Genomic DNA, 143,816 nt, shown 5'->3' with positions numbered 1-143,816 from the left:
AACTTTATTCCCATTGGCAAAACTACGAACTTTGGATTTCTTGTCCGCTATCTGTTTCATCATATTTTGTGCAACTTTAAATGTTGTCTAGACTATTCACCTGCTCTATTTAATCGTTCCCTAAAATTTGACATGTAATCCAATAATGTAATTTCCGATTTCTCACTCACCAATTTTTCCTTAATCAATTTAAGTGGTCCTCTTACCTCATGACCAAAAATTAGTTCAAAAGGACTGAATTTGGTTGACTCATTAGGTGCATCCCTAATTGCAAACAATACGAATGGGATTCCTTTATCCCAATCCTCTGGATAATCTTGACAATAGGCCCTCAACATTGTTTTTAATGTCTGATGCCACCTTTCTAACGCTCCCTGCGATTCTGGATGGTACGCAGTTGATTTAAATTGTTTTATTCCGAAACTATCCATAACGTCTTTGAATAACCTCAAAGTAAAATTTGACCCTTGATCCGATTGTATTTCTGGTAAAGAATTTAAATAATTCCTCCACAATCATTTTAGCTGTAATATTACGTCCTGGAATGGCCTCTGGAAACCTAGTGGACACATCCATTATAGTCAAAACATATTGATTCCCACTTTTTGTTTTAGGAAGCGGTCCTACACAATCAATTAGAACCTTTGTAAAAGGTTCCTCAAATGCTGGAATGGGTATGAAGGGTGCTGGTTTTATCACTGCTTGAGGTTTCCCTATCACTTGACATGTGTGAATGATTGACAAAATTTAAATACATCTTTATGTAGTCCAGGCCAATAAAAATGTTTCTGGATTTTAGCTTGAGTTTTCCTTATTCCCAAATGACCTCCCATGTGCAACTCGCAACAGCTCCTTTCTATACCCTACCGGCAATACTACTTCTGCCCACTTTTCATTGACCTGCATATGTAAAGGTCTCTATTTTCTCATTAAGACATCACTTTTACGGTAATAACACTCTGGTATACACACAGATTCCTCTTCCATGTATGCTTTCTGATACATCCGGTTTATTTCTACATCTTACTGTTGTAACTCCGCCAATTTTCCTGAACTAAAAATATCCGCCTCATCTTCACCTCTTCTTGTTCTTTTTCAACCATTTGATCAAAAATCATTTCTGATAATTGCACTTTAACTTCAACTTCATCTTCACTCTTTGATTTCTCCTCTTGTCTTAACCTGTGACTTTGTGACCTTGTTACCGCGCAATCCGGAAAAGTCCCAGGATATTCGTCCTTCAACACTTCAGTTGTCTGGTTTTGCACCGGCTTATCAACCACAGTAGGCATCACTCCCACTTGCGATCCAGCTATATCATTACCCAAGTTAAACTGTAATCCTGGACAAGATAGTTTCTCTATTACTCCTACTATTACTTCACCACTCTTCACTGGACTTTCCAACCTTACCTTATATAATGGAACGCTACTCCTCTCACCCTGAATTCCACATATCATCAACTTTTCTGGCAACATTCTTCCCAAACTACATAACTCCTCATCTCTTACCATCAAAGATTGACTAGCTCCTGTATCTCTTAAAATTGTGACTTCTTTACCTGCTCCTCCTGGTACACATGAGTAAACCGTACTGGTCAGGTGATCTTGTAGCCTTCACCAGCAGTGCATAGGGGACCTGGCAGCCCTGGAAGTACTTAGCTTGGACCCGGAGGCCCAGCCTAATTTTGGCCACAATTTTGCCCAGGCCTCCCTGGAAGACTTCTGGGCACTTCTCCAATACTTCGTAAAGTCCTCCGGTGCCCTTCCGGAAGATCTGTTGCTAGCCTAATTTAAGGCGTTGTAGCCAGTCACGGCCCAGCAGGCTCAGTCCAGGGCCCTTCACTATTATTAACGGCAGCCTAACAGAGTACTACTGGTTGGGTACTGGGGTCACCGTCGTAACCGCTATGGCTAGGGGTTCCCCCATATAGGTCACTAGACTTGTCTCAGTGTCCCGCAAGCTGAACCACTGAACTCCAGTCTCAAAAATCTTTCTCCCAATTACCGAAACTGCGGCACCCGTGTACAACTCTATCTCGAACGGGTGGACGTTCACCTGGGCGCTAATCCCGATGGGGACCAATCGTGGCGCGGCAATGAAATGAAATGAAATTCGCTTATTGTCACAAGTAGGCTTCAAATGAAGTTACTGTGAAAAGCCCCTAGTCGCCACATTCCGGCGCCTGTTCGGGGAGGCTGGTACGGGAATTGAACCGTGCTGCTGGCCTGCCTTGGTCTGCTTTCAAAGCCAGCGATTTAGCCCTGTGCTAAACAGCCCCAATGCAAATCAATCACATACATTCTCATTATCGGGTTATTCTAAGTGGAGGGTCCGGGATCTGGGCTGACGTCTCCCTTGGGCAGAGCAGCGAGTTTGCTGGCTGGCCTATAGTTCCCTATCCCTGCGGTTCCGCCGGCCACAAGTTCCACACCACCTTGGATCATCCTCGATCGATTCTGGGAAGAAGTCCCACCTGGCTGTAGTGGCCCTTGACTAATGGTTCCGGCGGTGTTCCGGGCCTGGGCAGGGTCCCTAGGGCCCCAGTTGCAGGGGGCGCTGCGCACCTGAATGGTGGGCATCCTACGCTGTTTACCTCCCTGGAGTTCCTGGACTCCCTTCTCTACCGTGAGAGGGAGATCTCAGCGGCCATATTTAGGTCCAGCAATGGCTCGGCCAGCTGGGTGGCCGTATTATTTACTCCACATACAAGGTGATCCCATCGTACCTAGGATAGGGACAGCCCATAGTCACAAAACTCTGCCAATTAGCACAATTGCACCAAAAACCTGGTAACGCACTCCCCTGGGGTATTAAATTGGTATCTCTGTACGTTGACTTTCATGCATCAGTGCAGACCCGATGGGCTGAAGGGCCTCTTCTGTACTGTATTTTTCTGTGATAACTGATGGCTTGGGGTCATTATGGTGTGCCACGAGCGCCACTAGCTCTTCGAAGGTCTTGTGGAGTCTGGGACCATGGGGTATGTCAGGCTCTTTATGACGTTGAAAGTGGGGGCCACACAGGCGGCCAGAAGAATTACCGTCTGGCGATCATCCCCAACAATAGCATTTGCCTTTAAAATGTAGTGCATACGTTCCGCGTACTGAGTCCAGTCCTTTACACCTGCATTGAATGTATCGAGTATGCCAAAGAGTGGCATTTTCATGATGGTGCAAACCTTATTCTTTCGTGAAGAGAGGTGGCTGTGCTCCAAATGTTTAGCAGCCACGACTGTAGTTCCGCTGTATCCTCGTCGCCAATTTAGTCACCGAGGAGTCCAGAGCTCGTACTCCATGAGGCTCGCGGGGCGATTAGTCGGGTTGTCCTCGTTGGGGTTATAACAGTCTGCGTCAGATGGAGCACGGCGGGTTGTGGGGGGGGGGGGGGGGGTGGGGTTCACAGAACAGAAGTTTATTCAACCCCAGCTTGCAGTTCACCAAGCCTCAGATATTCGAGGTGAAAGAAACACAGGATTATCTCTGCGGGAGAGGCTGAGGATGGGGAAGATACAAAGCAGGTGCTAGATTGCCACTATTTTAACCCTGACATTTCACCTTGCCCTGGATCGAGGCTGTAGCTAAGACGTAAAGGCCATCAGCCGCAAGAGTGGACGAGCCACACAAATAGCTTTCAATTGTCTCTTTAATGGCTTACTTGCTGGTGGGCATGCTTCCAATTCTCGGTCACGCTGACTAAAATATCGCATGAGCGCACAATGATGTTGGGATGCGCATCTGACGTCTTCTTGCGTGATTGCACATGTTTCCGGGTTGCCCGAGCAATGTGAAATTCTGGACTTGACGTGGACTCTTGACCAATTCTGCCTCGGCTCCAAGATTGATCACCTCATGTTACAACCCCAAAAAACTAATTGAATGGACCCACTTGCCCCTGTAAAATTCAGTGGCTGGTTCGAGCTTCTCTTCTTGTATAGCCCCTTCTCCCCACTCCTGATGTGTCCATAGGGGCAGGTTAAATGCACAAAATGTTCAGGTCCTTTATTTCGTGTGCGCAATTATCAACATTTCCCACTATAACACCATTTATAACGGAAGTTGCCATCTGTAAACTTTTCATACTGCAATCCCTGTCCCACAGAGATAACACAGTGGTTTCGGAAATTGCGAGCTAACAATTAGCCAGATGAAATCTAATGACTAAATGGAAACAACGTATGATCTTAAAGTGGGGATAAAGTTATATTTGTGCATGCAGCAGTAGAATTGCCCCTCTGCCCTCTAACCCCACTTCACCCAAGGACAATATTTTGTTTATATATGTCAAAGGAGGGACATTGCCATGGTCTTGCATTAAAAGTATCAATTCAATTTATCCCCATCCTCAATGATGGAGGAGCCCAGCATATTGATGCATAAGATAAGGCTGATGTACCTGCTACAGTCTTCAGCCAGAAGTGCCAAGTAGATGATCCATCTCGACCTCCTTCAGAAATCTCCAGCATCACAGATGTCAGTTTTTACCCAATTTGATTCACTCCATGTGATATCAAGAACAGGCTGAAGGCATTGGATACTGCAAAGGTTATGTGTCCTGACAATAGTACTGAAGACTTGTGCTCCAGAGCTTGCCGCACCTCTAGCCAAGTTGTTCCAGTACAGCTACAACACTGGCATCTACCCGGCAATGTGAAAAATTGCCCAGGTGTGTCCAGAACACAAGAAACAGGACAAATCCAACCCAGCCAATTACCGCCCATCGGTCTACTCTCGATTGTCAGTAAAGGAGTCATCAACAGTGCTATCAAGCAGCACTTACTCAGCAATAACCTGCACGTGGACGCTCAGTTTGGATTCCGCCAGGGTCACTCACAAAAGGGCTGAACTCCAAAGGTGAAGTTAGAGTGACTGCCCTGGATATCAAGGCCGCATCAATGAGCCGCAGCAAAACTGGAGTCAATGGGAATCAGGGGGGGAAACTCTCCGCTGATTGGAATCATACCTGGCACAAAGGGAGGTGGTTGTGGTGGTTGGAGGTCAATCATCTAATTTCCAGGACATCACTGCAGGAGTTTCTCAGGGTAGTGTCTGAGGTCCAACCATCTTCAGTTGTTTCATCAATGACCTTCCGTCCATCATAAGATCAGAGGTGGGGATGTTCGCTGATGATTGCACAATGTTCAGTTCCATTCACAACTCCTCAGATACTGAAGCAGTCCATGTCCAAATGCAGTAAGATCTGGACAATATCCAGGCTTGGGTTTACACATGGCAAGTACCATTCATGCCACACTAGTCCTAGGCAAAGATTATCTCCATCAAAAGAAAATCGAACCATCTCCCCATGACATTACCATTGCTGAATCTTCCATTATCAATATCTTGGGACTACCATTGATCAGAAACTGAACTAGACTAGCTCTATAAATACTGGGACTACCAGAGCAGGTTAGAGGTTAGGAGCTTTGCGTAGAGCAATGAACCTTCTGACTCTGCAAAGTCTGTCTACCACCCACAAGGCATAAATCTGGAGTGTGATGGAATTTTCCAATTGCCTGGACGAGTATAGCCCCAACAACACTCAAAAAGCTCCAGGTAAGTATTTGATTGGCATTCCATTTACTGCCTTCAACATTCACCTCCTTCACCACTGACACACCGTGGCAGCAGTGTGCACCAACTACAGGATGCGCTGCAGCAACTCACTAAGGCTCCTTTGCGAGAACGTTCCAAAGTCACAACATCTACCACCTAGAAGTACAAGGACAGCAGACATATGGGAGCATCACTTCCTGTAAGCTCCCCTCCATGCCACACACCATCCCGACTTGGAAATATATTGTCTCCCCTTCACTGTCGGTGGGTCAAAATCCAGGAACTCCTTCCCCAACAGCACTGAGGATGCTCCTACACCACATGGAGAGCAGCGGCTCAAGAAGGTGGCTCACCACCACCTTCTCAAGGGCAATTAGGGATGGGCAATAAATGTTGGCCTAACTAGCGATGCCCGCATCCCCCCTTCCCATTCCCCCAGTGGTTGCAATAGCTTCCAATCCACTGAGCCTGTTCTGCGGAAAATCATCTCTGCACAACTAACTCAACTTCTGTGGGTACAGATTTTGCTGGTGTTTTGGCTAAAATTAAATAAATTAAAATGGGAACTGAATAACATCTTTTGATTTTGTGTGCAATTTCAACAGACATTGATTAACAGGTAAAATGATTGTCATGTAGTCGTGGCTTTTTGACGATTTGTCACGACAAATATTTCACAGGTGAAATAAATTCTAGTCATTCGTCAACGAGAGCTGGGTTTCTACCTGAATTCGAGGCCCACAAAGATATAATCTGGTGGATCTTAAGCCTTCCAGAGCATCCTGAAGAATCATTTGTCTTGCCACCTGCAGACAAATGGGTTGATTTAAAGCCAGCGGATTGTGTGCTGTCTGAAAGAAACGAAGACTTACATTTATATATAGCACCTTTCAGAGCAACTGGAATCTCAAAGCGCTTTACATAAAATAAAATGGGAAGTTGCCATAGTCACAGGTGACCATCGGCTGCTTTTCCCTTTGATGGGGGAAAGCTGACTGGTGGTGATTTAACCGGAGGGTCACCACACCTCAGACGAGGGGCTAGGTTGAGAAGGCATGAATAACCTCAGCCGGTACAGGAATCGAACCTGCGTTGTTGGCCTTGCTCTGCATCACAAACCAGCTGTCCAGCCAACTGAGCTAAACTGGTCCCCTACATAAAAGGACTTTATGACGTGTCATCACTGTTGTCTCAGCCCCACAACCCAAAAAACATAGAATCAGAGAATTTACAGTGCTGGAGGAGGCCACCGGCTCTGCACCGGCCCTTGGAAAGAGCACACTACTTAAGCTCACGCCTCCACTTAACCCAGTAACCCCGCCTAACCTTTTTGGACACTCCGGGCCAAACCGCCTAAACTGCACATCTTTGGACTGTGAGAGGAAACCGGAGCACCCGGAGGAAACCCACGCAGATACAGGGAGAACGTGCAGACTCGGCACAGACAGGGACCCAAGTCGGGAATCAAACCTGGGACCCTGGAGCTGTGAAGCAACTGTGTTAACCACTGTGCTATCGTGCTGCCCACTGCATAGCGAAGGTGGATTAGCCATGCTAAATTGCCCCTTAATCGGAATTTAAAAAAACACATAACCTAAAGACTTTAAAGTGCCATCATGTTGAAACCTGCATCATTGCATATGATATATACAGATATTCAAATATTAGGGCCTACTTCTGCAAAACACTTCAATACATACCCATTGCATTGCCCGTGCTGACCACCAGTTCAATAATTCAAGCTTTGCTTCCGCGTCAAAGATGCAAGGATATGCAATTAATTTCTGTATGATGAATGGATGAAAGAAACACATTTTATGTATGCTGATCAAAATGTGCTTAATATATACCTCTAAAAAGTAACAAAGGATTCCCATCTGAAATATTCCCCCTATTAAGATTTCCCGTTGCACGATCAATGACCACTAAAGCGAGGTTGTAGTCCGACTGAAGGCTTTAATAAGCTAGATGTTTCCCCCAGCAGCTCAGGTACAGAAAGAAGGCTGCTGGGGCGGCACAGGCTCTTATACCCCGCTTTGCAGGGTGGAGCTACCATACAGCTTGACCAATAGGAAACATACAATATCTACCAATGGTGTTCCAGCATTACCAGGTACCGTAATACCTCTACATAGACTACCACACTATCTTTTGATGTTGTCTTAATGCTTCAATTCACCACTTACCTACGACCGTGGGACATTGCAAATTTCAAACTTCCGCATACCAAACTTATACACTGCTTTCTGAAGAAGTGACCAAATGTCGCAACGTCTCCACAGGACAATTATAAAATCTACACAGGTAAAGTGCAAATGTTTCCTGTTTGAGCAACACATTTTACGCAAGATTCCTCAAAATTGAGAATCTGAGTCGTTGTGAGTATTTGAAAGAATAACAATGGGAACGTTACCTTAAATTCTTCAGGTTTGAAATTCCCAAAGTCATTTTGGGAAATGGGGTGTGTTGAGAACTGGAGTTGTTGTTACGAAAATAGTAAAAATGCAGAAACTGAACTGAAACAAACGGGGGAAAATCGGAGTTCAGCTCAGAAAAATGGAAATCTCAGATGGTCAGGATCGCCATTGCCCTAAAATTCTTTGGAGCTTTCAATGATCTCCCACTGTAACTTCAGACCAGTACGTTATGTAGGCCAAGGTTCTGTAGATGCTTCTCAGGCGAGTGGACATCCCAGGTCTCCTGCCGAGGCTCTCTCAAAGAGCAGATAGAAATCTGAGGCAAACACGCTGTCAGCTAGAGTGTGACCTTGTCAGGGTTCTGTCACCTTGACACAATGGCCAAATCAGTCCCAGAAGGCTCTTGTTCCAGTCCAGCAGCCAATCACCTCTTGTGACACTAGCCCTCAGGTGGATCGGTTTAATCATGGAGCTCACTAGTTTCTGTGGGATCTGCTCGGAGTCAAGTGATATCTTTAGTTGAGGCAGCACAATAATATCCTTCTGTGTTGGAAGTACTGGAGTTGGAATTTAGACAAAATTTGATGGAAATTTTCCGAAAGGAAATTGTTAACCCACACAGACCCACCCCAGATACAGTTACTCCCAGCAGTCACGGAATGATAATGCTCAGCTCCATAGTCCTCAGAGTTCAGGCCCATGTCCTCCAGAAATTCAATTTCCTGGTCTTTCTGAGTATTTCTCAATGCATCATGCGGAGTGTGGCAAGTGACTATGTTGTTAGAAACCTGTTTGGCAGCAGCTTTCAATGTCTCCTGCCCAATTCGTAAAGCACAGGAAGCTTCCCAATAAAACCACAGTACTCCCCACTCTTTGATCACTCTAGAAACAGAGAAAATGGGAACAGGAGTAGGCCATTCGAGCCTGCTCTGCTCTTCAATGTGATCAAGGCTGATGCTCTATCTCAACACCATACTCCCGCACTCACCATATACTCCTTTGGAGTCTAGAAATCTATCTTTCTCCTCCTTAAATATATTCAATGATTTGGCCTTCACAGTTTTCTGTTGTAGGGAATTCCGCAGGTTCGCCACTGTAATAATCCACAGGAGGCAGGGATTCCGTCACCCCACCTGTATTTATTTGCAATAACTATATACAAGAGCAGCTCCAAACAGTGCTGCTCGCATTCCAGTCAACTTAAGACTGGTTCACAAAGCCTACACAGGTGCTTATATGGGCACCCTCAATGAGCTATCATTGAGGGAGCTCATACTCCAATTGGCCAACCAATAATGCCAATTGGAGGTCATTACACCCCTCCCCCCCCAAGGTCCGAGGAATTCCTGCCAGCTGGCATTCTTCCTGCTCCTCATGTCCGGGTCTGTCACCTCTGTGTCGTCCACCGGGTCGTTCTCCGACGTGGGTGGGGTGTACCTTATAGGTGCCCGTCTTTTCCTGGACGACCTCCTTGGAAGTTGTTCTTCCTCCTCCTTGGGGAGAGGTGTCGCGATGGCCTCGTCGAACGTGTCCATCTCCGACTCTGACGACTGGATGACGGGGTCTGGAGAAATTGCTCGGGCTGGGGTGTGGGTATCTTTTCCGTCTGGGCTATCCCAGCTTGAGGCGGTCCTGCTTCGCCTGCCTCCAGGTGTGGTTCCGCTGCCCTTATTTGGTCTAGGTGTTTCTTCAGCCCCTTACCTTCTATTGAAACTTCATAGGATATGGACCCGGTTTGGGACTCTACCGTGCCTTTGACCCACTTTGGTCCATTCCCATAATTCTTGACCCAAACCGGTGCCCCCACCTGGAAATGTCTCTGCTGCCGACTATTATCATGCCCCCTGCGTTGGACCTCCTGTTGTTTCTCCACTTTCCCCATTAAATTTGGGAAAAGGAGACTCAGCCTCGTTCGCAGCCGCCTTCCCATTAAGAGTTCAGCTGGCGGTATGCCCGTTGTGGAATGTGGTGTGGTCCTGTAATCAAACAGCCAGCAGGAGAGCTTTGTGTCCATTGACGCTGCTTCTTGAGTCCCGCTTTTAGTGCCTGGACGGCTCTCTCTGCCAGGCCGTTGGATGCTGGATGGTAAGGGGCTGTTTTGATGTGGCGGGCTCCGTTTCCCTTTAGAAATTTTCCAAATTCCCCACTTGTGAATGCCGTTCCGTTGTCCAACACCAATACCTCCGGAAGTCCATGTGTTGCAAACGAGGCCCTGAGCTTTTCAATTGTCGATGCTGTGCTTGCCGCGTTTACCTGGTGGACGTCCAACCATTTGGAGTGGGCATCCACTATCACCAAAAACATTGAGCCCATGAAAGGGCCGGCGTGGTCAATATGCAGGTGGGTCCATGGTCTGCCTGGCCATTCCCCCAGACCTTCTTGGAAGACCTCCGGGTGTTTTTGGAGTACTCCACCCAACTGCCCGCTTCCACTCTGGAAAATTTTCATCCAATCTAAGTTTAGGTCTTTCAGCCAGTTCCGTCCTATTAAGTTCGTTCCGGAACCCTCTACTATCGTCAACGGTAATCTGAGCAATTATTTGTCATATTCCACGGGTACCTGAGTCGTGCCTAGAATTTCCAGGGGTTCCCCCGTGTAGGTTTTAAGTTTCGTCGATGTTTTTGTTATGGTTAGTGGCTGGAGTCCATCTTTGATTTTTTTAAATGCTGCCACTCCCATTACTGATACGGCCGCACCCGTGTCTATTTCCATTATTGTCGGCCGACCGTTCACCCGTGGGGTAATCGTAATAGATTCTGCTTTCTTCGTCGCAATATTATATAACTGTTCCCTTCAGAGGAGGATGGGGCGTCTAGGTTGTGTACTTCCCTGCGTCCCCACCTGCTATTCCTCTTTTGCCACCTCCTTCCAGGGTTTCTACCACTCTGTCTGGTGCCAGAAACGGTCCTTCTCTGTTGGGGGAGCCTCAGCCAATAGTTCCCTCTGCCTCCAGTTAGTCCTAGCAGACTTGGGGGCAGTTCTGGGGTTTTCCTTTGGCCCTCTATTCCTCAGGCTTTTCCTGAGAGAGGCTATCTGGTAGCTGGACCCATTGTGGTAGTCCCTCTCACAGGTATCTACCTCCATTGGCGTGCCCTGTAGTTCCTGTGCCCCACTTGCTGCCTTTTCTAGGGACAGTGCGAGCTGGAACGCCCGCCTGCAGTCTAGCTGCGTTTCCGCCAACAGGCACTTCTGTATTGTGAGGTCATTTATGCCACACACTAACCGGTCCCGAAGCATTTCATTTAGCGTCGGGCCGAACTCACATTTTTCCGCCAGCCTTCTCAGGCGGGTCAAGAAATTTGTGACTGACTCTCTGTCTTCCCGCTTCATTGTGTAGAATCTGTACCTACGCAAAACGAGGGGTGGTTTGGGGTCATAGTGCTCTTCCACCAATTTCGTTAATTCTTGGAAAGGTATCGTGTCCGGCGTATTGGGATAAGTTAGACTACGTATAATGGTGAAGGCAGAGGGTCCGCACGCGACAGCAGGATAACCCATTTCTTTTCATCCTTCATTGTCTCATTGGCCTGGAAGAAGTAACACATTCTCTCCACCTACTGGGACCAGTCCTCAATAGTCGGGTCGAATGCATCTAACTTCCCAAAAAACGGCATTTTTGAAATAGCAAGGCTTACCCTCCGAGTGCGGCAGCTGGTCTCCGCAAGGTGCTTTGTTTACCTCATCGCTACTGTAATAATCCACAGGAGTCACTACACCAGTATTTATTTGCAATAACTATATACAAGCGCAGCTCCAAACAGTGCTGCTAGCATTCCAGTCAACTTAAGACTGGTTCACAAAGCCTACACAGGTGCTTATATGGGCCCCCTCAATGAGCTATCATTGAGGGAGCTCATACTCCAATTGGCCAACCAATAATGCCAATTGGAGGGCATTATAGCCACCTTCTGAAGGAAGAAGTTTCTCCTCATCTCAGTCCTAAATGACTACACTGTATCCTGGAACTGTGACCCCTTGTTTTAGGCCACCCCCTAGTCATGTACTTGCCCAATCACTCCACTTGTCTTAATTACCTTGAAGTCTCTTAACAGCCTCCTCACCATTCACCTTTGTGCCATCAGCAAACCTATATATATTACATTGGGTTCCCTCATACAATTATTGATATATATTGTGAATGGCTGGGACCCAAGCACTGCTCCTTGCGGGGCCCCATGAGAGACCACCTGTCACTTTGAAAAAGACCCATTTATTCCTGCTCTCTGTTTCCTGTCTGCTAACCAATTCTCAATCAATGCCAATATATTACCCCTATTCATTTGTGCTTTAATTTTACACACTAACGCCTAATGTGGGACTCCTGAAAATCCAAATACACAACTCCACCGCTTCGGCCTTATCTGTTCTGCTAATTATGCTTCAAAAAAATGTCCTTTTCATAAATCCATGTTGACTTTGTCTATTCCTGTTGATACTCTCTAAGTGTCCTGTTATCACATCCTTCATAATAGACTCTAGCATATTACCTACTCCCGGTATTAGGTAAACCGGCCTGTAATTCCCTGTTTTATTCCTCCCTCCTTTTAAAATAGCAGGGTTACATTTGCCGCCCTCCAATCTGCCAGGACTGTTCCAGAATCTACAGAGTTTGGGAAGATGACAACGAACGCTTCCACTACTTTCGTGATCACCTTATTACGATCCCAGACCGGACCCCAACAGTGGCGAGGACACTGGACAGAAACCCCAACACTGTATTTATAATGTCGTAACACTGTGAGGAAAGGATACCTCACTCCAGGAGTGATTTCACGCAAAATAGGGAAATGGTACATTCAAACAAACTTTATTACTGACACAGTATTCAAATATCTTTAACATCACACAAGAAAATAGCATTCAATTACCCCTTAAACAATGCTAATATAGTGACACAGTAATGCTTAAATGCTATATTTACTTCTACTCAAACAACAGATCCATCACAGATCTCAATCCACTTTTAAACACTGTTAGCAGACACAGGCATACTTCTTTAAGAGATGTTCTTTGAGGCTGTTTTAAAAGATAAACCTGAGTCCTGGCAGAACAATGCAGGATCTCTAGCTGGTCTTCAGAAACTCTCTTCATCATTTGACTTCCAGGAACCCACTGAAATGCCTGCTTTTCTACAACATGCCTGGTACACTCACTCCTCCTGTTGCGTGCACCCCTCACCAAACTGAAAATGGACGCGATTCAACGGGAAAATTCCAAAGTGTCATTTTGGGAACGTTTGGTAGGCTGTTTCTCCACGGCCGGGTTGGCGAGATCGTGGCCCATCGTCAGCAGCACTTAATGCCGAAAATGAGCCTCCACGAGCTTCTCGCCATTACTGACTGTCTCGCCGTCTGATTTGCCTGACTCGGGCCTCGGCGTCTCGCTCCCTCGCCTCTCACTCCCAGTCAACACACAAGCACGGCAGCGCACAGACCTTCTCCTCGCGCTGGAGGTCTGCTGGATCCCAGGACTCATCTGGGTCCCAGTCAGATGCTGAGCCGCTGGACAAGATTCTCCCAGAGCTGATGCAGCTGATAGGCCAGAATCGTGACATTTAGGAGGGGATGCCAGGTACATTCCAGCGACTGCATGGCCGATTGGAGGAGTCCCAACATCACAGGAGATGGTGCCGACCAAGGTCAACACTGCTAGGGTGACAACCACAATGGAAAGCTTGGGGCACAGACGTCCACGTCTTGACTGGTGGTGCCCAAGGCATGACTCAGTCTGTGATGACCATGGCTGAGGGCCTCGACATCATGTCCCAGTCAATGAGGGACATGTCCCAGAGGCAGGTGGACATTGCCAAGGGATCCCAGAGCATGGCCCAGTCACTGAGCACCATTGCTGAGGGCATCGGCACTATGGTGCAGACAATGGGGAGCCACCAGGACTGGCAGAGTCAAATGACGCAGAAGCCTCTGGAGCTCACTCCAGCTGCCCCTCCATCCCATGCAAAACTCTAGGGCCCTACAGGCAATGTCAGGGAGGAGGATGTGCTGAAGGCCAACCAGGGCCTTCCACCAAGGAGACGACGGCGATCTCCAGTTCTCCCGAGTCCCCCTCCTCCTGATACCGGCGTATCTCAAGGGCAGTGGGCAGAACATGGTGGCACAGCGACGCCTGTGGCACCAGTAAGTTGGCCGGGGCCCTCCGGTCCAGACCCTTGGGAGGCCATCCGCCAAGGGCATCGAAGTCCACAGGGCACGGGAAGCAGCAGGCTGCCCTCGTCTCTGATGTGTATCCTGGGGACACAGCTAGACCTAGCAGTAAACCATGAAAGAGGGGAGAAAGGCACTATATGTAGCTGGGGGAATGGAAATGTCAATTGTTCACTATTAAAACATCTTACACCTGATACATGTGAAGTCTCTGCCACATTAATCTTCACAGTGGGCCCCGCCCCATGTTGTCCTCTGCTCCCCCCTCCTCCCGAGATCAAAACCCCCCAATTACAGACCCCGCACAGAGGATAGGGGTGAGCGTGCTGTAGGCAGAAAGTCGGGAGTCAGACTTTGGCATAAACTGAGGAGCTAAACTAGAGCTCACCTCACAGCGAGTGATCATCACTCTCCTGCCTAGTATATTGACCCCACTGACAGAGCCAACACAGGCTTATCACCCTGGGGTGTTGTTACACGGACCCTTGGAGGGTGGACAGAGTGGTTGGAGAGGGAGCAGTGTGATGGGGAAGAGGAGATTGCGGGGGAGGGGGTAATTGGGTGGGAAGGGTGGTATTGAGGGGGAAAGGAGAGAAATTGGGGAGGACGATTGGAGGAAAATGGGGGGGCAGGGGGATTGAGGGGGTAGGAGGGAAAGGAGGGGGGAAGGATGGAAATGAGTGGAGGGGGGATTGGGGTAAGGAAGGAAATGGTGGGGGAGGGTTTGAGCTGAGGGACATAGCCTCATCCTATGTGAATCTGGTGAGGGTGAGGACCTCCCTGGTCCTCTGTCATGTTAGACCGTGGCTGCCGCCTGTCTTCCATCCTCCAGCTCCTTCTGCGGCTCCTCTCTGGGTTCGTCCTCCAGCCTCTCCTGCTGCACCTCCTCAAACAAGGCCGCATGTCCCTCCTCCTCATCCTGCCGCATGTCACCTCACTGCTGTCAGGTTGTGGAGGGCACAGCAGGCCACCACAAAGCGGGAGGCCCTTTGGGGGGTGTAATGCAGGGCAACACCAGAGTGGTCCAAGCATCTTAACTGCACTTTGAGTAGTCCAATGACAGCACAGGTGGTAGTATTAGCCTCATTGGCCTCAGTGCCAAGCTGCCATTTCTTGCGTGGTAGCTATCGGGCTGGGAGTGTCCTGCACAGTTGGGGATCTGTGGGGCGGGAGGGGGGGGGGAGCTATGGACAAGTCCAAAGAGGAATTTTACTCCAGCCTCAAACAATCCTTGGCCCGACTCCCAATAGGCGCCAAACTGATCCTCCTCAGTGACTTCAATGCCAGAGATGAAACGGGATTGGTCATCTGGCTCCCATCACCAAAGCCGCTCAAAAACACCAGGAAAGGAAAATCCCTGCACGTGATTCAGTTCCATCTGGGAAAGGGGAGATCAGAGAATCATAGAATCCCTGCAGTGCAGAAGGATGCCATTCGGGCCATCGAATCCGCACCGATCCTCTGAAAGAGCAACCTCCCCCAACTAGGCCCACTCCCCCAACCTATCCCCATTAGCCCACCTAACCTTTTGGATACTAAGGGACAATTTAACACGGCCAATCCACCTAACCTGCACATCTTTGGACTGTGGGAAGAAACCGGAGCACCCGGAGGAAACCCACGCAGACTATGTGGGTAATAAACATTGGCCTTGCAATGGCATCCACATCTCAAAAATACATTTGAGAACAATCAAGCTGGAAAAGATCGCCTCAACTGTTCTAGGCACCAGCAATACAAAGTGATTTCTTAAATCGAAATGAATGTTCCTTACTCTTTCTCTGCGCAAACTGAAGAGTGCAAAATCCAAGCCAGCCACAGAGAAACTCCAAGCCTTTTCAACACGCTCCAATTGGAGTGGCAGTAGGGGTGTGCCAGAAGGCACCTTGGGTTAGCGTGTCCTTGGAAAAGAATGTCAGAAACACCAAACCACTGGTACCATTTTCAAGCTCATCCTTTCATAGAATTATTCAACCACCTACCATAAAATATTTAATTTTCATCACACGAATGCAAAAGTTTCTCTCTGGGATCTTCTTCCTTCTGCTCGAGTTGACCTGCCAGTATATAATTGACCATGAATTAACATTTTGGGATCTACAGGAGTAATTGGATACATGTTATGTGGAGAGTGTAGCTGCTCAGGAGGATCATATGATTTTGGACCTATCGTTCCAAAAATTGCCACCCTCCACGATTTAATTCCTCTTGGCATGTCTGGCTCTGGTGCAGATTAACTGACAGAGACTTATTGCCGTGATTGCTCATCAAGTCCATTATCATTGTATCATGAGATTAGAAGAATGGTAGAAGGTGAATCAGCAATCTTTGGTGTTTTTTGCCTCTATCAACTCCCATATCACTGTCAATGCTCTATTTAAAATGTTGTTGTTGTACGACAAGTATTCTCAGTGTTCGTGCTTTCGAGTTACTTTGCACGGCCATGAATACGATTTATTTATAATAGAACAACTCCCAGGCCCTCCTTTTCCACCTTCCAAGCTTGGTACTCATGCAGTTGATCAAGAACATTGATTACTGCAACATGATGCGGCATAAGAAAGGTCAAGTCCACTTCCTTTCAACAGACCACGTTCATGTTGCTCTGTTAAACTGAATTAAACTTATTTATTCTTGAACGATGGGTGTGACATCCAAGAGAAAACTGCGAGGGTCAATCTTGATAACGATGGTCTTATTTGTTGGCCACATTGAATGGAAGAATAGAAACGTAGAATCCCTACAGAAGGAGGCCATTCAGCCCATCGAGTCTGCATCGACACTCTGAAAGAGCACTCCACCCAGGCCCACTTCCCCATCCTATTCCTATAACCCCTTAACCTAACCTACATATCTTTGGACACTAAGGGGCAATTTACCGTGGCCAGTCCGCCTAACCTGCACATCTTTGGACTGGAGAAAATCCAAGCCTTTCTGACACATTTGCTGGACAATAATGGGGAGTGTGTCTGTGATTTACAGATAGGTGACAAATTGGGAAATTTGGGCACACATAACAAGAACGACCCAGAGGCGAGCGATTCTGCGCTGACTAACTCACCTATTGACTTCCCAAGGCTGTCCACCATCTACAAGGGACAAATCAGGAGCGTAATGGAATTCTCTCCACTTGCCTGCACGAATGCAGCTCCAACACTCAAGATGCTTGACAACATCCAGGTCAAAGCAGCCCGCTTGATTGGCACCCCATCCACAAATATTCAATCTCTCCACCACCGAAGTACAGTGGCAGCAGTGCTTAGAATTTACAAGATGCACTGCAGGGACTCACCAAGGTCCATTAAATAGAACCTTCCAACCCCATGACCACTACAATCTAGAAGGACAAGGGCAGTAGATACATTGGAACACCACCACCTGGAAGTTCCTCCCCAAGTCACTCACTATCACTGGCCTGTGTCCACACGAATCTCCTTGGTATCTCTTACCCAATCTTCAAATGCCCCCTGAAGACCTGCTTCATTAACCAATCACCCCTCTTCACTCACCTTGCACTATTGTTTGTATTTATTTTCCCCTCTGTGAAGCTGGGTGAAAATCCTGGAACTCCCTCCCTAACAGCATTGTGGCTGAACCTGCATCACATGGACTGCAGCGGTTCAACACGCTGCAGAATGATGGACTGGAAAGATAGAACAGTGGGTGCTGTGCTGAAAACAATGGTGTCAGTTCTTTGCAATTAGAGATTGGCAATAAATGCTGGCCTGGCCAGTGATGCCAATATCCCAAGAACGAATCATTCAAAAAAAATCTAAAATGCTGCTGAATTAAAATTAGGAAACTGTCAGGATTGGATCAAATATTCATTTCACACCCTGACTTCAATGCAGAGTAAGCTCGGACTGGGCACAGAATGGGGGCCAAACTGAACTCACCCTGTCCCTGTCGGGTGGGTTAGGTACATTGAGGCTGTGATATCCATCTAATGGTAAATGTTACATTACTCAACCCTGGCCCAATTGCATTTGAAATGTAACAACAGTTTTGTATTCATAACTCTCCTTCACATCCAGTAAAACATTGCCAGATGCTTCACAGAGAGGGAAATAAATATAAACAATAGTGCAAGGAGAGTGAAGAGAGGTGATTGGTTAATTAAGTCGGGTTCATGGTTCATTTGAAGATTGGGCAAGAGATGGCAAGGAGATGAGTTGCAGAGTGCGATCACAAGCCAATTCATGGTGGGACAAAGAGAAGAGAGACTCACTTAAACTTGCACTGACCTTATAAAGTGTTTGTAAAATTGTTAATGAATCATGTAGTTTGGAGTTGTCCTTCAAGGTGCCCTCCCTAGTGAGTTGAAGAAGTTGCTTTGATTTTTTTTGATACATATCCACAAGGCGCTTGAAGAAATAATAAGGCATTGTACTCCACCAGCATTCTAGTCAAGAAAGAGCACAGAAATGTTCACGCCAAATAAAACACAGCCGATCAGAAGATATCCCTTCAAAAAATCAAACAGAATGATGAACTGGAAAGATAGAACAGTGGGTGCTGTGCTGAAATCAATCGTGTCAGTTCTTTGCCAATAATTTCCTCAGGAATGCTCCTGAGAGACCATGGGCGGGATTTTCCAGTCCTGCCCATGGCCAGGATTTTCCAGTGAAAGTCAATGGACCTTTGGCTGACTGTCCAAATCTTCCGTTCCTGCCTGAGATGGGTCCGATCCCCCGCTCATGTTTACATGGTGTTTCCGCTGAAGTTCTGATCAGGAGTGTTTTCAATGACATCTTAATGTGAACACAAAACTTACCAAGAATTTTGAGATAACTTTCTTCGAGCGAGAGAATGGCTTTGTTTAAAGAGTCTGTCAGCGTTGCGGAGCCTGTCAGCACAGCGATGAGTTCTGGGAGAATAATGTAAACCCGCAATGTTTCCACACAAGCCGGAGATTGAGGTAATGACGGGATCAGTTTATCTTCCACTGCATTCTTCACCTGTAAAACCATGAATGTCAGCGGCAGGATTTTTTCTTCTTTAAACTAACTAAAGTCCATTTTAAACACATGGTGCAAAAAAATCAAATCCAAAATGTGCTTCCCCCAAATTCCATGACATCACATTATAGGATTGTTAATTTTCACAGGTGAATTCCTGTGACAAAATGTATAATCACCCTGGTTAATAACTGATTGCAATGCAGATGTTCACACGTTGATGGGTTATTGTAGTTGATGGGAGCATTGCTGACAAGATTTTGTGCATTCCATGCTACACATTTGCATTCGTGAAAACAATTGTATCTAGCAGGATTCCATGCAATAATTCCGAGAGCAATCAAAAGGACTTTGCTGACATTGGGAGAAGATTGTGACTGGAGAAGAACTCTGTCTTTTAATTGGATGTCATTTTATAATTTTGACATCAGAGCTAGACAGCAAAAAAGCATGTTTTAAATGCTTTGTAAGAATGACATTTTTCTTTCATTTTGGAAGTTTATCAGTGAGTCCTGTTTGAAGGGTTGAGAATCTGGGGAGAAATTCTCCGGTATCGGCGCGATGTCCGCCGACCGGCGCCAAAAACGGCGCAAATCAGTCAGGCATCGCGCCGCCCCAAAGGTGCGGAATCCTCCGCATCTTGGGGGGCCGAGCCCCAACCTAGAGGGGCTAGGCCCGCGCCGGACTAATTCCTGCCCCGCCAGCTGGTGGAAAAGGCCTTTGGTGCCCCGCCAGCTGGCGCAGAAATGACATCTCCGGGCGGCGCATGTGCGTTAGCGGCCGCTCACGGCATCCCCGCGCATGCGCTGTGGAGGGAGTCTCTTCCGCCTCCGCCATGGTGGAGACCGTGGCGAAGGCGGAAGGAAAAGAATGCCCCCACGGCACAGGCCCGCCCGCGGATCGGTGGGCCCCGATCGCGGGCCGGGCCACCGTGGGGGCACCCCCCGGGGCCAGATCGCCCCGCACCCCCCCATGGACCCCGGAGCCCGCCCGCGCTGCCTTGTCCCGCCGGTAAGGTAGGTGGTTCACTCCACGCCGGCGGGACAGGCATTCCAGCAGCGGGACTTCGGCCCATCCGGGCCGGAGAATCGCTGGGGGGGGGGGGGGGGGGGGCGCCAACCGGCGGGGCGAGATTCCCGCCCCCGCCGAATCTCCAGTGCCGGAGAATTTGGCAACCGGCGGGGGCAGAATTCATGCCAGTCCCCGGCGATTCTCCGACCCGGCGGGGGGCCGGAGAATCTCGCCCCTGAAGTGCATTCAACAAACGTTTTGGGGGCAGTTCCACGTTGTGGTGGATTTCAAATCACAACTCAACCCAAATTCCCAGCATCAAGTAACAATAAGAATTAACACTTACATAACGTGCATAGTGTATTAAAATATGCCCTCTGCAACTGGGTATTTTCTGGGTTCCAATTATTCCTCATAATGAATGAAATTATTACTGTGAAACAAATACATTCTGCAACACATTGTGTCTGCATAGAATCATTTTGTTACTTGGGACAAGGGGAGAAAGCAAGGTGTGTCTCAGAATACATAGTAACAATATAGGTGGAGCAAATTAGCTTGTGAAGGGATAGAGTGTATTTCATTGGGAAATACTGCTATGAAATCCAGTTCTAATGCGCTGGGTGTAAAACCACATCAGTTCAATTGAAAGGCCCAAACTTGATTGGCAAGCTTGTCTGGCCTCCCCATGGCATGTTTCCTGGTGACGGAAGGCAGCCCACTGTTGGCCAGCATTGGGGTCTTCTGATCCTGCCACTCTCACTTGGATTTTCCATCGAATCCACCCCGGTGGCGGGGGTGCGCTGTCTGCGGGACCGGAAGATCCTGCAGCATGAACAGACAGAGGATCTCACCCTATTGTTGCGGATGCATGGTCAGCTCTCAACAATGGTTAAGAGACTGGACCAGAAACATAACTTTTTTAAGCTTTATGATGGTGCAGAAAGATCATTTCATTCCAGGAGTGATAATATAAGAAATAGGTCTTGGTTGTTTTATAAATGAAATTTATTAAAAGAAAAGAAAACAATATTTAAACTCTTAAACTTCAACCCTAAGAATAACAGATTACATGCAGTTTCTCAACCTAAATATACTAGTTCCCATTAGACAACACTGTAACAACATACAGCTCTCATGCCACTTTCACAGGAAGACAAAGGCAATATTTGCATTTACAAAGCTATTTTTCTTCTGGTTAGGGATATTTGTTCTGAACCCTTTTTCCAAAGCATGCCTCGGTGGCAACTTTCATCACCTTCTCAGTTGATTTCCAAAGCTTTCACACTGCCTGTTCAAAACAGGACTTTCTCTTTCTCTCTCTCTCTCTCTAAGCTCGACACAGCTCCTCACACAAAAGAACAGAGCCATACTATTGATATGCAACTAACCTCCCATTGGCAGACAAAGGGGCCTTCAGACTCTGTAATGGGCTAATAGCTGGTCAGACAGTGGTATCCCGAAGAACAATGGATCTGGGGCACCCTGTGTATTCCCACCAACGAGTTTAAGGCTCACTGGGACAATGTAACTCAGCCAGGTGTGGGCGTATCCCTTGGACTCCTGGCAACAGCATTTTGTGTCAGTCGCTTTAATCCCTAAATTGCCTGCTAGATCTTCCATTTCCCTAATATTTCCCTGGCATAACAGTATTTCTCTTATGTTGACCTGCTGTGAACTTGCTACATCTTCTGCTTATATTTCAGCTGACAGCTCCTTTATTTGTTCTTGAGTGCGGTGAGTGTGGGATGGCACTAAAGCAACGAGAGGGGCTGAGCTGCTCAAAGCCAGCAGTGAGAAAAAGGCTCAAGGTGAATCAGCAGCTCGATTTACATCAAGGAATTGACTGAGATGGAAAAAGGCAGGCAGATGCGGTGTAAAATGATGTGCCGATTTACCGTGAGCCTGCTGCCTCTACTAGCTAGAGACCAGTTTCACCTCGCGTACATTTTCAAATTTCAGAAACTTGCGTCTGTGAAGGATTAAAATCAAATATTTCCATTTATTGATAAAAATCCCTCAGCACCTTTCACCCCGATACTAATAATAAACGCTTATTGTCACAAGTAGGCTTCAATGAAGTTACTGTGAAAAGCCCCATGACGTCAGATTATCTATGGTGAGAGAACCTTCTGGTAAACAGGATAGGATGCCGGGGTTTGGAGTAAGGTGACATCAAGCAGATTTACACACTGCTGTCAGACATCAACCTATATCTTTTGGCATCTTTACCAGAATATCTGCACAGTGAAATCCAGTCTTATTGAACTTTAAAGGACTGATACTTTGGCTTAGTGGCAGCGTTCCTGCCTCTGAATCGAAAGGTTCAGGGTTCAAACCCCTCTCCAGACATTCTGAGTGAGTGGTTCTGAATCCTGGATTGTTATCCAGCAGGATACCCGGGGTCAGTGGGTTATTCCTTCCCCTCACTGTATAAAATGTGGGGGCCCATAGAAGCCTCTTTCTGTACCGTACTAATCAGCCTTCGGGTTGACATAAAGATGATTACAACAGCTGATATTCATTTGGTGCCTTTAACAGAATAAATCCTCCCTGAGCATGTCACAGATAACATTCTAAAATAAATGAGATGCTGAGCTATGTGGGGGGGGTACCAATGTGGATGAACAAAAGCATGGTCAAAGAGTTGGGTTTCAAGGAACACGCTCAAAGAAGTAAGGGAGGCAGAGAGTAAGAAATGTTTAGCGAGGGAATAAAATACATTCCAGTATTTTTAGGTGTGAGAAACTCTAGGTTCGGAGTAGTGATTAGTCAGTAACTTTACCTTTTCTAACACGGAGGAGTTTTTAACCAACTTCACGAAGCCCAGATATACTGCAGACATGTCCAGGCCGGACACCTCTCCGTTTGTGTTGAAATGGCCATCCTTGCTGTTTAGAAAGATAGCAAGAATGATTATTAATGCATCGTGGAAACCATCAAATATTGTTTTTGCTTCTTTGCTGTCACTGCTGATTGTTCGAAGTACCAGCTCTTTGAACTGACCCAATTCTATATAGTGCTCTCAAACACAATATGCTGGAGTTCAAACCATTGGAGTCGGTTTTCGCCCTCCCCACCTGGGCGGTGATCTGCTAACCTGAATCAGTAAAACTCATTCAGCCTCCACCCACCACCCCCCCCCCCAAAAACCTGGTATTCACTCCATTTAAACTGTACCCCTTGGAATGTTGGGGTCCATTTATCATCATTCAGCCTCTTTGTTCCTTGTGGCATGCAGGTCTTCTGCCTCTGAAACTGATTCTGGGAAATCACATCCAACTCAACAATCACAACTTGCATTTAAATGGCACCTCCAACGGAATAAAACCTTCCCAGAGGCTTCATAAGAGTGTCATTGGACAGAGGGGTGACATCCAAGCCAGGGTTTTCTGACCTCAGTGCGCCCCGCTCCCACTGCTCGCGAGAATCAGAGAATTTAGCACTCGGCCAAAACTCCCGTTCACTGCTGCAGGACCGGCGAACCTCACTAGCGTGACGGACAAAGAATCCCGTCCCGAGTCAAAGAAGACAACATTAGGCCAGTTGATCCAAGGTGTATCAAGAGATGGAGCACCTTAAAGACGGCAAGGTGGTGAGCAGCGAGGGAATTCCAAAGTTTAAGGCCTAAATGACTATAAGCACAACTACCAATGGGGGGGGCGGGGGCAGGCGCAAAAACAGAATCTGTCCAGTTAAATCTCATGACATTTCTGCACAATCCTTTAGCTCCTCCAACCTCCAACTGTTCAGCCGTGAGAATTCCCCTCAGAAAACCAAGCAAATTAAACACCAGAATATAAAAGCTATCCTCTGGGCCTTTGACAAAATTTAGTTCGTTTTGGTTTGGTTTGTGTGTGGGAAGAAAGCAACAAACTCAGGTTGAAGCTGTAAGAAGTCTAATTTTGATATTTTGACCCTAATTGATCGGCAATAATACATTTGCTTACCTGACATCCAGGAAACTTGCACTCAAACTTTGAGAAGAAGAAAATGCCTGAACGATTGCCCTGTAAATGAAATTCAGATTAATTTAATTCATGATTTTGGCTTTTTAATGAAGAGAGATGCCTCTGGTCCTTTTTGGACTATGGTTAATTACCTACTTTTTGAAATGTTAAATACTTGGACTAATTTAAAGACAATTCAAATTCTCAGTAACTGTATGTTTCTTTTCCTCGTTCATAGGAAGTGGACATCGCTGGGGGGCCAGTATTTATCGCCCATCCCTAATTGCCCCTGGACTGAGAGCTGGCTTTTAAGAGCATTTAAGAGTCAACCACATTGCTATGGACCTGGAGTCACATATCGGCCAGATCAGGGAAAGAAGGCGGATTTCCTTCCCTAAAGGACATTAGTGAACCGGGTTTTTATGACAATCGACCATGGTTTCATGGTCATCAAGAGACATAATCCCAGATTTTTATTGGAGTCAAATTTCACCTTCTGCCTTGGTGGGATTTGAACGTAGATCCCCAGAGGATTACCCTGGGTCTCTGGATCTCTGGATTACTAGTCCAGTGACAATATCACTGCATCACTGCTACCCCCTTCTGTTTAACATAAACATAAATAGTGAAATTGAATTCAGTGCCAACGTCACGCAATAGGCATCTTCAATGTGGATTATATTCAGAAACTGCATTAACTGAACATGTAGAACCTGAGATGAGATATGTTGGAAACTGTAACTACAGTGGAACTTCCTGGAGGATGCTTGAAAATCGTTGGGGAATTGAGTCCTCTAGTTTGCACAGTAAACCAATGTCCTCAACATGGCATCCGACACAATATAGTTTATAAACGCTACATAAACCCTAAAAGCCCACTGGTCCACTCTGCTGATTGAAGTGTGGCAGAGGTACCATTGACCTCAGACCCTGACTCCACCAGCATATTCACATCTTCAATAGCTGCCTACAGAATATCAGGTGCATCTTGGGAGCCTATCTGATGGCACAACATTGGGAACTCACTACCCCAAAGGACTGTGGATTCTCAGCCATTGAATATTTTCAAGCCTGAGATTTATAGATTCTTGGAATCTAAGGGAATCAAAGGATGGTGATTGGGCAGAAACGTGGAGTGCAGGTTGACGATCAGCCCTGATCTTATTGGATGGTGGAATGGGTTCAAGGCCTATTCCTGCCCTCATTTCCTATGTTCTTAACATACATGTAGCACAAGACACTGGAATTAAATTTTCTGATTGGTGTTATTTAACCATTAGTATCAACTATTTCGAATTAGATGTGTTAATGCCAGATTGAACACCAACAGGCAAAATCTTGGCACGTGTTTGCCCAGTGGAGTTTGGTGAAAAGTTCTGAAGAAAATTGTAGGGAAATTGGGGAAGGCAAACTGAACTATTCGGGAAGACAAATGACCTTATTGTGTTTCTGTCCAACTCCTTCTCCAGTACCCTGTCCACTTTCATGATTCTCTTCAAAGTATGCAGTGCAGATGGGTCAACAGAGGACTCCAAACCCTAGATAGAGAAAAAACAAGAACTCTAAATGTCCGTCTGTACAACAAAGAATCCTGATAAGAAACACCAATTGGATCCAGTATAGACAATGGCCGCCGGGCTTGCGGGGGACACACCATCAGAGGGACCGGAAGATTCCGGAAAGCCTGCCCAACATTCATTCTCCTGCAATTCTCTCCCCTTCAAGGTTATATTCAACCACCTTTAAAAGTTACAATTGAATCTGTCGCACTTTCAGGTTAATTAATGAATTTGTTAATTAATTCAATAGTGCTTGAGTTAATGATTTGGATCGAATGAATGTCCAATGCCATTGTGTGGTCTGGCACCACCAATACCTCCACATTACAACAAACGCCGCCACGTGGTCTGAAGGTGTACCTATCTTCTTACCGCTTCATCACCGATCTGTGCAAAGCTTTGATTTCCTCCTGCAAGAATTCTTCTCACAGCTGGTTTGGTTGTAAGGCCTGTCAAATTGCACAAACGCAGATTACGTGGACAGCAATATTGGTTAAAATATGCGCCAGTTCTTTACTATGTCATATGTTAATTCTACACCTGCGTCCCTTGCTTGTCATGTTCTTCTCTTACAAATGCCATTCTTAGTATTCGTAATGGAAACTGCCATCATAATTACACACTCACATGCTCTAAGATTTTGCATGGCCATCATTGGAGCAAGGGTGTAATTGCAGTGTGACATGTTTACATAGGACATTTCCACTGTAAATATAGACATAGGGATTTGTCATGTAAATAAATAAAAATAAGATCGAAAGTATACGTTAAAAGAGGACTGAATTATGTCTGGACACACTGATTCAGTTTACCCCAGCCTCTTATGTACCGCCACCTGAAATATGGGCGCAATTTACAGGCCTCGCCACGCCTGACACAGTTGCACAGTGGTTAGCACAGTTGCTTCACAGCTCCAGGGTCCCAGCTTCGATTCCTGGCTTGGGTCACTGTCTGTGCGGAGTCTGCACGTTCTCCCCGTGTCTGCGTGGGTTTCCTCCGGGTGCTCCGGTTTCCACCCACAGTCCAAAGATGTGCAGGTTAGGTGGATTGGCCATGATAAATTGCCCTCAGTGTCCAAAAAAGGTTAGGTGGGGTTACTGGGTTACGGGGATAGGGTGGAGATGTGGGGTGCACTTTCCAGGGGCTGGTGCAGACTCGATGGGCCGAATGGCCTCCTTCCGCACTGTAAATTCTATGATTCTATGACACGGCGAGGCTGATGAATCTCACAAGAGGCCTCACAGGAATTTCGCTCATTTAAGTATGACTGTGCCAGGAGCCCGAGAACTAACAACCTCACTAGCAAGGCCTGGACTAGGTGCCATTTAGTACTGGTCCACATAAATGTGAATTAGGCCTAATACCAACTGGGGTGACTCCCAGGCCTTTGGAGACCCCTGAGTGGTCAGTGACAGGGCAGAATGGCCCCCCCTCTGGCACCCAGGCACTTTGGCACTGCCACACTGGCACTGCGAAGGTGCTCAGTTGGCACTCAGGCAAGGGCACTGCCAGGGTGCTCGGGTAGCAGTGTCAGGGTGCCCAGGTGGCACTGCCAAGGGTCTGGGCCTATGGGGCATCCATGCGCACGAAAATGGTAATAGGGGGGTACAAAAGGGCCTAATAAAGGTTGGGGGAAAGAAGGGTGAGGGTCCAGACAGGGTGGGGGGTCCAAAACAGGGGGGGGGGGTAGTCCTGAAAAGGGAGGGGACCCTCAGCAACCCCATAACGGGGTGTCCTCACTTGGAGTGGAGTGGGGTGATACCCATGTGTGCGGGGCGTGACATTGGCCGTGGGTGGGGGTGTCTGGGGACCCTCAACCTCACATAGAGATTGGGGGATCCTTTCAAAATGGCGCCCCAATCTCTGAGGAGCTGGTCTCACCGGTGAGTTCAGCCCTCCAGTGTTGAAAGAATTTCTAAGGGCGCAATTGTCCAGAAAGATTTCCAAGTATGGTAGCGAGATGGCATTGCCGCGAGTTTCCCAGTATCCAGCCCAGCGAGGCCGGCAACGCAATTCAACATTAATTGGTCCACTTAACGATGCCTCACGGGCTTCACGTCGCAAATGAAGGCTGATTCGCAGGCACCACGCGCCAGCCCCCCACTAACAAGGTCGAGCAGCACTTAAGCAGCACTTACTCAGCCAACCCTGGCCAGCTCGCAACAATGGCGCCCAGGAGACCGGCCCCAAGGTTCAGGGATGCAGATCTGGAGAGCCCCAAGGCCCCAAAGAATGACCAAGGACACTATCTAATGTCTGTGCTGCGCTTGGGAAATCTCACGAGAAGCCTCACGCGAGGTTCACGTGGGTCCTCATGCCGCGCAAGATCTAACGGGAAGGGTCAGTGCGGCCATGGGGGGTGGGGAGAGCCTTCTCCGCCGAGGTCCGAAAAAATACCAGAGTCCTGTTCAATATCGGGGTCGTTCCCGGCACTTTGCTAAACCCACCCTCAACTGGACTGTGATTTTTTTTGTTAAATCATGTCCTAAGTGTAGTTCAATAGCGGCGTGGATCTCAGCTAATACGCAGGTGAAAAACATCCTGCCAAACCCATCCAAAATAATACTTAGGGCTTGATTCAACCAAATGGGAACTAAGTCCCATAGCCGGCGCGTTTAGCCCGTGTTTCCCGGCATTCGCAGTGCCGAGAATCACATGGCTATTCAACGTGACTGGCACCATGGGAGGATTCCTGGCCCCCTTCCCCCGCACCCACCCCAACACCCACACAGGGCACCCCAGCCCGATCGTGCGCAAATAATGCCAGCTTCGCACGGCGAACCTGTCACCCTGACAGTGCCCATGCCAGCTGGCAATGTCACCTGCGCACCTTGGTAGTGTCAGCTCAGCACCAGGTGGCACTGCCAGGGTGCCAGGCAAGCACCAGCAGTTCCAGGGTGCACCCGGCCCAAAGGGCATGCAGCTGGGAGCCCCCAATCCCTTGGGAGATCCTCACGAGTGCCATTCCATCTGGTTCCCGTTTGTGGGGAGCAGTGCTGAACGGTGCTCGCCCGAGGTCTCCGAGGCGAAGGGGATGGATCCCAAAGCCTCAGGTACCTCGGGAATCTGCACGTTAGAGTGAGATTTACTGCCTCGATCTCATACACAGATTGGCCGAAAAATGATCCCGCCCACAATGGGTGGAATTTACATCGCAATGTCTCACGAGATGACATTGGATCTTGCAAGGCATAGCGAGCCGGGTAGATCTGGGAGTGGGATCTCCTGGCTTTTATCGGCCATGCTGTACCACGTCAAGCTGCATTTCGAGCGCAGCGTGCCCATTGAATTGCACCCTTAAAAATATTTTGGTTGAATCGTGCCCTTCATTTACTTTGAATTCCCTGTGTGTGGTGCCACATGAGGTTGATGTGTTTTATTTGAATTCTACATAAAATTAAAGTCTTCCTGAAATTGCAAGTCATCATATCCATGGATCAACATTAGGGGCGTCATTCTCCGACCCCCCGCCGGGTCGGAGAATGGCCGTTGGCCGCCGTGAATCCCGCCCCCGCCCCCGCCGAAGTCTCCGAAGGGAGAAAAGTCGGCGGGGCGTTAATGGCGCCGCTGCCGCGGAGAATGTCACGGGTCTGCGCAAGGCAGCCGATTTTCGGCCTGCCGATATTCTCCCTTCCGGATGGGCCGAAGTCCCGTCGACGTGATGACCGTTCACGTCGACGTCAATCAAACCTCCTTTTCATCGGCGTGACCCGGTGCTCCAGGCTCACGCCGACCAGCGAGGAGGTGAGTGACGGCCTGGGGGGTTGGCTCTGGGCAGGAAATGGCGTGGCCGCAGACTGATTGCCTGAGGAGAGGTGTGTCTCGGCTTGTGTGTGTGTGCGGCGGGGGGGGGGGGGGTGGTTAGAGTAGGCTGGGCTCCGGGGGAGTGCCGGGAGGGGGTCCGTGCCGGGGTGGAGGTTGGGGGTTGTGGAGGGGGTCCGTGCTGGGGTGGAGGTTGGGGAGGGGGTCCGTGCCGGGGTGGAGGTTGGGGGGGGTCCGTGCCGGGGTGGAGGTTGGGGGGGGTCCGTGCTGGGGTGGAGGTTGGGTGTTGGAGAGGGGGTCCGTGCCGGGGTGGAGGTTGGGGAGGGGGTCCGTGCCGGGGTGGAGGTTGGGGAGGGGGTCCGTGCCGGGGTGGAGGTTGGGGGTTGTGGAGGGGGTCCGTGCCGGGGTGGAGGTTGGGGGGGGGGGTCCGTGCCGGGGTGGAGGTTGGGGGTTGTGGAGGGGGTCCGTGCTGGGGTGGAGGTTGGGGGTTGGGGAGGGGGTCCGTGCCGGGGTGGAGGTTGGGGGGGGTCCGTGCCGGGGTGGAGGTTGGGGGGGGTCCGTGCTGGGGTGGAGGTTGGGTGTTGGAGAGGGGGTCCGTGCCGGGGTGGAGGTTGGGGAGGGGGTCCGTGCCGGGGTGGAGGTTGGGGAGGGGGTCCGTGCCGGGGTGGAGGTTGGGGGTTGTGGAGGGGGTCCGTGCCGGGGTGGAGGTTGGGGGGGGGGGGCCGTGCCGGGGTGGAGGTTGGGGGTTGGGGAGGGGTTCCGTGCCGGGGTGGAGGTTGGGGGGGGGTCCGTGCTGGGGTGGAGGTTGGGGGGGTCCGTGCTGGGGTGGAGGTTGGGGGTTGTGGAGGGGGTCCGTGCTGGGGTGGAGGTTGGGGAGGGGGTCCGTGCCGGGGTGGAGGTTGGGGGGGGTCCGTGCCGGGGTGGAGGTTGGGGGTTGTGGAGGGGGTCCGTGCCGGGGTGGAGGTTGGGGGGGGGGCCGTGCCGGGGTGGAGGTTGGGGGTTGGGGAGGGGTTCCGTGCCGGGGTGGAGGTTGGGGGGGGGTCCGTGCTGGGGTGGAGGTTGGGGGGGTCCGTGCTGGGGTGGAGGTTGGGGGTTGTGGAGGGGGTCCGTGCCGGGGTGGAGGTTGGGGAGGGGGTCCGTGCCGGGGTGGAGGTTGGGGGTTGTGGAGGGGGTCCGTGCCGGGGTGGAGGTTGGGGGGGGGGGCCGTGCCGGGGTGGAGGTTGGGGGGGGGGGCCGTGCCGGGGTGGAGGTTGGGGGTTGGGGAGGGGGTCCGTGCCGGGGTGGAGGTTGGGGGGGGGGGCCGTGCCGGGGTGGAGGTTGGGGATTGGGGAGGGGTTCCGTGCCGGGGTGGAGGTTGGGGGGGGGTCCGTGCTGGGGTGGAGGTTGGGGGTTGGGGAGGGGGTCCGTGCCGGGGTGGAGGTTGGGGGTTGGGGAGGGGGTCCGTGCCGGGGTGGGTGATGGGAGGGCAAATGAGTTGGTCCACCTGGCCAGGTGCCAGCCTCCAACAGTTGGACCCATGCGGTCCATGCCACCTGGCTGGGGGGAGGAGGGGATATGGGCAATGATGACATGTCGTCGTTCCCCTCCCCCCCACCAGGTCGTCATGTTTTCAGATCATCCAGCGATGTTGGCCGCCGTGGTGGCAGCCGCTCATGTCTATGTTGCCCTGGATGAGGAGGAGGAGGAGGAGGAGCGTGCCAGAGAGGCGGCGCAGGCTGCCGCAGAGGGGCAGGCGGCAGCCGCCCAGGCTGGAGGGACACCTGACCGACAGGACGAGGAGGGGGAGGAGGACGTCGCGGCCCCACGGCAACGGAGGCACCCGAGGGCGCCCCGTGTGTACCGGCCCCGGCAGTCATACCAGGACCTCACGGACCGGGAATGCAGGAGGAGACTCCGGATGAGCCGGGAAACCGTGGCACACATCTGCCACCTGCTGGCACACCTGTCACCGCGTGGCACTGGCGGGGGACACCCTCTCCCCGTGTCCGTCAAGGTTACGGTGGCCCTGAACTTTTATGCAACGGGGTCATTCCAGGCACCGAGTGGGGACCTGTCCGGCATATCGCAGACATCGGTGCATCGGTGCATCCGGGCAGTGACAGATGCCCTTTATGCCATGGCGCACCGCTACATCCGCTTCCCCGTGGACCGGGCCAGCCAAGATGCCCGGGCCGTGGGCTTCTCTGCCATTGCCGGGTTCCCCATGGTCCAGGGCGCGATCGATGGGATGCACGTCGCCGTGCGGCCACCTGCAGATAACAGGGCCGTGTTCACTAATAGGAAGGGGACCTATTCGATGAACGTACAGGTGGTCTGCGACCACCGCATGATGATCCTGCACGTCTGCGCCCGTTACCCAGGCAGTGTACACGACTCATTCGTGTTGTCGCGGTCATCCATCCCCGGCATGTACGAGGGACGCCATCCCCGGCTGAGGGGCTGGTTGCTGGGCGACAGGGGCTACCCATTGCGATCGTGGCTGATGACGCCTATACGGAGGCCACGCAATGAGGCGGAGAACCGCTACAATGATGCCCATGTAGCGACAAGGGGAGTGATCGAGAGGTGCTTTGGCGTGCTGAAGATGCGTTTCAGGTGCCTGGACCTCTCTGGGGGCGCCCTCCAGTATCGGTCAGATAGGGTCGGCCGCATCATTGTGGTGTGCTGCGTCCTGCACAACATAGCCCAGCAGAGGGGCGATGTGCCGCAAGCAGAGGAGGGCGGAGTGGAGGAGCAGCAGGAAGAGGCCCAGTCCTCCCCAGATGAGGGGGATGGGGGCAATGGTCAGGGCAGACGGGGTAGACACAGACGGGTGGCTGTCCACCGTTACCGGCTGGCCCAGCGGGCACGGGACAGACTGATAGACGCCCGCTTCACTGACTAGATGGGCGTGGGAATCGGGTAGTATGGCCACAGACCGCACACCATGACAACAGCCGACGACCCACACCCCCCACACATCCATCCAACCAGCACCATCACCCCCCTCCCCAACCCCACACACCCCACCCGCATGCACACCACCCCCCCACTCCCAATTGCCGATCCACCGGCGGCACAACGGGCCGGGCTCACCCAGTTGCGGGTGGACGCGTGTCTATCGCAGGCCATGGAGAATGATGACAACCCGCCTCCGATGAGCTCCTGGCTCTACATCGTTGGACTATGTCTGACCCATGGCCACAGTACCACCATCCACCCGGACCATCCCTGCATGCGGCTGTGACACTGCAGCGCACGGTCCCGTCCTCTGCCCGGGGGATGTTGATGGCGGCCCAGGGGGAAGGGGGCAGACTCACCTGGGGCTGAGGTAAGACCACCCCTCACACACACACTTGCGCTCAACGTACATGACACCCCCGCACACTTTGGACAGAGCACAAAGGCAGCTTCGGTAGGTGTAACATTGACTTTAATAACCAAAGGAGTTCATGCACGTGCCCTAGCGCCTAAAACTCATCTGTGCCCTGCACCCGTGCCAACTTACTCAGTGTCTAATTGTTTGGCCTTACGGGCCCTTTGACTACGTCTACGTGGTTCCCCAGACGGTACAGCAGAACTGGAGGTGGACTCCTGTGATTCCTGCCCTCTGACACTGGATCCCTTTGGCGGCCGTTTCCTGGGGCGTCCTGGCCTAGATGGGCCAGGCTGCGGCCCGGGCGACTGGGATGGCGAGCTGCCAGCCTGTCCTGCCCGTTGCCCACCCGATGCACCTGGGACGGAAGGGGGGGAGTCCGAGGTGTCGCGGTGTACCGGGACCTCCCCTACGGAGGGAGCCGGGACGGACCACACCACCTCCTCCTCCCTCGGGGTGCCCGATGGCCCCCAGGCCTCTACATGGGTGGGGGATGCGAACGGACTGGCCATCCGACGCGCCCCCGACATCTGGCGCTGCCAGTCCTGGAGGCCCGTGCTGGTATCGACAGGGGTCTGCAGGTTTGCAGCCATGGAGCCCAGGGGGTTGTCGAACCCTGTCTGCGACAGTGCGACGCCAGCTCGCACATGGCCACTGGCGCCGATGCCCTCAGCGATGGCCTGCTGAGACTGGGCCATGGCCTGCAGAGACTGGGCCATGGCCTGCAGAGACTGGGCTATGGCCTGCTGAGACTGGGCCATGGCCTGCTGAGACTGGGCTATGGCGTTGAGCGCCTCTGCCATCTGGCGCTGGCACTGGCTCATGGCCTCCTGTGAGAGGGCAGCCATTTCCTGGGCCACAGACGCCGCCTGCACGGAAGGCCCCAGGCCTCGCAAACCGTTCCCCATGTCTGACACCGTCGCACCCATTGCCTCCACCGCGGACGCCACCCGTGCGGTGTCAGCCTGGGTGGCACGCATGACCGGGACCACTCCCAGCTCCTGGACGCGGGTGGACTCCTCCACCTGCGACCGCAGCCGCCGCAAGCCACCCGTCACCCTATTCGCTCGTCTCCGTGTCGGTGGTTGCATCGGATCTATGTGTGGGTGTGGTAACTGCAGGAACCCGGGATCCATCTGGGCGGCAGATGTTCGCTTGGCCTGGGCTGCCCTCTGACCGCCCGGTCCCTCTGCTGCTCCTACCTCCACCTGCTGTACCGGGACGGCTGTGTTGTGCGCACCAGTGAGTGTACCAGACGCCTCATCACTAAAGTGCCCAACCGTGGTGAGTGTTTCTGCGATGGTGGAGGGTGTTGGTGACAGCAGTGGCGTTGTGTCGTGCTCTTCGTCCCACTCTGAGTCCATGGCACTTTGGGGTGGGGGTTCGTCTCCACCCATCCACTCTGAGTCACTGTCCGGTCTTTCGTCTTCCCGGGTAGGGGTGTCCTGGGTAGTGCTGTCCCGGGTAGTGCTGTCCCGGGTAGTGCTGTCCCGGGTAGGGGTGTCCTGGGTAGTGGTGTCCCGGGTAGGGGTGTCCTGGATAGTGGTGTCCTGGGTAGTGGTGTCCTGGCTCGGATGTGACGGGGGCCTGTGGCTGCCCCCCTCATCGCTGGGTGGTCGCTCCCGCACGTGACGGGGGTGTCGTCTCCCTGTTGCTCCAGGTCTCTCCGTCTCCCGTGGTCTCCGAGGGGCATCCTGCGGGCGTCGCATGCTGGAGGGTCCGGGTCTCTCCGTCTCCCGTGGTCTCCGAGGGGCATCCTGCGGGCGTCGCATGCTGGAGGGTTCGGGTCTCTCCGTCTCCCGTGGTCTCCGAGGGGCATCCTGCGGGCGTCGCATGCTGGAGGGTGCGGGTCTCTCCGTCTCCTGTGGTCTCCGAGGGGCATCCTGCGGGCGTCGCATGCTGGAGGGTCCGGGTCTCTCCGTCTCCCGTGGTCTCGGAGGGGCATCCTGCGGGCGTCGCATGCTGGAGGGTGCGGGTCTCTCCGTCTCCCGTGGTCTCCGAGGGGCATCCTGCGGGCGTCGCATGCTGGAGGGTGCGGGTCTCTCCGTCTCCCGTGGTCTCCGAGGGGCATCCTGCGGGTGGTCTGCATCTGCGGGGATGGGTGCCTGGACGTTTGGTCCTGCGATACACAATGAAGCATGCATGGTTAGACATCAGGCAGTGATCAGGTGATACGGGAGAGGGGGATATAGGGGAGGGGTGATATGGGGACGGGCTGTTGGTGGCTCACTTGCTCGTGGGGCCCCGACCTCTGCATCAGCAACCTCCCGGTCCTCAGGTCCGCCAGCCAGTTCCAGGGCCCTTTCCTCGTGTACGGTCAGTGGCCTCTCATCAGCGGGCCCTCCTCCAGTTCTCACATGCTCCCTATTGTTGTGTGCGCGCTTCTCCTGGGGGGGGGGGGTGGTGGCAGGGGTAAAAGGCAACAGTGTTAGGCAGGTATATGAATGCACGCCATCGGTTGCGCGTGCATTGCAGAGGTTAAGGTTAGGGCTGGATTCACTTGGGGATATGGGGGATATGGGGAGGGGGGAATATGGGGGATATGGTGGAGGGGGGATATGGGGATTATATGGGGGAGGGGGGATATGGGGGAGGGGGGATATGGGGGATATGGGGGAGGGGGGATATGGGGGAGGGGGGATATGGGGGAGGGGGGATATGGGGGAGGGGGGATATGGGGGAGGGGGGGATATGGGGGATATGGGGGATATGGGGGAGGGGGGGATATGGGGGAGGGGGGATATGGGGGAGGGGGGATATGGGGGAGGGGGGATATGGGGGATATGGGGGAGGGGGAATATGGGGGATATGGGGGAGGGGGGATATGGGGGATATGGGGGAGGGGGGGATATGGGGGAGGGGGGGATATGGGGGATATGGGGGATATGGGGGAGGGGGGATATGGGGGAGGGGGGATATGGGGAGGGGGGATATGGGGGATATGGGGGATATGGAGGATATGGGGGACGCTCACCCTGCCTGCTCTGACGAGGTCGTTCACCTTCTTGTGGCACTGGGTGCCTGTCCGTGGTGTTAGGGCCACAGCGGTGACGGCCTCTGCCACCTCCCTCCACAGACGCCGGCTGTGGCGTGGGGCAACTCTGCGGCCGTGCCCGGGATACAGGGCGTCCCTCCTCTGCTCCACCGCATCCAGGAGCGCCTCCACATCGCGTGACTCGAACCTCGGGGCTGAGCGACGGCCAGCCATCAAGTCGGGTGTTGCGGTCGGCTGTTCCGGTCGGGTGGGGGGGAGCTGCGCGGCCTTATGAGCCGTCACGCCGTGCAGCGCGTATGACGCTGCACGGCGTGAACCACTGCGCAAGCGCGGATCCCGTTACGTCGCTGCTAGCCCATTTCGGGCCGCAGACTATCGGCCCATTTTTATGACGTGACGCAAGTGGGATTTGCGCCGTTTTTTGCGCCGATCGGCGGAGTTTCCGCCGATAACGGAGAATTTCGCCCTAGATTCCAGTCATGGTCAGATCTTTTCCATACAATGAGGTCATTAAAATACAGAAGTTTACATCGCTTACCATTTTCCGTTCCATTTTTGTCAGATATGTCCGTGATGTTGACAGGAAGAGGCACTAACTGATCACTGGTCTCTTGGTTTCCCAGCTGCCCATTCTCTCCACGACCAAAAGAGTAAATCTCACCAGACGATGCAACGAAGACAAGTGTGTGATAGCTGTTCAAAATACATATATTGTTATGGGTCCGGGTTTACAGAACCCCAAAGTGTTTCATGGAGTTCAACCGACCCACAACTTTTAATAGATTGTGGTGTGGGAAGCACACGGCGTGCTCTCCAGGTGCGATACAGCAGAAATGGACAAATGGTTTTTCAAACAAAACAATGTTTATTCTATGAACTCAAGTTAACCTTTTAAAAACAAACATTGAATATCTTAACACCCATTACTTCAAAGATAACCCCAAAAGACTACAACACTAAATAATCCTTCAAACTGTTCCTTTAAACATCCAAAAAACTTCAAACCTTCAAAAATAAGAACACATTAGGTTACATTCAATATATTTGTAGTCTTTGGATTGCAAACATCAACAGACCAGCTCTGTGTTTCTTCCTGCAGCTCGAAGCAAAACACACAGGCACTCCCAGCTGCCTTCTCAAACTGAAACTCAAAAAAGCAGAAGTGAGCTCAGCTCCCCCACCCACTGACATCACTTCCGTAATATGATCAGCTCCATTTCTTAAAGGTACATTGCTCAAACATCCATTTCTTGAAGGTACTCTCACATGACAATATGTTCATAACTTAACAAGCCTTTGCCCAGTTTTGTGCCGCTGATCAGCTCTTATCTCTTAATATTTTGGTATTTGTCTCTGATTAACACTTCAAGATACAAAGTGTGAATATTTACTTGTGCTGGTCAGTCAGAAAAGGATTATTTAAACGGAACATCTCTATTTCCCACTCTGTTCACGGCATTCTTGATTTTAATGCCTTTGGTTCTGGTGGAAGATCCGTTTCTCTCCAGATGCTGTCAGGAGCCTCAACCATAAATGGAAACTAAGATTCCATGCGATTCCGGTGGAATGTTAACTCCTTTCAAGTGGTATGTCAACCTGGTAAAGCTGTTAGGAAGGAGTGGAACCTTGTGAGACACATGAAGATAAGTTACCTTCATGGGCCTGTCTGACTAGTATTGCTCCACCGGGCCCCACAAGGAAAGTCCCGGCCTCTGTTGTCCCAGGCTTCCAACCATCATTCCAAACCACACCCTCCTCCCCGTCCCCACACCTAAGGAAGGGTGAAAGAGATGTAGGTGCATTTTGTTTTGTTGATGTTTGACCAGCTCACCTCCCACATGCTATCTGAGAAACTCTCTTTCCAAACAGGTAGCCGACGAGACGAGGTTTGATCTCATCCTTTGTGGAGTTGTGTCCAAGTTGCCCGTAACTTCCAGCTCCAAAGGTGAAAACAAGTCCATCCTGGAGGAGAAAACAATGACTTCAGGGCATGTTACACCTGATCACAAGAACTGTCTTTGGTACTGAAGTGTCAATGGAGTCAGGTCCTGTAATTATCGTTCACTAGTACATGCTTTTTGTGTGGGCGGGTAAAACCCCGCGAGTGAAGAAAGTGTTGTTGGAGCGTAGTCGGGGGGGGGGGGGGGGGGTGTGGATTGGTGCTGCCGAACTTTTGGAACTACTACTGGGTGGCTAATACAGTCATGATTAGGACGTGGGCAGGGGGGGGGGGGGGGGGCGGTGTGGGAGTAAGTAGAGGCTGCATCATGTAGGTGTCATGATATGCAAACATGCAACCAATGAACACTCAGAATAGGACACAACCAATGGGCAGCCAGGACACTCAGAGGGGGCATCACCACAAGGGGGCATGACATAAACACTATAAAAGGGACGAGGCACTCACACCCTGCCTCTTTCCACAGACAGACATCTAGAGAGTTCGACAGGGTTGAATGGAATCAGGGTTGAATCAGCTGCATCACACGTGGCTTAGAGCAAGCTGGTACAGTTAGACTGAGTTACTGCAGTTAGATTAGCAGAGAGTCAAACTCATTTGAGAACTGTGTTATTAGTTCAATAAACACTTTGAACTCATTTCAGAGTCTGGGGCATCTTTTAGTTAAGACTGCATCAAGTAGCAGCCTGTGTTATCCGAAGTAGCATAACACAACAGTAGGAACACAAGTTTGGGGGCACTGATAACGGCACCTCTGCCATTCTTGCCGGCCCGGTACTCCACAAGCCCGGTGGTAGTGGCGGCTCTGAGAGTCTGTGGACAGTGGAGGAAATAAAGGAGAGCGGAGGGAGCACCAGTCTGGGCCCCGATGGGAAGACTGGATGGAGGGTTTCGGAGATGGCAGAGAGTAGGAATTGAGAGAATGGGAGATCTATTTATAGATGGCAGCTTCCCTAGCTTGAAGGATTTGGAGGAGAAATTTGAACTGCCAGCAGGGAATGGGTTTAGATATCTGCAGGTACGGGATTTTCTGAGAAGGCAGGATCCGACCTTCCCGCTCCTGCCACCATGGGGATACAGGACAGGGTAGTCTCCAGACCATCGTGGGAGAGGAGAAGGTATCAGATATCTACAAAGAACTTATGGAGTCGGAGGAAACTCAGATAGAGGAACTAAAGGGCAAGTGGGAAGATGAGCTAGGAGGAGAGATAGAGGCGGGTTTGTGGGCGGATGCCTTAAGCAGGGTTAACCAATCCTCATCATGTGCCAGGCTTAGCCTGATACAATTTAAGGTAGTCCACCGGGCACACATGACGGTGGCCCGGATGAGCAAGTTTTTTTGGGTAGAGGACAGGTGTGCGAGGTGCGCGGGTGGTCCAGCAAATCATATCCACATGTTTTGGGCATGCCCGAAGCTCAGAGGGTTTTGGCAGGGTTTCGCTAAGGCGATGTCCACGGTACTTAAAACACGGGTGGTGCCGAGTCCGGAGGTGGTGATCTTTGGAGTGTCGGAAGAACCGGGAGTCCAGGGAGCGAGAGAGGCTGACGTTTTGGCCTTTGCCTCCCTGGGAGCCCGGAGACGGATTCTGTTAATGTGGAGGGACTCGAAGCCCCCAAGTGTAGAGACCTGGGTTAGTGACGAGGCTGGGTTTCTCAGTCTCGAGAAAATAAAGTTCGCCCTAAGAGGGTCAATGGTCAAGTTCACCCGGAGGTGGCAGCCGTCCGTCGACTTTCTTGGAGAAAATAAAAATGTCGGCAGAGTCAGAGATCTGGCGGGGGGGGGGGGGGGGGTAATAAAATGTTTTTTTTTTTAAATAGTACACACTTTACCGGTGCCAGAATGTAGTGATGGAAAATTGTTACTTTAACTGATTCTATCTTTCATTCCTGTCTCTCTGAGAGACCCAGAGTGAGGTTTAGTGGGCCTGTATTCCATGAGTGCAAATCCCGGTATGGCCGCTAAACCTCGCGACAGGGCCATCATGGAATTTGTGTCTGTGAGATCTCGGTTTGAGATCTTCCCTACTCCCCGCCAGTGACGTGATCAGATTCACGCCCTGATTTCCATGAATTTTAATTAATTTAAGTATCTTTAAAACGCTTTATGCTGTTGTTCCTGGCCCCGTTGAATGCTTCATTCCCACCGGCGGGAATCTCTAGCGGTTTTCAGAAATGAAAACAGTCGTGATGACCACTCCAGAGACATGAGGTGAGTGTAGCTCCCGGGCGGTGAGGGACATGGCTGGGCAGTCTGTGGCACCCAGTGCCGCCTCGACTATGCCAGGATGGCAGTGCCCACTGGAGAGTCGTTTTGGGGGGGGGGGGGGGGGTTCCCCTGTTTTGTGTGGTGGAGTCCAAATGGTTGATGGGGGACTTGTGCCTGCATTGGGGTGGGGGGGGAGGTGAGGATGGGGCTGGGGGGGGGAGGGGTCGGAGATTGTAAACGGGGGGGGGCACAGAGAATGTGAGGGGGGGGGTTGCCCCAATGCCGTTAGCAGTACGGGTCAGGTCACCCTGATGCTTGCATTGTGTGGGAGGGTGACCTCACCCCGATCTTTGAGTGGTGGGGGGAGGGGGCTGGGTTGCCCCTCTGCATGCGAAGGTTAGGGGTGTCCCTCTTGTCTCCCAGGCATCCCGATGTCCATGGAGGGGCATCTGGACACCTGTGGGTGTGGGATCCAGATATCCGTGGGGTGGGGGGACGTTCAGATGGCCATGGGGGGTGCTGGAGTTTATCCGGATATCCGTGGGGGAGGACTTTAACAACTCTGAGATCAGGACGTCCTTTCTGTGGAGCCGGGCTTTCCGGAGCAAACCATGCTCCCCCTCCCCCATTTGTTTTTGAAGGTGTGTCAGAAGATCTGATGAGGAAACATGGCTGTGTTCTCGGAGGGAAACAAGCCAGCTCTCAGTCAGAACCTGACACTTTGCCTTTCTTCTGGAAAATTCCACCCACTCGAGTGAGTCCATTAAGTATTTCTATGGAGAACAGTGCAGTCAGGTCAGAAAATATACCTCAGTGTCTGTAGTCATAAATCAAATATTGTATATATTTGCCCCATGACAACAGATTGTATTCCTTTGTGCTAACCCATGTGTAATAAATAAAGTATGGTCCGTCCATTACATTCTTCTCTGGGGCTGAGCATAACTCGAGACTGATCCATGTGATTCTTGACCCACTTATGAAGGAAGAAGAGCTGAGGTGGTTCCCATCGTCAACCCACTATTTTTATCATTGGACTATGTCCTAGATAGGCTGCAACCATCGTTACAGAGTCTCGATTGACATTTACGACATGAGATGGTGCGTGCGTCCGTCCGCCCCCCCCCCCGCCCCCCCCCCCCCCCCCCCCACCTGAATAAGGAACGATTAATTGAGATTTTTATTGCAAATTCTTCCTGAACAAACCTTTGTCAGAACAGCAGTGTGCTCTTCCCCACAAGAGATGTGGATGGTCTTCTTACACTTCAGCAGCTTCACGAGGTTGGGCTTATGTCTATCTGTGCGAAAGATTGAAAGAGCAATGAATTCACATTCCTCCTCCTGGTTCCTGTTCTGAGGTCTTTCGGCGAGAATCCCGACTGGATTAACCACCAAGGTTCCAAATAAATACTATTAAATGAGTTGGAATAAGTGGACTTGGTTGGAGGAATGCGCGAAGCCGAAGATGACACTCAGAATGAAATTGGCCGGAGTAATGAACGGTAACTCCTCCCGCCACTGAATGGGAAATTGAGATGAGAAGATGCCAGCCACTGGCACACGCATAGTTTCTCCAAGCACTTATGTCATCATTGTGCGTCCTGAAGTCTCAACTCCCACCCGCTGGCTGTTCCAGTTGCATCCTCCTCACTGCTGGCTTTCTTCCTGCTCACTCTGTTCATCACTCCTTTCCCCCTCTCTCCCCCCCCACACCCCCCCCCCCCCCGCCACTCCTCCCCAAACACAGGCCTCTCCTGTGGCGCCTTGTCATTTTCTTTGCTTGTCCTCCCCACATACCCCCTTTCCACTCCCCACCAGCCATTCCAGATGTGAGCCAGAGACAAGGAGAGTAGCGACAGGCAACGGGGGAAGGAGGAGGGAGGTGGGGATGTGAGGAACCAGCTGCGGGAGTAGTGGCGGGCCTCGGGGTAAGCAGGGGAGTGAATGGGGAAGGACCCTGGTGGGATGCAAGGGGCCACTGGAGAAGTGGGAGGGAGCAGGGGGTAGCGAGGAAGCAGTGGGGTGCCACGGGGGGGGGGGGGGGGGGGGGGGTAGGGGGGTAGGGGGGGAGAGAGAGAGAGAGAGGTGGTTGAGTGGAAGTGGAAAGGGGTTGTGAGGAACCATAAGATTGTTGTGGTCTTCTCCACCTTTGTACGATCTTCACGGCTTTAATGCAGGAAACTGCCTGGGTTGTTGCTGTCAGGAACATCACAGTGACTGACACTGTATCTGCACGTATGCAGGAAGTGCTCCCCCTAGTGACACAGCACAAATTAATGCAGCACAGAGCTGGACGGCTCTGAAATGTTAATCATTGCCCAATGGTGGCTGGTTTCCAATTCCTCATGGAACACCATGGGCGGGATTCTCCGTTTGCTGACGCGGATATCGCAAAACGTGATTGGGTGGGGAACAGGTTCCGACGCCAAAATCGCGGCGTGCCGAAACGCATGGACAGTAAACACCGTTCGCATATCATTAGCGAACCCGGCCCAGTATTCTCCGGGGCCTCCGTGATTTTCCGCCTCCGATGTGCCGGTTCCCATGGCGCGGATCACTTGTGCTTTTAAAAATCGTGAAACCGGCGTCTTGGCTGCTGAGGGAGAGAGAGGGGTTACAGGAAGTGTCCAACATCGCCAGAGTTCGCTGACAGTTGTGCCGTTGGACGGGGGGGGGTCTTCTGCCAGTGCCGGGGGGAGTAGCAGGGGGTGGCCAGGAGGTGGGCTGTGAGGTCAGGGGGGACGGGCACGGAACACCATTGCCGCAGCCGGCACTTTCCAGCACCTGGATCTTGGCTTTGCAGGTTACAGCACTTTAGATCCGGTACCTTTGAGCGTTTCAGCCTCAACCACCATCTTAGGCAGTGAATTCCAGACACCTCCCTCTGGGTGAAAACGTTTCTCCTCACGTCCCCTCTAATCCTTCGACCGATCACCTTAAATCTATTCCCCCTGGTGATTGGCCCCTTCTGAGGCAAACGACCCTTTGCCTCCTACCACTGGGGACAATTCTGGATCCAACCTTCCCCTATATCCAATGAGATCTCACTTTTCTGACCAGTCTGCCATGTGGAACCTTGTCAAATGCCTTACTGAAATCAATGTAGACAACGTCCACTGCACTACCCTCAGCAATCCTCCTTGTTGCTTCCCCAAAAATTCTATTATGTTAGTAAGACACGGTCTTCCCGAACAAAACTATGCTGACTATCCCTGATCAATCCGAGCTCTTCAAAGTGACAGTTTGTCCAGTTTCTCGGAATTGTTTCCAATAATGTGCCCACCATTGAAGTCAGACTGACCGGCCTATGGTTTTCTGATCTATCCCTTGCACCCTTTTTAAATGATGGTATCACGTTGTGCATTGTTGTACAATGGCATAACACAAAACTAAGAGGTTTCCCCTTGTATTCTCCCACTTAGATCAAAAGCACCTATTGAGTTTCAGAATCAGGGGCGAAATTCTCCCGAAACGGCGGGATGTCCGCCGACTGGCGCCCAAAACGGCGCCAATCCGACGGGCATCGTGCCGCCCCAAAGGTGCGGAATGCTCCGCATCTTTGGGGGCCGAGCCCCAACATTGAGGGACTAGGCCGACGCCGGAGGAATTTCCGCCCCGCCAGCTGGCGGAAACGGCCTTTGTTGCCCCGCCAGCTGGCGCGGAAATGACATCTCAGGGCGGCGCATGCGCGGGAGCGTCAGCGGCCGCTGACAGTTTCCCATGCTTGCGCAGTGGGGGGAGTCTCTTCCGCCTCCGCCATGGTGGAGACTGTGGCGGAGGCGGAAATGAAAGAGTGCCCCCACGGCACAGGCCCGCCCGCGGATCGGTGGGCCCCGATCGCAGGCCAGGCCACCGTGGGGGCACCCCCCGGGGTCAGATCGCCCCGCGACCCCCCCCCCCCAGGACCCCGGAGCCCACCCGCGCCGCCTTGTCCCACCGGTAAGGTAGGTGGTTTAATTTACGCCGGCGGGACAGGCAATTTATTGGCACGATTCCCGCCCCCGCCGAATCTCCGGTGCCAGAGACTTCGGCAACCGGCGGGGGCGGGATTCACGCCAGCCCCCGGCGATTCTCCGACCCGGCGGGGGGTCGGAGAATGTCGCCCCAGATAGGAAGACATTTCTGCCTCATTACTGTTTAACTAATTTAACTGCCTCAATGCTCCTTTCTGCCTCAATATTCATTCAATAGCATATTGATCCAGATTTTATGATAACAATGGCCGCAAAATGTCAGCATGAAGCATTGTGGGTGGGATTCTCTGATCCTGAGGCTAAGTGTTGACATCGTCGTAAACGCCATCGTGAAATGCGACAGCGTCAACATGGCCTCAGGATCAGCAATTCTGGCCCCGACAGGGGACCAGCACGGCACTGGAGCGGCTCACACCGCTCCAGCTGCTGATCCCGGTGTCAGGTGGGCGCTGCTGGTCCACGCATGGGACCGGCGCGACTTCCGCGCGTGCGCAGTGTCGCCCTTCTCCACGCCGGCCCCGACGCAACATGGCGTAGGGCTACAGGGGCCGGAGCGAAACAAAGGAGGCCCCCAGCCCAAGAGGCCGGCCCGCCGATCGGTGGGCCCCGATCGCGGGCCAGGCCACAGCGGAGGCCCCCCCCCATCCGGGGTCAGACCCCCCCCTCTCCCCCCATAGGTCGCCCCCGGACCCTTCCATGCCGAGGTCCCGCCAGGTCAGATCAGGTTAGAATGGCGCCGGCGGGACTCGGGTTTTTCGGTACGGCCGCTCTGCCCATCCCGGGCGGAGAATCGCCAGGGGGGTACCATAGAACGGCCCCCAGCCAGCGCCGTGCCGACCGCGGTGCCGATTCTCTGCTCTGCTGAGAGAATCCCGCCCTGTGAAACTGACAGGGGCTGCTCATGCCTAGAAGACCTCTGAAATCTGTGATTCCCCATTCCTCCACCGGGTGCGCTATTGGCACCCTTGCTGAGGGAAATCAATTACAAATCGCTATATTTGATAGGACCGCCTAGTTTTTATTCTATTAGTTTAATTGTAAAAACTCTTGAAAAAATTAAGTCTTGTTGAAATAGGCTCAACAGGATTTTTAACAGAATAGTGAGCCAATATTGCTGATGTACAATATCTCTGACCCTAATTTTGTATTTGTGGAATGTCAAATTTCTTCATTCAGTGCATTCATTCTTCCATCGGTTTTTAAAAATTAAGATATAGTTTTTTAAATAAATTACAGTTTAGCTTCTTCCTTAATCCAATGTCTACGTCCCAATGATTGATTGTTCACCAATTGTTACTGGATACAAAAGATCCGTTATTGTTAGCGCCAGAATCAAATTAACGTCAGGAAAAGTGTTAGCCATGCCACAGTGATCACTGAGTCAAGGAAGATATCTTCGGTGAGCACCATCATTTTGCCAATGACGGTAAAATCTGGCCCTTTTGTTAAAGAGTTCTCTGGTTTTAGGCACATGCAGAGCTTAGAAAATTAAGGCAACAGAAAGGAACAGAGGGGACAGTAGTGTTTGCTTAGTTCTTACCTTCGGTGTCCTTGAGCCCCAGCTGCCCGCGATCGTTTCTTCCCCAACCGAACACTGCCCCTGAGAGAGACAGGGCGAAGCTGTGTCCTCCTCCTGCAGTGATCTGAGCCACAGGCATCCCAGTGAGAGATGTCACACACCGAGGGATGGGCTGGGAGGCACCTTTTGTATCGATACCAAGTTGGCCATAAGTGTTCTGTCCCCAGGCGAAGAGTTGGCCATCTTTCAACACAAGACAAATGAGAGAAAAATTACCTTTTAGGTTCCGATAAGTATATTCTTAGTTTGAAATTATGTTTAACTCCTTAAAGAAAACTGAGAAACCGGTTTCTACTTTAGGCCAATTCTATAAAGTACTGAATGTTAATAATGTTCAGGTTATTACACAGTTAGTTAGTTATGACGACCAACAAACAATTTTTCCTCTGGTCCATATACCTCATTATACATTGCTCCACTCAGAACTGTTGTGCTCAGCTTTGAATCAGAAGGTGAAGGGATTGAACCCCAGACCCAACAGCCCCAGTGAGTGGAGATTAGATTATGGTCTCTAAATATGGGCAAGCTACCCATATAGTTCTGGATAGTGGCGCAGTGGGGGTATTACTAGTGGGGGTACTCGTGTCTGATAGTAATGAGTAGTAAAGAGTAAATGGGGCTTTTTACCCTTTGTAGCTGCCCACTAGGGGGAAGATGTTCTGAAGTTTAAAATTAATGAGAAAAGCAATGGGCAACCACCTCAGCCAATCTCCCCAAGATGTTGCGATGCCGGCGTTGGACTGGGGTGAGCACAGTAAGGAATCTTACAACACCAGGTTAAAGTCCAACAGGGTTGTTTCGAATCACTAGCTTTCAGAGCACTGCTCGTTCCTCCGGTGAGGAAGGAGCTGCGCTCCGAAAGCTAGTGATTCGAAACAACCTCCCCAAGGACAAGGCTTAAGAATCATGTGTGTAGGATTTGAGTTAGAACTTGCCCAACGGCTGAAGACAAGGGACTGACGGACAATGTTCCTGATTTTATTCCTGTAAATAATTTTGAAAGTGGAATAATATCAGTCCTTTCATGTGGCACAGGGATCTATTATCCCCACCTAAAAGAGCTGTCAGGTCCTTGGTTTAATGTCTCATCGAAAAGGCAGCACATGCTTTTATACTGCGCTGGAGTGACAGCCTTCATTTTTTTGGTGAACAATTCCAGGATTGGGATTTGAATCGACAATATTCGATGCCAAAAGCATCAACTCAGCAACAGTTTATACAGCTTATTACCTAGCTCAGTCTAGGTAAAATAGTGGGTGGCATGGTAGCACAGTGGCTAGCACTGTTGCTTCACAGTGCCAGGGACCCAGGTTCGATTCCCGGCTTGGGTCACTGTCTGTGCGGAGTCTGCACGTTCTCCCCGTGTCTGCGTGGGTTTCCTCCGGGCGCTCCGGTTTCCTCCCTCTAGTCCCGAAAGATGTGCTGTTAGGTGAATTGGACATTCTGAATTCTCCCTCTGTGTACCCGAACAGGCGCCGGAATGCGGCGACTAGGGGCTTTTCACAGTAACTTCATTGCAGTGTTAATGTAAGCCTACTTGTGACAATAATAAAGATTATTATTAAAATAATCACCTAGTTGGGAAGAGCGGATGGGGGGGGGGGAGGCTCGGGGTTGGTGGCAGGGGGTAAGGTGCACTGCCAAAACCTGACAATAGGCTCCTGTTCTCTTCAGGTCTGAACGGGAGAAGGGGTTCCAAAGAGGAGTCATATTGAACTTGAGACTTGAACTCTGTTTCTCTCTTCACAGATTCCGCCAGACCTACTGAGGTTTTTACAGAAATTTCTGTTTTGATTTCAGATCTCCAGCATCCACATTATTAGAATTTGTTACCGTTCCTTCTCAGTGTCTCAATGAAATAAATTAGGTTAAGGTTAATAGAAGAATGGTGTTTCTTTTTATGTGAGACACCCTAATAGGTTTGACCTTTGATGCAGCTTATGCACATTTGACTTCATAGAATCCCTGCAGTGCGAAAGGAGGCCACTTCGGCCCATCGAGTCCGCACCGACACTCTGAAAGCGCATCCTCCCTAACCCACTGCCCCGCCCTATCCCCACAACCCCATCCAACCTGCACATCCTCGGACACCACAAGGAAATTTATCACGGCCAATCCACCTAAACATGCACATCTTTGAACTGTGGGAGGAAGCCGGAGCACCCGGAAGAAACGCACGCAGACACGGGGAGAATGTGCAGACTCCGCACAGTCACCCAAAGCCGGAATTGAACCCGGGTCTCAGTGCCAGCCACCTTTACAAACAAACACCCCATATTAATCATGAATATAACAGTCATGGTACATATGGTGCTGAACTCAGACCTGATTAACAACTGGGCTATTTCAGATCTTCTTAATTATCAGCTTCTTTATTTTAATCTACTTTTGATTGAAGTACAGAAAATATGTTTTCGTTTAATTTTTACCTTTGGACAATGCCAATGAGTGATTGTTTCCACAGGCCACTTGAATTATGTTTTTTTCACTCAAACTCTTAAGTACCCTAAACATAAATAAATCATAAACATAATGATACATCATTTCTAATTTGGAATATATTTCAAAGGTTTCATTTCATGTAAGGTTTGTAAAAGCATTTTTTAGTGAACGTTAGAGCATGTTAGGAGAATAATAATAATATAATAATACTAATCACTTATTGACACAAGTAGGCTTCAATGAAGTTACTGTGGAAAGCCCCTAGTCGCCACATTCCGGCACCTGTTCGGGGAGGCCGGTGCGGAGACAGGAATAGATGTGGGGCGGGATTCTCCGCCGGCGGGATTCTCTGTATTGCCTGCGCCAGGGGGTTTCCCCGATGGCGTGGGGCTGCCCCACAATGGGAAACCCCACTAACCAGCCAGCGTAACGGAGAATCCCGCCGGCGGGTCGAGGCCGAAAAGTGGCGCGGCGGGGCAGAAAATCCAGCTCGTGATTTTTTAAAATACTTTTGGGGAATATCGTATTATTCTGTGTGTCTGCATTTGGCTAAGTGATTTAACTAAGCTGGGGAAAGGTTACTAGAGACAGCTTGTCTGGGAGGTTTAAGACATGAAAGGGTAGAGGTGTGAGGTTTGTGCATTTGTAATGAGATATTATGGTGGGTTTGAGGTACAAGTAAATAGGTTGGATCTAACATTTACATTTATAGGTAATTTAAGACTTCATTTGAACTCTTCATGGGGAGGTCAGAGGTGACGTGACACGGAACATTTTGCATCTTACAGGAGATCCATGAATAAAGATAAGAGGGCTTTTTACATTTTATTGGCGCAAAAGCAGAGACAAAATAGAAATGAAAGATTTCATATATTGAAGGATTGAATTTGAAATTGGTATGAGAACAATGGAACCTGAGGTGAAAGGGGTGGGAGAAAGATATTTTAGAGTTATTATGGAGAACTTGGGAGTTGGCTGTTTGAGGAAAATCTCACAGAAACAGCTCCGGGTTGGGAGAAGGTGAAGTTTGAATCAGCCATCCAGTCAACCCAGAAAAGTCTTAGGCTGTGAAAAGTCTTGTTTCTGAAGGTTCCTTGGATTTTCGCAGCAGAGTGGAAGTGAAGTTGCGTGATATACTTTATTAATGCTACAATAGCGTTGCTTTGGGTAATATTACTGATGTTCTTTATAGTTAAACATCTAAAAGGGATTGTTGCCTAGAAGGTCTTTACTTATGGGTTTGACCAGATAGAGAGTCTTTTGAGGGAATGTTTTATAAGACTAATTTTAACTGTGTAACTGTAATCTTGTGTTACTTAAGTTTTCTTATCTTCTTGTTAATAAGTCTTTTCGTTTTTTAAATCCCCAAAGTGTTACTGGATAGCTTGCTGCTGAGAACATAATACTTTCTTCTCATTGCCAGAGCACAAAAAAAAGGTCCATAAGCCAGTTTCCATCTGGGATTTTGTTCGTTCAGCAACTAACATCTGGGGCGTCATTCTCCGCCGGCGGGAGTCTCCGTTTTGCCGGCGCCCGGGGGTTTCCCGACGGCGTGGGGCTGCCCCACAATGGGAAACCCCATTGACCGGCCGGTGTTACGGAGACTCCCGCCGGCCGGTCGGAGCAGAAATGTGGCGGGGCGGGTAGGAGAATTTCGCCCCTGATGTGGGCACACCAATTTCATTAATGGACTTTAAAATGTAACTGCACACTGATAGAGTTTCTGCTGTCTGTGCCGGCGCGCGTTGGTGCATGCGTGGGAGCGCCAGCATATGCTGGCGTGATCCCAGCACATGCGCAGGGGGTTTCGTGTCCGCGCTGGCCATGGCGGACCGTTACAGCGGTCGGCGCGGAGGGAAAGAGTGCCCCCACGGCACAGACCCTCCCGGGGCCAGATCCCCCTGTCCCCCCCCCCCCAAGGACTCCGCAGGCCGCCCGCAGTGCCAGGTTCCGCCGGTACGGACCTGGTTTGATTTGCGCCGACAGGACCAACCGTAAACGGGCGACCGCTCGGCCCATCGCGGGTCGGAGAATCGCTGGAGGTGCCGCTGCCAGCGCCTGCCGACCAGTGCGATTCCCGCCCCCGCCAAAACCCCGGCGCCGGTGAATTCGGCAGGCGGCTTCGGGGCGGCGGGGCGGGATTCACGCCGCCCCCCAGCGATTCTCCGTCCCGGCGGGGGATAGGAGAATCCCACGCCTAGTGTACGGAGCAGTTGTTGTCACTGCTGTCCTGTACTGCTGTGAGACCTGGATCGAGTTCCAGAGAAATTCCAGCAATACATCCACCACATCCTTTGGATTCAATGGAAGGATCGTAGAACAAATGCTAGTTGTGAAGCCTGCACATTAAGGATTCGGGGCAAAGCACCTGCACAATCAACTTCGGCGGACTGGTCAATGTCACAGTATGGGCAAAGGATGTCTAAAACAGCCAACATTCCAGAGTGGTTAAGAAAACGCTTCAAAGAGACGCTGAAGTTCCCCTTGGAGCATGACAGCATTTAGTTTAATGGCTAGGAGGTGCTTTCTACCAATTGTCCCAAATGGTAATAACTTATCCATCAATTTCCATCACGTTTTGAGTCGCAATGTCTTCATTTCACAGAATTTACACTGCAGAAGGAGGCCATTCGGCGCATTGAGTCTGCACCGGCCATTTTGGAAAAAGCACCCCACTTATGCCCACACCTCCACCCTATCCCCGTAACCTAGTAACCCCACCCAACCTTTTTGGACACTAAGGGCAATTTAGCATGGCCAATGCATCTAACCTGCACATCTTTGGACTGTGGGAGGAAACCGGAGCACCCGGAGGAAACCCACGCAGACACGGGGAGAAGGTGCAGACTTTCCACAGACAGTGACCAAAGCCGGGAATCGAACCTGGGACCCCGGAGTGTGAAGTAACTGTGCTAACCACTGTGCTATCGTGTTGCCCATGATGAGGCAGAGCAGGAAAGAAAAGGGAGTAAATGCTGCACTTCAGATCCCACTGTTCAAAGGTTTGTGAGTTGAGAACCAACCTGTTCAGTCACATGAAGTTCTGTAGCAGAAAGCAGCAACCCACTGTGGACATCATCCGAGAAGGGCAGACCCTGTCGCCCCCACAGTGTTGACAGAGTGCGGCACTGCCTTTTGAATGAGACACTAACATTTTGACAATATTATTCTTGCACCTATTGCACCTGAGTGCTAAATTCTGTCATTACTTTGCCATCTTCTAACATTTAGACAGCAAGTCAATTTACAACACATTGGCACAGAACTAAATAAAAACATAACCCAAGTAACTCTTACTGTGGTTTCATTATGGAGAATTCTTTTGTGGCAGCTGCAGTGTCCTTCGATTTAACTTCACTCTGATAAACCGTTCCTGCTTGAGAAAGGAACAGAATGTGGGAGGTCCCACTCGCTGCAAAGTGGATTATCTGCTGCTTGAAGTGAGGAAACAGTCCTACAGGCAAATAATGAAAACCTTAAATATTAATATTTAAAGGCACAATGGTTATGTTACTGGACTAATAATTCAGAGAACGGGAGCTGAAATCCCACCATAACCCTTTGAGAATTTGATTGCAGTTAAAAATCAGTTACCATGACGCTGTCTGATTGTCAAAATCCACCTATCTAGAACAAAGAGAACAAAGAACAATACAGCACAGGAACAGGCCCTTCGGCCCTCCAAGCCTGTACCGGTCATGATACCAACCTTTGTCAAAACCCTCAGCACTTCATTGTGCCGTATCCCTCTATACCCATACTACACATGTGTTTGTTAAGATACCTTTTGAACGCCGTTAATGTATCTGCTTCCACAACCTCCCCTGGCAACGCGTTCCAGGCACTCACCACCCTCTGCATAAAATACCTGCCTCGCACGTCGCCTCTAAACTTTGCCCTACGGACCTTAAACCTATGCCCCCTGGTGACTGACCCCTCCACCTTGGAAAAGAGTGCCTGCCCATCCACTCATAATCTTGTAGACCTCTATCAGGTCACCCCTTAACTTCCGTCTTTCTAATGAAAACAGTCCAAGTCTATTCAGCCTCTCCACATAGCTAACACCCTCCAGAACAGGCAACATCCTGGTAAACCTCCTCTGCGCCCTCTCCAAAGCCTCCAAAACCTTCTGGTCGTGTGGCGACCAGAATTGTGCGCAATATCCCCAGTGCAGCCTTACTAAGGTTCTATACAACTGTAGCATGACTTGCCAGTTTTTATACTCGATACCCCAGTCCATGAAGGCAAGCATTCTGTATGCTTTCTTGTCTACCTTGTCCACTTGTGTTGCCACCTTCAAAGATCTGTGGTCCTGCACGCCCAGATCTCTCTGACTTTCTATATTCCTAAGAGTTTTACCATTTACCGTATATTTCCCCTCTATGTTAGACCCACCAAAATGCTTTACCTGATTCACTAATGTGCTTTAGGGAAGAAACCCTGCCATCTAATGTGAGTCGTCACATGGGGTTGCCAGCTCACACCAATGTGGTTGGCTCTGAAATGGCCCAGAAAGCTGCTCAGTCACATCAAGACATGACGTGATGATCCACCAAGGGGAACTAACCATGAGCAATAAATGACACCCTCATTCCAGCAGTCTATATTTTAAAAATATGCAAACAATAAACAGAAAAGTTAAATGCAAAGTGGTTATTGTGTTTTACCACTGTCAATATACTTGCAAATGGCGCAGTTGGTCACTTTATGGGAAGTATACAAAGGTGTAAAGGGTTAGGTTATAATAATAATCTTTATTGTCACAAGTAGGCTTACATTAACACTGCAATGAAGTTACTATAAAAAGTCCCTAGTCGCCACACTCCGGCGCCTGTTTGGGTACACAGAGGGAGAATTCAGAATGTCCAAATTACCTAACAGCACGTCTTTTGGGACTTGTGGGAGGAAACCAGAGCACCCGGAGGAAACCCACGCACACACGGGGAGAACGTACAGACTCCGCACAGACAGTGAACAAGCCGGGAATTGAACCTGGGACCCTGGCACTGTGAAGCAAAGGTGCTAACCACTATGCTACCGTGCGCCCATGAGGACAGGTTGCATAAATCTGGCCTGTGATCCCTTGAGTTCAGCCAGCGGAGGAGTAATTGAATTGAGATGTTTAAAGTGATAAAATAATTCGATAGAAGAAACACAGGGAAACTATTTCCTCTGGCGGGGGAATCGAGAAGAATGGAGCAGAAAGTTAAAAAAAAGAGCTAAGCCATTTAGAAGTGAAATAAGGAAGAACTTTTTAAACAAGAGTAATGAGATCTGGAGCTAAAGACCCAATAGGTTGTGGATGTTGAGTCAATTAAAATTTCCAGGACTGAGATTGATGAATTTTATTCGGTAAGGGTATTGGGGGATAGTGGAGTAAATTTAACTGATGTACAGACCAGCGGTGATCTAACTGAATGGTGGAACAGGTTACAGGAGGTGGTTGGTCCACTCCTCTTCCTGTCAATACACTCAGTGAAACCACTTGAGAATGCTATTGACCTTTAACTGTAGTTTACACAGTGGTAAACCCTAGTTTGAACTTTTCAACTCCATCCTCTGCCCACAGATTTCTCACCAAAATCATTTGTTGACTTTGCATTCATTGATGCAAGGATGTTAGGAAAAGGAACAATTCCCATTTAAAATTCATCCCCTGTTTGATAATCACACTTGTTCCTCAGAATGCCTCAGGACCATGAGGCCCTGTATACCTAAAGCAAGAAAGTTAGCAGCTGATCCAGGGATGAGCCCTGGGAAATTTTATTGATTCCATCCAGACCCAATATGACCCATATCCCTTACTATATTTTCTTAACAAAAATGCATCTATCTCCGATTTAAAATTAGCAACTGTTCTAGCTTCAACTGCTGTGTGTGGGAGAGAGTTCCAAACATCTACCACCTTTTGAGTGAAAAAGTTCTTCCTAACATCTCTCCTGTACGGTCTGGCCCTATTTTTTAGACCGTGCCCCCTAGTTTTAGAATCTCCAACCAATGGAAATAGTTTATCTTTATCTATCCTGTCTTTCTCTGTTAATATCTTAAATACTTCGATCAGATCGCCCCATAGCCTTGTAAATGTTAGCAAAAACAGGCCTAATTTGTGTAATCTCTTTTTGTAACTCAACCCCTGCAGTCCAGGTATCATTTCTGTAAACCTACATTGCATTCCCTCCGAGGCCGAAATATCCTTCCCAAGGTGTGGTGCCCAGAACTGCTCAAAGTGACTCCAAATGGGATCTAACCAGAGTTTTCTATAGCTGCAGCATTACCCTTGTGACTTTATATTCCCAGTCCTCTAGATATAAAAGCTAGCCTTGCTGATTATTTTTTGCACTTGCTCCTGGCATTTTAAGGATCTATGCACCTGAATCCCCCAAGCCTCTTTGGACATCCACCGTACCGTTCTTCCCGTGCATGGGTTTCCTCTGGGTGCTCCAGATCCCTCCTGCTGTCCAAAGATGTGCAGCTTAGGTGGATTGGCCATAATAAGTTGCCCCATAGTGTCCAAAAGGTTAGGCTGGGTTACTGGGTTACGGGGATATGGTGGAGGCATGGGCTGAAGTTGGGTGCTCTTTCCAAGAGCCGTTTCAGACTTGATGGGCCGGGTGGCCTCCTTCTGCACTGTAAATGATTCTAACCTCTTTCCATTTAGAAAGTACTCTGCTCTATCTTATTTTGGTCCAAAATGAATAACCTCACACTTGTTTACATTGAATTCGACCTGCCACAATTTTGCCCATTCACTGAGTCATCTCAATGATCTAGGTTAAAATGCCAACTAGTCTTCTTCTGGGTGAGTAATTAGCCTGGACAATGATAACTGCCCACTCACCCGTAGGGTTTAAATCATCCCCCCCATCATGAAAATTGTACATTGTGACACAAAGATACATAGATCTTGTTGATAGAAACATAGAAACTAGGAGCAGGAGGAGGATATTCGGCCTTTCAAGTCTGTTCTGCCATTCATTATGATCATCCAACTCAAGAGCCTAATTCTGACTTTCCCCCATATCCTTTGATCCCCTATGTCCCAAGTGCTATATCTAACTGCTTCTTGAAAACACACAATGTTTTGGCCTCAACTGCTTTCTAAAAGGTAACGAATCCCACAGGCTGACCACTCTCTGGTGAAGAAATTTCTTCTCATCTCTGTCCTAAATGGTCTACCCCGTATCCTCAGACTGTGACCTCTGGTTCTGGACACACCCACCATCGGGAACATCCTTCGTGTACCTAGCCTGTCTATCCTGTTAGATTCCTGTAGGTTCCTATGAGATCCCCCCCTTCATTCTTCTGAAATCCAGCTAATATAATCTTAACCGACTCAATCTCTCCTCATACGTCGGTCCTAATATAATCATTCCTTGCAAAATAATACTCTTTATTAGTGTCACAAGTAGGCTTACATTAACACTGCAATTAAGTTGCTGTGAAAAGCCCCTAGTTGCCACACTCTGGCACCTGTTCAGGTACACGTGAATGTCCAATACACCCAACAAGCACATCTTTCGGGACTTGTGGGAGGAAACCGGAGCACCCGGAGGAAACCCCGCAGACACGGGGAGAATGCACAAACTCTGCACAGACAGTGACCCAAGCTGGGAATCGAACCTGGGATACTGGCGCTATGAGGCAGCAGTGCTAACCACTGTGCCAATATTTGTCTGTTCTGTTGCTCATACTTGACGTTGTCAGCCTGAACTCAATCAGCTGTTGACGCAGCTGTGACTGTAACTGAGAGAAACAAAACTGAAAGTGAACAGAATCAAGAGAAGGGAAATGGTTAGGACGGGAAGGGGTGAGTGTAGGAAGACAAAACACTCCTGTATGATAATCATCACCCACAATCTAACCCAAAGCATAGCCGCATTTAAGATGAACGCAATGCGGGGTGCAGAAAGACACAACATTCAATTAAATATTAAATACAATTCCTGGTGAAAATCTGTTCAAAAGATTTAACAAAATTATTTAAAATTACCAGATTTTAGCAGGAGTCTCACAGTGGTTAGCACTGCTGCTTCACAGCGCCTTGTACCCGGGTTCAATTCCGACCTCAGCTGACTATCTGTGTGGGGTTCGCACATTCTCCCCGCGTCTGCGTGGGTTTCCTCCGGGTGCTCCGGTTTCCTCCCACAGTCCAAAGATGTGCAGGTTAGGTGGATTGGCCGTGATAAATTGCTCCTTAGTGTGGGGGCCGGTGCTCTTTCAGAAAGTCAGTGCAGACTCGATTGGCCGAATGGCCTCCTTCTGCACTGTATGGGTTCTATGATTCTAAGAAACTTATATTGATAATCCAAGATAATCTATCAAATATATAGGTTGTTCCAAACTCTGAACACTTCATTTACTTTGCCATATGTCTAAATTATGGGTGGCACGGTAGCACAGTGGGTAGCACTGTTGCTTCACAGCTCTAGAGTCCCAAGTTCGATTCCCGGCTTGGGTCACTGTCACGTTCTCCCCGTGTCTGCGTGGGTTTTCTCCGGGCGCTCCGGTTTCCTCCCACAAGTCCCGTAAGACGTGCTGTTAGGTGAATTGGGCATTCTGAATTCTCCCTCTGTGTACCAGAACAGGCGCTGGAGTGTGACGACTAGGGGATTTTCACAGTAACTTCATTGCATTGTTAATGTAAGCCTACTTGTGACAATAAAGATTATTATTATTAATACATGCAACATGTCTGTCAATGGTATATATAATAATTTCATCTTCAAACATTCCCTTTCCGATTGCAGACCGGAGTTTCTTACCAGGCTCTGTTTTCTGCTTCCGTCCACGGACTCTGATATAAACCTTTCCGTTTCCCAACACAAACACAGTGACTCCGTCCCGGCTGCAAACATGTTGAATTCTCTGCCCTGTGAGAACATCCCCTGTCTGTGAGCCGGGTTTGTGCTGGATTCCTGAGCCCAGCTCCCCCCAACACAACATGTTCCTCTCTCTCTGTCTGTCTCTCTGTGTCTCTCTCAGCGCTGGGCTCCTCTTTATGATTCCTCTTTCAAACAAGCAGCAACCCACAGAGAGAGAAATACTTCCCCGCAGAGATTTAGCAGCCAGTCAGATAAACAAATCGCTTCCTCTTCTGCTGCTACAGATCCAATTGGTTTGACAGTCTTTCTCTCTCTCTCTCTCACACAATATATTTATTTATCTGGGGGATCCCCTTTCTCTGGCCCCGCCTCTGACCCAATTGGGCCAGCCAATGGCAACAAGAGCTGGATTGTTTTGGGACGCTAACTTTCAATTACCGTTCACCTGGCAGTTTCAGTTTCCCAACAGACTTTGTTATTGCAGCGTTCTGTCAGGATGATGAAAGATAAATGACTGGGACAAGTTTGAGCAGGTTCTTTGGGGGTGAGGACAGGTGTGTTAGGTGCTCAGGGAGCCCAGCAAATCACACCCATATGTTCTGGGCATGCCCAGCGCTGGAGGAATTGTGGAAGGGCGTAGCAAGGACGGTGTCGAGGGTGGTAGGATCCAGGGTCAAATCGGGCTGGGGGCTCGCAATATTTGGGGTGGCAGAGGAGCCGGGAGTGCAGGAGGCGAAAGAGGCCGGAATTCTGGCCTTTGTGTCCCTGGTAGCCCGGCGAAGGATTCTCCTTCAGTGGAAAGATGCGAGGCCCCCAAGCGTGGAATCCTGGATCAGCGATATGGCAGGGTTCATTAAATTGGAGAGGGTGAAATTCGCCTTGAGAGGGTCGGTACAAGGGTTCTTAGACTTTCTGGCAGAACGATAGACATTGGTCAATGGCAGCAGCAGCTCGGGGGGTGGGGTGGGGGTGGGTTTACTTTATTTTTGTTTATGTTATTTACACTGGAAGGGTCTGAGGGGGTGTATACACCTGTTGTCTTAAGTCGGGGTGTTAATGTTAATTTATTATTTAGGTACGGGGGGGAGGGGTTTGGGGGGTTGCTTTTTTAGATTGTGTTTTGTACTTAACCCTGTTGGGTTCTTTTTCTTTCTCATTTTGTTATTGATATTTTATGAAAACTTTTAATTAAAATTATTTTATAAAAAAGGAAGGAAGCAATTGCAGTAGAAAGGGGGCAGAGGAGATTCACCAGATGCCTGAGCTGGAACGTTTCAGATATGAAGGGAGACTGGTTATACTGAGGGGCGGAACCTGATCAAAATCTCCTCGACCGGAGACAGTGCTGCACTGCTGAAGGTGAATTTTGGATTAGATGTTTAAGTGAGGCCCATCTACCCCTTTAGGGAGATGTAAACAACCCCGTGTCACCATTCCACCACTCACCCCAATGTCTCGGACATTAATCATCCCTCCACCAACATCCGGCCATTATCACATTGCGGTTTGTTGGAGCTGCCGTACTTCCTGCACTGCAGCAGTGGCTACACATCATTGGTTATTCAGCACATTGGGCTATCCTGAGGTCATGCAGGTTACAATAGAAATGTGCAGTAAGAAGTCTTACAACACCAGGTTAAAGTCCAACAGGTTTGTTTCGAATCACTAGCTTTCGGAGCGCTGCTCCTTCCTCAGGTGAATGCACTACCAATTCAGGTGAATGCACCTGAGGAAGGAGCAGTGCTCCGAAAGCTAGTGATTCGAAACAAACCTGTTGGGCTTTAACCTGGTGTGGTAAGACTTCTTCCTATGCTCCCCCCAGTCCAACACTGGCGTCTCCACATCAATATAAATGTAGGAAGAATCATACAGACTCGAAACTTTGGGCCGGATTTTCCGGTCAAGCCCGCCCCAAGACTGGAAATTCCCGCCCGAGGTTAACGGACCTTTAAGTGGTCCGTCAAATTTGGCCCCCGGCCCGCGACAATCCCCACGGCGAGCGGGACGGAGAATTTACCATTTCTCTCTCAGACGTAGCCAGACCAGCTGAGTTTTTCAGTGTTTTCCGTTTACACATCAGGGGCGGGATTCTCCGACCCCCCGCCAGACCGGAGAATCGCCGGGGGGTGGCATGAATCCCGCCCCAGCCGGTTGCCGAATTCTCCGGCGCCGGAGTGGTTCACGCCACTCCTCGCCGCCGGGACCGCCCGCGCCACCGTGTAGGGGAGAATCTCGCCTCAGATATCCAGCATTATTCTGCTTTTACTACAGAAATGTAAGCACTTTCTTTTACTTCCTGAGCATATTGGAATACTCTTAAAACCTTCACAAGCGACCTGGAACAGAATAACTATGTGAGAATGACGCATGCTGTTATTAATATACAAATCAGCCCAAATATTTAGATGATATAGAGAAATGTGACAAGTGCAAACCTTCGTAACTCGCTGGTCAATTTAGACTGCTCCATCATTTGCTTCCTGTAAACAGCAAGTGCCCCATAGCCTCCCCATTATTAATAAGAATTGTTTTTTCTATTCATTTACAGGATGTGGATGTCGCTGGCTAGGTCAGCATTTATCTCCCATCCCTAGTTTCCCGTGGGATGGTGATGGTGAGCTGCCTTCTTCAGCAGCTGCAATAGGTACACCCACTGTGCTGTTAGGGAGGGAGTTGCAAGATTTTGACCCAGCGACAGTGAAGGAACGGCGATGTATTTCCAAGTCAGGATGGTGGGCGTCTTGCCAGGAAACCTCCAGGTGCTGGTGTTTACATGTATCTGCTGCTCTTGATGTCCTTCTAGATGGTAGCCGCCGTTGGTTTGGAAGGTTCTGCTTAAGGTGAGTTCCTGCAGTGCATCTTGTAGGTGGTGACACGGCTGCCACTGTTCATTGGGGGTGGAGGGAGTGAATGTTTGTGGAAGGGGTACCAATAAAGTGGGCTGCTTTGCCATGGATGGTGTTGAGCTTCTTGAGCGTTGTTGGAGCTGCCCTGATCCAGGCAAGTGGAGAGTATTCCATCACATTCCTGACTTGTGCCTTGTAGATGGTGGGACAGGCTTTGGGAAGTCAGGAGGTGAGTTACTCTCCGCAGGATTCCTAACCTCTGACCTGCTCTGGTAGCTGCAGTATTTGTATGGTCAGTCCAGTTTAATTTCAGGTCAATGGTAACCCCCAGGGCTGGGTGAGTTTTCACATTAATTACACAGTAAAGTCTTATAATTGACATAATAATCTGCTGATTGTTAATGACTGCGAAGGAATGGGAATCTTTCTTTCCCTATTTATTTCTGTCCCTGATTTGACTCTAATTCCACCCATCAAGTTCCACCAAAAATACAGTTTTTTCACTTGGAGAGGCTTCCGTCTAAGGATTTGAGAAAAACATTTGTGTCTTATCTCAAGAAGAAACTATAAGTATAATTTTAATTGCCAACCTTTTCTTTAGCCCCGGAGGACACAATATCTTGAATTGATTAAGTTGACTGCCCCTTTGGCAGGCTTACATCAGGGAGTCTCAGGGCGCGTTTCTCCGCAAAGATTTCTTAGTGTGGCAGCGAGCGGGAATTGTCGCGAGCTTCCCGTCACTCGGCCCAGCGGAGCCGGCAACGCAATTCAACGTTAATTGGTCCACTTAACGAGGCCTCACGGGTTTCTCGTCTCAACTGAAAGCTCGCCAGCTGATTCGCCGGGACCGCGCTCGCCAGCCCCCCGCTAACAAGGTCGGGCAGCACTTAAGCTGCAGTTGCTCAGCCAACCTTAGTCAGCTCGCAACAATGGCGCACAGAAGTCCGGACCCAAGATTCGGGACCTGGACCTGGGGAGGCTCCTCGACGCAGTGGAAGCCAAGAGTCCTAGAGGGTCAGCCACAAAGCAGCAAGTGCTGCCTGAGATGAGGTGGCGGCAGCTGTGAGCTTGGGGAGTATTGATTTTTTTAAAATTTAGAGTACCCAATTAATTTATTCCAATTAAGGAGCAATTTAGCGTGGCCAATCCACCTAGCTTCCACATTTTTTGGGTTGTGGGGGCGAAACCCACGCAAACACAGGGAGAATGTGCAAACTCCACACAGACAGTGACCCAGAGCCAGGATCGAACCTGGGACCTTGGTGCTGTGAGGCTGCAGTGCTAACCCACTGCCCCACCATGCTGCCCGAGCTCGGGGAGTATGACCAGGAGGACATGTCTCCAGTGCTGTAAGAAGGTCAACAACCTTCACCGGGCAGCACGGGTGAGTAGACACCAATGCCCCCCTCCGAGGGAGCACCACCACTCCCCCCAACTCCTCATGCGACCCCCAGCTCTTCCTCCACCCCGTCCCCCTTCAATCCCTCCTTCACACCGCCCACCCATCACGGTGAACCACGCGTGTGGCTAACGATGCCCTCTCTGTGTCTCCTCAGGAAAAGCTCTCCCATAACCATTGGGAGAGGGCCCAGACTGGTGAAGTGGTGCCGGACTTAAGAATCCTCACCTGCTTCGAGGAGCAGGCCCTGGAGGTGATGGGGCAGGCCGAGGACGGAGGCTGGTGGACGTTGTAGAAGTGAGGAACCACCGGGCTCCACCTGGATGACCTGTCAAACGTGATTTGTTGCTGCGACACTGACAGACCCATCCCTCCCACTGACCACATGTCCATTCTCTCGCAGGTCCTCCAGCTGATAGCTGCAGGCCATCCCGGGTGGCCCCCTCTTCTGACTCCGAGGAGAACACCTTGGAGGAGAGCTCTGAGGATGCAACCATTATAGTTGCGGCACAGCTGTCATCCCAGCCTCCACCAGCGCAGATACACACACCCCGGTGGGACATGTTAGTGGTCCGGCTGCTGGGGCACAATCTGGTGAGAACCACACTGCTGATGATGCGCATCTGGTGGAGGCAGGAACCCTCAGGTGAGAGCAGTCGGAGGGCTGCTGGATCCCAGGACCCAGCTGGGTCCCAGCCTGATGCCGAGCCAGTGGAACAGAGGTACCCGGAGTTGATGGAGACGATAGGGATGGGTCAGGACATTCAGTGTCCCTCCAGCACATGCATAGCCGATTGGAAGAGTCCCAGAGGCTACGGGCATAAGAGGTAGTGCCAGCAAAGAGTGGCACTGAGGCCAACACTGCTGGGTGGCGACCGCAGTGGAGAGCTTGATGCACGACGTAGGCACCTTGAGTGAAGGTGTCCAATCGCGCAGTCAGTGACGGCCATGGCTGAGGGTATCGGCAGAATGTCCGACTTGCTGGGGGATGTGACCCAGTACCAGGCCGACCTTGATGAGATTCTGCAGGGCATGTCCCACTCTCAGATGGGAATGGCCGAGGCGCTGCGGAGCTTGTCCCAGTCGTAGGTGGGCAATGCCGAGGTGCTGCCGAGCGTGGCCCAGTCACTGAGGAGCATCGCCGAGGGCGTCGACACGATGGTGTGGACCATGGGGAACCGCCAGGGCCGGCAGAGCCAGACAATGGAGGGGCTGCGGGGGCTCGAACCAGCTGCCCCTCCGTCCCAAGGTGAACCCCAAGTGCACCGACCGGAAGAAGCGGGCACTGAGGGCCAACCCCGACCCATGCCATGGCACAGCGACGGTGGCCACCAGCTCCCCCGGGTTCCACCCCTCTGATGAGGCTGCGTCTTGGGTTCAGCACATGGGACAGGGCAGCACGGCTGTGCATGTGCCGCCGGCAAGTGAGCCGGGGTCCTCTGGACCCAGAGGATACCTGCTAGGGGCATCGAAGGCCGGGGACGAATTAACCAGCTGGCTGCCTCCACCTCAGGTGTGCATCCTGGGAACACCTAGACGTAGTGTTAGAGCTAGGAGGGCCAGGCACGTTGAGGATCACTGAGGGCACCGGGGGAGGGATGGGGGCCGGGGGGGGGGGGGGGGGGGGGGGGGGAGCCGCACCATTGGGAGTGGGGTATTGTACAACACATTAAACTCCTTTTGCACAATCATTTTTTTTTTGATAATAAATTTAGGGCACCCAATTCATTTTTTTCCAATTAAGGGGCAATTTAGCGTGGCCAATCCACCTACCCTGCGCATCTTTGGGTTGTGGAGGCAGAACCCACGCAGAGACGGGGAGAATGTGCAAACTACACACGGACAGTGACCTTTTGCACAATCATTATGATCCCTCTGTCACTTCCTTTGGCACTGTGGGCTGACCTCTGGATCCTTTACCCATCTCTCCAGGCATCTGCCCCACCCCCCCCCTCGCCTCCCCCCCTCCTCCCTATGGCGCTCGCCCACCCTCCGACTGTGGACATGTCCCCGGAGCTGTGTCCCATCTCTTGGGTGTTCGGATGTTGCGTGTGTGGTGTTGCCTCCCACAGTGTCCAGGCATCAAGGTGTGATTGGGATGTTAGGCAATGACTCCCACATGCTACATGGTCCGCCCACCCACAGGAATCCACTTGGATTGTGTGAAGAGCTCACTTAACCACGATTGCCAAATTCCTATTAGCAATAGCCTTCAGCCGCGCAGCCAGAGCCCTTAGCAATCGGTGGGGGTTATGGGTGATCGGTGGGGTAGATGGGCAGGGACAAGGATTCCCCCAGATGTGTACACACAATCCAGGGGTCGGCATGGTAGTACCGCGAGCGGTTGCCCACCCAGTGTTTCACCCTCTACCCTCCGATGGAGGCCACCCCTGCGGAGGGTACCCCACCCCCAACCAAGGCTCCCAAAGCACCACTGAGGGTCTCTCACTATCCCTCCGAGCAATCCCAGCGCCTCCGGGTTCACTGCTTGTGAGCAAAGATGGCTACTCACTTCCTTGGCTCCGCACAGAAGCCCTTCTTCCAGGTTCATGTTTTTCAAAAGGAGCACTAATCGGCACCGGTGTGACCACTTGCTGGGGAGGCCGCTGAATGATTGGAGGCCATTGGATATGGGGGTGGCTCCCATTAATTGTATGGAAATGGGGCTTAAGGTGGTGATAATTGGTTTCTCGCCACGCTACAGCGAGATCCTGATTTCGCCTATGGGAGCGTGCCGGTTGCATCGCAAATTGTTTGGCACTTGGTGAGGATCTCAGGCAGAATTCTCCGTTGGCGGATGATGAAATCGCGAAACGCGATTGGGCGGAGAATCGGTTCTGATGCCGAAATTGCGGCGGGCGCCAATTTGACGCCAAACCGCGATTCTCCGGAACGCATGTACAGTAAACACCGTTTGAATATCATTAGCGGGCCCGACCCGGTATTCTCCGGGGCCTCCGCGATTTTCCTCCTCCGAAGGCCCGAGATCCCGACGCCGCGGTTCACTTGTGCTTTTAATAAATATTGAAACCGGCGTGGCGGCTGCTGGGGGGAGAGAAGGAGTACAGAAAGTGTCGAACATCACCGGGTGCTCCGGTTTCTTCCCACAGGCCGGGAGGCTTCTTCCAGGGCCAGGGGCAGTCGCGGGGGCTGGCCAGGAGGTGGACTGTGGGATCGGGGTGGACAGACAGGGAACACCATTGCCACAGCCAATGTGCACCATTGCACATATAGGTGTGCCCCCAGGCCACCCCCCTGGTGCCCTCTGCCCCCAGCCAACCCATCAGCTGTATGGACACGCTCCAGTGCCACCTTGTTTGCTGGGATGAGTGTGTGTGGGGACTGTAATGTGCATGTGCGGCTGCAGCCTGTCAGCCTCCCGAGTGTCAATCACGGACCCGGCGAATCCTGCACCGTTTCTCATTGAAATCGATTGTGTTCCAGGCGCCGTTGGTGCTAGCCCCTTAACAGTAACGGAATTGGTCCAGGTGCGGCACCAGCTTTGCTGTCGTGAAAGTCCACGAATTCTGCATTGACGTCAACACTTAGTCTCAGAAACGGAGAATTCCACCCCTCATTTTTGTCTCTCCCACTATTCATCAGCTTCATTTCGCTTGAACGAGAGCATAACAAGGCCTGAGAATTGCGCCCTCAGAAGGCACCATTCTGATGCGGAAATATTTCGCTGTTCCTTCAATGATGCTGGGTCAAAGTCCTGGAATACTGCCCCCCCTCCCTTCCCCCCCCCCCCCCCCAACAGCACCGTGGGTGTTCATGCATAGGCAGCACGGTGGCATAGTGATTAGCACTGCTGCCTCACAGCGCCAGGGACCCGGGTTCAATTCCGGCCTTGGGTCACTGTCTGTGTGGAGTTTGCACTTTCTCCCCGTGTGTGCGTGGGTTTCCTCCGGGTGCTCGGTTTCATCCCACAGCCCACAGATGTGCAGGTTAGGTGGATTGGCCATCGATAAATTGCCTCTTTACATCCAAAAGAATGTGAAGGTTAAATTGAGGGGTTCATGAGATAGGGCGGGGGAGTGAGCTTGGGTGAAGTACTCTATTCGAGGGTCAATGCAGACCCGATGGGCTGAATGGCCTCCTTCTGCACTGTAGGGATTTTATGATTCTTTGATCATTTGAAGCTGCCCACCATCACCTTTGTAGTGTTACCTGTGTGGTCGATAACACGTGTTACTCAATCCTTGGCTGATGGTGAGGTCCTCTGAATCTTGTTGAAGAAGACTCAAACTCGTCCAGTAAGAACAAAGGTTTATTGAGTAACTATAACTATTAATGCGTGAGTTCTTTACCTTAACATGGGAACTAGGAATTGAATGACAAGATTTAACAATTGTAACTAAATGTAACTCCACTAACTATCTGTGATTCTGATGTTTCCCTGTTCACAGCACACCCGAGAGAGAGACAGAGACCCCATGTGGCTGCCCTTTATACCCCTGTTGGTCCAGCCCTCTGGTGATCATGTGGTGCTGCTATCTACCCATTAACCCCTTGTGTGCATGCACCTACAGAGATCACCACATCTCCCCCTTTTTAATGTGCTACAGGTTTTCTGTATGGTGTAAGGAAAACTAAACAAACATAATGAATTAAGTCAACTGGGAACAGATAAAACAAGTATCGCTGTGTACAGAATGGGATGGTGTTACTGACTGTACAAAGTCAATCAACGTTTTGAAAAGTCCAATTCTCATGAAAAACTTTGAGAGTTCAGACTGTATGCGTTTGATCAGGTGGGCTGATCCTTTCGCCTGTCGTTGAGGTGGCAGTGTTGATGTCGCCATGTCGTTGTGACCATCCGTGTTTATGTGTGTCCGTGAGGACACCAGGCGACATCGGAATGGTCGAAGTAAGTTGACGTTAGTAGCGGACTTTCTTTTGTGCTTGCAGTGTTGACCCCGTATGTCATCTTTTTTGCAAGCTGGGCTGGGTGATTGCTGCGGCGCAGACACAAAATCATGAGATTTGTTGTTGTGGTTTTGTTCACTGTTTTGATCAACAGTGGGTAGACATTTAATGTCTGCTGCTGGCTGCTCATCCAAGGCAGATAGACCGTCATAGTCTTCTTCGTTCACAGCTGTCGCTCCGGAGTCGTCGCTTGTGGCCATTCTGGAGCCCGTCAACGAGCTCGCTATGGAGGCCGGTATCACTCCCTCAGTGGAGTCAATCTGTGCTCTCTGCGTGGCGTCGCCTTCTGCTAGGATATATGACATGTGGTTGTCATCCATTTTGTCGACGAGCTGCCATGTCGTCATGGTACTGGATTCTCCCACCATGAGACTGGTATGGGACTTGGCACCCATGTTGCTGCTGCACTGACCATCAGATCCGGAGAACTGATCCATGGCTGGGTGGCATTCGTCAGCGCGCAAATCATCGCTTCTTGTCAAGGATGTGTCACGGTGCTCTATTTGTCCAATGAGGAACTCATCCCCTGAGTAATCATCGTCAATGAACAAATCTTTTGTTATGGATTTGTCATTGTGCTCTTCTCTTTGGGTGTTGCAAACGGTATGTTTCAGGGTGCTGCGGCAGTGATCTTTAACTGTAAATGGAGGCTCGAGCTTCATTCGGTCGCTGGGGAAAATAATTTTTTGTTTTGAGACTTTAAACCCCTTTTTGTTCACTTTTGGGTATTTTGGATGAGGCGTGGTGATGTAAGGTTCCTCCGCGACTGTGACAGTGGCCACACGGTAGGAGTCATCATAGGCAAGGTCATCGTTTTCGGACAGGTAATCACTGAATATTGGTTGGCGGTCCATAGATGCCACATCCCGAACGTCACAGGGTCTTAGTTGTTGTCCCATGGAAGTCATCTGTAGCACAGCTCGACATTTGAAGGCATAGTGGGTGTACTTTCCACACCTCAGGCACTGTTTGCCATAAGCTGGACATTGCCCTTTTAAGTGGGCGTGTCCGCAGTTATGGCACGTTCGTGCATGCGCAGTAGCGTTCTCAGCCGGTTCCAGTCTCTGTGCGAACTGCGCATGTGTGTGGGCCACTTGCAGATTCGCGCCCGCGGGATTGCCGGTGGAGGAGCACCTTCGAGAAGCCTGGGCCACCATTTTGACTGCTCCAACCTCGTGGTGGAGGCCTTGGTCCCGGTAAGTAAACTGTTGATATTGTGCTTCAGTGATTTCGTGAGCAGAACATAGTTGTGTAGCCATTTCAAGATCAAGATTTTTGTGCTTAAGGAGGGATTTTCTGAGTCCCGCATCAGAGATGCCTCTGACAATCGGGTCGCTGATGAGGGAGTCACGGAGGGTCTCATAATTACAGGATTGGGCCAGCAGCTTTAAGTCAGTGAGAAAGCTGCTGAATGATTCTCCTGGTCTTTGTATACGCCTGGTGAACTTGAAGCGTTCAAATGTTTCATTCACCTCCGATTTGCAGTGGGTATCGAATTTTTTTATAATTGTGTCCCACTTATTCTTGTCCTCCCCTTCGGCATAGGTGAATGAGTTATATATCTCCATGGCCGGTTTCCCTGCCGCAGCTAAGAGGTATGCAATTTTTCTTTAATCTGGCGCAGCCGTCATGTCCTTAATTTCCAGAAACAAATTAAATTGTTGCAGGAAATTCTTCCAATTATACTGGAGATTACCAGAGGTTCTGAGGTGTTCTGGAAGTGATTCCATCTTACCGGTTTGTGCCCGAGAGATCCGAGTGTAGCGATGCCTTCCTTGGCCGAATATCATATCCGAGTTTTTTTCTTTTTTTTGTTGTTTTCTCTTGTCTGTCGAACCTCAGCTAGCTAGTTTCTATTTTCGTTGTTAAGGCCAACACACTCCGTGGTACCATGCGTGGTCGATAACACGTGTTACTCAATCCTTGGCTGATGGTGAGGTCCTCTGAATCTTGTTGAAGAAGACTTGAACTCGTCCAGTAAGAACAAAGGTTTATTGAGTAACTATAACTATTAATGCGTGAGTTCTTTACCTTAACATGGGAACTAGGAATTGGATGACAAGATTTAACAATTGTAACTAAATGTAACTCCACTAACTATCTGTGATTCTGATGTTTCCCTGTTCACAGCACACCCGAGAGAGAGACAGAGACCCCGTGTGGCTGCTTTTATACCCCTGTTGGTCCAGCCCTCTGGTGATCATGTGGTGCTGCTATCTACCCATTAACCCCTTGTATGCATGCACCTACAGAGATCACTACAACCTTCTCAAGCGATGAGAATTAACTACGATGCCCACATATCATGAATAAATATATTGAAACATTTACCACATAACTGCGATAGTGATAAACTACTGGTTGAAGATTAGATGCTAAAGTGTTCTAAAAGAAAGGCATGAATTTATTCAGTATTTTTCACAATTTCACGACGTCCTGAAGCACTTTACTGTTATAAAGCCAGAAATGTGACCATCAATCTGGGTCACACAAACAATACGATAATGACCAGGTAATCTCTCTCAGTGATTTTGGTTGAAGGGTATTGGTCAGGCCACTGTGGATAGCTCTTGTCCTTCAAGTTGCACCATGGGATTGTTTACATCCATCAGAGAGGGCAGACAATTGATGTGTTGGGTGTTCTGGATCACAAGCAGGTCACCAACACTTGAAGTGGTGCAACTCTATTTTATTACAAGGTTAACTTTTTAAACATACTTGAACTGTGGGTAAATACGAAACCAGCTTTAACTATAGACCTTTGCCTAGCCCTAACCAGGTGATGCACTCAGCACATGGTGAATGTCTGTGTTGCAGGCTGCGAGCTCTGTGCTCCTTGCTGGCTGCTACTTGAATGAATGGGAACTCTGATGTCCCCTGTCTTTATAGTGCGTGTGCTCTCACTGGTGATTGGCTGCGGTGTTGTGTATGCTGATTGGTTCCACTGTGTGTCCATCAGTGTGTGGCTGCACCATGATATACTGGTGTATATTATGACAACAATGAGAGGAGTGGTCCTAGGTCTCATCTGACAGCCAGCACTGTCAACCGAGTAGCACTCCTGTAATACTGCACTGCAGTGAATGTGGATCACACAGCCCCCCAGCACAGTCACACATTTGCACAGATCTCACGCACATCAACATCTACCATCTATTATCAAGGGACACTTGTGCACATATGTATATTTTAGCAGGATAAAGAGATTTGTGTAAAATAGTTCTCACTCGCGAGCTAGGTGCTCACTCCATGAGCATCATTGTGTCTGATAGGAAGAGCTCGGAGAATGGAAAGAGGAAAATATTGGAAGAAGCTGGAGTCTTGTCTCTTTTACAGAAACACAAATGTCGATTGACGTCTTGCTGGAAATGTACAAACCAGCAAGTTTAGCACAGTTAGGGCTGAAATATTTCCAAATCCTTAAGGCATGGTGTAGGAAATTCATCAAAGGTTCACTGCCTCTGCCAATCCAGAACACTAACATATTTGCCACATGCATTTTCGTTCCTTCTTAAAATTTCAATCCGTGAGTAAAAATATGAGTTGTATGTAAACACATGTGGAGCGGGATTCTCCATTGGTTGACGCTGAAATCGGGAAACGTGATTGGGCAGAGATTTGGTTCCGATGTCAAAATCACGGCGGGCGCCAATTTGACACCAAATCGCGATTCTCTGTCACCTTGACAACGGCGTCAATGCATTCCGGAATACACGTACGTAAACACCGTTTGCATATCATTAGCGGGTCCGACCCGGTATTCTCCGGGGCCTCTGCGATTCTCCGCCTCTGATTGGCTGAGTTCCTGACGGCGCGGTTCACTTGTGCTTTTAACGACCTTGAAACCGGCGTGGCAGCTGCGAGGGAGAGAGAAGGGGTACGGAAAGAGTCTAACATTGCCATAGTGTGCTGACTGTTGTGCCGCTGGCCGGGGTCTTCTGCCAGGGCCGGTGGAGAGCTGAAGGGAGTGGCCAGGAGGTGGGCTGTGGGGTCAGGATGAACGGGCACAGAACGCCATTGCCGCAGCTGGCAGGGCTGCTTTGCAGCTGGACACACCGCTAACAGCCCACTGTGAACTTACAGCCATGGGTCGTATAGGTGCCCCCTAGGCCACCCCCCTAGATTCCCTCTGGCCCCAGCCGATCCATCAGCTGTATGGGCCCGTTCCAGCACTATCAGTGCCATCTTGTTGGCTGGGATGAGTGTGTGTGGGGAGTGTAATGTGTATGTGCGGCTGCATCTTGTCAGCCTCCTGAGTGTCAATCACTGACCCAGCGAATCGCGCACTGTTTTTCATTCAAATCAGATTGTGTTCCACGTGATGCCGGTGCAAGCCTCTCAATGGTCATTGAATCAGTCCAGGTTCAGCACCAGCTTTGCTGTCGTGTTTCCACAAATCCTACCCTGGCATCAACACTTAATCGCAGGAACGGAGAACCCAGCCCGATATTTCTGTGCATGCGTTGTTTAAATACTGTGGTTATAAGCATGTTAAAATCTTGTAATTACTGAAATAATCTGGTAAAAGATATTCTTTTGACAACTGATTGGATGCCTTTCACTGGGCATCAAGGTAGCAGAACAGAGGTGATTTGCTATGTTCTTGGTGTAACATAAGCGGCTTCCTTGTGGTGCACTTGACAAAGGAAGGTTCAGACGTGGAGATAACTTCAACACGTTTATTAAACTATTTACACTTCTATTACTCGGGTTCGACACTACTGTTAATCCTACTATAGCTACCCAGACTGACTAACCAGTTGCTGCAATCCATGTGGTGGGTGTAATATTGAATCAACCCTGTGTCTCTACTCACTGACTGTCTCTACTGGAAAGAGGCAGATCATGTGTGTGTGTCCTTTATATATGGGTTGGTGTAATGACCTCCTGTGGTGGTGTCACCTCTGTGTGTATCGTGAATGTCCATTGGTCGTGTCCTATCTAACTGATCCATTGGTTGTGTGTGTGTGTGTGATGTCACTGGTGCTCCCTCTAGTGTCTAGCTAGCCTACATGCATTTACATGGATGCACATCACCACAAGAGGGTTTAAAATTATCTTTTATTTGTGATACATCGATTCTCAACAGTTCTTTGCTTCAATTCTATTACATCAAATTACAAACACAAACTATTAAACACAAAGATATTTGCCACATTTGTATTCTGGCTACCGGTGAAATCTATAATCTATCAGTTTGCCAGCTCCTGCAGATGTCACAATAGGACCTCTCTTTCTTGCTAATGATCAGGAGAGTTGAAAGAAAACAAAATAATAGAAACTTATTTCTAAAGATGCCAATGTACTGCCACCATGATCCCGATTGCTAGCAGCCAGGTCCCACAGAATGATCTCTCCAATTCCTGGCGCCTCAGTCACACGCCCTTGGGGGAGTGAGCCTTCGTTCAGTGGGGGCATTCTCACCTTTGAACCAGCCACAGGGACGTAGGAGTTTCCGAAAATGTGGTTAACGTCCAAAAGAATAGAAATCCTCACCCCCTCCCTAACCACCATGCCACATCTAAGCTCCACGCTTGCCATGATGGTATCTAGCCAGTTCTCCGAGCAGTGGGTTGTGATTTAGGCCAATGGACCAGTCCACGTAGAAGATGATCTTTGGGGAAACAAGTCAGGGGCATCTGCTCGCTGTGACGAAGAAGTGGTAGAAATGGTTGGCCCTTGTGCCATCCAACATTGCCACGGGCAATCAGAAGGTGGGCAGGAGGGATGAAAAGATACATCAACTGAAAGGAGTTAATTCAATTGCAGGACAATTGACTGATCTCCTCCACCATGTTTTCATCCAGCTTTCACTTTCATACATCTATGAATCGATAGAGTACAGGAGCATAAGGGCCAAAGGCAGAATCCGTGCTCAGGTTCCAAAACAACACACTATCTTCAAGATAATGAATAGAGTGCCCACTGGGGGCATTGGTGTATACACACCTTGTTCATTATACATTCTATGTTGAGGGCGGCACGGTGGTTAGCACTGTTGCTTCACAGTGCCAGGGACCCGGGTTCGATTCCTGCCTTGGGTCACTGTCTGTGTGGAGTCTGCACGTTCTCCCCGTGTCTGCGTGGGTTTCCTCCGGGTGCTCTGGTTTCCTCCCACAAGTCCCAAAAGACGTGCTTGTTAGGTGAATTGGATATTCTGAATTCTCCCTCTGTGTACCCGAACTGGCGCCGGAGTGTGGCGACTAGGGGCTTTTCACAGTAACTTCATTGCAGTGTCAATGTAAGCCTACCTGTGACACTAATAAAGATTATTATTATTATTACTAGATGGCAACTTGTGTTAAATACGAGTATTTTTAAAAACATGGAACTTTAGATGGTTTCATGGTCAATCCAATTGATACATAGTTTGCGAATACATTACGTTAACAATTTGTTTGAAAACAAGTTATCCATTTCCCCACTTCCTGCTTGCTCGACATGGCTCAGTAACAATCCAAACGAGAGAAAGCGAGATAGCAGTCAGGTCAGTTTCACCTGTAGTATGGGAGAGATGACTGGGCCTGAAGAGCATCACACTTTGGTCCGTTTCACCTGAATTCAGTGGAACCCAATGAGTTTCACTTTACCAAAGTGCGGGTTAAGCTGCTTGTAATGGCCAAAATAAGTGGCATGGTTAGTACCATTTATGCACCGCCTTTGGCTTTGCATCTGGGGTAATGGCAAATGGTCGGTGTCCTTTGTCTGATGGAGGCGGGTATCTACGATAAGCAGCGATGGTGCAGTTGGTGGAGATGATAACATTAAAAGTTGAATTCCGATCCAAATGAGGCGTAATGCTTTTCCCCCTCCGATTCTCAGCGTGCTTCACTCCTTGTCAAATCGTTTCTTCGTGTTAATAGCTCTCACCAGCTTCTTTTTGAGAAGCTCAGCGCTGGTGTACCCTGGGAGAATTAGGGTACCAAAGCATACGTTTGCTTCTGGGTAGTTGTCGTCTGTCAGCTGACTCGGGACAATGAGCATCCTAACCCACGTCATCCCGTATATCGGAATGCGATCAGTTGCGAAGACAAACGCTGAGAACAGAGATTTGAGTGTTAGCACGGCACAATCTATGGAAGTATATCAGTGACAGTTTCTGTATAGAATCATAGAATTTACAGTGCAGGAGGCCATTCAGCCCATCGAGTCAGCACCGCCCCATGGAAAGAGCACTCTACCCAAGCCCACACCTCCAACCCCGTAACCCAGTGCCCAGTAACCCCACCTAATATTTTTGGACTCTAAGGGCAATTTATCAGGGGCAATCCACCTAACCTGCATATCTTTGGACTGTGGGAGGAAACCGGAGCACCCGGAGGAAACCCACGCAGACACGGGAAGAACATGCAGACTCCACACAGATAGTGACCCAAGCCGGGAATCGAACTTGGGACCCTGGAGCCGTGAACCAACTGTGCTAACCACTGTGCTACCATGCCGCCCATATGTCGTTGTTCTGACATGTCAGAAAACAAATCTGGAAGGGGGGAAAAGGCTGACTGGTCCATCAAAACTGCCCCGCACCAAAATGGCTATAACATGACAACTAAATGCTTTCGCACACCGTGCCCCCACTTCCTTGATGTCACACCAGTTGCTATATCACAAGATGAATGATTCCTAAAGACAGTTCTGAACAGTTGCTTTGACATGTAGAATAAAAAGTTTATGCTTAACACGATTTCGAACCTGAATTATCTAAATTAACCCATAGATGTTAAAGCACATGTTGCAATCTTGCAAATCCAGTTTGTTTCTACCCACCCAGTCACATCTTTTCATCATTTAGTTTTATATACTTTCATAAGAGTGTTGTTGGCGAGGCCAACATTTATTGCCGATTTATAATTGCTCTCGAGAAGGTTGTGGGGAGCTGCCTTCTTGAACCGCTGTAGTCCATGTGGTGAAGGTGCTCCCATCGTACTGATAGGGAGTTCCAGGATTTTCACCCAGTGACAGCGAAGGAACGGTCATATATTTCCAAATTAGAATGGTATGTAGCCGGGAGGGGAACTTGCAGGTGGTAACGTTCCTATGAATCTGTTGCCCACCGCGAGATCCACTGCGTCGGGGCCACATTTGTCAAGTTCTGCACCAATTCTCACCCATGAGATTCCCGCCCCAGAGGAACACAGAATCATACGGGCCCGGAGAATATGGTGCTTGACCCATTAATAGGATGCAAATGGGTTGTAATGACCCATTTGCCTCCTCCCGCTGGCTCGTGTCGGCATCTGGGATGGTCACTTCCCGATTACAAAATGAACACTTTGCAAAGATTGCAGGGAAAATGGACAATACTGAGAAAACAAGCAGGTTCAGGGCTTGTCTGTTGATTGGAGCCGCAGCTCCCAGACAAGACCAAAACTGCAAACCCATTAGCATACTAATGGGCCATCTCCGGGGACAAAAGGGTAACATTTGAGTAACCGATACTAAGGCAGACACCCCGGCGCCAGAGGAGACCGAAACAAAGCAGGCCAACGGCCACCTAGGACACGCCCAGCCATCAGGGCACCCACCCCTTTATTGGAGGAAATCAATAGGAACGATTGAGAAACGGCCCAGTTAATTGGGACCAAGTTCAAGGCCCGCCCAAAAGAGCCCGAAGCCCCTTTTGGGTATAAGAAGGATCCCCCAAGAGAGAATCGTTCTCTTGGCTCTGGCTCTCACCGAGGAGAGACCTGTTCAAAAGCTGCACCAGAACAAGTAAGTCCAAGGTCAACACACGCTACCAGACAGACGCTCTTAGCTGTTATTCCATACCAGTTCCACCCAGCAGCCTCAGAACCGAACAACGGCCATTGTTCCTCTGACTGAGTGGTGCCCGAAGTTAAGTATAGGCTTTAGCAGTAGTGATAGTTTAGTCTGTAGTATTTGTGCATGAGTATATTTAACTGTGTGTGTAAATAAATAAGCATTTGACTTTGAACTAACTAACTGGTGTATCGAGTCTTTGATCAGTATTCGGATTGAACCTTGTGGCGGTATCGAAAGATACCTGGTGACTCCAGAGCAAATGTGATTAGAATTAAGGAAGGCGACCATATTGACCGCCATATTCAGAGCCAAATAAAGAGAGAAACACAATTAGCAACACTCGAGGCGCAAACCTCGATCCCAACGCCAACGGGGGACCGGAACATTGGAACGGGTGCCGATCCCATTTTTTGTCCGACGCTGAATTCTCCACCACATCAGGATCTCCGCTACCAATGATGGAGAATCCAGCCCAGTATCTCTGTAACTACCCTGTCAAACCACATTATGTAGAACCATGTTCAGTTCATAGGCAGGGTTGAGCATTCTCTGCTGTGTTGATCTTAGATAACCTCTGGGAATCCTGAGAGAAGTGCAGAAGTTCAGAGAGAGGCAATGGACTTTCACAAACAGAAATGTGAGAAGAGTCCAGACAATTCTCTGGCCACTTGGTCTATTTTAAGGAGAGTGTTAAAGGAGGAAATGTTTAGGGAGGAATTCCTGAACTCATGGCCTGCACATCTGAAGGCATGGCTGTAAGGTTTTCGGGCAATTCGGCCCTTTTTGGACTGCCCAAGAATAAAACTCAGAGACTGTAAACTGACTTTTCAGCCAAGAGAACGTAACCAGATTTCCCAGCAGGCTTGGTCCGCTGAGCTGAGTAGGGGCATAGGTATTTACAAACCCCCCCCCTAGGAGCTACAAGGAAGAAGGAGCCAGACAACGAGATAAGATCAAAACACAGACAAAGGGGCACGGGAATACACAGGGGGCCTGCCTGCAAGCAGGACAATGGGATGGTCATAGCCCCATGCAGATGTAAATGACTTTGCCTCCACCAGAGCAGAATCCAATCAACACCCCATCAACATAGCAGCTATCTCCGGAGCAGATGGAAGACTTTGAAAATCTTCAAGGGAGCTCAACCTCGTTATCTCAAAGCAGACTGGAGGCGGACCTAGGGGAGGTACTCCTATCTCGACAGGTCTGACCGGCTCAAAGGGGGCGGGACCAGCGGGAACTTTAAACCTTACCTTTTCAATGCAAAAGGGGCTGGCCGAACACAGGACAAAGCCAGGTAAAACAATATAAAAGGGGCTGTGTTTCGATTGAGGGGCTCTTGGCTCGACCTCTGCACCTCTGACTTGACCTCTGCAGCCTGTGACCGTAAGTACCCTGCAGCAGCTTGCGAAACTCCCTTGACTTTAATAGTGGTTGAGGCTTTGGGGAAGGGAACTTGATGTGTGTTTTGTGCTATTGCTAAAACTGTGTAACAATAAGATTTTTCGTTGTGTCCGTTATAGTACTTTTTGAATAGACTTAGTTTGTGTTAGAGTTTAAGATTTTATTATATTTTCTTCTGTTGATGATTTTGACCTGGGTTTTGCAATAAACCTTGATTTGCTGATAATTGGAGTCGTTTAAATTCTTCAATCTTTCACCAGCGATCTCTGACCAAGTCATTGTTAAAATATTCCTCACCTTAATTCCGGGTTCAAGAATCAAGGGTCATCTTGAGCGATTCACTCAGGACAGACTGCTGGTTAGGTAATAAACAGCAGTGTCCTATTCTCTCTCTTGGGAAAGCTACTCTAGCGAAGTAGGAACCGGGTGGGTGTTGCACCACCGGCAAGAGAGAGAATCACCTGGGTATTGGTAGGGGTCTGGAGATCTGTGTGATATAAGCCTCAGGCTGCCGGTTAGGGATAAACGGCAGGCTTGATTCAGTGCTCTCTTCAGTGGAAGTGTCCCAGTGCGGCATCCCCTGGCCTCTGAAGTTTCAGTGCCAGCTGGAGAGAGACACACACACAGATACTCAAACCCCAGATATCGGCCCAGTAGTGGAGTAGCAGAGATGGCACCCTCTACAATGGCGAGTCAGGCAGGAGCCCGGTGGTTTGGAGTATGTGACTTGGCAGAGGGGGTGAGGGAACGAAGTAAAATGGAGGAGAGAATCTCCTCGTATTTGTGGCAAAAGGTCAACCTCACCAAACCTTGGGTCTCAGAACTAATCAATGCGGAGCAACCGGTAATGGCAGCGGCTGCATGGACAGAAAGTAAGGCGCACAAAAAGCACTTGGAGAAGGCAGTTTGGCTGGTTTGCCTGTCTCAGCAGGTAGTCAACACAGAGCAAAGGATCGAAGAGTTAGAGCAGGAGGCTAGCGCAGCGGAACGACTGCGGGAGGAATTGGCAGAAATGAAACAGGAAAGCGAGTCTAACCGGTGTGAGAAGGACTATCTCCACTGCCAGATAGTGGAGGGTAAAGAAAAGGAACGGAGGCTCCAGGAACTCTATGCTCGGAGTACAGAGCAGTGTAGGAAGCTGGAGGGGAAGTTCTGGGACATCCAGGCAGCGTACCGAGTGGCTCGCGAGGAAGTAGGGGACTGGGCCCATGGGCCGTGCCAGGCACGAATAACGGAGTTGGAGGAGACCTTGTCCAAGTTCAGGGAACAGATACACCTGGTAGGTCCAGGGGGGTTCCCTAGGGGCAAGGTGCTCCTCGCAGCGGATGATTCCCCAAAGGCCAAGGGGAATAGACCGCCTCCGGAGGCACCGGGATTGTGTCCGGGTCGGCAGGGGGGGATCGGACTGCACGTTCAGGGGCAAGTCCAAGGGGGGTCGGCAGGGTACCCCCAGCTGGCGGCGTGTCCGCCTGGTTTCGTATGTGGGTCCCCATGGGATGGGGACAGACCGCTGCCTGGGAGGCCGGTGATGGGGCCGGGTCAGCAGGTAGGGTTTGGACCGCCCGGTCAGGGGCAGGTCCAAGGGGGGTCAGTGGTGTATCCCCAGATAGCGGCGTCTCCTATATGGGTAGTTAGCCCGGGGACAGGGGGGCTACCCAACGGGGCAGGAGAGCTGGACAGTGGGGAGGAGGAGCAGGGACCCCAGGTAGGGCAGATGTGCCCTGTCAGACAAAGAAGGTATGGTCCCCCGGCGGGGCTGGCAGATAGGGGACTGGTTGAGGGCGACATTGTCGTTCCCCATGGGGCATCCGCGCTCAGGGGGATGGTGGCCCACGTTCCCAGGCTAACTCCAAAAGGGGATCCGTCGCTTCATTTTATGGAGGTGGAGCAGGCAGCCAGCATTAATGACTGCGACGAGGGGGAACAAATAAGGATGCTCCTGATGACCCTAGATCCCCAACTATGCAGGGCAGTGACCTCCGGGAATGGGGGAAGACCTGACACATGGGTGGCAGCATGGACTGCTGTTCTGGAGGCAATGGGCTTGAATCTGGGTAGCCCTTTCATGAGGGTGGGGGAAACCAAGCAGCAGCTAGGGGAATCGCCAAATATGTTCGCAGACAGGCTGTGGACTGTCTATGTGGAGGCGTGTGGGACTCCCGCGGATAGGCAGAATTTAGATGAGAGAACAGCCCACTGGCTGAAGACCCTCGTAGCGAACTGTCTCCCTCACGTTAGGGCAAAGGCCGAACACTGGTTCGACCCGCAGAGTCCGGACCTTAATGAGGCAGAGGTCCTTAGAAAACTCACCCTTGCATATCGCAACGGGGAGAGGAGAGAGGAAAAGCCCCATAAGGGTCAGGTGCATGGAATCACACCAGCACCCCCTAAGAGCGAGTGGAAGCATGAGGGCTCCCGGACCTCCGACAAGAGACCGGTATGCTACGGGTGTGGAAAGACCGGGCATTTCAAGAGGGAGTGTGAGAACCCTAGCAAGCAGGAGAGGGCTCCCGCAGTAGAGAGTCAGACCCCGGCGGTAGGAGCAGCTGCCCCGGGAACCATCGAGATAAGTAAAATTTTAGCCCTTTTGCAAGGCTCAGGACAGGTGGCAATGGCAACGGGCCAGGGCCTGCCCGCACCCACACCACAAGAACCCGTATGACTACCCAGGGAGCAGCCTCAGGAAAAAGGGAGCGCAGGGGTAGTTCTAGCCCCAGACCCTGGTCCGGTCCAGGTGCAGGGTCCCATTCTGGAGGCTGCCTCAGCGGCTATTTGCAGTTTAAATCCCTTAAGGTGGGACCCATGCGAACGCCACATCAGTCAATTTAAATTGTTCCACCCCATAAGGGCAAGAAAGAGCAAGGTGGGGGGAAGACTGGGGGTGGTAGTGGAGAAACCCCCCGTAGAATTAACAACGGTGGGGGAGGTCCCTGACTCCACGATCACACAACCGGTGACAAGGTGCTGTCCCGAAGGGGCAGTCCCAAAGAAAACGACAGTGCTGCAAGCACCCAGCCCAGGGACAGTAACGATTCCCAAGCCCTTACCTGTGGGTCAGGTAGCCTGCCTTAGTATAGAGGCTAAGGAGGCGGAGGAAGTGGAGGTATCACCTTGGGCTTGGGAACCAGTCAGGGGACGAAGGAGCGATCGGGTCTCCAAGCCCCCGGTAAGATGGTCCCCATCACACCTCCCTAGAACCCGGTCCCGCAGTAAGGGGGCCCGAGTAGAAGGGAGCGCTGAGGGGTCACCGAACCCTGTTGGGGAAGGAGAGGCAAGGGGCAGCCCGAACCCCCGGGAGGGGACGGTCTGGCCCGAGCCGTTGGACCAAACAGGTGAACTGCCCCAGTTTAGCGGGGCCCAGTTTTAATTTGGCCACCCGGAGACGGGTGGCATTGTATATATCATTTTTTCCCCTTTGGTTCTAATTAGTGTGTAGTGGTGTGTGAATTATTTAGGATCGTGGGATCACAGAAGCGCCTAGTGCAATGGTAAAATGATGAAGCAGCAGGCACTAGGACCCTGGTGCAGCCGGGCTGTGGACACAGAATCACAGACAGGCTGCGGCAACTTCAAAGCGGGAGCTGCTGCTGCCGCCGGATAGCAGCAGGCACTAGGACCCTGGGGAGCCGGGCTGTGGACACAGAATCACAGACAGGCTGCGGCAATTTCATGTTGATTTCACAACTTCAAAGCGGGAGCTGCTGCTGCCGCTGGATAGAACCCATGCACTTTAAGGTAGGTAGTTCTGTGGAGGCAAGGATGTGTTTTGTTTTTTACAGATGGGGCACCCGACGATGTGGAGTTTGATGATCTTGGCGATGGTGGGACCGGGAGAACTCCGCAGAGGCGAGACAGAAGAGTCCTTCGACTGACCGGGTTAGGGTGACTGAGGGCAGGCGGGTGTGTTTAACCTGTGAGGGGGACGTTCCTTTGGGGAGATGGTGGTGGCCCAGGAAGCTGAGGCTGGACATGAGGGATCGGTCCTCGGACTGGGAACGCCTGGACACCAACACCTACCGGACCATCACGGGGTCACCGGGTAGGATCACCGTTTGCTGGGATAAGTGGTGGGCTTCTGACCAGGGCATTTATTTGTGTTCATGGGGATCTACCAAGGCATGTCCACAAGGGGCACTAATCACTTTTGTAAGGTGGTGGCAGAACCCAGGGAACGGGATAAATTGACCGCAGTGGGGAGGGATGTGTAACGCCCAGGGAAGGGATGACTGTAAAAGCTACCGAACTGCTGGTTCAGGTAAAGCGACCCCTGCCCACAGCCCAACCGATCGACCCTCACAACTGTCCGATCACCACCAGGGGGGGCCTGAGAATGGTTTAGTGTTTGCCCCCACAAAGAAAATGTTGTACAGGGGGTACATTATGCTGTCGCCTCAGTTGGACTAAACCTCTCAGCTGCAGGTATCGACGATGGAGGAAAAATGAAGAGCCTTCAACGGGAAGAAGCGAAGTGCAGCCAAGAAAGGAGGATCCTTGGTGAAATAAAGAGATGCAATTGTAAATAGTTGTATGGATTCGCGGGTTTCAGTTACTTGATTGTGATATATGTACAGGGACCCTTACGTTTGGGGTTCCGGTGAAATGTGTATATGTTACTGTGTGTTTGAATTAAGTATGGTCTTGTCTTTCCCTTTCATTGAAATCAGGGGTAGCCTAGATTAAGGGAACTGTCGTGGGACTTGTAGTTTCGCATGTTGTTGAGGGGGGGCCTACGGTCCACACAAAAGGAAATGATTGCCCTTCACCTGTGTCGATACGGTCCAAGCAGGTAGGGACGTATCGAAGGGGCATCTGTAAGGTTTTCGGGCAATTCGGCCCTTTTTGGACTGCCCAAGAATAAAACTCAGAGACTGTAAACTGACTTTTCAGCCAAGAGAACGTAACCAGATTTCCCAGCAGGCTTGGTCCGCTGAGCTGAGTAGGGGCATAGGTATTTACAAACCCCCCCCCCTAGGAGCTACAAGGAAGAAGGAGCCAGACAACGAGATAAGATCAAAACACAGACAAAGGGGCACGGGAATACACAGGGGGCCTGCCTGCAAGCAGGACAATGGGATGGTCATAGCCCCATGCAGATGTAAATGACTTTGCCTCCACCAGAGCAGAATCCAATCAACACCCCATCAACATAGCAGCTATCTCCGGAGCAGATGGAAGACTTTGAAAATCTTCAAGGGAGCTCAACCTCGTTATCTCAAAGCAGACTGGAGGCGGACCTAGGGGAGGTACTCCTATCTCGACAGGTCTGACCGGCTCAAAGGGGGCGGGACCAGCGGGAACTTTAAACCTTACCTTTTCAATGCAAAAGGGGCTGGCCGAACACAGGACAAAGCCAGGTAAAACAATATAAAAGGGGCTGTGTTTCGATTGAGGGGCTCTTGGCTCTTGGCTCGACCTCTGCACCTCTGACTTGACCTCTGCAGCCTGTGACCGTAAGTACCCTGCAGCAGCTTGCGAAACTCCCTTGACTTTAATAGTGGTTGAGGCTTTGGGGAAGGGAACTTGATGTGTGTTTTGTGCTATTGCTAAAACTGTGTAACAATAAGATTTTTCGTTGTGTCCGTTATAGTACTTTTTGAATAGACTTAGTTTGTGTTAGAGTTTAAGATTTTATTATATTTTCTTCTGTTGATGATTTTGACCTGGGTTTTGCAATAAACCTTGATTTGCTGATAATTGGAGTCATTTAAATTCTTCAATCTTTCACCAGCGATCTCTGACCAAGTCATTGTTAAAATATTCCTCACCTTAATTCCGGGTTCAAGAATCAAGGGTCATCTTGAGCGATTCACTCAGGACAGACTGCTGGTTAGGTAATAAACAGCAGTGTCCTATTCTCTCTCTTGGGAAAGCTACTCTAGCGAAGTAGGAACCGGGTGGGTGTTGCACCACCGGCAAGAGAGAGAATCACCTGGGTATTGGTAGGGGTCTGGAGATCTGTGTGATATAAGCCTCAGGCTGCCGGTTAGGGATAAACGGCAGGCTTGATTCAGTGCTCTCTTCAGTGGAAGTGTCCCAGTGCGGCATCCCCTGGCCTCTGAAGTTTCAGTGCCAGCTGGAGAGAGACACACACACAGATACTCAAACCCCAGATATCGGCCCAGTAGTGGAGTAGCAGAGATGGCACCTATAAACGGCAGGCTTGATTCAGTGCTCTCTTCAGTGGAAGTGTCCCAGTGCGGCATCCCCTGGCCTCTGAAGTTTCAGTGCCAGCTGGAGAGAGACACACACACAGATACTCAAACCCCAGATATCGGCCCAGTAGTGGAGTAGCAGAGATGGCACCCTCTACATGGCCGCTAATGTAGGAACGTATAAAATCAGGGATGGGTCTTGAACTCGCTACTTATGAGGGTGATGGAGGTGGAGACAATCAGTGATCGAACAGGAAATTGGATCAGCAGGAAGGGGAATAGACTTCCAGAGCTACGGGAATGGAGTGGGGGGGATGGGACAGACTGGATCAATCTATAAAGAACTAGCATAGATTCGATGGGCCAAATGGCCTTTTCTGTGCCATAATAACACTAAGGGTGAAATTTAGTATGGTGGTGGGGAGACATTTAATCCTTCCCGTCTCTATCCCGATTAAACACATGACAGGAAGGCCTGTGTATGGCCTCCTTACCCTGCTGTCAACTGAGGCCTTTAAGTGAACCATTAAATACCACCCAAGTCTCCATTAAATACCACCCAATGAGACCCTTTTGGGGGAAGGGAGGTTCACTGTGGAAGCTCATATGGGATATAACACATGGGCCTAAGTATGGTGCTTTTTCCAATGGGCAGACTCGATGGGCCGAATGTAGGGAATGCACCGTAGGGATTCTATGGTACCATAACTGGAATTGCATCTTAAGTCTGTGATGTAACCATAGCTCAGTGAGGTACTTACAGAGGAATTTTTTCTTCTCTTCCAAAGGTAGCTCATGGAACACTTTCCAGAACATCGTAATGGTTGGATGTGATCTGCTGAACTTGCCTTCGTATTCGGTATTCTGTTGCATAAATCATTAGCATTTTACAAACAACATAATGTATCATGGACAAGAAGTTCAAGATATGTTTGTAATCCTCACATTAATTCTCAGGAAGCACATTCATGAATCCCCTGTGTTGTCCATAGGTCCACCCAGTGATGAAGACCTTTAGGCTCTCTCTCGATTTAAACTGATTGTGCTTCACTGGCACTTTTTCTAAGGTAAAGGTGCTGCATAAGTGTTATCATCTTATTGTTGTGACTGTGGAGCCTTGTTATATGCAGATTACCCACTATGTTTCCCTAGATGACAACAGTGACCCGCTGAACAGTCAGACACTAGGTGGCACCGTTTCTGTACACATTGTAAACGGGTAATAACCTGTTCCAGAATTTTCCAGTCATAGTCATCATTTCCAATCAATACGTCCATCAGCTCTTGAGGTTGGAAGAACTTCAGTAGCTCTTTGTCGCAAACCTTGTAGAATCCTCTTCGAAACGCACCAAAGGGTTCCTTGACTGATGCTGTGAATATATAATTCACACAGGCGCGGACATATTTCTTCCTTTGATTGTAAGGGAAAAAAGCAATATTAGAATATAACCCGATGAGAACAGTCTGGCACTAAAGCAGTTTGATGATATAAATCTTGTGAAGGAGCTGGAGCGACCTTTGACCTCTGCTAGCAATGTGGGTAGTACATCGGTGGTGACAATGTAAAGCCAGTGCATGGAAGCCCAACCCAGTGATGGGATCAGGCCTTATTTAAGTACAACCTGCAATGTTCTTGTCGGATGGCCTGATTTATATTACAAGAACACTTGTAGCTAAAGCTATAAACAAATTATTAACATTAACTCTGGGCCAAATATATACAAAACAACAGATGAATAACAGCATGAAAATGCACAAGCAACCTCCCTCCCAGCTTCCTAGTCAGTCTGAGGTCACCTGACTCTAACATTCACTTATATGCTAATGAGACTCCTAGTGGTCAGTCGGTGAATTACAACACAACCATGATATCACCACACAGCCCTGCTGTGGCTCCTGGGTTGGCCCATGTGCAGGGCATAAGCCAGGGTTGGAGGGCAAGCATTCAGGGAAGCATGGAGCAAGCTGCAGGAGGATGGTAGCCTACTGGACTTTTAACTCCAGCTGGTTAGAGGCCACACAAAACCTGATAGAGACGCTGTGTGCAGCAGTACAAGCATTGGGCAGTAAAGACCAGCTGTCTGTCAAATCTGTCCCGCCTTCGTGATGCCTGCACCATCATTGTCGGTGCAGAGTCGATGGACCGAAGGGCCTCTTCTGCACAGTGTGATTCTGTGATATATAGACACTAATACCCAGCAGCTACTAAACCTCCCTGAGAGAGGCAATGTACACACACGACTGCGTGGCAAAACTTGGTTCCAACTCCATCTACAAGTTTGCTGATGATACGACCATAGTGGGCCGGATCTCGAATAACGATGAGTCCGAATACAGGAGGGAGATAGAGAACCTAGTGGAGTGGTGTAGCGACAACAATCTCTCCCTCAATGCCAGCAAAACTAAAGAGCTGGTAATTGACTTCAGGAAGCAAAGTACTGTACACACCCCTATCAGCATCAACGGGGCCAAGGTGGAGATGGTTAGCAGTTTCAAATTCCTAGGGGTGCACATCTCCAAAAATCTGTCCTGGTCCACCCACGTCGATGCTACCACCAAGAAAGCACAACAGCGCCTATACTTCCTCAGGAAACTAAGGAAATTCGGCATGTCCACATTGACTCTTACCAACTTTTACAGATGCACCATAGAAAGCATCCTATCAGGCTGCATCACAGCCTGGTATGGCAACTGCTCGGCCCAGGACCGCAAGAAACTTCAGAGAGTCGTGAACACCGCCCAGTCCATCACACAAACCTGCCTCCCATCCATTGACTCCATCTACACCTCCCGCTGCCTGGGGAAAGCGGGCAGTATAATCAAAGATCCCTCCCACCCGGCTTACTCACTCTTCCAACTTCTTCCATCGGGCAGGAGATACAGAAGTCTGAGAACATGCACGAACAGACTCAAAAACAGCTTCTTCCCCACTGTCACCAGACTCCTACATGACCCTCTTATGGACTGATTTCATTAACACTACACCCTGTATGCTTCATCCGATGCCAGTGCTTATGTAGTTACATTGTATATGTTGTGTTGCCCTATTATGTATTTTCTTTTATTCCCTTTTCTTCTCATGTACTTAATGATCTGTTGAGCTGCTCGCAGAAAAATACTTTTCACTGTACCTCGGTACACGTGACAATAAACAAATCCAATCCAATCCAATGAAACAAAGAGCAAAACAAAATCCCAGAACTAACAAAAGAGAAAAAACTGCCCTCAGAGTAAATGTTTTGAAGTGTATCTTCACACACACACTCATCAAACATTCTCGACCCAAAAAATCCTGGTGTGGGATTTGAACCTGGAGTTTCTGACCCAGAGGTAGGGCCTGCTCTACCACACCCACCACAAGCTAATGCCAGGAGACCCCATTTGCAGAAGGTGAAGACGTTTCTTCTTCCTCGGAACTGGGGCTCAGAACTTGAGAGTAAAAAACAGAGTGGGCAATGATCTTGTTTGTAAGTGGGGATGAGAGAAGAGCGAGGCAGAGAGACGCAGGAAGGCAACAAAAACATCTGAATAGTGACTTCACCATAGCTCCATTGTTTACTCATAACTTACTTGTTCTCGTTAGTCACCTGCTGATTGCTGCCATTTGGAATGACATCGGCATCCTTGTTATCCCAGTTAACCTACATTAAAAATAGTCAGTTACAATTCCTTTCAGGTCTTTGCCCGGAATCATTATTCTTCAGCTAACAATATTCAGTTCCATCCTCTTTAGAATTTTGGTGCAATCATTATTCTTCAGCTAACGATGAATGACTCTGACAGTGCAAAGATGCATTGGCATGGGAGGAATCAGGAGAGGCAAGTAATTGGTAATTTTGTACACTGCAAATGTGACTACATTTTTGGTTTTAAAGCACATTGAGATATCTGGCGGTTGTGAAAATCACTGTGTCAATGCAAGTTTTTCTGCTAATTTCAAAAGCAGTGCAGGATCAGAAAGGCTTGAGAGCACAAGTGTACTGGAATTTGAAAATGGTGGGACAAGTTGAGAAGACTATTCCATGAATGTGCAGATTCTTGGTTTTCAAAAGAAAAGCCAAGAAACAAAAGTGGAAAAGTTCTGTCAAACCTTTGCTGTTACAGAGTGTCATTGTGAGTACAGAGTGCTCTTATAAGCCTTTCACCCATGTAATTGTTTTACTGGCATCTGTTGAGGGTTCTGAGCATGAGCAAGCTTTGGGCGGGCTTTTGCCACCTGCAAGACCTGTAAACAAGACCTGTTTTACTAGAGCTCCTGTTTTCATAGTTATTGCTGTTATTGTTGAACATTGTTATTTATTTATATAAAGAAGTTCCTTATTTTAAACGATGCATTCGACCACCTTTTTGGGGGTCTCAAGTTGCCGCCTTTACAAAACATTGTGCAGGGCTCAGCTGGAATATCCTGGGTAGTTTTGGGCAGGAAATCCAGGTCTTAGGGCCGATGCAGAGGTGATTTACCGGAATGGTACCAAGGATAAGAGTCTTCAGTTCCTTGGAGAGACTGAAACAACACGGGCTTATTCTCCTTAAAGTTGAGAAGTTTACGGAGAGATTTAACAGAGATGTCCAAAACCCAGAAAGGTTCTGATAGAATAAATAAGGGGAAGTTGCTTCCACCGGTGGAAGGGTTTGTAACCAGGGAGACACAAATTTAAGGCCACTGGGAAAATAACTAGAGGCGACAGTAAGAAGGAAAAATTACACAGCGAGTTCTTATGATCTGGAATAAAGACAGAAAATACTGGAAAACTCATATTGGACTCGTAAGTTGAGATAAGCTATAGGAGCAGAATTAGGCCATTTGGCCCATTGAGTCTGCTCAACTATTCGATCATGGCTGTTCTCATCCTGGCCCTAACTCGACCATCCTACTCATTCTCCATAACCCTTCACCCCATTACCAATTAAAAATCTGTGTAACTCCTCCTTAAATTTACTCACTGTCCCAGCATCCCCCGCACTCTGGGGTGGCAAATTCCACAGGTTCACAACCCTTTTCAAGAAGTAGTTTCTCCTCAACTCTGTTTCAAATTTGCTACCTCCTATCCTAAGACTATGACCTCTCGTTCTAGAGTGCCCCACAAGAGGAAGCATCCGCTCCACGTCTCCTTTATCCTACATTGACGGCACAGTAGTTAGCACTGTTGCTTCACAGCGCCAGGGAACCTGGTTTGATTCTTGGCTTGGGTCACTGTCTGTGCAGAGTCTGCACATTCTCCCCATGTCTGTGTGGGTTTCCTCCCGGTACTCTGGTTTCATCCCAAAAGACGTGCTTGTTAGGTGAATTGGATATTCTGAATTCTCCCTCTGTGTACCCGAACAGGAGCCAGAGTGTGGCGACCAGGGGATTTTCACATTGTTAATGTTCACAGTGCAGTGTTTTTCACAGTGCAGTGTTAATGTAAGCCGACTTGTGACAATAGTGAAGATTATAATTATCCGTACCTTTTATCATCTTGTATACCTCAATTTGACCTCCCCTCATTCTTCTAAACTCTAGAGAGTATCGGCCTAAACTGTTCAGTCTCTCTTCGTTAGATAAACCGCTCATCTCTGGAATGAACTGAGTGAACTTCCTCTGAACTGCCTCCAATGCCAATGACTCAAAACGTCAACTCTGTTTCTCTCACCACAGATGCTGCCAGACCTGCTGAGTATTACCAGCATTTTCTAATTCTATTTCAGCGCTACAGCGTTCCCAGTTTTTTGCTACTATTTTATTGTTATGATCTGGAATGCACTACCAGAAAGCAGGGTGGAGGCAGGTCAATTACCACCTTTCAAAAGGAAATTAGATAAATAGCTGAAAAATAAAACAAATTACAGTGCTATGGGGAAAAGGCAGGAGAGTAGAATTTACTGGATCGCTATTTCACGATGGACCTCTTGGCTTCCCTTACGTCTATGACCTGAGTGTGATTTTTGAAAAGGACTTCACTGTAGAGATGCGAGTCCTTTTGACATAGAAAGCATTATACAGGCACAAGTATTTATCTAAGTTGGTGAGACTGCAAATTGGATTTTTTTTAATGCTCCTTTCACTGATACAAAAAGTACATAATTCAAAAGTATAATTTTCCGATTTGCGTGTATACTGTGCGGAGCTCTTCCAATGTGACTGGCTCAAGTAAATGACTTTCTACTCACAGAAAAGTCCATGACCATATCTGAGACATCCTCAGTGTCCAGAATCCACTGCAGGGAACTGGAATATAAGGAAAATATGTGAATAGACTCATTAAGAATACAATAGAACCCCTGAAACCACCGCCGGAGTCTAAAATGGAGGTGAAAGAAATAAAACAATAGGTTATCTATTGGATTATTTCAGGGCGGCACAGTGGCGCAGTGGTTAGCACTGCTGCCTCACGGGGCTGAGGACCCGGGTTCAATCCCGGCCCCGGGAGACGGTCCGGGTGGATTTTGCACATTCTCCCCGTGTCTGCGTGGGTCTCACCCCCACAACCCAAAGATGTGCAGGGTAGATGAATTTGCCACGCTAAATTGCAACTTAATTGGAAATGAAGAATGAGGGGCGTCATTCTCCGACCCCCCGCCGGGTCGGAGAATGGCCGTTGGCCGCCGTGAATCCCGTCCCCGCCCCCGCCGAAGTCTCCGCTCCCGGAGATTGGGCGGGGGCGGGAATCCGGCCGCGCCGGTTGGCGGGACCCCCCGCTGGATTCTCCGGCCCGGATGGGCCGAAGTCCCGCCCAGGAATTGCCTGTCCCGACGTAAATCAAACCTGGTATTTACCGGCGGGACCAGGCGGCGTGGGCGGGCTCCGGGGTCCTGGGGGGGGGGGGGCGCGGGGCGATCTGACCCCGGGGGGTGCCCCCACGGTGGCCTGGCCCGCGATCAGGGCCCACCGATCCGCGGGGCCTGTGCCGTGGGGGCACTCTTTCCCTTCCGCCTCCGCTACGGCCTCCACCATGGCGGAGGCGGAAGAGACTCTCCCCACTGCGCATGCGCGGGAAACTGACAGCGGCCGCTGACGCTCCCGCGCATGCGCTGGGAAACTGACAGCGGCCGCTGACGCTCCCGCGCATGCGCCGCATTTCCGCGCCAGCTGGCGGGGCAACAAACGCCATTTCCACCAGCTGGCGGGGCGGAAATCCCTCCGGCGTCGGCCTAGCCCCTCAATGTTGGGGCTAGGCCGCCAAAGATGCGGAGACTTCCGCACCTTTTTGCCGGCGCGATGCCCGTCTGATTGGCGCCGGCTTTGGCGCCAGTCGGCGGGCAACCCGCCGTTGGGGGAGAATTTCGCCCGAGGTACTTTAAATTTATCTTTAAAAATCTATAAGGTTCTTTCTTGCTGACAATAGTGGCACCAAGTTAAAGTTACCTGATGAAGGAGCAGTGCTTCGAAACCTAGTGATTCGAAACAAACCTGTTGGACTTTAACCTGGTGTTGTAAGACTTCTTACTGTGCTCAGCCCAGTACAACGCCGGCATTTCCATATCAAAGTTAAAGTTGATCACTGCCAGGAATTTTTGCAAACTCCGCAGAATAAGTAGTCTTGATTGACTGATAGCTCAGGGCAAGGCAGTGATTGGGCCAGGAAGGTTTAGTGGGCTGGGTTGTAAAGCTAACAATATGTTAATGTTGCACGCTGTTATCAATGCAAAAGTTGGTCTGAAAATCCAGGGGATTATGAGATGCGAAACTTCAGAATTGCTGATCAAGTGTTGCCTCTGCTATTTGCTGCACACAGATGCCATTTCGCCCTTTGCCTTCCGGTTATTTTAAGAACTTGCTTGATTTGCACATTAGTTGTCCATTAAACGCTTCACTGATATTTAGAGTTGGAAGATAACTGTCCCTTTTTAATAACATGATGGTTGTTAATGGATTGCCAATTAACCTCCCTAGCCCAGTAACAGAACAATTTAAACAGTTCAATTGTATTTCTACAACTTTTGTTAAAGATTTAAAAAATACCAAGGTGTAAATTTTTAATTCTATCTCTTACTTTTTCTTTCTGTCTTTTTCCTTTCTCTCTCTCTCAACGTTTTCCTTACCGCTCTTTTTCTCTTTCTCAAACTGATTTTATTATAACTCACCCATTTTTCTGTCATTTTTTTTAATCCTGGGATTTGTAACCTCAGTAAACTGATAGCACTATCATTTCATTTTGGGATCTGATCTTCCTCCCGTTTCTGTTGTCTATTCTTCCCTCCTCCCACATTGTGCCTAACGCTGTTCCATGCAGATATTTCATGAAAGAAATATATGAACCTGTCCACAGGTCTCGGAACTTACTTCTCAAAATTAGGATCCAAACCCTTCAGATCCTCCAAAGTGGGCTCCACGCCCAGTAGCTTCTTGAAGAGCACAAGTGGGAAGGGGATGTAGACTACGCTGAAATTATACGCAACGAGGCCACATAATATTCCAAGCAGGTAGTATTTTTCGATCGGCTCTGTGATCTATAATGTTGGAGACAATAGAGTATAAAACATGTGTCAATTGCTAAAGATATAGGGCTGGTTTCTCCGCACCCCGGCGGCGAAATTGCATCCGGCGCCGGGGCGGAGAATCCATTTCCGCGCACGGAATCGGGACCAGCGCTGGTTCCCCAATTCTCCGGGCCCCAAAAAGCGGCGCACTCGGAGAGTACACCGCGCAGAGTAGCCCCTACCTGCAGCCATTGCTGGAGGGCTGCCGCACTATTCTACGCCCCCGACCGGCCAAAGTCCCGATGGCATAGATCTAATGTGGTCCTGCCGTTCGGGATACTCGCGTGGCAGCTGCGGACTCAGTCCCTGGCCTCCATGGGAGAGCGGGGGGGGGCTCCATACGGTACTGGGCAATGTTTGGGCGGGCGGTCAGGGTTAGGCGTGCGGCCGATCGGGCGCACTAAAGGGAGGTCCACCTCCGCGGTCTGAGTCCGCCATGGAGCTCGGCGCGGCCACTGCAGGCCGCTGCCATGCGCATGTGTGGCCTCTGACCCGGAAGTGCGGGGGCTCGTATCTGCAGCAAAAGCTGCGAGCTTCCCGATGGGTCCCTGCTAGCCCTCTGCAGGGCTGTGAATATTGGGCTTTTCCACGCCAGTTTTTCTGCTGTGAAAGGCCACTGTTTTTACGACGGCGTGGGGACATAGTCCCAATGAAGGAGAATCCAGCCCATAGATTATTGGAATTCTCAAACCCTCGATGCCCGAGAGAGATACTGATCTGCCACTGAAAATGTTGGTTGACACATTTCAAACACACTAAATGCTCCTGTGTCAATAAGTTTGATCATTTTCATATAGAATTTTTAATTTTAGGCTGTTGTTCAATTACAATCCCTATATTCAGTTACTTAGCCGAATGCAAATCCAATATATCAGTGGAAAGCTTCAACAACTTTATTGGTTCATCACCTTTTTTGATGGTGGATCATTGTTAGTTACTCGCTTACATTCATCTTCGCTCGATGGAAATTGATGGATACTACTTTTTGTGGATTGTGGTTGGTGTGTTCCCGAATGGAAACCTTGTCATTTCTTGCATTTGTCCCCTCACTTGATAGCCTGCACCCGAGAGTCTTAGAAGAACTGGCTGCAGAGTAGAAGATCCATTGGTTCTGATCTTCCAAAATTCCCGAGGTTCCAAGAACGTTCCAGCGGATTGGAAAATTGCAAATGCAACATCTCCATTCAAGGAAGGATGGAGACAGAAAGCAGGAAACTATGGGTCCAGTTAGCCTGTCATATCAATGATCTGGATAAAGGGGCAGAATTTTGCTGATGGCACATGTGTGGGCAAAACATTTGACAGATGGAGTAAAATGTGGGAAAATGTGAACTTGTCCACTTTGGCAGGAAGAATAAAAAAGCCGAACATTATTTAAACGGAGAGAGATTGCAGAAATCTACAGTACAGAACGATCTAGGTATCCAGGTACATGTATCACAAAAAGTTAGTTCACAGCTACAGCAAATGATTAATTAAGCAAACAAAATGTTGGCATTTATTACAGGTAGATTGGAGCGTAAAGTATGGAAATTATGAGGCCGTATCTGAAGCATCGGGTACAGTTAAGAAAATATATAAATGCTTTAGAAGCCATTCAAAGAATGGTTGGGATACCCATCCCTGGAAGAAGTTGGGGGGGGGGGGGTTGTCTTATTAGGAAAGGTTGAACAGTAGGACCTAGAATTTAGAAAGAGAAATGGTCTCACTGAAGAATATAAAATTCTGAAGAGGCTTACCAGGATGGCTGCTGAGAAGCTGTATTCCCTTGTGGGAAATTCTCAAACCAGGGGACACAGTTTAAAAATTAGCGCCCTCCTATTGAAGTCTGAGATGAGGAGAATTTTTTCCTCTCAAGAGAGTGTTACAAGTCTGTGAAAGTCTCTTACCCAGACAGCGGTGAAGGCTGGGTCAGGGAATGTATTCATGGCTCAGAGGGATAGTTTGTGACTGATAAGGGAGTCAAGGATATGGGGGGTAGGCATGAAAGTGAAGTTGAGGTCAGAATCAGGTAAGGCATGATCTTACCGAATGGTGGGGAGCTGAAGGGGCTGAATGGCCTACCCTTTCACCTAGTTCTTGTAGATATATGCTTTCTTGCAAGACCATAAGCCCCATGCAATGCATAGTGCATTATTCTCCTGTTAAGGTAGAACTGTGTCTCTTTAAGGTCACAAGGCTGGACTCTGATAAATAAACAAAGTCTTAAATATTCCGAGCTGCCCACTTTTTGTGAGTAAACTTTACAGGTTAGAGGGTACTTGGAGCTTTGGAGCCCCTTCATATTTTCAGATTACTTTGTAAAATCTGGAGAATGACAATACCATCTGCATACACCGGCAAAGCGTGTTCTTAAACAAGTTAGGTTACTTTGGCTCACCTTGGGGGGAAACCAAATGTTTCTGAAATCCTGACAATACATAAACATTTTGGAATCTGGTTTAACCAACTCTTTGAAGACAGAAAGGAAGAATTCCTGTGTTACGGCTCCTAGATCTATGCCCGGTTCTCCGTCAAATTTCACCTAAGGAAATAAAAACAAATATTTGTACAGGAACACATTTGCACATTTGCTTTCTGAAATTTGTTTCTGTCTGCCCACTTCAAGAGATACATAGGCGTCGCAAGATGAAAAATTATCCTGTTAAGTTTACCTTTCACCATTCCAGTAGTTACAGAATAGAATGATAGTGGAGTTGTTGATAACTGCGCCAATCAATCTCTATCAATTGGTCTACAACAGACTCAGACATGAGGTAAGGAAAATGCTAATGTTGAAGAGCATTGGTGCAAATTATCTGTCCTTCCCAAGGACCCTACCCTTATCACAGCTCATGGCTCAAATGCCTTGTACTCTACATCCCAAGATTTTAACTCCTGGAAGACATCTATCTAAATTTCATTTCAAGGGATCAATATAAATTTTTCCACCATCTCTCTCTCGGCAGCCTGCTGCATAGATTGACCATCCACTTACTGAAATGGGGGCCGGGATTCTCCATTCTCCGCCGCTGAGATTGGGAATCCCGATCGGGCGGAGAATGGAACACATCCCATAAGACAGTGTTGCCATTTTTCTGCAGCCCCGCCGCCAGCTGTATCGGGCTACCCACCAGTGAAACCACTTTGCCCTTTTTGATGTGGTACGGGGCTGTCAATCATAGCAAGAATGTTTATAAACATTGTGGTTAGCATCAAGCAGGGTCATTAAGATGTATTCAAGTGTGAAGGGAAAGGTAGATAAACAATCCACCACGCACCTGTCTCTGGACTAATAAAGGTGAAATTGAATGGAAGATTTGCATTTCAAAGGCTGCCAGGAGATTTGAAGCCCATTCAAGTGTTCTGGGCTTTTGAGGATCTCCCAGACACTTGTAACAGTGGCTGCTTTAATGGCTTTTGTCTGAGGCAGCAAAAGTTTGGAAAGGGTAAGTGAAAATGCAATGGTTTTTCACTGTATAGCCTGGATTGCTCTTCAGGTTTCAGGCAGTGGTATCTGATGGGGCTATGTGATGGGCATATCTGGTGGGGGTGTCTGATGGGGGTATCTGGTGGGGGTGTCTGATGGGGGTATCTGATGAGCATATCTGGTGGGGGGGTCTGATGATGGGTCTGATGGGAGTGTTTGATGATGGGGGCTCTGACAGCAGTGACTGATGGGGTGTCTGAAAGGGTGTATTTGATGATGGTCTAATGGGAGTGTCTGATTTGGAGTCTGATGGGATGTCTGGTGGGGGTGTCTGATTTAGGGTCTGGTGGAGGTCTATGATGCGGGTGTCTGATTTGGGGTCTGATAGTAGTGGTTAAGGGTTTGGAAGGTGCTGTTTAAGGAGTCTTGGCATGTTCCTGCAGTGCATCTTGTAGATGGCACACACTACTGCCACTGTGCATTGGTGATGGAGGGAGTGAATGGTTTTGCATGGGGTGCCAATAAAGTGGGCTGCTTTGTCCTGGATGGTGTCAAGCTTCTGGAGTGCTGTTGGAGCTGCACTCATTCAGGCAAGGGAGAAGAATTCCATCAGATTCCTCACTCGTGCTTTTTAGATTGTAGACAGGCTTTGAGGAGTCAGGAGATGAGTTGAAATGAAATGAAAAATGAAAATCACTTATTGTCACAAGTAGGCTTCAAATGAAGCTACTGTGAAAAGCCCCTAGTCGCCACATTCCGGCGCCTGTTCGGGGAGGCTGGTACGGGAATTGAACCGTGCTGCTGGCCTGCCTTGGTCTGGTTTCAAAGCCAGCGATTTAGCCCTGTGCTAAACCAGCTCCTACACGGTATAGGATTCATATAGGTGTTGGACTGGAGTCGCAATTGTCATTACCATAAGTATCTTCTTCAGGTCGTCTTCATCCATATTTTTCAAATTCTTAAAAGTATCGGAAACCAAGTCTTGGCGTTTAACTTTCAAGTTGAAGATAGGATACTTGGGAGGCTCAGGGTTTCCCATGCGGATGTTGAGCCACGTGAAATCCATTGCTTTAACAAAGGCTCCCTAGCCAACAAAAGAGCAAGATACTGTGCATTAGCATCCTGTCGATGAAAACATTAACTACTGTTTGAGGGGATGGACGAGCGGGAGATAGCATGGAGGGTGGGGGGAAACGGTACGCGCGGCCAAGAGCCAGTGTATAAAGCTATGTAACTATACCATCTTGCCTTGTATATATCTTGCTCAGGGAGAATTTGCGTTATTTTGTTACGGGGGGAGGGGGGGGGGGGGTGTTATTGTTTGTAAGGGGAAAAATTGTGTTGTTAAAAAACCTTAGTAAAAATATTTTTAAAAAAAAGGAAACATTAACTAAACCGACATTTAAACAATAATCCTAAACTATTAGTGCAATGAAGCTCCCTCCACGTGTGGGGGAGTCCATAACCGAAGGCCATAAAGATAAACGAGTCACCAATAAATTGAATTTGGTAATTTCGAGAGAAACATTTTGATCAGGGAATGATGATGTTAGGAATCCGGTTCCACATGGAGCAGTTGTTGCAAATAGCAAATACGCATCGAAGGGAAAGCCGGATAACTAAATGAAGGAGAAAAGAATGGTAAGAAAAGTGTTTGTGGAGTTGTCTTTTGAGGAAATGTTGGGCCTGTTGGGAGTTCAGTAGAATGAGAGGTGATCTTATCGAACAGATAACGTCCTGAGGAGACTTGAGAGAATGCTGAAAGGATCTTTCCCCTTACGGGAGAGACAAGGACTGGGGGACACCATATAAAACCAAGAGGTCTCCCATTCAAGACAGCGATGAAGAAAATAAGTTTCTTCTCTCAGAGGATCCTGCATCTGTGAAACTCTCTTCCCCAGAAGGCGGTGGAATTAAGCATGAATCATTTTAAGCCTGAGGTAAATAGGTTCTTCAGCATGAGGGGAGTTAAAGCATTTGGGGGGACAGGCAGGAAACTGGAATTGAGATCACAATCATGAACTCACCAAATGGTGGAGCAGGTTTGAGGAGTGGATGGGCTCACCTGCTGTTCCTAATCTATATGTTCCTATGTGGGCTCATGTGGAGCAGAAAAAATAGCATGCACCTGTTGGGCTGCTTCCGAGCTGTGAATTGAATGTAATATCCATGGCACCCTGTGCTCCCTTGGTTTTTCCAGAGTCTAAATACACCAGGGCGATGTTGCGTCCTGAGCCTGTCGCAGCCCAGCTGTTTATCCAGCTACGGCAAAATGGGAGGAAAACTTTCATCTGATTTTCCTACCAGACTGCTCACAGCCGTGGCTGGGAAACTAATTGTTAATTGTTGCTGCACATTCTAGTGGCTGGGCTGAAGGCCGCTCATGGACAGAGTGTTAATCCCTCTCAGCTGGATAGAGGTGCATGACCGAAGGAGATCAGTGAGACGAAGGGAGCAAAGACAGGGATACATCTTGGGCGGGATTCTCCGACCCCACGCCGGGTCGGAGAATCGCCGGGGGCTGGCATGAATTCCGCCCCCGCCGTGTCCTGAAGTCTCCGCCACCAGAGATTCGGCGGGGGCGGTAATCGCGCCGCGCTGGTCGGCGGGGGTGGGAATCGCGCCGTGCCGGTCGGTAGGCCCACCCCCGCCGATTCTCTGGCCCGCGATGGGCCGAAGTCCCGCTGCTGGAATGCCTGTCCCACCAGCGTGGATTAAACCACCTTTTGAACGGCGGGACAAGGCGGCGCGGGCAGGCTCCGGGGTCCTGGGGGGGCGCGGGGCAATCTGGCCCCACGGGGTGCCCCCACGGTGGCCTGGCCCGCGATTGGGGCCCACCGATCCGCGGGCGGGCCTGTGCCGTGGGGGCACTCTTTTTCTTCCGCCTTCGCCATGGTCTTCACTATGGCAGAGGCGGAAGAGACCCCCTCCCCAGTGCATGCGCGGGGATGACGTCAGCAGCCGCTGACGCTCCTGCGCATGCGTCGCCCGGCTAAGACCTTTCCGCCCCGGCTGGCGTGGCGCTAAAGGTCTTTCCCGCCAGCCGAAGGAGCGCAAACCACTCCGGCGCGGGCCTAGCCCCTCAAGGTGAGGGCTTGGCCCCTAAAGGTGCGGAGACCTCTGCACCTTTGGGGCGGCCCGACGCCGGAGTGGTTCCCGCCATTCCATCCCACCGGAACACCCCGCCCCGCCGGGTAGGGGAGAACCCCGCCCCTTGCATTTAAGTAGCACCTTTAGCCTGGAAAATGCCACAAGGTACTTCACAGGAACACTGTGAGACAAAATTTGGGATGAAGTGAAGTCACATGAGGGGGTACAGGGACAGGTGACCAAAAACTCAATTAAAGAGTTGGGCTTCAAGGAGCATTTTTAAAGGGGGAGAGAGGAACAGAGCGGTTTACAATCACATTCTAATTATCGATTTTGTCCGATATTTGTAAAATTCTTTACACATTTCTTCAAATTTGAATCCACGTGAAGTATCTGAATCTTGGCATCTAAATTGAGGATGAATGGATAGCAACAAAACATCACTGGAGCCACTTTCTTTTTTAATTCGTCAGGCTGTAGGACAAGAGAAGCACAACATTTACGACTGTTCCATTCACAAATTCAAACACAATTAACCAATTTTGCAGAAGCCCGAGCATGTTGGACAACATAGGGGAGAAACTGGCTTTCATTGATCTCATTTCCCGGCCAAAAACAGGAACAAAGAAGGACGAGCTTCAGGACATAATGTCCGGTCTTCCACGAGTGCCTGAAATGACCCGATCCCCGATGATTGGTTGGATAATGTTCATTTCTCCCTGGCAGATCAGAGAATCATAGAATTTACAGTGCAGAAGGAGGCCATTTGGCCCACTGAGTCGGCACCGGCCCTCCACACCCAACCTTTTGGTCACTAAGGGCAATTTAGCATGGCAAATCCTCCTAACCTGCACATCTTTGGACTGTGGGAGGAAACCGGAGCACCCGGAGGAAACCCACGCACACACGGGGAGAACGTGCAGACTTCGCACAGACAGTGACGCAAGCCGGGAGTCGAACCTGGGACCCTGGTTCTGTGAATTAACAGTGCTAACCACTGTGCCCTGTGCTCCGGTGCTGCCCATCATATAAGCAACAAGTCTAAAAGATACCCAGCAAGTCATGGCTTTATGTTCTCTAGATTCAGATATTATGGGCGGGATTCTCCGATCCTGGGGCTAAATGTTGACGCCGTTGTAAACGTCGGAGTGTTTTACGACGGCGTCATCTGGCCCCTAGGATGAACCAGTACGCCGCCGAGAAATACTCGGCTAGGGACTGGAGAATCCCGCTCCTTATGTTTTCCAAGTATATATCCATCTGCCTTTCATAAGCTATTATGGATGTGACATTCTCTGCCCTAACAATGCTCATCGTTACAAAATTCTCTCAGACTGCCTCTTTGCTATCATGTGACCTTACATTTATGGGGCTGGATGCTCTGTGGTGGGGATTATCCGGCAGCGCACCGAGCCCGGGGAATTCCCAACGGAGTGGGGCTGCCCACAATGGGATATCATCCCATTGACCGGCTGTTGGGACGGAGAATCCCGCTGCTGGCGGCGGTGCGGCGCACCAGGAAACGGGTACAGCGGGACGGAGGAGCCCGCCCATATTGTCTTGCTTTAAATTCACTGACCAATGGAAATAGTTTTACCAAATTTTCCTCATTAAAGTAAAAGGAAAAGGTTCCAAAGAAGAGCCATATCTGACTCAAAACGCCAACTCTGTTTCTCCCTTCATAGACCTTCTACCAGTCCTGATGAGGTTTTCAAGCATGTTCTGCTGTTATTCCCATCTGTAGTAGATCTCCTTTTAACTTAATTTTAGAATTATTCAGTAAGTGTTCTGTTTTTTAACGATGGATCATTGATGAAATCCCATCATCTCAAACCCACGCCGTCTCCGTGCCCCTCATTCCCATCCCCACCAGCTCCGCTCCTCACCCTCAGTGCCCCCCACTACCTCACCCCCTCCGCCACACCGCACCCTCTGCTCTATTTCCGTGCACTCAGTGCCAACAGTCTCCCATGCCTTTTCCCACGCCCGTCCATCCTTCCTCAAAACTCACCGTTGTTTCTGCTGGTCCCATCACCTCCCTTAACCCACCCCCTGCCACCGCTGCGAGGACATTGTTGGAGACTTACCATTATCTGCTGGCACTGTCTAAATCTAAAGAGGTCGTAACCCACATCAAACAGGAGAACTTCATCGATGTAGAATTTGTTTTGAGGGATAGTATGATGTGCTTTCATATTTGCCTGCGTTAAAATGCACAAAGAGGTGACCTTACCATCTCTGCTCAGAAAAACTAAAATGCAGAAAATGGTAGAAAATGATACAATTGCTTTGTTTACTGTTGGCTTTTCTGATACGTACATTGTACACCAGTTCCAGAACATCCAAGGTCTCCTTTAAAGCTGTTTCCAGTATTTTAATTTCAGGAATGCCTGGAGCTTCAATTTCCAGGCTATGGATACTTGTAAGCAGAACTATTACTGCTGTCCTAAACATCTGCACAAGATTGTTCAAATACGATGATTTCAACATCGACCAGCATTTTTCTAGTTAGTAAAAACATGCCATGTTATCAACTTTGCAATTAACTGCCCCTCCAGCAATAAAACAGTATCGTAACACAGACGTAGAAAATACTGTTAGTGATATTAATGGTTATGAATTTGTATAACATCCCTGTCTGGGTTTGCGCCTGGAGTTTTGCGTAATTATGTTAAGTACCTTAGACTCGAGGTTTGGTGCCAATTGCGTTTGAGATTTACAGCCCAGCGGGGGTCTTACTTCAATAGAAACCAATTTAGAATTGTGAACTGCGAATGGACATCGCGCAACAATCGCCAGGCATAGAACATAGAACATTACAGCGCAGTACAGGCCCTTCGGCCCTCGATGTTGCGCCGACCTGTGAAACCACTCTAAAGCCCATCTATACTATTCCCTTATCGTCCATATGTCTATCCAATGACCATTTGAATGCCCTTAGTGTTGGCGAGTCCACTACTGTTGCAGGCAGAGCATTCCATGCCCTTACTACTCTCTGGGTGAAGAACCTACCTCTGACATCTGTCCTATATCTATCTCCCCTCAATTTAAAGCTATGTTAAAGCTCATGCTAGACATCACCACCCGAGGAAAAAGGCCCTCACTGTCCACCCTATCCAATCCTCTGATCATCTTGTATGCCTCAATTAAGTCATCTCTTAACCTTCTCTCTAACGAAAACAGCCTCAGGTCCCTCAGCCTTTCCTCATAAGATCTTCCCTCCATATCAGGCAACATTCTGGTAAATCTCCTCTGTGAATGTTTCCTTCTAGTCGGCGAACACGTCAGCAGTCAAGGGCATTGAACCTCTGATCTTTGGGTAAGCGTTCTCCAAGGTGGCCTTCAGGAGGCGCGACAATGCAGAATCGGCAAGCAAAAACTGATAGCCAAGTTCCGCATGCATGAGTACGGCCTCAACCGGGATGTTGGATTCTTGTCTCACTACATTTAACCCCCCACCATCTGGCCTGGGCTTGCAAAATCCTACCAACTGTCCTGGCTTAAGACAATTCACACCTCTTTAACCTGTGATTATTCCTCTCTCCAGTCACACCGTCTGGACCTGTAAAGACTTAATTACCTGCAAGGACTCACATTCAAAGAATCATCTTGCATCATTGGCTTTGTCTTTATATGCTGTGTTTGTGTATCCTACCTCTTCACTCACCTGATAAAGGAGCTGCACTCCGAAAGCTAGTGATTCCAAATAAACCTGTTGGATTTTAACCTGGTGTTGTAAGACTTCTTACTGTGGCCCCCCGCCCCCCCCCCAGTTCAACGCCGGCATCTCCACATCAATTTAGAATTGACATAGGCAGAGACAAGCTGGGTCCCCCACTGTTTCAGACAATTGCAGATTCCTACTTCACTTGAAGTGTGGATTCATTTGAATCATAGAATGGTTATTGAAGAGGCGGGACCTGTTCAGCCTCTTCTGTGTGTGCCAGCTGCCTGAAAGAACTTCTCAGCTAGTCCCACTCTCCTGCCCATTCCCCACAGTCCTACAATATTTCCATTTCAGGTGCATATCCAGTTCCTTCTGAAGCCAGTTTGAATTTGCCTACAACACATTCTCGGGTCGTCCATTACAGGTCATAACCACGTGCTAAGTTGAAAGGTTTTTCCTCACATTGCCTCTGGTTCTTCGATCAGTGCCCCCTGCAGTGTATTACTGAAACCCTTCTTTTTCATTTTCTCCAAACCTACTTTGATCTTTGTCCCTGAATACTTGCACAAGAGTTACACTGTGGGTTGCTACTCGCCCTCTTACCCAGAATCTTTTTTGAAGCATTATCTAGTCTCACAATGCTTCCCGCACAGACTAGAACTATTTCTTGCATGATCTCAACTTGATGAATTACAGAGCACTCTGGTAGAATCAAGTAAATCATCAAGGCTTCTTCCGCGTGGCACAAATGCTTAAGACTTGGGATTAAAGAGAATGTCAGGCATGTAGTAATCTGTCAAAGAAATATAATTATTGAAATTGTGAGTCAATATATAATAGTTCATAGAATCATAAAAGAATCATAGAATTATAGAATTTACAGTGCAGAAGTTAATTCCTGTTATTTGATAAACTGGCATTACAGAATTTTAAAAATGCAACTATAAAACGCACCCTGACCACGTGAAAGGCGCCATATAAATCGCAACACAAACTTGCATTTAACATTGCTTTAAGGTAGTAAAGTGTTCCAAGGCACATCACAGGAGCATTATGAAAATAAATTGACACTGAGCCTCATAAAACAGTCTTCGGGTTGATGACTCAAAGTTTGGTCAGCGAGGCAGGTTTTCAGGGGAGTCTTCCAGGAGCGATGAGAGGAAGAGGCGGAGCGGTTTAGGGCCTTTGCAGCTGAAGGCAACGCCGCCAAAGGGGGAGCCATTAAAATTGGGGGTGCGCGAGAGAACAGGATTGGAGGAGTGTATGCATCACGGAGGGTTGTAGGGCTGGAAGAAGTAGCAGAGAAAAGAAGGGGCAAGAGCATGGGGAGGAGGGGGGGGTCACTTGAAAACAGCATTGAAAATCTTAGAATCGAGACTTTGCTTAACTGGGAGCCAGTCAATGAACTGAGAGAAGGCGATTAATGAGATGGTGTCAGGTCAGATTTCAGCAGCAGAGCTTTGATGAGCTTACGTTAATGGAGTACGGAAGATGGATGGATGGCTGGCCAGGAGCGCACTGTAATAGTCAAGTGGTCGATAGTTGAGTGGGAATAGAGCTGAGAGGGCAGGAGGTACATTTCATGAACAGGAGAAGCATTAAGGGAACATTAACTTTTTCTAAGTTTATGCTCTCTCTGGCCATTAAAAGGTGTGGGGCGGGATTCTGCGGGAATCGGCGGGACGGGCAACTCCGGTGGGAAGGAGTGGTGTGAACCACTCCGGCGTCGGGGCCACCCCAAAGGTACGGAATCCTTTGCACCTTCAGGGGCTAGGCCGGCCCCTGAGTGGTTTGTGCCGTGCCGGCTGGCGGGGGCCACACTAACCGGCGCCGAAGGGCCTCCGCCGGCCGGCGCGAGTTGGCGCATGCGCGGGAGCGCCAGCGTGTGCTGGCAAGGGGGCCAGAAGTGGGCTCCATCTCCGCACCGGCAGTGGCGCACCGCTACAGCCGCCTGTGCGGAAGAATAGAGTGCTCCCACGGAATAGACCCGCCCACGGATCGGTGGGCCCCGTTCGCGGGCCAGGCTACCGTGGGGGCACCTCCCGGGGCCAGATCCCCCCGTGCCCCCCCGCGCCGCCAGGTCCCGCCAGTAAGGACCTAATCTAATTTACGCCGGTGGGACTGGGAAAAGAAACGGGTGGCCACTCGGCCCATCGTGGGCCAGAGAATCGCCAGGGGGGCTGCTGCCAGCGGCCGCCGACCGGCGCGGCGCAATTCCCGCCCCCGCCAAATCCCCGGTCCGGAGAATTCGGCAGCCGGCAGGGGCGGGATTCACGCCGTCCCCCCGGCAATTCTCCGACCCGGCAGGGAGTCGGAGAATCCCGCCCGTGGAGTCTCCACTTTATGTTTAGTGTATTAGGATGTTCCATCTGGCTTTATAACTTCAATGGTAACAACTACAATCACTGTTAAAAATTAACAGAACTAAACGCTGTAGATGGATATGCATTTTACACACCCAATGAAACAATGTAATATTTACCACGTTTGCAATCCAATCCTTTGAGGTAAGTTTCCGAAGTAATTCCCTCGCTGCTTCCACATCAACGCTAAAAAGGTCACGCTGTGCTTTACACTGGTCCCCATCGCTGCAAGGCAAAGATCAAAACTATTAATACAACTGTAGTGTACGACTTCACAACAAAAGCAAAGTTGGCACAATCATCATTTCAAGTCCTTCATTTAAGCATGCACTCTGATCCAAATTCTGACTGCTCCTGAAACGTGGGAGGCTGAGTAATTTGGGTCTATATACAGATTGGGTATATATGCCCTTTGGGGGGTTGGTGCAGACCTGATGGGCTGAATGGCCTCTTTCTGCTCTGCGTTGATTCTATATTCTTTGACGTTTGGAAGAATGGGAGGTAACCACATTGGTTGAAATACAAGATTCTGAAGGGGTTTGATAGGCTGAGAGATTGCTTCCACTGGTTCGGGAATCTAAAACACCGGTGGGCAGGGCGGGGAGGGGGGATGATCATTTAGGCCTTGATGAGGAGAAGTCACCTCACTCAAAGGGTTGTGAATCTTCGGAATTCTCCACCCAGAGAGTTGTAGATGCTCCATCGTTGAGTACGTTTAAGGTAATCGAGGGTTATGGGAACGGGCAGGAGAGTGGAATTGAAGCCCGAGATCAATCATGATCCTATTGGATGGCAGAGTAGGTCCTGCTCCTATTTCTGGTGTTTGTGTGAATTACCGGCCAACTGTTTCCCTATGACGGCAAGAGTGAACCTGGTTTTAACCAATGGAACATATGTTTTTTTTTAATTTTCATTGAAGTTTTCATCTGTCACAAACAAACAAAATGGATATTGCAAAGTCCAATATTCTAAAAAAAAAAAATCCACAAGTTGCAGGACATAGCAGTCACAGCGATACAACTTGTAAGCACGCGTGTAGCAGGTGTAGTGTGTGGATGCCAGCCACCCTCCTCTCCCCCAGTCTCTCTCGCCCCTTCCTTGACTTTTCCTACCACCCCCCACCCCCCGCCCCGCCCCAACCCTACCCCCAGCCGCTGGTCACGAACAGGTCTCTGAAGATGGTGGTGAACTGCTACCACCTGGAGTGCAATGCTCCATTCCACCCCCTAATGGCAGATTCTCTAGCCTCAGGATTTCCGCCAGGTCGGCCAGCCAGTCCGAGGTCTTGAACGGGCGTCGCCGCCGGGCTATGAGTGAGGTGAATGCCGGAGCGTCGCCCCCCCCCCCCCCCCCCCCCCCCCCCTCGAAGAGTTCCGATGTTCTGACACCCTGAAGACCGCCTTTAATGTCCATGGCTCCACCCTAACCCCCACGACCTCCGACGTGGCCTCGAGAAAAGTGGTCAGGAATCCGATCAGTCTTGGGCAGGAAAATCTATGGAACATTCTTATAATGAGCTGTACTTTTGTGTTGACATGACAGTCTGCTGACATTTACTTTTCTCGATAAAAACCTTTATAAAAAATCAACTTAGCTTTAGGAATAACATGCTTGCCTTCCAAGCGCATTTGCATCACATTGTCAGCTACTGTAGAGCTTTTACCACTCTCATCCTGGAGTCAGAGATCGACGGAGGCGTTCTTTGTCGGAAGGATCCTCCGCTTTGTTGGCAGCGCAGTCACGCCCGCAGATTTCCTGACGGTGTGAGAGTGCCCACAATGGGAAACCTTATAGGCCGGCTGCCTGGACGGAGGATCCCACTGCTGGCGGGGGGGGCGCCGCACAGAGAATCCCGCTCCATGAGTTCAAGTCCCACTCCAGAGACCTCCAGCACAAAACCTAGGCTGATCGTTGCATTTACAGTGCAAAAGGAGGCTATTCGGCCCATCGAGTCTGCACCGGAAAGAGCGCCCTACTTAAGCCCACCCTATCCCAGTGACCCCACCTAACCTTTTTGGCCACTAAGTGTAATTTAGCATGGGCAATCCACCTGACCTGCACATCCTTGGACTGTGGGAGGAAACCGGAGCACCCGGAGGAAACCCACGCAGACACGGGGAGAACGTGCAGATTCCGCACAGACAGTGACCCAGCTGGGAATCGAACTCAGGTCCACAGCGTTGTGAAGCCACAGTGCTATCCACTGTGCTACCATGCATCCCTAAATGATGCTTCAGTGCAGTGCTGAGGGAGCTCTACACTATCGGAAGTGCCGTCATTTGGATATAATGTTACATAGGAGCCCCTCAGTTGGGCTTAAAAGGTCCCACATGGCTATTTTGAAGAAAAGCAAGAGAGTTCTCCAAGTGGCCTGGCCACTGGATGTCCCTCAACCACTAAAACAAATTATGTGGTCATTGTGACATTGCTGTTTATAGGAGTTTCTGTGCACAAATTGGTTGCTGTATTCCCTACATTACAACACTTCCCGAGTATCTCACGAGCTTTGAAGCAATTTGGGAAGTCCTGAGTTTGTGAAAGGTGCAGTACGTAAATGCAAGGGGCGGGATTCTGTGGTCCTGAGGCTAAGTGTTGACGCCGTCGGAAATGCCGTCGCAATTTTCGACGGCGTCAACACGGCCTCAGGATCAGGAATCTGGCCCCTACAGGGGACCAGCACGGTACTGGAGTGGTTCACACTGCTCCAGCTGCTGTTCCTGGCGTGAACTGGGCGCCGCGCGATCCACGCATGCGCAATGGCACCGGCACCAACGCGCACATGCGCAGTGGCTCCCTTCAACGCGCCGGCCCCGACGCAACATGGCGCAGGGCTACAGGGGCCGGTGCGGAAGAAAGGAGGCCCCCAGCCAGAGAGGCCGGCCCGCCGATCGGTGGGTCCCGAACACGGGCCAGGCCACATCGGAGGCCCCCCTCGGGGTCGGACCCCCCCTCCCCCCGCACAGGCCGCCCCCCCCCCCCCGACCTTTCCAAAGTGAGTTCCCACCGGCTGGGAGCAGGTGCGAAAGACGCCGGCGGGACTCGGGTTATTGACGACTGCCGCTCATCCCACCCTGGGCCGAGAATCGGCGGGGGGAGGGGCAACGCAGAGCAGCCCCCGACCAGCACCGCGCCAACCACGCCGGTGCCAATTCTCCGCCCTGCGGAGGATCGCGTCCCGGCATCGGGGCGGTGTGGCGCGATTCGCGACGGTCGCGGGGGTTCTCCGGCCTGGCCCCGGGCTGAGAGAATCCCGCTCAAGGTTTTTCATACTTCAAATTCAGACCATAATAAATCGATCGCACTTCAGACTGACTTATTTGCTTCGCTTCTTTCCGACTCACCTTTTCCTCGGAAAACTCCCAGTGAGGCAGGAGGAGGAGGAAAATACTAAAGCAATTTCACTTTCACATGAAAGACAAAAGGTGATAACAGTCAGTAAGAATATTGTTCATTTAAGATTGTGATATCTTTTGATAAAACTCTAACAGAAATTCACAGAATAATTCTAACGCGAAAATTCATGGAGGCTGTGCGAGTTGTCTTCTGTTTAGAACAATTCAGTGACGGGGATGATTAATCAATTATTTTCTCGTGAAGACCTTTCCTACACTAATGTATTCATTGGGTGACCGATTTTGAAAGCAGTGGGCGGTATTTTCCCGTCTTGCCTGCCCTGGGGTCGGAACTTCTTGCCCGAGGTGAATGGATCGTTCGCTGGTCTGCCAAATGATCCGTCCTGCTCGCAACGATTTCCACGGGAGGCGGGATGGAAAATGTAGGCCATTGGGTCCCTCCATCGGCTACTGACATTGCCCAACTGAGACATCCAGGTGCTACTGCTGCTTAGTGGCTAACTATTGTGTGCCACAAGAGAGAGTCCCGGATTGAACTTAGCGTTCTTACTTATTGGGGCGTTGTCCTGGGCCTCCGGGTGGCTAGTCCAGTGACGTGACCACCTTCGCCGCCACCTCCCCGGTGAACTCGCCACATGAGGAATCACGAGCAGAAAGTTATTCCACCCAGTTGTTCTTAGATGGAATGAGGTGCCTGAAAGAACAGCACAAGCAGGTTCAACGGTGGCCGCGAAAAGGGAAATGGGTATCGAGAAGAAACAAAAGATTGCCGGCTCACGGGGAAAGTATGGCGGTAGTGGAACTTATAGGAAAGAGAGCTGCCACAGGCTCAATGGGCCGAAAGGCTTTCTTGTGTGCTTTACGATATTCCCTGGCACAGAAGGCTTGTTCCCTAATAGGCCATGAACAAACGTGGCCTGCTGCTGCGAATTCACGGCGCATCACGAATACCGGTATTTCTAGCTCCAAAACCTGTGACAGTCTATCCTTTATTTATTTTTCCCAATTAAGGGGCAATTTAGCGTGGCCAATCCACCTACCCGGCACATCTTTGGGTTGTGGGGGCGAAACCCACGCAAACACGGGGAGGTTGTGCAAACTCCACTCGGACAGTGACCCGGGACTGGGATCGAACCCTTTGCGCCATGAGGCAGCAGTGTTAAGTACTGCGCCACCCCAGTGACAGTCTAGCCTTAAAAAAATATTTAGAGGAGAAATCATTGAACCGCTATAAACAGCGCTGACTTTCTTGCGTCCTTTCTTTCTATGGTGAAATCAGTTGTCTTGATCCATTTGTCGACAATGGTTTCGTCCATCGTGAAAATCTGCTGTGCGCTGTCTCTGCAGCGGAAGTCAGCTGATGGAATTGGGAGCTGCGAAAGCAAAGTCAGTGAATTAGGCCATAAGATTTGTATAATAATAGCAATTTAATTCAAGGTAACCCCTGTGACCTTAGTTAAAAATATACAAGGTAAATGTGACAGCAACCATTGTAAAATATATCCCAGGAATGAAGCCTGCATTGCGAGAGATACTGGTGACAGGTGTGATAGTGGTGTAACATTAAATATTCTGTTTAAATCGCAAGCGTTGTAACACATGAGTACATGAGTGAACTTTAAGTTTAGTACAATATCAACTTTTTTTTCACCCGACACATCACAGATGCAGAGGGCACTTTTGAACACCCAAGGATAGGAATTATGGCTGATCATATATATATTCTTAATGCACTCCAAAAGTATTGGGGAGAAGAATTTGACGCAGCATATTGAACAGTTATGTAATAATAGGCAATGGTGACTTCTAGAATCCACCTGACTGGGTTTTCCATGTGACCTTTGCAAGAGTTTGCATTGGGCTATACACCGTGACCTTGGCTGCTTTTGCCAAAATATTTGGAATTGCACACCAGGATAGATTCTGACCATCATCTGGGGAGCCCATGGAGTGACATCCAAGAGTCCACCTTCATTCCTGCAGGCACGTGGTCAAATGGACATCTATCACACTGCGAGGTTGGGTAGGAATGTTCATATGTGTGAGGTTCGATTAAGATTTAAATTTGCCAGGGATTTTAGCTGCAAGTTGCAAGTGCAGACATTGGCCGACAACAGGATCATAGAATTTACAGTGGAGTGGGAGGCCATTCGGTCCATTGAGTCTACACCGGCCCTTGGAAAGAGCACCCTACTTAAGCCCACACCTCCGCCCTGTCCACGTAACCCAGTAACCCCACCTAACCTTTTGGACACTAAGAGGCAATTTAGTATGGCCAATCCACCTAAACCTGCACGGGAGGAAACCAGAGCACCCGGGGGGAACCCCATGCAGACACGGGGAGGAAGTGCAAACACCACACAGACAGTCTCCCGAGGCCGGAATTGAACCTGGGTCCCTGGAGCTATGAGGCAGCAGTGCTAACCACTGTGTCACCGTGCCGCTCAGGATCAGGAAGTGAAGCTCTAAGTAGTTGAATAAAATGCTCCCAATTACTCGCTCGGAACACACATGAAGAATGGACATTCGAGAAAGGTAACAGCCCATGGAGCCACATTGCCGACACAAGTAAATGCCTTCAGAGGGAAAAAGGAACAAAAAGAAGGGTGTGCATTTATATAGCACCTTTCACAAGCTCAGATTATCAGATACAGCTAACTAATATTTTTGAAGTAGGGCCACTCTTGTAACGTCAGGGGTATGGCTGCTAACTTGTGCTCAGAAAACTCCAACAAACAGCAAAGTGATAATGACCAGATGATCTCTTGTTTGTGAAGTTGATTGAATGATAAACATCAACTCGGACACCAGGGATAACTCACCAGCTCTTCTTAGAAATATTGCCATGGGATCTTTTACATCTACCCCAGAGGACTGAGGGGGTTTACTGTGTCAATCAAAAGAAAAATCAGGGAGGATGTCATGTCAAAAAAAATGAAACAAATGCTTGACTTAAATTTACGGTCGCTGCTTACAGTGCGTGTAAAATTAAGCCGCCTGGGATTAGGGGCAGTGTATTGAGGTGGATGGAAAACTGGTTGGCATGGGAAGGAGTTCTCACTCATTGGAGGGGCTACAGGGGCTTCACCTGGGGTGAAACCGGGGTAACGAACCCACTCTCCCACGAAAGCCCAAGTTCAGGGGGGGAATGTGACCTCCCCCCCACCACCAGTGGAACAGAGTTTACCGGCAAGCAAGGGGAAGGACCCCAGCTACCTGTGGGGGTAAAGCTGGGGGCAACCCCTATCGCCAATTGGCAGGAGCCTAGGCTGAACCCCGACAAGCCACTGTAAATTCTGAACACGAATGTACAGTGACAGCGAGGGGCTCAAATCTTGTTCCTATCGTTGGTTATTATTACTGTTGTTGCATTGCCTGTTACATGTGAGACTCAGTTTGTTGCATTGCCTGTTACATGTGAGACTCAGTTTGTTGCATTGCCTGTTACATGTGAGACTCAGTTTCCTCTTTCGTTTTTTTCTGTATCTACAACTCAAAACACCAATAAAAACATCTTGTAAAAAGAGAACTGGTTGGCAGACAGGAAAAAAAGGACTAAACGAGTCTTTTTCCAAATGGCAGGCAGTGACAAATGGGGTACTGCCGGAATCAGTGTTGAGACCCCAGCTATTCACAATATATAATGAATGATTTAGATGAGGGAACTAAATTTAATATCTCCACGTTTGCAGATGACGCAATGTTGAGTGGGAGAGTGAGCTGTGTGAAGGTTGCAGAGATCGTTCAGTGTGATTTGGACAAGTTGACTGAGTGGGTAAATGCTTGGCAGATGCAGTATAATTTGGATAAATGTCCACTTTGGTAGCAAAAACTAGAAGGCAGATTATTATCTGAATGGCTGTAGATTAGGAGAGGGGAATGTACAACGGGACCTGGGTGTCCTTGTTCACCAGTCACTGAAAGTAAACCTGTCGGTGCAGCAGGCAGTGAAGGAGGCAAAAGGTACGCTGGCCTTCATAGTGAGAGGATTCGAGTAGAGGAGCAGGGGTGTCTTGCTGCAGTTATACAGGGCCTTTGTGAGACCACACCTGGAATATTGGGCGGGATTCTCCGACCCCCCGCCGGGTCGGAGAATCACCGGGTGGCGGCGTGAATCCCGCCCCTGCCGGCTGCCGAATTCTCCGGTGCCGGAGATTTGGCGGAGGCGGGAATCGTGCCACACTGGTCGGCGGGCTCCCCGAAGTCCCGCCCGTTCTATGCAGGTCCCGCCGCCGTAAATTGGAGTTGGTTCCTTACCGGCAGGACCTGGGGGGAGCGGGCGGGCTCCGGGGTCCTGGGGGGAGCGTGGGGCAATCTGGCCCCGGGGGGGTGCCCCCACGGTGGCCTGGCCCGTGATCGGAGCCCACCGATCCGTAGGCGGGCCTGTGCCATGGGGGCACTCTATTCCTCCGCGCCGGCCGCGTATGTTTCCGCGATGGCCGGCTTGAAGGTGACCCCACCCCCTGCGGTTGCGTGGACCCGTGCCAGCCGGCGGAATTCCTTCGGCCCTGGCTGGCACGGCACCAAAGGCCTTCCACGCCGGCGGGGCGCAAACCACTCCGGCGCCAGCCTAGTCCCTGGGGCGGCCCAACGCAGGAGTGGTTCCCGCCACTCCACTGCGCCGTTTCTGCCCGCCCCGCCGATTCCCGGAGAATCCCGGCCATTGTGTGCAGTTTTGCTCTACTTATTTGTGGAAGGATGTTCTTGCTGTAGAGGGAGTGCAGCGAAGGTTTACCAGGCTGATTCCTGGGATGGAAAGACTGATGTATGAGGAGAGATTGAATCAGTTAGGATTATTAGGAGAGCTGGCTGCAGTGAGTAAAACTCTGGAGTTGAGGTAAATATGGGAGTTTATGAAAGTGGAGGAGGGGAGTATTGTTGTGTCTTGCTTCCCTTGCTCCGTCCACAGGTCAGTGGGGGCAGGAGGAGAGCAAGGTTGGAGAGCTGGGAGATAAGACGCAGCAGCCCTACAACATCGAGTGAATACGGGCGGCACGTGGCACAGTGGTTAGCACTGCTGCCTACGGCGCTGAGGAACTGGGTTCGAATCCCGGCCCTGGGTCACTGTCCGTGTGGAGTTTGCACATTCTCCCCGTGTCTGCGTGGGTTTCACCCCCACAACCCAAAGATGTGCAGGGTAGGTGGATTGGCCACGCTAAATTGCCCCTTAATTGGAACAAAATAATTGGGTACACTAAATTTTTTTTTTTTTAAACGTTGAGTGAATACAGCCTTGTGATATCACAGGTAAGTGTTTGGTAGGCGAGTATTTCTCTCTGCTACCATTTTGGACTTGCTATGAAATTGATGGCGAGGTTGAAAAAGTCAGTGTGAAAACTAAAGATCAGCAGTAAACTTAAAAATAAATGGAATATTGAACTAAATAAACCAAGGGTGCAGGGCCAGGCGATGTGTTGTAGCTGCAGCATGTAGGAGCTGGTGGACACCACTGTGATTCGTAACAACCACATCTGTAGCAAATGTTGGTTGCTCGAGGAACTTTGGGTCAGAGTTAATGAGCTGGAGTCTGAACTTCAGATATTGCGACACATCAGGGAGGGGGAAAGTTACCTGGACACTGTGTTTCAGGAGGCGGTCACGGCCCTTAGATTAACTACCTTGAACTTGTTCAGTGTTTAACGACAGGGTGACTACAGGTGAGGCAGGTAGAGGGATGCAAGAGGTAGCACTGCTGGAGCCTCAGCCCCTGCCCTTGTCCAACAGGTTTGAGATTCTTGTGTGGTCAAGAGTAGGGGACTGCAGGGAGGATGAGCAAACTGACCATAGCACCATGGTACAGGGAGCCATTCAAGTGGGGGGAGACAAGAGAAATGTACTCCTGGTTGGGGACAGTATAGTATAGTTATGTTCTCTGTGACCAGGATCGAGTCGAGAGTCTGTCTGGCTTGCTTGGTGCCAGGGTTTGGGATATCTGCTCTGTGCTGGAGAGGAACTTGCAATGGGAGGGAAAGGATCCCGTTGTCATGGTCCATTTAGATACCAATGACATAGGTCGGACAAGGAAAGAGGCTCTGCATAGGGAGTTTGAGGGACTAGGCACTAAATTAAACAGCAGAACCTCCATGGTTATGAATAAGGATTATTACCTGAGCCGTGTACAAATCAGCATAGGATAGAGAGATAAATACGTGGCTCAAAGACTAGTGTGGGAGAAGTGGGTTTTGGTTCGTGGGGCACTGACATCAGTACTGGGGAAAGTGGGATCTGTACCATTGGGACATCTGGAACTGTGCTGGGACCTGTGTTCTTGCAAACTGCATAACTAGAGAAGTAGAGGGGGCTTTAAACTGAACAGAGGGGACATGTAGGCTTACAAAGCAAAAGGACATGACAGCATTACAAGGCAGCTATTTAGATAATGATACCCAGAGTGTGACAGGATGGGATAGAATTTACAAACATTAAAAAACAGCAACAGAGTCAAAAAGGGAAAGAATGGAAACAAGGTAAAATTAATGGTTCTTTACTTAAATGCGCAGAGCATTTGACACAAAATGTATGAATTAACGGCACAAATTGAGGTTTGCTGGGTATGATCTCACAGTCATTGCAGAGGCATGGCGACAGCGAGATCAAAACTGGGAACTAAATACTCGGGTATGTGACTTTTCGTAAATACATGCAGAAAGGAAAGGATAGTGGGGTAGCTTTGTTAGTACAAGATGGGATAAGAACGATAGCAAGAAATGATCTTGGCTCAGAAGATGTAGAATCCACATGGGTGGAGGTAAGAAATAACAAGAGCAAGAAGACACTAGGGGTGAGTAGTCTATAGACCCACAAACAGGACTTATACTGTAGGACAGATACTAAATCAGAGATAATAAAGGCAGTACTTTAATCATGGGTGGCTTTAATCTTCACGTGGATTGGGAAAACCTAATTGGCAGAGATAGCCATGGGGAAGAATTCAAAGAGTGTATTTGGGACTGTTTCCTAGAAAAATATGTTGTGGATCCAACTAGGTATCAGGATATTTTGGGTTTGGTAATGTGTAATAAGGCAGGTATAATAAACAATCTCAGGGCAAAAGATCCCCGAGGAAGCAGTGACAGTAACATTGTAGAATTTAGCATTCAATTTGGGAGTGAGAAACATGGGTCAGAAACAACTGTTCTAGACTTAAATAAGTGCAATTATGAAGGAATGGGGGCAGAGTTGGCTGGAGTAGACTGGGAAAGGAGTTTAGCAGGAAAGAGGGTTGATCAGCAATGGCAGACATTTCTGAAAATAGTTCATTACTCCGAACAAAAATATATCCCTGTGAGAAACAAGGATTCTAGATAGGGGATAAATCATGGTTAGCTAAGGAAGTGAAGGTAAGGGAACAAAATGTAATGGCCGGGATGCTCTGACCCTGTACCAGGTCGGAGAATCCCTGGGGGGGGAGGCACGAATCCAACCCCGCCGCCTCAAAATCAGCTGCCCTATTCTCCGGCGCTGCTTATCGGGGTCCGGCGGGATTCCCGCCACGCCAGACGGGGGGGCGTTGACAGCGGCCCCCCCGGGGGATTCTCCGAGCCCCGATGGGCCGTGTGGCCGTAAGGTTTTGGCCAGTCCCGCTGGCGTGAATTACTCACCTCATGCACGGCGGGACCTCAAGTGTGTGAGGGCGGTCCCCCCACGGTGGCCTGGCCCGCGATCAAGGCCTACCGATCTGCGGGTGGGCTGGTTCTGTGGGGGGCCTTCTTTCCTCCGCGCCGGGCCCCTGTAGGGCTCCGCCATATTGCCCGGGGACCGGCGCGGAGAAGGGGACCCCCGCGCATGCGCAGAAATATGCCAGCCGGTCCGCGCATGCGTGAGATCACGCCGGTCGTTCCGCGCATGCGCAAACTCGCTTCGGCGCCAGCTGGAGAGGCGCCAACTACTCCGGCGTCAACCTAGCCCCGAGAAATTGGAGAATTCCTCACTTTCGGGGGCTGTTGACGCCTGAGTGGTTGCCGCCGGTTTTCCCGCCGGCGTGGGAACACAGCCCCATTTTCGGAGAATCCCGCACAATATCTCCAAATTTGCAGCTATGAGGAGGAAGCAGAGATCCTTGTGATTTGAACATGTTGAGTGAGTGGGCAAATGAATGGCAGATGCAGTAAAATTTGGATAAATGCGAGGTTATCCACTTTGGTAGCAAAAATGGGAAGGCGGACTATTATCTGAAAGGCCATAAATTAGAAGAGGGAAACGTGCAATAAGCCCTGGGTGTCCTTGTCGGCCAGTTACTGAAGGTAAGTATGTAGGTGATGGATGGTAAAGAAGGCAAATGGTACGTTGGTCGTCATAGTGAGAGGATTCGGAGGAGGGATGTCTTGCTGCAATTATACAGGATCTTGGTGAGGCCACACATGGAATACTGTGCAGTTTTGGACTCTTTATCTGAGGAAGAATGTTCTTGCTATAGAGGGAGTGCAGCAAAGGTTTACCAGACTGATTCCTGTGATCGCAGGTATTAGGATGGCAGGTATAAGGAGAGATTAAGTCAGTTCGGATTGTATTCACTGGAATTCGGACAAATAAGGGAGGGATCTCATAGAACTCTATAAAATTCTAACAGGACTAGACAGGGTAGATGCAGGAAGGATGTTCCTGATGGCGGGGATGTCCAGAACCAGGCGGTCACAGTCTGAGGATACGGAGTAGACCATTTAGGACTGAGATGAGGAGAAATTTCTTCCTCCAGAGAGTGGTCAGCCGGTGGAATTCCCTACCACAGAAAGCAGTGGAAGCCAAAACATTGTGGGCGGGATTCTCCCGAATCCCCGCGATGACCCGACGCTGGCGTAAAAAGCGGAGCGAACCACTCCGACATCGGGCCGACCGGAAGTTGCGGAATCCTCTGCACTTCGGGGGCCTAGGCCGGCGCCGGAGGAGTTGGCACCGTGCCAACCGGTGACGAAGGGCCGGCGCGAGTTAGCACATGCGTAGAACCGCCGCCGTGGTTCCGCGCATGCACAGACCAGCCGGCGTATTCTAGCGCATGCGCAGTGTGGGGTTTACTCCGCGCCGGCCATGGCGCAGCCCTACAGGGGCTGGCGCAGAAGGAAGGAGTGCCCCCACGGCACAGGCCCGCCCACAGATCGGTGATCAAAGGATATGGGGGAAAGAGGGAACAGGTTACTGAGTTGAATGATCAGTTATTATCAGAATGAATGGTGGAGCGGACTCAAAGGTCCCATTTTCTGTGTTTCTCCGTTAAGGGAGTTTCTCAAAGATATTATCAAGTTAGACACGTACATCAACCCAGACACCATTCATGTCTTAAAGTTTCAAGACCGAAGTACAGTCATTTTGCATTGATATCGAACCATGTCGCAGCTAGTGAGATTACCTGAGTCTGAATGAAATTGACATTTGGTCCTGCAAAAATCTTGTAAACTTTGGCATTTTCTGACTCTGCAACAAAGAGACATTTTGGTAGATGATGATCTGACTGGATACTCCCTCACTGTAGCAAAGCAAATCAGCAAATATAACAGAAAGCTTGATTGGATTTCCTCTTTATTCTTTCATGGAGTGCAAGTATCACTGGGCAAGGCCAGCATTTGTTGCCCATTCCTAATTGCCCTTGAATTGTGGTTTGCTCGGCCATTTCAGAGGGCAGTGGGTCTGGAGTCACATGTAGGCCAGACCGGGTAAGGACGGCAGATTTCCCTCCCTAAGGGATGGTAGTGAACCAGGTGGGTCTTTACGACAATCAACAATGGTTTTATGGTCATCATTAGGCTTTTAATTCCTGGTCACCATTACTAAGAATGACTTTCAATTCCAGATTTCAGTGATGCTGATGTGAGCAGGTATTTGTGTTACAATGAGAACACTTAAGATAAAATAATGATCTCCGATAGTATTTTAGTTCTACTTTGCATGACGCACACTCTTCATTGAGACATCACTATTCACCTAAGGTGACGGTGTTTATCTATTAATAAACTATCAGAGAATGGGCGCGCCAAGGGCTGCAGGCTTCTATCGCCAAATGGAACTAAGTAGCTCCAGGAACCGCAGATCCTCTGGTCTACACCCATTGCAGCATAAAAGGGGCGTGGATGATTTCACAAATTCTACAAGCTTCACCCTGGAAGTGCATGAGCAATGCCATGGGGTATCGGCCAACGATGAATGAGTCAAGGAATGCTGACATGACGCAGGAAAGGAAGGGGAAAGTACTGCGGTGCGATAACCCTTACGAGGGCCACGAGGGAATCACAGATTGATCTCCCCGTGGGCTTCGCAGAACGCCAGTTCCCCTGGTGAGTGGGCGGTGGCCGGCCCAGCTGGGGCTCGTTAGCGGGACCTTTAAATGTCGCCTCCAGACCTGGACAGTCAGTTCCCGGTAGACATGGGCCGGGACGTCTGTCTTGTGAGCCGCGCGGTGCAGGCTTTATTTTCAGTTTAAAATAAACCAGTTTGGCCTTTCACTCCGCGCCCCCAGGAATGATTACATAAAGGATGGCTGAAAATCAGGAAGTGGCAACACTGGACCCTTCAGTGGTTTCTGACTGGAAAACCCCTACTGATTGCACTTTCGACAATGTTATGAAGGAAAGACAGACTTGCATTTGTTTGACGCTTTATTTCACAGCCAGTTTAGCTCAGGTGGCTGGACAGCTGGTTCGTGATGTGGAGTGACGCCAAGAGTGTGGGGTAAATTCCCACACCTGCTGAGGTTACACATGAAGGCCCCGCCTTCTCAACCTTACCTGAGGTGTGGTGAACCTCAGGTTAAATCACCACCAATCCGCTCTCCCCCTCAAAGGGGAAAGCAGCCTGCGGTCATCTGGGACTATGGCGACTTTACTAATTTCACAACCACTGGATGTCTCAAAGTGCTTTGTAGCCAGTGAAGTACTTTATTGAAATGTACTTATAATGCAGAACATGGCAGCAGCGCGGGTTCAATTCCTGTACCGGCCTCCCCGAACAGGTGCCGGAATGTGGCGACTAGGGGCTTTTCACAGTAACTTCATTGAAGCCTACGTGTGACAATAAGCGATTATTATTATTATTACTGTTAGAAAGCAGGAAACATGACAGATAATCAATGAACCCCAACAAACAGCAATGTGATAATGGCCAGCTAATGTTTTTTGTGATGAAAATCAGAGGATAAATGTTGGCCAGGACACTGGGGACGCCCCACCTTCTCTTCTTCCAAATGGTGCTTTGGGATCTTGTACTTCCACCTGAGCTTGCAGATGGGGCCTTTAACATCTCATCCAGACATCCACTGGGGTGTCAGCCTTAAGTTTTGCACGTAAGCCCTGGGGTTGGACTTGAACCAAGAACCTCCTCATTCAGGCGTAAGTGTGTTACAAATCGCACCGCAGCTAAATAGCATGCAAAGGGACTCACAAAGTAATGGTGATTACATCCAACAAGAATGAGTACGTGTTGTCAGTTTGGTTAAAATAGCACTTGTGGCCAATCTATAAGCGACATCTTGAATGGATTGCCGCAGTCCAATTACCTGCATGAATGTGGTTGCTTGTTGAATCTTCCGCCAACTTCCTACTTGCGAAGCCGAATGAAATGACACGATCAGAGGATGGGATGTAGGCGAGGGTGTGATAGCTAAATAATAGAAGTCGATAAATACAATCAGCTTGTTTGTGTCAGCGTGGATGCTTCGTAGCTTGCATTTAGATGACAGATTGGAATATTAGCATCAAGAATCCAATGAACAGATTACTGAATGTTCAGAATAACTATTTGTCACAATGATTTTTAAAGGATGTATTTAAATCATGAATGAATGAATATCACTTATTTTCACAAGTAGACTTCAAATGAAGTTACTGTGAAAAGCCCCTAGTCACCACATTCCGGCGCCTGTTCGGGGAGGTTGTTACGGGAATCAAACCGTGCTGCTGGCCTGCCTTGGTTTGCTTTCAAAGCCAGCGATTTAGCCCAGTGTGTTAAACAGCCTTGTTTGATAATGGTATTCCGAAGAATATTCTTAACTGTTCACAACACACTCGCTGTTGCTTAGGTAGTGTGAAGAGTGTAAGAAATGGATATATATAAATAAAATTAATAAATAAATAAAATAAATATATATCTCCCTGGGATAGGGTGTATATATCTGCTGCAGTAGTGTTTTTTAACAATCCTGGTTTGAAAGACAGACAGCCTTTGTGGCACAAAAGGGGCAATTAGGATGTCATAAATGTGAAATCATCTTTTTTTTTCAACCTTCTTTACGTTTGCAAGGAGGCCAAATGGTGTTTTGTTATGATTGCTGGGGATTGAGGAACATCATTGAAAGGCACGACGGTGGATAGGCAATGGCTAATATTTAAAGAACATATACATTGCAACAGTTAAAAAATATAACCGGGACGGCATGATGGCGCAGTGGTTAGCATTGCTGCCTCACGGCGCCAAGATCCCAGGTTTGATCCCGCCTCTGGATCACTGTCCGTGTGGAGTTTGCACATTCTCCCCGTGTTTGCGTGGGTTACGCCCCCACAACCCAAAGATGTGCAGGGTAGGCGGATTGGCCACCCTAAATTGCCCCCTAATTGGAAAAAATTTATTGGGTATTCTAAATTTAATTTTTTTTTAAATACAACTGGAAAAGTGCCCTAAAGGAGGTCCAAGAGATTGTTTAAGAGGGGAAAACTAGGGTATGAGAGTAAACTTGCAAAGAACATAAAAGCAGACTGCAAAAGCTTCTCTGAGTATATATAAAGGAAAAAGATTAGTGAAGATAAATGTAGGTCCCTTACAATCCAAAACAGGATAATATATAATGAAAAACAAGGAAATGGCAGAGCAATTAAAAAACTACTTTAGTTCTGGAGGAAGATGCAAATAACCTCCCAGAAATGCTAGGGTACCAAGAGTGTAGTAAGAAGAAGGAATTGAAGTAAATTAATATTAATAAAAAAGTAGTGCTGGAGAAATTAATGGGACTGAAAGCCGGTAAATCCCCAGGGCCTGATCATCTACATCCCAGGGTACTAAGGGAGGCAGCTATGGAAATAGTGGATGCATTGGTCGTTATCTTCCAAACTTCGATCGATTCTGGAACAGATTGGAGAGTAACGAATGTTAACTCCACTATTTAAAAATGGACGGAGGGAGGAACAGATCAGTTAGCCTTGTGTCAGTGTCAGGGACAATGCCAGAGTCTATTATAAAGAATGTGATAATAGGCCACTTAGAAAATATCAGTGGGATTAGACAAAGTTAACATGAATTTGTGAAAGAGAAATAAATTTTGACAAACCTGCTGGAGTTTTTTGAGGACGTAACTAATAGAATAGATAAGGGAGAACCAGTGTATTTGGATTTTCAGAACGCTTTTGATAAGGTCACACATAAGAGTCAGTGTGCAAAATTAAAGCACGTGAGATTGGCGGCAAGATATTGACATGAATTGAGAACAGGTTAACAGACAGGAAACAAAGAGTCGGAATATTTTTTTGGAGTGACACAGCGTTCAGTACTTGGGGCCCCAGCTGTTCAAAATGATTTGGATGAGGGAGCCAAACGTAAGGGGCGGGATTCTCCGACCCCCCACCGGGTCGGAGAATTGCCGGGGGTCGGCGTGAATCCCGCCCCTGCCGTCCTCCTAATTCTCCTGCCCCTCAAAATCCGGCCCGGCGTGAGTCTCGCGGCCCGCCTCGGAGAATGGCAGGGTCCGGCGTGACTCAATGGGCCCCGGGGCTGACCGAATTCTCCGGCCCGCGATGGGCCGAAGTCCCGCCCGTCTGTTGCCGGTGCCGCCAGCGTAAATTAGAGTAGGTCCCTTACCGGCGGGTCCTGGCGGCGCGGGCGGGCTCTGGGGTCCTTGGGGGGGGCGCGGGGGGATCTGGCCCCGGGAGGTTCCCCCACGGTGGCCTGGCCCGCGATCGGGGTCCACTGATCTACGGGCGGGCCTGTGCCGTGGGGGCACTCTATCCTTCCACACCGGAGGCCGTGGTTCTCCGCCATTCCCGGTGTGGAAGCGAATCCCTCTGCGCATGCGCGGGGATGACACTAGCATGCGCTAGCGCTCCCGTGCATGTGCCGACTTGCTCCGGCCGGCGGAGGCCCTTCGGCGCCGGTTGCCGTGGCGCCAAGCCCCTTTCCCGACGGCCGGCGGGGCGCCAGCCACTCCGGGGCGGGCCTAGCCCCTGAAGGGGCGGCAACCCGACGTCGGAGTAGTTCATGCCTGTCCGTCCCGCCGGGACCCCCCGCCCTGCCGGGTAGGGGTGAATCCCGCCCAAGATTTCCAAGTTTGCTGACAACACAAAACAAGGTAAGAATGTGAGGAGAAAGTAAAGAAGCTTCAAAACAATTTAGATAAGTTGAGTGAGTGAATAAATAAATGGTAGGTGCAATATAACGCAGATGAATGTGAAGTTAACCACTTTGGTAAGAAACACAGAATGGCATAGTATTATTTAAATGGTGATATATTGGGTGAAGGGATCTAGGTACCCTTGTACACCAGTCACCGAAAGCAAACATGCAAGTGCAGAGGATGGTTAGGAAGACCAACAGGATGTTGGTCTTCTTTGCAAGAGGATTTGAGTGCAGGAGTAAGGATGTCTTACTGCAGCTGTATGGGGCCTTGGTGAGACCACACTTGGGAGTATTGCGTGCAGCTTTATTCTCCTTACCTAAGAAAGGAGATACCTGTTACAAAAGGAGTGCAGCGAAGGTTCACCAGACTGATTCCTGGGATGGCAGGATTGTCCGATGAGAAGAATTTGGGTCATCTAGGCCTGTATTCACTGGAGTTTAGAAGAATGAGACGGGAACTCATTGAAATGTATGAAATTCTGACAGGGCTGGGAAGACTGGATGCAGGAATGACGTTTCCTCTGGCTAGGGGGTCGAGAACAAAGGGGCACTATCTGAGGATATGAGGTAGGCCATTAAGGACTGAGACGAGGAGAAATGCCCTCGCTCAATAAAGAGAGATGAACCTGTGGAATTCTCTATCCCAGAAGGTTATGGAGGCCAAGTCATTGAATAGACTTAGGAAGGAAATAGATTTCTAGACACTAAAGGAGTTAAAGAGTGTGGGGAGAAGAGTGTGGCAGTGAAATAGAGGATTTGCCAAAGTGCTGAATGACCTGCTCCTATTTTCTATGTTTCGGTGTTAACACTTGGAGTTAAAATAAGCTTGGAATAAGAATGTGTCGCGTTCCCTAGCTCTGTCTCTGCCAGGACAGAACAATACCCTTCAACTGCAGTATCAAAAAAAAACATACCAAATCGGCGGCACGTGATGCGGTGCTGAGGACCCAGGTTCGATCTCGGTCCCGGGTCACCATCCCTCTGGAGTTTGCACATTCACCCTCGTGTCTGCATGCGGCTCATCCCCCCCCTCCAACCCAAAGATATGCAGGGTAGGTGAATTGGCCACGCTAAATTGTCCTTTAATTGGGAAAAGAATTTGTGTTTTAAATGCCATACCTATTAATTACCCCAATAGTCACCCTTGGGACCTCTTTAATTCAGGGAGCCAATTAGAGATGACTTATGCCACAGGCACAGACCAATCAAAATTGCCTGGGATTACATCGATTCGACAGCGAAGAGGTGATTTAACCCAGCATGTCTATGCCAATGTTCATACTCGACACATGCCTCCTCCCATTCAGTTACCTCCTCCCTCTATTCTTTTCACAATAATTTAATGGGGGCGAGGAGAGTGGTGATGGTAGCACAGTGGTCGGGGCATAAGTAATCCAGAGAGTCAGGTTACTGCTCTGGGGACCCAGGTTTAAATTCAATTAATACATCTGCAATATACAGATAGTCTCAGGTAATGCTGACCAGGGCAAATAATATCAATTGCCATGAAGAAAATCCATCTGGAGCCCTAAAGTCCCGTTCGAGAAGAACATCCATCCATACCTGGTATGGGCTATGTGTGACTCCAGATTCACGGCCATGTCCCATAAAATAGAAATACAGGTAACAACTCTCCCTTTTATAGCATCAATGCTATTTAAATCAACCACGCTGTGTTGCAATGGATATTCCATAAAACCATAAGACATAGGAGCAGAATTAGGCCACTCGGCCCATCGAGTCTGCTCCTCCATTCAATCATGGCTGATATTTTTCTCATCCCCATTCTCCTGCCTTCTCCCCATAACCCCTGATCGCTTTATTAATCAAGATTCACACTCTCACTACTCACGGTGTCGAGAAATTCCTCCTAACCTCTGTTACTTACTCCACATTAATATGGGCTAATTTATAGTGGACAATATTCAGGCGAATGTCGCCCTTTCACATTCGATCATTTGCTCCAATGGTGGGGGTAAAATATAGTAAAACCAAGTCAGCTGAGAAGTTTCTCAAGGGGTATTTTTAAAAGATTGTATTGCACAGCATTTTGAATGTGGTAGTCCCTTGATCAGAGTGGCCTGAATGTGGAGGCAGCTTTGGAGAGACGAGCAGGCGGATTGCGCTTCTTCAAGCTCCAGCGTCACTCACCTGCCACAGGCTATCTGGGAAACCTCGCCCTCAATTTGCTCCACCATTTGAAAGGTGCTCACGTTGGCTGTCATGCTCAGTCCCAGCTGCCCGGCACTTCCATCTCCGCACGTGAAAACTCTTCCACCCTGCAACAAGGGGACACCATATTGAAACTAGGGCGAGGCCATTCAGGCTAAAATCAGGGACCACTTCTTCACGCAAAGAGTAGAGGAAATCTTAAATCTCTCTTCAACACCTCCGCACACCCCTCTCCACCCCAGCTTGGGACATGACAGGCACTAATTCTGAAGCTCTTCATTCTCTGTTTCACAGAATTATAGAATTTACAGTGCAGAAGGAGGCCATTCGGCCCATTGAGGCCGTGCTGGCCCTTGGAAAGAGCACCCTACCCAAGTCCATACCTCCACCCTATCCCCGTAACCCAGTGACCCCACCCAATCTTTTTGGACATTAAGGGGCAATTAAGCACGGCCAATCCACCTAACCTGCACGCCTTTGGATTGTGGGAGGAAACCGGAGGAAACCCACGCAGACACGGGGGAGAACGTGACGACTCCGCACTGACAGTGACCCAGCGGGGAATCGAACCTGGGACCCTGGAGCTGTGAAGCAACTGTGCTAACCACTGTGCCAGCGTGCCGCCCATTTCAATTCAGCCTTAAGATATGTAAACCATTAGGGGCTGTTTAGCACAGGGCTAAATCGCTGGCTTTGAAAGCAGACCAAGGCAGGCCAGCAGCACGGTTCAATTCCCGTACCAGCCTCCCCGAACAGGTGCCGGAATGTGGCGACTAGGGGCTTTTCACAGTAACTTCATTGAAGTCTACTTGTGACAATAAGCGATTTTCAGTTTTCATTCTCTGCAACTGTAAACGTAGCAGTGTGCGTCCAGAGAATTACGTTGCCCTCCACATTAGGATACCAACCTTTTCACAGGGCCTGGACTCAACGTTCTCTCACTCACAAGATTATGTTGTCCGTATCACAGCAATTGGATTTGAGAGCATCCCACGTCTGTTGCTATAACAACTGAACTTTTTCACTGCTCGAACAAATGGATAACAACGAGGCCTGCGAAGGCCATGGAGAGAGGACAGCAAAGATTCACCAGAGTGGGTCCAGGGAAGAGGAGCTTCAGTTACGGAGACAGTTTGGAGAAACTGGGACTGTTTTCCTTGGAGAGGCCCAGTCTGAGAGGAGATTTGACAAAGGTATTCTAAATCACGAGGGGTCCGGACAAAGCAGACACCGCTTGTGAAAGGATCGAAGGATCTAGAATGTGAGGGCACAGATTTAAGGTAATTGGCAAAAGAAGCAAAAGCGATATGAGAAAAAGCTTTCACACCGCATGTGGGTAAGGTCTGGGGTGCGCTGCCCGAGGGCGCGGTCTAGAATGGGAACAGAGTCCCATAGCACGCAATTAGCCGGGTGTTTCCTGTCGTTCAGAGCGCCGTGAAACACCCCAAACCGACTGGCCATTCGGGTAGATTGGGAGGCTCAGCGGGGAATGTACGGCTGAGGCTGTACTTAGTCCCATTTTCTGCACTGACGATCTCCACTCGCTGGAACTCCTCAGTGCAGGAGATCACGCCCGATCCATGTCCCGGATGGCACCAGCAGTGTCCAGGGTGCCACCCTGCCCAGAGGGTAAGCACCAGAGGGCATCGATCCCCTGGAGACCCCCTAGTAGTACAGTTCCGAAGGTCATCGTTTGAGCAGACCAGCACTGCACGGTGCTCACCCGAGATCTCCAAGGCGAGGGGGTCCCACCCATTGTGGGTGGAACCACGTTTTAGCAAATCTGCATATTAGAGTGAGACAGCTAGTGGGAAAATGGCCGGCATTCACATCACGATGCCTTGTGAGATCACGCTAGATCTCACGAAACGTGGCGAGCCGGGTAGATTCCGGAAGAGGGATCTCCCGGCATCTACCGGTCGCGTTTCACTGCATTACGCTGCCTTTCGAGCGCAATGCAACCTGTAGATCTCTCCCTGAGAGAGTGTGGTGGAGGCAGGTCTGATCGAGGCATTCAAAAAACAGTAAGACTGTTATTTAAAGAGGAAATGTTGCAGGGTTATGGGGAGAAGGTGGCAGAATGGCCAACAGTGAATACTCATTCAGAGAGCCAGTATAGACATGATGGGCCGAATGGCCTCCTTCTGCACTGTAACAATTCTGTGATACTGAACAATATAATGCATTTAACATAGAACAACACCCCAAGGTGCTTAATGGAAACAAGTGACATTTCAGGGATAGAGTTGTTCCCTAACTTTGAAGAGAGGGAGGAAATATACCCCTGACACCTTCATCAAAGCAGGCGGGATTCTCCCGAATCCCCCGATGGCCCGGCGCCGGCGTAAAAAAATGGCGCGAACCACTCCGGCGTCGGGCCAACTGAAAGTTGCGGAATCCGCCGCACGTCCGGGGGCTAGGCCGGCGGCGGACGGGTTGGCGCCGTGCTAACCAGCGCCAAAGGGCTGCCGCGAGTTAGCGCATGTGCAGAACCGCCGGCGTGGTTCCATGCATGTGCAGAATGGCCAGCATATTCTTCCGCATGCGCAGGGTGGGGTGTCTTCCCCGCGCCGGCCATGGCGGAGCTTTACACAGGCCGGCGCGGAAGGAAGGAGTGTCCCCACAGCAGAGGCCCACCCGCAGATCGGTGGGCCCCGATCACGGGCCAGGCCACCGTGGCCCCCTCCACCTCCCCCCCCCCTCCAGAGCCGGATTCCCCCCCCCGAGGACTGCACCAGCCGGCCTACCAGCCAGGTCCCGCCGCGTGGGAATCAAATGAAAACACTGGAGTTCCACCGAAGCACCTTTTTTTGACATATCGACAACAATCTTTTTTAAAATTTATCTCCTGAAATATATTGGTATTTTTCCCTTCACTTCCTCGTGTCAAACCTGCCAGCCACTATTGAGAAAGCCCCATGGGTCCCAAGAAAGAATACCTTTGTTAGCACAGCGGTATGTTGACTTCCACAAGAGATGTATGCGACATTGAACCTCTTCATTTGCTTCACACGACATGGACTGACTTTATCTAGTGAGAGAACAACCTGCTTTAATCATGGAGATTTCTGCTTGGCATGTAGCATTTTTACCATGTGGGAAAATCTTTGTACTCTACAAAGCACTGGTACCACGCGCTTAACCAAACCAGCGGAAAGGAAGTGAGGTGATTTTTAAGGACTATATTTTCCTTTTGTGCTAATCTGTTTTTAAAAATGTGATGGTCATAATTTGCTTGGGTAATGGGGGGGGACAGGAAACCAGTTGGTTATTACTCGTAATCAATACAGCTCCTTTCACACTTCTGAAACAACGAAATTGCCACTTGACTGGTGTATATTGTGAATAGTTCACTCATCACATCATGAAGTGTGCAATAATGAACTATATTTGCAGGAGAAGGTTTTGCTTCAGATTTATGAAGGTGATAATGGATGGAACAATATTAAAAATAAATTAAAATTGACTTACCAGGGATCCTGTCCTGCCCAGGAACTACATGGGAGCAATCCACTGGAGTTCGCTAGGTCCAGGGTGAGGGGGGAGATGGTAGCGTTGTGCTAATATCACTTGATTAGTAACCCAAACACCCATGCCATTGTTCTGGGGACACGGGTTCAACTCCCACCGTTGCAGGCTGGTGGAGTTTAAGTTCAATTAATTAGTGAGGAAATTTGGATTGAACACTCCTTGCCATAATGGTGACCATAAAATCATTCTTAATTGTCGTAGAACAACCTCTGGCCCATTAGGAAAGGAAATCTTACCTGGTCTGGCCTCACATCAATGTGGTTGACTCTTAATTGCCCTCAAAGGGCAATTAGGGATGGGAAAAAAATGTTGGCTTTGCCAGTGATGCTAACATATAGAATATATAGGGAAAAACCTTCTGGGTTTCCATAACGTTATTCCCTCTGCATGACCAAGGTTCATAGTGCTTGGCACCAGCAGACGAGAAACACAATCTCATCGATCCTGCTTTACAGGCTCCCCTCCGAGTAACCTCAAGAGGAAATTGCGTTCTGATGTGTTCTTACCATCTTGGTCTTTAAGCCCCAGCTGTCCATGACTGTTTTTTCCCCAACTGAACACTGTCCCTGAGAAAGAGAGGGCGAAACTGTGCCTCCCTCCTGCAGCGATCTGAGCAATTGGGATCCCAGTCAGAGATTTCACACGATTGGGTTGAAGTTGGCTGTAAATTCCTTCACCAAGTCCCAGCTGCCCGTATGTGTTCTGTCCCCAGGAATAGATTGCGCCATCTAAAGAGAATGGTCAAAGATTTTAACTAGACCGTCCAACAATAGGTACGACGATGAAAATTTAATTTAAGAAGTAATAACGCGTTACCTTTAGAAAGAGCAAGTGAGTGATAACGGCCACATGTAACCTGCATCACCGGAACTTTGATTTGTCCTACTCTCCTGCAAATGAAAGGAACGTATTTTTACAACTCTCCCATCAAAGTATGTGAAGGTGGCGTGATAGATGACATTATTACAGTGATGGTGCCAGAGTCAGTTTCCTTACTCCCCTGCACACATCCCGCTGCTGCCATTATAGAATTTACAGTGCAGAAGGAGGCCGTTCGGCCCATCGAGTCTGCAATGGCCCTTACAAAGAGCACCCTACTGAAGCCCACGGATCGACCCTATCCCCGTAACCCAGTAACCCCCACTTCACATTTTTTGGACACGAAGGGCAATTTATCATGGCCAATCCACCTAACCTGCACATCTTTGGACTGTGGGAGGAAACCAGAGCACCCGGAGGAAATCCACGCACACACGGGGAGGATGTGCAGACTCCGCACAGACAGTGACCCAAGCCGGAATCGAACCTGGGACCCTGGAGCTGTGAAGCAATTGTGCTATCCACAATGCTACCGTGCTGCCCCCAATAGTAGAGGCAGGGTCACTGAATATATTCAAGGTTAAGGTGATGAGGCATAACCCTATTGAATGGCGGAGTAGGTTTATGGACCAAATAGCCGACTCCTGTTCCTACCTTTTCCGACCTTATGATCTTACTCCCCTATAAATGCAGGCCATGTCTTCTGGTTTTACTGTTTTGTACAAGGGGAATTTCCAGCCTGATCTAAAACTGATTGTGTTGAGGCCGGTAAAGATCCTGGCAAGCTTTACAGCTTCCCCACAGGCAGCTGGAGCTGGAATGAAAGCTTCATAGTGCATCACAGTCACTTGCACCAGTCCCACTTTTGGGTTGTCTGTTTGGATTAAAAAGCAACTCGGTGCCTGTGATGGGAGAGATGGATTGGAGAGTTAATCGGCAAGGACGGTCCTCAATCGGGGCCACCACCCTTCCTGTAGCTGGCTAAACAATTATAGCTCGCAATTCCTCCACCATGAATCGCTTCCAGGCTGTCAGGAGAGACCCTCTGTTTGATCTACAGGTACATTGAATGGACAACTTTGCCACTAGTACAATAGGTTTGGTCAGATCAGCAGGGATCTAATCAACTTCAGAGAAATCAACTTCAGAGATTAGAACTAAATGTCTGATCAGGATTAGCTGTGGCTCAGTGGTGGAAATCTCACCTCTGCCACCTTCCGTCTGTCTGTCTGTCCTTCTGCATGTCAGTCTGTACGTATACTTTAAAGGTACTTTATTGGCTGTGATGTGCTCAGTGTGATGAATGTAGGAATTTCAGATAATATTGTATGATATGTATTTGGTGCAGTAAGGGTTAAAAGTTTAGTGTGTGACTGCTGCGGTCATGTTTTAAAAAATCCTGGCTTGAAAGGCAGCTCAGCTTTTTGGAGACAGAGGTTCAATTAAAGCGTCGTAAAAGTTTGAGCAAATGGACTTTTATTTATATTAAGAGGGTTCCCTGGGGAATAGATAATTAGGAGATATTGGGCGTCATTCTCCGACCCCCCGCCGGGTCGGAGAATGGCCGTTGGCCGCCGTGAATCCCGCCCCCGCCCCCGCCGAAGTCTCCGCTCCCGGAGATTGGGCGGGGGCGGGAATCCAGCCGCGCCGGTTGGCGGGACCCCCCGCTGGATTCTCCGGCCCGGATGGGCCGAAGTCCCGCCCAGGAATTGCCTGTCCCGCCGACGTAAATCAAAGCTGGTATTTACCGGCGGGACCAGGCAGCGTGGGCGGGCTCCGGGGTCCTGGGGGGGGGCGCGGGGCGATCTGACCCCGGGGGGTGCCCCCACGGTGGCCTGGCCCGCGATCGGGGCCCACCGATCCGCGGGCGGGCCTGTGCCGTGGGGGCACTCTTTCCCTTCCGCCTCCGCTACGGCCTCCACCATGGCGGAGGCGGAAGAGACTCTCCCCACTGCGCATGCGCGGGAAACTTTCAGCGGCCGCTGACGCTCCCGCGCATGCGCGGGGAAACTGACAGCGGCCGCTGACGCTCCCGCGCATGCGCCGCATTTCCGCGCCAGCTGGCGGGGCAACAAACGCCATTTCCGCCAGCTGGCGGGGCGGAAATCCCTCCGGCGTCGGCCTAGCCCCTCAATGTTGGGGCTAGGCCGCCAAAGATGCGGAGACTTCCGCACCTTTTTGCCGGCGCGATGCCCGTCTGATTTGCGCCAGCTTTGGCGCCAGTCGGCGGGCATCCCGCCGTTGGGGGAGAATTTCGCCCATTGTGTTCAGTTTAGTAAGATTATGTAGTTAATGGGACGAGCAAGGGATTGAAGCAGTCAGGTGTTCAGGTATTCAGTGTTAGTTTTTAGCTGGAAGCGGGGCTGAGAAGGTTTCTGAAGAAATACAGCCAGAGATTCTGCATTATTCTGACAGGGGGTCAGGTCTCTTTCTGTAAAGAAGTCTAAAAAGATCTCTCTTTCTCAAAGTGCACTATCTCTGTACGCAGGAATTCCTGAGTGCTAACTATTTAAAATGAATGAAATGAAAATCGCTTATTGTCACAAGTAGGCTTCAAATGAAGTTACTGTAAAAAAACCCTAGTCGCTACATTCCGGCGCCTGTTCGGGGAGGCTGGTACGGGAAAAGTGGATTGGGACTAGAGATGGTTTTGTTGTTTGAGTGGAAGTAAAGATAGCAGTTAAGGGTTATTGTGTCTCTGTATTGATTAACTATTTTCTTGTGTGATTTTAAAGATATTTGAAGACTGTGTTAGTAATAAAGTTTGTTTTAATATACCATATCCCTATTTTTTTGTGAAATCGCTCCTGGAGTGCAGTATCCTTTCCTCATAGTCTTACAAAACTACAATAAAATATTTGAATTTCTGTCCAGTATCTTTGCTACTGTTGGTGTCTGGCCCAGGATCATAATATCAGAGACATACTGACATCATGGTAGGCACCTTCTAAATGCATGTTTTCCTTTCTTTTCCAGGTTGACCCACAGGGAGCACTGGCAAGTAGCTCATGGGTCCACACTCAGTGTTTTAAATTTTAGTTGCGAAATAACGCCCCCGCCAATTTTGGGCAGGACTATGTGACTGGAGAATAAGCCTTTATCTGTCACCCCGTACAAGTCAGTGCATGTTTCATCAGGAGTACCTATGGTTCATATAACCAACAGTAACATCTTCTTTAGCATAGTAAAATGTCGCAATACTTCAAATAAACCTTGACACCAAGCCATGGAAAGAGTTACTACGACAGGAGTGCAGTAGTTAGCACTGTTGCTTCACAGCTCCAAGGTCCCAGGTTCGATTCCCGGTTTGGGTCACTATCTGTGTGGAGTCTGCACGTTCTCTCTATGTCTGTGTGGGTTTCCTCTGGGTGCTCTTGTTTCCTCCCACAAGTCCCAAAGGACATGCTGTTAGGTAATTTGGACATTCTGACTTCTCCCTCTGTGTACCCGAACACGCACCAGAATGTGGCCACTAGGGGATTTTCACAGTAACTTCATTGCAGTGTTAATGTAAGCCTACTTGTGACAATAAAGATTATTATAAAAGATGACCAAAAGCTTGGTGAGAGGTATATTTTAAGTAGTGTCCTAAAGCAGCAAAGCAAGGTAGCGAATTTGAGAGGTTCAGGGAGGTGCTTAGGACCTCAGTCACTGAAGACACAGTCGTCAATGCGGGGCTGATTAAAATTGGAGATAGGTAAATGGCCAGAATTGATGGGGTGGGGCAGCACGGTGGCGCAGTGAGTAGCACTGCTGCCTCAGGGCGCCGAGGTCCCAGGTTCGATCCCGGCTCTGGGTCACTGTCTGTGTGGAGTTTGCACATTCTCCCTGTGTTTGCGTGGATTTCGCCCCCACAACCCAAAGATGTGTAGGGTAGGTGGATTGGCCATGCTAAATTGCCCCCTTAATTGGAAAAAATTAATTGGGTACACTAAATTTATTTAAAAAAAGAATTGATGGGGCAGAGATATCACAGAGCAGGAGGGGAGGAGGAGGAAGAGTGTGTGGGCGCATTTCAGAGGGGGGGTGGGGAGATGCGAGGGGAGGTGGGCAGGCCACAAATTGACTTTAAAACAAGAATGAGGATTAATCCAGTCTCAATCCAATGTTACCAACCCTTTCTGGCATATGAAAATTATACCACATTTACTGGCAATGTGGGTTTTCCTAATTTATTACAAGAACGCTTACAGTTGATCACATACAGTTATGTCCATTCGAACACTCAAATTGGTATGGTAATAACTAGCTGCTTTTAACTCACAGACGCTTTCGAATATTCTCACTAAGAGTAACCAAAGTAAAGCTTGGAATGTAACGGCTACATGTTTATTCCCTTTAGGAGGCCATCTAGTGTTCAGTTAACAACATGCAAGTGCCATACTTATCAGCCAGTAAGCTCATTCTTCATACCTTGGACAGGAAACGATGCTACAGCATTCCCCATTGCCTATCTGTCCATACGTCGCAGCTCCCCAGGCAAAGATAGATCCACTTTCACAAAGAGCCACGGTGTGGTGCTTGCCACAGGCCACACGGACAACTTGCTCTGTATTCAGGGCCATTACCTGTTCTGTAAAATAAAACAGCTTATGTATGTGACATGCATGTGTCATTCACCATAAAACTTATGTTGACCAAGGAACTGCCAACTAACAATGTAACCACATGAAAAAGAAGTGTATTACAAGATCCTGTCAGATACTATTTCACAATGGGTATAGTTAAACATTCCAAATGTGCCTACAATCCTCTCAGCATTATAAGCATATTTACACTCCAGGAGTTAAGGAGGAACATTTCCCTTCTTATCCTGTGTTTCTTCACCATAATCATTGGGCCATCGCTGAGGTCAAGTGGGGGAAGATTTGAGATTTAAGAGTTCTGACCTGGCATCCAATGGTTTCTGGATGAAAGGTGAAACATACTAATTCTGATAATCTCATTTTGTCTCAGTGTACAGAAAACATACATATCCTACACTCTTTCCAGTATAAGAAGCGATATTACAATGGTTGTTTCTTATATTGTCTTCATGTAACGGGAGATGGGGGATGTCTTTGAGCGGTTTACTGTATCTCTTGGACACCGTCATATCTTTTGTTGTCGCTTTGATGATGGTGGCCCAGACAATTCGGAACCAGTTGCTTCTCCAGAATGCAAAGGGGAAAATTGGATTTAAAAAATTATACCGATCAAACCACATTCTGAAGACCTTTTCCAGCCAAGAAGCCCAGAGCAGTCAGTCAGTGGGGGCAATGCTATGTAGTAGGACAGGTTGGTAGAGGACATTATTCCTGTGGATGTTTAACGTGAGGTTGATGTTTTTGTACACCACAGTGAAGGTGTTGACGATAGCTTGCAACTTGGCCTCTGAGTGTGAGCAGATGAAAGCATTGTCTACATTCCGTAGTTCAATGATAAAGCTTGGACCAAACTTGGATCTGGACCACTGCTTGCATGTAATCGTGGAGCAGGCGGAGGATGTTGACAAACTTTTGTGGTCAGCCAAAATGGAAGATGCTCCATAATTCCTCATGGTTGACCATGTCAAAGGCCCTTGTGGGGTCAAAGAAGGCCATGTACAAGGGTCGGTGCTGTTCCTCACATGTCTCACGTAGTTGCCGCGGAGTAAGGATCGGGGACTGAATTCTCCGCCATTGGGATTTTCCATTTTGCCGGCAGCCTGGGGGTTTTACCCGAAGGCGTGGGGCTGTCCCACAATGGGAAACCCCATTGACCAGCCGGCAAAACGGAAAATCCCGATGGCGTGCTACACCAGAAAACTGTTGGGGCGGGACAGAGAAACCTGCCCCATGTCCCTTAGTGGGCAGGATCTGCATTGGGACACTGAGAGGAGTGGTTCAACCACAGGGAAAAGGCGATTAAGGAGGACTCCTGTGATGATATTCCCTTTAGCAAAAAGCAGGAAATTCCCTATTTACGTACCTTTTACATATATGACAAACCTATGATACCCAAAACAATCCATCAGTGTGGGGTTTACCTCACATAATAATAATCTTTATTATTGTCACAGGTAGGCTTACATTAACACTGCAATGAAGTTACTGTCAAATAAAGGTGGAAAGCCCCTAGTCGCCACACTCCGGTGCCTGTTCGGGTACGCAGAGGGAGAATTCAGAATGTCCAATTCACCTAATAAGCACGTCTTTCAGGACTTGTGGGAGGAAACCGGAGCACCCGGAGGAAACCCACGCCGACACGGGGAGAACGTGCAGGCTCCGCACAGACAGTGACCCTAGCCGGGAATCGAACCTGGGACCCTGGCGCTGTGAAGCAACAGTGCTAACCACTGTGCTACCGTGCCACCCACATCCTTTTATAGTAAACCATAGTTGTGATGTTCAATTTTTGCATAGCAAGATCTGTTCTGAGTATATTTCACCTTGGAGAGAGTGCGTGGAGGGCATCAGTTTACCAGAATGATACCTGGACTTCAAAGGGTTAAATTAGGAGAGAATACTAATAATAATCTTTATTAGTGTCACAAGTAGGCTTACATTAACACTGCAATGAAGTTACTGTCAAATAAAGGTTGGGTGGATTGGCCATGCTAAAAAATGCCCCATGAGTGTCCAAAGATGTGCAGGTTAGGCGGGGATGGGGGGGGGGGGGGGGGGTGCTGGCGGGGCACACTTTTAGAGGCACGGTGCAGACTCGATGGGCCGGACGGCAGGGATTGTGTGGATGCCGGGGGAGATGCATTGAGCGCTGGCTGAAATTCACCAGCTCCCAGGTCCTCAACAGCACGGTACAGAATCTGAAATGCAAACATGTTTTTTAAACAATAAAAGGCACAGTACCCCCCCCCCCCCCCACCAAAAAAAAACCCCAGAATGGGGGTCGCAGGTAGAATGACAATCACTGTGCTGCCACTCCTGCCACTTCCCGCTGCAACTCCTGCCTCCTGTCCCTTAGACATTCCCGTGAATCGAAACTCGCGCGAATCGAAACTGACCAAGAAACGAAACAGCAAGAGGCGGAGAAAACGAAACTTGTCAAGTGTGGGAACGCGGAGACTTCATGCGGGCGCTGGCGTTCGAGAAAGCGGCTTCCCGTCTGTCGAACTGAACATTTTTAAAAAATGCCATTTGGTCGATAACGAGAACACGGTCGTTAACTGAGCGCACAGGAGGAATATCCCAGCTGGTGTAAAGGCGCAGGGGATTGGGGAGATGGTCAGGATGTGTCCATTTGGAATTGAAACGATGTTATAATTAATCTCAGGCTAAAAAAACCCAGAAAATACTGGACGATCTCTGCTGAGAGTCAAAGTTTACCCCCTACCCCCCAGCTCCTTACCGAAGGGAGATTGGCTATTTCTCCTGCCAAGTTGTCCTTCCCCGTTGTCTCCGCAGGTAAACACGGTGCCATCGGCCAACACAAACACCCGGTGTTGTTCTCCACAAGACATTCCTTGCACCTCCCGGCCCCGTAACCATCCCGTTTCTTGGGGTGCTGAAGAATCCAGGTCCTTCCCCACCCGGGTGGACAGACCGGCCCCCCAGCACAACATCTCCCCCCCCCCAACACACACACAGCCTGCAAACTCCGAGTATCCACCTCTGCCTGCACCCCGGGAGTGACACTGTTTCTGATGTCGGGTTATCAAGCTGAAAGGTTAACACTGCTCCCTCCCTCTCTGTGGGCGTCATTCTCCGACTCCCCGCCGGGTCGGAGAATGGCCGTTGGCCGCCGTGAATCCCGCCCCCGCCCCCGCCGAAGTCTCCGAAGGTAGAAAAGTCGGCGGGGCGTTAATGGCGCCGCTGCCGCGGAGAATGTCACGGGTCTGCGCAAGGCAGCCGATTTTCGGCCTGCCGATATTCTCCCTTCCGGATGGGCCGAAGTCCCGTCGACGTGATGACCGTTCACGTCGACGTCAATCAAACCTCCTTTTCATCGGCGTGACCCGGTGCTCCAGGCTCACGCCGACCAGCGAGGAGGTGAGTGACGGCTCTGGGCAGGAAATGGCGTGGCCGCAGACTGATTGCCTGAGGAGAGGTGTGTCTCGGCTTGTGTGTGTGTGTGCGGCAGGGGTGGGGGGGGGGTGGTGGTTAGAGTAGGCTGGGCTCCGGGGGAGTGCCGGGAGGGGGTCCGTGCCGGGGTGGAGGTTGGGGGTTGGGGAGGGGGTCCGTGCCGGGGTGGAGGTTGGGGGTTGGGGGGGGGTCCGTGCCGGGGTGGAGGTTGGGGGTTGGGGAGGGGGTCCGTGCCGGGGTGGAGGTTGGGGAGGGGGTCCGTGCTGGGGTGGAGGTTGGGGAGGGGGTCCGTGCCGGGGTGGGTGATGGGGGTTGGGGGGAGGTCCGTGCCGGGGTGGAGGTTGGGGGGGGGGTCCGTGCCGGGGTGGAGGTTGGGGTTGGGGAGGGGGTCCGTGCCGGGGTGGAGGTTGGGGGTTGGGGAGGGGGTCCGTGCCGGGGTGGAGGTTGGGGGGGGGTCCGTGCCGGGGTGGAGGTTGGGGGTTGGGGAGGGGGTCCGTGCCGGGGTGGAGGTTGGGGGGGGGGTCCGTGCTGGGGTGGAGGTTGGGGGTTGGGGGGGGGTCCGTGCCGGGGTGGAGGTTGGGGCGGGGGGAGTCCGTGCCGGGGTGGAGGTTGGGGGTTGGGGAGGGGGTCCGTGCCGGGGTGGAGGTTGGGGGTTGGGGGGGGGGTCCGTGCCGGGGTGGAGGTTGGGGGGGGGTCCGTGCCGGGGTGGAGGTTGGGGGTTGGGGGGGGGTCCGTGCCGGGGTGGAGGTTGGGGGGGGTCCGTGCCGGGGTGGAGGTTGGGGGGGGGGTCCGTGCCGGGGTGGAGGTTGGGGGTTGGGGGGGTCCGTGCCGGGGTGGAGGTTGGGGGGGGGGGTCCGTGCCGGGGTGGAGGTTGGGGGTTGGGGAGGGGGTCCGTGCCGGGGTGGAGGTTGGGGGGGGGGGGTCCGTGCCGGGGTGGAGGTTGGGGGTTGGGGGGGGGTCCGTGCCGGGGTGGAGGTTGGGGGGGGGTCCGTGCCGGGGTGGAGGTTGGGGTTGGGGAGGGGGTCCGTGCCGGGGTGGAGGTTGGGGGGGGGGTCCGTGCCGGGGTGGAGGTTGGGGGTTGGGGAGGGAGTCCGTGCCGGGGTGGGTGATGGGAGGGCAAATGAGTTGGTCCACCTGGCCAGGTGCCAGCCTCCAACAGTTGGACCCATGCGGTCCATGCCACCTGGCTGGGGGGAGGAGGGGATATGGGCAATGATGACATGTCGTCGTTCCCCTCCCCCCCCACCAGGCCGTCATGTTTTCAGACCATCCAGCGATGTTGGCCGCCGTGGTGGCAGCCGCTCATGTCTATGTTGCCCTGGATGAGGAGGAGGAGGAGGAGGAGGAGGAGCGTGCCAGAGAGGCGGCGCAGGCTGCCGCAGAGGGGCAGGCGGCAGCCGCCCAGGCTGGAGGGACACCTGACCGACAGGACGAGGAGGGGGAGGAGGACGTCGCGGCCCCACGGCAACGGAGGCACCCGAGGGCGCCCCGTGTGTACCGGCCCCGGCAGTCATACCAGGACCTCACGGACCGGGAATGCAGGAGGAGACTCCGGATGAGCCGGGAAACCGTGGCACACATCTGCCACCTGCTGGCACACCTGTCACCGCGTGGCACTGGCGGGGGACACCCTCTCCCCGTGTCCGTCAAGGTTACGGTGGCCCTGAACTTTTATGCAACGGGGTCATTCCAGGCACCGAGTGGGGACCTGTCCGGCATATCGCAGACATCGGTGCATCGGTGCATCCGGGCAGTGACAGATGCCCTTTATGCCATGGCGCACCGCTACATCCGCTTCCCCGTGGACCGGGCCAGCCAAGATGCCCGGGCCGTGGGCTTCTCTGCCGTTGCCGGGTTCCCCATGGTCCAGGGCGCGATCGATGGGATGCACGTCGCCGTGCGGCCACCTGCAGAGAACAGGGCCGTGTTCACTAATAGGAAGGGGACCTATTCAATGAACGTACAGGTGGTCTGCGACCACCGCATGATGATCCTGCACGTCTGCGCCCGTCACCCAGGCAGTGTACATGACTCATTCGTGTTGTCGCGGTCATCCATCCCCGGCATGTACGAGGGACGCCATCCCCGGCTGAGGGGCTGGTTGCTGGGCGACAGGGGCTACCCATTGCGATCGTGGCTGATGACGCCTATACGGAGGCCACGCAATGAGGCGGAGAACCGCTACAATGATGCCCATGTAGCGACAAGGGGAGTGATCGAGAGGTGCTTTGGCGTGCTGAAGATGCGTTTCAGGTGCCTGGACCTCTCTGGGGGCGCCCTCCAGTATCGGTCAGATAGGGTCGGCCGCATCATTGTGGTGTGCTGCGTCCTGCACAACATAGCCCAGCAGAGGGGCGATGTGCCGCAGGCAGAGGAGGGCGGAGTGGAGGAGCAGCGGGAAGAGGCCCAGTCCTCCCCAGATGAGGGGGATGGGGGCAATGGTCAGGGCAGACGGGGTAGACACAGGCGGGTGGCTGTCCACCATTACCGGCTGGCCCAGCGGGCACGGGACAGACTGATAGACGCCCGCTTCACTGACTAGATGGGCGTGGGAATCGGGTAGTATGGCCACAGACCGCACACCATGACAACAGCCGACCACCCACACCCCCCACCCATCCACCCACCCAGCACCCTCACCCCCCTCCCCAACCCCACACACCCCACCCGCATGCACACCACCCCCCCACCCCCAATTGCCGATCCACCGGCGGCACAACGGGCCGGGCTCACCCAGTTGCGGGTGGACGCGTGTCTATCGCAGGCCATGGAGAATGATGACAACCCGCCTCCGATGAGCTCCTGACTCTGCATCGTTGGACTATGTCTGACCCATGGCCACAGTACCACCATCCACCCGGACCATCCCTGCATGCGGCTGTGACACTGCAGCGCACGGTCCCGTCCTCTGCCCGGGGGATGTTGATGGCGGCCCAGGGGGAAGGGGGCAGACTCACCTGGGGCTGAGGTAAGACCACCCCTCACACACACACTTGCGCTCAACGTACATGACACCCCCGCACACTTTGGACAGAGCACAAAGGCAGCTTCGGTAGGTGTAACATTGACTTTAATAACCAAAGGACTTCATGCACGTGCCCTAGCCCCTAAAACTCATCTGTGCCCTGCACCCGTGCCAACTTACTCAGTGTCTAATTGTTTGGCCTTACGGGCCCTTTGACTACGTCTACGTGGTTCCCCAGACGGTACAGCAGAACTGGAGGTGGACTCCTGTGATTCCTGCCCTCTGACACTGGATCCCTTTGGCGGCCGTTTCCTGGGGCGTCCTGGCCTAGATGGGCCAGGCTGCGGCCCGGGCGACTGGGATGGCGAGCTGCCAGCCTGTCCTGCCCGTTGCCCACCCGATGCACCTGGGACGGAAGGGGGGGAGTCCGAGGTGTCGCGGTGTACCGGGACCTCCCCTACAGAGGGAGCCGGGACGGACCACACCACCTCCTCCTCCCTCGGGGTGCCCGATGGCCCCCAGGCCTCTACATGGGTGGGGGATGCGAACGGACTGGCCATCCGACGCGCCCCCGACATCTGGCGCTGCCAGTCCTGGAGGCCCGTGCTGGTATCGACAGGGGTCTGCAGGTTTGCAGCCATGGAGCCCAGGGGGTTGTCGAACCCTGTCTGCGACAGTGCGACGCCAGCTCGCACATGGCCACTGGCGCCGATGCCCTCAGCGATGGCCTGCTGAGACTGGGCCATGGCCTGCTGAGACTGGGCCATGGCCTGCTGAGACTGGGCTATGGCGTTGAGCGCCTCTGCCATCTGGCGCTGGCACTGGCTCATGGCCTCTTGTGAGAGGGCAGCCATTTCCTGGGCCACAGACGCCGCCTGCACGGAAGGCCCCAGGCCTCGCAAACCGTTCCCCATGTCTGACACCGTCGCACCCATTGCCTCCACCGCGGACGCCACCCGTGCGGTGTCAGCCTGGGTGGCACGCATGACCGGGACCACTCCCAGCTCCTGGACGCGGGTGGACTCCTCCACCTGCGACCGCAGCCGCCGCAAGCCACCCGTCACCCTATTCGCTCGTCTCCGTGTCGGTGGTTGCATCGGATCTATGTGTGGGTGTGGTAACTGCAGGAACCCGGGATCCATCTGGGCGGCAGATGTTCGCTTGGCCTGGGCTGCCCTCCGACCGCCCGGTCCCTCTGCTGCTCCTACCTCCACCTGCTGTACCGGGACGGCTGTGTTGTGCGCACCAGTGAGTGTACCAGACGCCTCATCACTAAAGTGCCCAACCGTGGTGAGTGTTTCTGCGATGGTGGAGGGTGTTGGTGACAGCAGTGGCGTTGTGTCGTGCTCTTCGTCCCACTCTGAGTCCACGGCACTTTGGGGTGGGGGTTCGTCTCCACCCATCCACTCTGAGTCACTGTCCGGTATTTCGTCTTCCCGGGTAGGGGTGTCCTGGGTAGTGCTGTCCCGGGTAGTGCTGTCCCGGGTAGTGCTGTCCCGGGTAGTGGTGTCCCGGGTAGGGGTGTCCTGGGTAGTGGTGTCCCGGGTAGGGGTGTCCTGGATAGTGGTGTCCTGGGTAGTGGTGTCCTGGCTCGGATGTGACGGGGGCCTGTGGCTGCCCCCCTCATCGCTGGGTGGTCGCTCCCGCACGTGACGGGGGTGTCGTCTCCCTGTTGCTCCAGGTCTCTCCGTCTCCCGTGGTGTGCGAGGGGCATCCTGCGGGCGTCGCATGCTGGAGGGTTCGGGTCTCTCCGTCTCCCGTGGTCTCCGAGGGGCATCCTGCGGGCGTCGCATGCTGGAGGGTTCGGGTCTCTCCGTCTCCCGTGGTCTCCGAGGGGCATCCTGCGGGCGTCGCATGCTGGAGGGTTCGGGTCTCTCCGTCTCCCGTGGTCTCCGAGGGGCATCCTGCGGGCGTCGCATGCTGGAGGGTTCGGGTCTCTCCGTCTCCCGTGGTCTCCGAGGGGCATCCTGCGAGCATCGCATGCTGGAGGGTGCGGGTCTCTCCGTCTCCTGTGGTCTCCGAGGGGCATCCTGCGGGCGGTCTGCATCTGCGGGGATGGGTGCCTGGACGTTTGGTCCTGCGATACACAATGAAGCATGCATGGTTAGACATCAGGCAGTGATCAGGTGATACGGGGGAGGGGGATATAGGGGAGGGGGGATATGGGGACGGGCTGTTGGTGGCTCACTTGCTCGTGGGGCCCCGACCTCTGCATCAGCAACCTCCCGGTCCTCAGGTCCGCCAGCCAGTTCCAGGGCCCTTTCCTCGTGTACGGTCAGTGGCCTCTCATCAGCGGGCCCTCCTCCAGTCCTCACATGCTCCCTATTGTTGTGTGCGCGCTTCTCCTGTGGGGGGGGGGGTGGTGGCAGGGGTAAAAAGCAACAGTGTTAGGCAGGTATATGAATGCACGCCATCGGTTGCGCGTGCATTGCAGAGGTTAAGGTTAGGGCTGGACTCACTTGGGGATATGGGGGATATGGGGGAGGGGGGGATATGGGGGATATGGGGAGGGGGGGATATGGGGGATATGGGGGAGGGGGGATATGGGGGAGGGGGGATATGGGGGAGGGGGGGATATGGGGGAGGGGGGATATGGGGGAGGGGGGATATGGGGGAGGGGGGAATATGGGGGAGGGGGGATATGGGGGAGGGGGGATATGGGGGAGGGGGGATATGTGGGAGGGGGGATATGGGGGAGGGGGATATGCGGGAGGGGGGAATATGGGGGAGGGGGGGATATGGGGGATATGGGGGAGGGGGGATATGGGGGAGGGGGGATATGGGGGAGGGGGGGATATGGGAGAGGGGGGATATGGGGGATATGGGGGAGGGGGGATATGGGGGAGGGGGGGATATGGGGGAGGGGGGATATGGGGGAGGGGGGATATGGGGGAGGGGGGAATATGGGGGATATGGGGAGGGGGGATATGGGGGAGGGGGGAATATGGGGGAGGGGGATATGGGGGAGGGGGGATATGGGGGAGGGGGGATATGGGGGGGGATATGGGGGAGGGGGGATATGGGGGAGGGGGGAATATGGGGGATATGGGGGAGGGGGGATATGGTGGAGGCTCACCCTGCCTGCTCTGACGAGGTCGTTCACCTTCTTGTGGCACTGGGTGCCTGTCCGTGGTGTTAGGGCCACAGCGGTGACGGCCTCTGCCACCTCCCTCCACAGACGCCGGCTGTGGCGTGGGGTAACTCTGCGGCCGTGCCCGGGATACAGGGCATCCCTCCTCTGCTCCACCGCGTCCAGGAGCGCCTCCACATCGCGTGACTCGAACCTCGGGGCTGAGCGACGGCCAGCCATCCAGTCGGGTGTTGCGGTCGGCTGTTCCGGTCGGGTGGGGGGGAGCTGCGCGGCCTTATGAGCCGTCACGCCGTGCAGCGCGTATGACGCTGCACGGTGTGAACCACTGCGCAAGCGCGGATCCCGTTACGTCGCTGCTAGCCCATTTCGGGCCGCAGACTATCGGCCCATTTTTATGACGTGACGCAAGTGGGATTTGCGCCGTTTTTTGCGCCGATCGGCGGACTTTCCGCCGATAATGGAGAATTTCGCCCTATCCGCACACATGATGCTCTCCGCTGAGTATTTGCAGCACCTATTTTTTGTTTTCAATTTATTGGCACAATCATTGCTCGTTTCACAGTGACACGGCGTTCAGCCAATGGTTGAAATGTAGCCAGTATGATCATAAAAATAAAACAAGACTTGCTTTTGTACGGCGTTTGGCATGGCCGCTGACCGTCTCAAAGCACTTTTCAGCCAGTGAAGCTTGTTTAATGTGCAGTTAGTAACTGTTGCAAGTAACGTGATGATGATTTGATCTCCTGTGCATCTCTTTGAAGTAGTGCCATGATGTACTCCTGATAGAGCAGACAGAGCCCCAGTTTAACCCCTCAACTAAAAGATGGTGGGCCGATTCTCCGTCGGTCGACTCCAAAATCGGGAAGCGCGGTTGGGCGGAGAATCGGTCAGGAAGCCAAAATCGTGGCCTGCGCTGGGTGCCCGGGAGAATTCCGGTGCCTCGGCAGCGGCGTCACTGCGGCTCTATTCTGCACGTACAGTAAATGCCGTCTACATATCATTAACGGCCTGACCCGGTATTCTCCGGGGCCTTCGCGATGCTCCGCCTCCGCCGGGAGGAATTACCGATGGCGGGTTTCATTTGCGGCTTCAAAAACCAGGGAACAGGCGCCGAGGCCAATGAGGGAGAGAGAGGAGGTAGGGCACGCAGAGGCACGACCGTGGGCTACCAGTGCTGCCACTGACCGGGCTGGCTGGGGGGGGGATACCTGCCAGGCCGGTTGGTGGGGGGGGGGGGGGGGGGGGGTGACGGGAGGTGACCAGGGAATGGGCCGTGGGGTCAGGGTGCTCCTCCACGGGGCCAGGCATGGATTGCCATTGCCATGGCCTACAGGGAGGCCATCTTTTTTCAATATAATTTAGAGTACCCAATTCATTTTTATCAATTAAGGGGCAATTTAGCGTGGCCAATCCACCTAGCCTGCACATCTTTGGGTTGTGGGGGTGAAACCCACACAAACACGGGGAGAATGTGCAAACTCCCCACAGGCAGTGACCCAGAGCCGGGATCGAACCTGGGACCTCGGCGCCGTGAGGCAATAGGGCTAACCCACTGCGCCACCGTGCTTCGCTCAGGGAGGCCATCCTGCTGTGCACCCCATTGACCACACCCCACACCCTATCCCTCACCCTCCACCCCAGAAAGTCTTCCTCCCCTGCAACCGACCTCCATGTACTGGTGGAGCAGCACGCAGCCCCCCCCCCAAGGGCAATGGCCACAGTAGCCCCTGGGGGAGGGCACCGGACGGGGGTCACAGAGCGTGCCACTGGCATGGATAATGCCAGCCAAGGGTACCCCTGGCAGCACCAATGGGCAACATGGTGCCGGGCATCTACCGGGCCAGGAGTGTGGAGGGCAGAGTGCCAGGGGGAATGGCAAGATGTGGGGATGGGCGAGGGAGGGGGACAGGCGTGTTGCCCAGTGGACCTGGTTAGGCGCGCGGGTACGCACCATGCTAATATGTCTGACTGTCGCTCCCAACAGACAATGGACTTCGGAATTCAACCAGGAATGGTGGCCTTCATCCAGGCCGCCACAGCCCTGGGGGTGCACTGAGGCAGCTCGAGCTGGAGCTGCTCAAGGAGGACCCTGCAGCGGTGGAGCCTGCTTCAGAGGAACAGGAGGCAGCAAGTGAGGATGGAGAGCCGGCCACCCAACAGGCGGAGGAGGAGGTGGGAAGGAGGAGTTGCATGAGGCCCTGAGTGAGCTGGCAGCGCCTGTCATTTGAGGACCTGCCGGACCGGGCATGCCGTCAAAGACCCTGGCTGAGCATGGGGACAGTGCGACATATCTGCCAGATCATGGTGCACCTGCCACTGTGGGGGGCTAGGGGAGGACACCTACTCCCAGTGGGCGTCAAGGTGACGGTCTCCCTGAATCTTTATGCCAC

The 143,816-nt window shown here is 50.5% G+C and overlaps 2 protein-coding genes across 2 annotated transcripts in view; both read right to left on the bottom strand.

Moving 5' to 3' along the window:
* LOC140408320 (probable E3 ubiquitin-protein ligase HERC4) overlaps positions 1-56,907 on the bottom strand; it is an 80,363-nt gene extending 23,456 nt beyond the window's left edge. Inside the window, exons 1-16 of the mRNA XM_072495354.1 lie at positions 56,647-56,907; positions 51,182-51,338; positions 47,872-47,948; positions 45,404-45,625; positions 41,096-41,187; positions 37,555-37,685; positions 36,262-36,416; positions 25,984-26,060; positions 25,490-25,590; positions 24,053-24,112; positions 22,888-22,993; positions 18,908-19,091; positions 18,378-18,535; positions 16,116-16,190; positions 7,256-7,339; positions 6,281-6,406 (exon numbers count right to left, since the gene is read on the bottom strand). Coding sequence (XP_072351455.1) covers positions 6,281-6,406; positions 7,256-7,339; positions 16,116-16,190; positions 18,378-18,535; positions 18,908-19,091; positions 22,888-22,993; positions 24,053-24,112; positions 25,490-25,590; positions 25,984-26,060; positions 36,262-36,416; positions 37,555-37,685; positions 41,096-41,187; positions 45,404-45,625; positions 47,872-47,948; positions 51,182-51,338; positions 56,647-56,827 — 1,986 coding nt within the window. The 5' untranslated portion in view covers positions 56,828-56,907. The remainder of the gene's footprint in view (positions 1-6,280; positions 6,407-7,255; positions 7,340-16,115; positions 16,191-18,377; positions 18,536-18,907; positions 19,092-22,887; positions 22,994-24,052; positions 24,113-25,489; positions 25,591-25,983; positions 26,061-36,261; positions 36,417-37,554; positions 37,686-41,095; positions 41,188-45,403; positions 45,626-47,871; positions 47,949-51,181; positions 51,339-56,646) is intronic.
* A 14,015-nt stretch (positions 56,908-70,922) lies between these two features.
* LOC140408317 (probable E3 ubiquitin-protein ligase HERC6) lies at positions 70,923-134,910 on the bottom strand. Its single transcript, XM_072495347.1, has 23 exons — positions 134,697-134,910; positions 131,784-131,943; positions 127,368-127,441; positions 127,058-127,279; positions 125,960-126,051; positions 123,000-123,127; positions 118,024-118,127; positions 115,885-115,949; positions 107,787-107,914; positions 106,530-106,589; positions 103,308-103,413; positions 101,429-101,618; positions 99,478-99,662; positions 99,246-99,359; positions 97,519-97,632; positions 94,982-95,152; positions 93,040-93,183; positions 90,463-90,629; positions 88,350-88,407; positions 85,770-85,840; positions 83,427-83,610; positions 82,961-83,063; positions 70,923-72,917 (listed from the first exon to the last, which is right to left on the bottom strand). The coding sequence occupies exons 1-23, from the start codon at positions 134,908-134,910 to the stop codon at positions 72,709-72,711; spliced, it is 3,063 nt and encodes a 1,020-aa protein (XP_072351448.1). The 3' UTR covers positions 70,923-72,708.
* Between the last annotated feature and the right edge of the window lie 8,906 nt (positions 134,911-143,816).

The sequence above is a fragment of the Scyliorhinus torazame genome, chromosome 3 (genome assembly GCF_047496885.1).
Source record: "Scyliorhinus torazame isolate Kashiwa2021f chromosome 3, sScyTor2.1, whole genome shotgun sequence".
Classification (NCBI taxonomy): Eukaryota; Metazoa; Chordata; class Chondrichthyes; order Carcharhiniformes; family Scyliorhinidae; genus Scyliorhinus; species Scyliorhinus torazame.
This window is presented reverse-complemented; position numbering and strand designations above follow the sequence as displayed.

What these genes read in the sequence shown, in the direction of transcription:
- LOC140408317 (XM_072495347.1), bottom strand. Translation starts at nt 134,910, where the DNA reads ATGTTGTGCTGGGGGGCCGGTCTGTCCACCCGGGTGGGGAAGGACCTG. An exon ending in AGCATCGTTTCCTGTCCAAG is followed by an intron (nt 127,442 to 131,783) that starts GTATGAAGAATG and finishes TTTCATTTGCAG; the next exon opens with GAGAGTAGGACAAATCAAAG. An exon ending in TCAATTTCATTCAGACTCAG is followed by an intron (nt 107,915 to 115,884) that starts GTAATCTCACTA and finishes TTGCTTTCGCAG; the next exon opens with CTCCCAATTCCATCAGCTGA.